The sequence below is a fragment of the Pelodiscus sinensis genome, chromosome 18 (genome assembly GCF_049634645.1).
Source record: "Pelodiscus sinensis isolate JC-2024 chromosome 18, ASM4963464v1, whole genome shotgun sequence".
Classification (NCBI taxonomy): Eukaryota; Metazoa; Chordata; order Testudines; family Trionychidae; genus Pelodiscus; species Pelodiscus sinensis.
Genome location: NC_134728.1, coordinates 18,452,122 through 18,556,117, shown reverse-complemented (window position 1 = coordinate 18,556,117; position 103,996 = coordinate 18,452,122). Strand labels below are relative to the sequence as shown.

Below are 103,996 nucleotides of genomic sequence, written 5' to 3'. Positions count from 1 at the left end.
AGCCCATCCTGCCACACAAGGCCCCTCACAGAAAACCCAGACTGTGAGATATTCAGAGCAGCATAGGAAGCACAATGCAGCTTTCTGTAAAACGGAATTTGGCCTTGTAGGCATCATAGAACAGGGAGGTGAGCATGAAAAAATAGAACACAAGCTGCAAGAGATAAATAAGACTCTCTTGACCAGTCCTTGAAAGCAGGGAGGTAGGCATAGGGAAATAAGACGCAACTGCCATGCACACTAACCATGCCCACACCCAGCACTGTCCACGGGGCCATCAGGCGGGCATCATGAAAAATCCTATAGGGCAGTATTTCACGTTACCTCATTACCAGCCTATCAGGCCCGGCCAAAGAACTAACCCTAATAAGGTACCGGATATCAGGTTATGTTATAAAAGACCCTCAATCCCTTTGTTCGACGGAGGTTCCGTGTATTGAGGGCACGTGTCTTTTTTTTTTTGCCCAGCTAAAGGATTGATCACCCTGAGGCTGCCTCCCCACCCTTCGAGTCAAATATAGGGGTGCACGAGTCCTGAGCATGCTCTGAGTTCTAGTGTCTCTTTGTGTTGTTATCGATGCTGGATTTGTAAGTATTGCTTAAATGTATTAGTTATTGGTTTAATTAATAGTTAAATTGTGTTAATTTCACTGTGTAATTCTGTAAAGTGTATCTAAGTTCTGTTAACCACACTGTGTAAATCGTATAATTTTGTGTTGTGTAGTAGTGTTGTGTTTAGGTTAAGTATAAGTGTTAGAAATAGAAGTCCAGGAGTTATTAAGTTGTAAAAGTAGATTTATGACTAACTCCACCAGCTGCCCTAAAATAACCATAGGGAGGCTGGCTTTAGATGGAGTTTTTATTATCATTATATTGTCTTTGTTTTTGTATTTTTTGTTAAGCAAATTAGAAACAGTGATTTAGTATAGTTGAACTGTAATAAAAAAAGTTTGTAATTAGTTAAGTACAGCTAAGTTTAAGGTTTTCTACCCTGTAAAAGCATTAGGCAATTGTTAGTTAAAAAGACCATTTTCTAATCGTTGGTTTTGATAAAAGAATCATTCCACTTACTAAAAAGCATTTGTTTTACACCATCATCCAGTAGTTTTCACTGGGTAATCGGCTTTAACCCTTAAGGCTTCCACCACATCACCGAACCAAGGTGTAACACTCCTTACGCAAAAGCCCGTGATGCAAAAATGGCAGCTCATTAGGTATGCAAATGAGGCATGGCAATATTCCACGCTTTGCCTCATTTGCATATTTCTTGCACAAAACCTATGCAGTGTAGATCTAGCCTTAGAGGAGAGGTGTCAAAACTAAACCCAGTTTCTCTTTTCACATAGTTATTCACAATTTTTATATAAATGTATTAATAAACACTACCAAGACCCAATATTTTAAAGTGACTTTTTGCCCTCAATTGCTCACTTTCACTCAAGTCTCATGTCATTTGGACAAGTTCTTCAGTTATCAGTGTTGTTTTACAGTAGCAATATCCATTTTGCTAGTATAAAACAGCATTCAGGTCTGTTATAAGCCATATAGAACTTTTTTTTGCTCCTTTGCACAATACCTCAAAGAGGTCGTAGAAGGGCACTCGCACAAAATAGTGTTCTCTCCTCAGTTCTCAAATTTAGTAGCAAGGCACTGAAAGGATTTTTATTACTTTGTCTAACAGTAGGTATGTAAGCAACTGGTTGCTTCCCACACCCCCCTTGGTGCCTGTTCTAGTCAACAGAATAAACCGGCTTTAGACAGGGTACTCTATTGTGGTTGGGAGTGTAAAGAATTCACTTCCAAACTTGAGGACAGGGTTCATAGCTGCAGCCATTATTTTGCCCCAACTTAATGGTGACCACTCTCCTTGACCCAGGGTTCCTGGCCATTTGATCCATGTATATATGGAACTATTGGTACCTTCCAATACTCCATTTTACAGGGGCCTGTTCACATTCAATAGAGCTCATCTCTCTAGCATAGAGGTGGTGCAGAGGGAATCCATGGTATCTCCTTCATTAAGAGATATCATGGAGGACATCCCTTCACCAATGGGTGAATTTCACTCTGGTGAAGTTCTATTATCCTTTCAAAAAGATCACTTACCATACCAAATACTGATACCTGGGGGCAAGTATTTTAGTTTTTCCTTCGAAGTTTTATACTTGTTCATGATACTCACTACCACTTGGTAAAGAGAGTTTTCTATGTAGATAAATGTGGATTAGGTGCTGGTGCTAAAGAAATTTTTTGTTCCAAATTTTTAGATCTCTGCAAACAAAAGCATGCAGGGACCTGTGAGCCTAATTTGTACACGCAATTACTACACTTGTATAGATAGTTGAGTAAAATGGACAAACATGACTAGTTAAACACCTACCTTTCACAAGCAAACTGCATAAATTTGAAAATGTAGGCTATACTGGCTTGTGATTGGATCACAAATAATTAAGAATAGGGATCTTCAGGACTTAATGCATACCTGCATCACCGGGGAAGGAGAGGTACAAAACAATTTAGAGGAAAAATGATTTTTACTGAACCTTCTTTATACATTTTATCTTATTTTAAAGTTTTATGGTGAATGGAAACAACTAATATTTTTAGAGCCTAAGGTAAAAAGTCCTATAATTGAATAGCAAAGTAGTTTCAAACATTGTGTGCAATTGGCCTGGATCCTGTAAATGAGATGTTCATGGATGGACCCAAGTCATTTCAGACTTCACTGGGCTTGCCCATCTTTGTGCATTGCAGGATCAGAGCTTTAGAGTGCACCAAATGAAAGTATACAAATATAGACAATTTATTAGAATTGTGTTGTAGAGACAAGCCAAGTCAAATCTAACGGCAGTTATATTAAAGTTTAATTAAAAACTGATTAATATTATTTCTTCTGAACACTTTTAAACTCAGTCAAATGTTGGAATAAATACAACAGACTTCCCAGTGATAAAATGCTGCTTTGAAATTGTTTATATTGTAAATCTCAAGTATAGAGAGCTCTACTCCAGTATAATTAGCATTGCCTTCTGGTGTATTTTTTTTAAGCTATACCCATAGAGCAAATGTTTATATATGCCAAAGTAAAAGGCAGCAACAAATAAAATAAAGTGTTATTTCATTCCTTGTTTGCTTTGGCCCCCTCCCTAATTTTTCTAATGAATGTATTTTTATTGGTACCAGTTATATACTCTATTATAATTAAGTATTTTTACATATAATTTGATAATTATTGTTTATAGCCAATTCTTTTCAGAGACTGACAGTTGTCTCAATATTTAACATTCTTAGAACAGCAGCATCCTCTGGCTTTCCTCCTCCACTAGAGTTGACAGTCTCAAACCTATTGTGGAGTGTAGTCTACCACCTGTAGGTCATCAGCGAAACACAGAAAATATGGAACTATGCTGTCTATACTTAATTCAACAGCTTCTAGAACAAATACAGCTTTTGTATTGATAACTGTGGGTTAGAGCCTTTCCCCAATGAAGTAAACAGAAGTCTATTGATTAGTGAGACATGAACTTGGTTCTATGTTGCCAAGGGTTTGTGTTGTATGGGTTTTTCTTTTTAAAATAAAAGATTAAAGAGTAAGATTGATTAGATAGAAACAGGAGATGCTTTAAAACAGAAATATGGAGATACAGAAATGTGGACTACTAGTTTGGGTTTTTCCCCCCATCCCTCATGTCTAATAACAAGTTTACCAAAAAACAAAACCCCAAACACCAATAGACACCTGTAAGCATTTGTATTAGGAAAGTCCTAAACAACCTAATGTTGTATCATTTTATACTGTCTTACTTTTCCTCAGGTCCTCTGTAAGGTTTTTAGAAATAGTCTCTGAAATGTTTATATAGACTTTTGTTGGGGAGAGAGACTGCTATTGGTACAACGGTCTACAAACCACAAGGCAAAGATAAGAGAAATCCTATTTTTTTCTGTCCTTATTTTCCTCTTTTTTTAAAGCCATCTGGAAATTTGTACATGAATAAGATTAATTTCTAATAAGCATGCAATTAAGCTTTATTCAAAAGATCAAATTGTGTATTAATACAGCATGTTTGACTTCAGTATTAGTCTAGCATAAAAACAAAATATTTTGCCAAAATAAACTGAAAGATTCTGCTGTACACAGAAAGATGCTAATCTGTACACTTTATAGTTTACACATTTCAACAAAAATGAATAGCACAGAACCTAAACAGGTGTGGTCTAATTTATTAACACTTTATTATTCATAGAAAAAGTAGTACTGTGTCAGTTTCATTATTATACATTGTTCTTAAATATACTCGTTCATTTAATTTGAAAAGAATATCCTATAATACAGCATATCTGCTTTATTAATGTTAGTTCACTTGACCACAAATACGCAATTAATTTCCTGGTTACTAGGCAAATCAGCAAGCTTCTACAACTGTATATAATTTCACTCAGGAGAATGCGACATTTTAAATAAGAGCTTGCCCCCCAAGTTAATTCTTATCATGTAGTCGCAAATAAAGTGAACAGTCCTTTTAAGAAAGACACTATTTCATTGCCTCCCAGTTTAGATTCTCCATAGACACGGTCCACAAATGAGATAGGAACCTGTTAAAAAACAAAACAAAACAGAGAATTCTAATTATTTTAGGAATGTAACTTCATTATATAAAAAGAAAACAGCTTTAAAATCTATTACACATTTTATATTAAATTTAGCACCGTGTGCATGTTTAGAACATAGCATATCATTAAAAATGTGAAACTATTACAGACTTAAATATATAGTCTGCTGACTGTATTATATGTGGAGATGAGAATGAGAGACTGGTTCCTCAGGTTGGCAGAGACTTAGCAACACCACCTATAGTCTCCAAAAATTGGTAAAATCCATATGGGTGGTTCCTAACTTGTTGTGGAAACCTCTGCTAGCAACTGATTTGTGGATGAATGCCTTCTTTTGATGTCCCTGAAGGTGGTGCCAGGTGTAGTTATGTCTGATCTCACTGTGGGTTTTTTTTGTCTTCTATTTTTTTGTTCCTTATTGTGTGGTTTTTTTTTTTTTTTTTAAATCCCTGTCACCAGAAAACTATATACAGTAAACTTCTGATAATCCGGCACCTTTAGGACCCAGGGGGTGCCAGATTATCAGATATGCCGGACTATCAGAAGGGGGGGCTATGAGGGGTCTGGAGTGGGGTGGGAGGAGATACCACCCCAGACCCCTCATAGCCCCCCCTTACGATAGTCTGGCTCTGCCCCAGGCGTCCCTGATTCAGCCGCTGCTGGTCAGTTTCAGCAGCAGCTGAATCGGGGATGCCTGCAATAGAGCCGCTGGGGTGCTGCCGGGTTGGTCCCGCAGCGCCAAGGGGCGGCGCTACGGCACCAACCCAGCAGCACTCCAGCTGCTCTTGGGGACGCCTGGGACAGAGAAGCTGGGGTACTGCCCGGTTGGTCCCGTAGCGCTGCCCCTCAGGGGCAACCTGGCAGCATCCCAGCTGCTCTGCTCCCAGCTTCCCCGATTCAGCTGCTGGTCAGTTTCAGCAGCAGCTTAATGGGGGAAGCCTGTCCGGCTGCCCCAGCACTTCCGGGTTCCTGATGGTGCCGGACCATCAGGAGTCCCGGAGCATTGGATGCCGGACTAATGGAGTTTTACTGTACTGCTCAGGATGGATGTCCATTAGCAGCCTCATACACATCTATGCTGCCTGTGCTCTCAGGTGCAAAAGGAGAAGAAGAAAAGAGCAGCTTAGGTTTGCGAGCTGCTGAGCCTAAACTTACAAGCCTGACAAAGTGAGCTTCCCTCATTGATAACTTCAGTAAAAGCTGCCACAGGAACAGAGAGGGGCTCAGAGGAATGCACAGCACTTTACCTATAGCTATAAGAGCATGCTTGTAAGGGACAGGGGGCAAATATCTGAGATTGTGCTGCTTTCTTTATCCTCACTGTTCCACCCCACAGTCTTAATGGTGTCTCAAGGCTCAGACACTAGAGGGTAGGGTTGACCACACTTAGAGATAGGTCTAAATATATTAATCTTATTAGCCAATGAGTGTTCTGAGCAAACTATTCTCGAAGGTAGGATTGGTGAACTTGACACCCAAAGGCTCAGAACATTCTGTGAAATCTCTATTAACCTCCTTCTCTAAATTTCTACTGGGGGAGGCAAAAGTCCATTGGGGTAGTTTAGGGAGAGACTGCCATAATCAGAAATGGCAGAGTTAAACAAGTTCTTCCATGGTGAACCAACATCAATTCCTCACCATTAGAAAGGACATCATGAAATGATCTTCTGCTCAGCTACACTGACATAGCAGAGCTGTGTACAGTACTTGTATTCAATGCACATTTGGTATGCAACATCCACTTGAGTCTATGGATCTTCAAGCTGTTTGTTATTCTTAGAAAAAAGGTTGCTTTTGCCAACATATTGTCCAAATTTACTTGCAGATCATGAAAGGTTAAACAAATTGTACTTCTGTCTGTCCATTATTTTGCCAGAACATTCAAGGAAGATCAAAGACTGAGTAGGCTCAATACTCAGTGAGGAAGGAATGACAGTAACAGGAAAAAAAATGCAGCAATGGCAGAAATCTTAACTGCCTTTGTTTCAGTTTGCTCCAAAAAGGTTAGCAGTGATGGCATGACTAATATAGTGGACATCCATGTAACTGGGATAGGATTGTGGAATCTCCATCTCTGGTGATATTTAAGAGCAGGTTAGATAGAGGTTTATCTGGGATGGTCTAGACCAGGGGTGTCCAACCCATTCTGGGCAAAGAGCCAAGATAGGAGTGGATCCAGCGTGAAGAGCGGGGGCAAAGTTGTCAAGGAGAGAAAAAGCACCCCCCCCCATCGTGTTTGGTTGAGCAAAAAAACACCTCGAAAAAAGGCTCTGCTCCTTTCCGCTTTAAGAAAACACACTTACAACGCGTTTTGAGGCTTTTTGGCCACAGTAGGCTCCCAGCAACTGCTGCCATCTTTATTCTGCAGCTTTCATGGCTGTGCTGGACAGCTCCCCCTGCCCAGGTCAGCACAGGGAACTGGGAGGAGAGGGCAGTTTTGGGGAGCATGGGTGTGTGGGGGGGGCTTCGGGAGCTGTACCCGGGGACGATGGGGGGAGGGGGAGGGAGAGGAAGGAAGGAAGAAAGAGAGAGCTGCATGCGGCTCGCAAGATTTGGGTTGGCCACAGCTGGTCTAGACGGTACTGGGTCCTGTCATGAGGGCAGAGGTCTGACTCAATGACCTCTTGAGGTCCCTTCCAGTGTTAGTGTTCTACGAAGCTAAATTATGTAAAGGACAAGCTACAGATCTTCAAGTCACCCAGCCCTAATGAAATATATTTTGAATACAGAAGGAACTAGCTGAAGAGATTGAGCCATTAGCAATTATCTTTAAGAACTCACGAGGGATGTGAGAAATCCCAGAGGACTGGAAAAGGGTAAATATAGTACCTATCTGTAAAAAGGGGAATAAGGACAACCCAGGGAGTGATAGACAAGACAACTTAATTTTGGCATCCATAAAGACAATGGAATAAATAAATCCGTTTGTAAGCACCTAGAAGATGATAAATTGTATCAAACCAACTTAATATCCTTCTAGGATAGTGTAACAACTACTGTGAATGGTGGAAAGCAGTACGTGTCATACATCTCAACTTTAATAAAGCTTTTGATACTGACTGACAGGACCATCTCATAAGCAAACTAGGGAAATGCAGTGTTGAGGAAATTACCATAAAGTGGGTGTACACCTGGTTGGAAAACCATACTCAGAATGTAGTTATCAATGATTCACGGTCAAGTTGGAAGGGCATATTATCTGTCCTGGGTCTGGATTTATTCAGTATCTTCATAAGTAAATTTGTATAATGGCAAAGACTACCACGCTGGAAAGGGTTACAAGAACTTTAGGGCACAGGTTTACTATTCAAAATGATCTTGACAAATTGGAGAAATGATCTGAAATAAATAAATCTGATGAAATTGAGTACATATGCAAAGTACTATACTTAGGAAGAAATACTCAATGGGAAAAGATAGTCAAAGAAAAAGCATGACAAACATATCTGGGATCATAGTGGATCACAAACTAAATGAGTCAAAATGTAATACTGTTTTTTAAAATGCAAACAGCTGAAGTCCTGGGTCCAGTTTTAGGAACCACCATTTGGGGAAAGATGTGGACAAATAGGAAAAAGTCCAGAGAAGAGCAACACAAATAATAAAAATGTCTAGAAAACATGACCTCTGAGGAAAGATTAAAAAAAGAGGGTTTGTTTAGTTTGGAAAAGACTGAGGGACGGACATAATCTTCAAGTAAATAAAAGTTGTGAAGAGGAATGCAAAAAAAATCTCTCCCCTCCACAGAGGACAGGACAAGAAGAAATGAGCTTAAACTGCAACATGGGAGATTTAGGTTAGACATTAGGAAAAACTTACTAGCTACAGGTGGGACATCCCTGATCTGGTACCTCTGGGACCTGAGTGGTCCCAAATGATAGAGACTGCCAGACCAGGGGAGGTCCAGGCTCCCTTCAAGCTGTTTGCCCTGATCCCCACCACAGGCCTGTTGCTGCCCCAGCGCAGCTGGGGCTGGGCTCTCGTCACAAGCCCAAGCTGTATTCCCAGGCTCCAGGCTGGGCTGCCCCACTGCCTCTGGCCAAGGTGGGGCTATGGTCCCTGCTATGCTTGCCCTGACCGGGGCTGTACTGCCCACACCTGCTGGCCAGGGCTGTGTTTTTACTCACCAGCACTGCTGCCTCCTGTTAGGTGAGGCTGTGCTCTAAGCTGTGCGGGCCCCACTGCCACCAGGGCTACACTCCTGGGCAGGGCTGTGCTCCCTGCTGCCAGCCCAGGCTGTGCTGCTCCTCACTACCTGGCCAGCCAGGACTCTTTGGCCCAGCAATATGGACCACAGAGTTGCCAGACCATGAAGTCCCAGATTTTAGAGGTTTAACCTGTATAAGGATATTAAGCACTGGAACAAATGACCTAGGGAAGTTGGGGGATCTCTATCATTTGAGATTTTTAAGGAAGAGAGAAACACCAATCCTGAGTGGTCTATATCAGTGATCTCCAATCTTTAACCACAAGATCACTTTTTCAATTTAAGTGCAATGTAAGATCTACCTCAAACCAAAATAGCCTTGCCCAGCTTCCTTCCTGCCCCTTCTTTGAGGCCCTGCCCCCACCCCTTATCTGAGGCCTCACCCTGCTCACTCCACCCCTCTTCCTTCTTCATCCTCACTCACTTTCACCAGGCTGGGGGTAGGGATTGGGGTACAGGCTCTGGTCTTGGGCCAATGAGTCTGGAGTGTGGGAGGGGCTCTGGGTTTAGCAAACAGTGGGGGATTGGAGTCCAGGAAGGGTGTCAGGGTTCAAGCTGTGGGAAAGTCTCGGTGCAGGGGGTGGTTCAGGGCTAGGACAGGTTCAGGAAGCAGGCTCTGGCTGGGCACCATTTAACTGAGACAGCTTCTGGGTGGTGGAGCCAGCAGGGTTAAGGCAGGCTTACTCCTGCCCTGGCCCTGCACCACTCCTGAAAGCATCTGATATGCATAGCAGTGGCACCATGTGCTACCCCTCATCTAAAGGCACTGACCACAGCTTCTACTCGCCAAGGTTCCCCATTACTGATCACGGGAGCAAGGACAGCATATGGAGACCCCCCTGCTTTGCCTCTCTCAGGAGTTACAGGGACATGTCTGCCCCTTTCAGGAGCAGCAATTACCATAGGGATTCCAGCAATGAAGGGTTAGACATTTTAGAACTCACCACTCAAAGAATTACACGTAAGCGTCAGAGAGAAATGAAAATTATGAAATGCGAAGACCAGTCAAAAACCAAAAATAACCCACTTTGCAAGCAGTAAAAGTAGTAACAACGACCCCCACGTATGTGTTGGGTCGGGACATGAGAGTGAAGGACAGTGTGTGTTTGTGAGAATGATACGCAGAGTGTGAGAGTGACATTTGCGTTGCCAAGCTCCCTCCACCTCTTCTCTCTGTGTGGGGATAGGGTATGGAAGTGGGGGGAGGAGGGACACCCTGACATTAGCACTCCCCCTCTTCTCCTTCCCACACCCTGCATAGCAAGCAGGAGGCTCACAGGGGAGCAGCTGCAAGGCAGAGGGTAGAAGCAGCACAACAGTGGGTGGAGGGGCAACTGAAGGACCAGTGCTTCATCGCTTCCTAGCCAAACCAGTTAGGATCACCTGTCAGACTCCAAGATCTACCGGTAGATCCTGATCAACTGGCTGGTGACCACTGGTCTAGATAATACTTAGTCCAGTCTCAGTTCAGGAAACTGGACTAGATTGCGGCTTGGATTGGCTGCCACATGGAGAGATTAAAAAGACTGGGACTTTTCATCTCAGAAAAGAGGAGACTAAGGGGGTATATGATAAAGGTCTATAAAATTGTGACTGGTGTGAAGAAAGTGAATAAGAAAAAGTTATTTACTTGTTCCCATAAGGTATCACCAAATGAAATTAATAGGAAGCAGGTTTAAAGCAAACAAAAGGAAGTATTTTTTCACACAAAACACAGTCAACCTGTGGAATTCCTTGCTGGAGGATGTTGTTAAGGCCAGGACATTAAAAGGGTTCAAAAAAAGAAATAGATAAATTCATGGAGGATAGGTTCATCAATGCTTATTAGCCAGGATGGTAGGAATGGTGTCCCTTGCCTCCATTTGTCAGAGGCTGGAAATGGGTTTCAGGGGAAGGATCACTTGATGATTACCTGTTCATTCCTTCTGGGGTATCTGGCATTGGCCACTGTTGGAGGACAGGATACTGGTCCAGCTGTAACTTTGGTCTGACCCAGTATGGCTATTCTTATGACCTACTGAGGTTTCTTCCATTCCTACAGTTCTAAAGGAACTCTTAATATTCTAATATTAAATAATATTCTAGTATGTGTTAAATAATAATAGTCCAGCATTCAAATAATAATAGTCCAGCATACGAATTCAACAAAATTATTTCTGCAGAACCATATAAAATAAAAATTTGGATCTGCACTCAACTGTCAATGTTAATCAGAATCAGCTGGCATATATAATGCCCCTGCAGCCCCTTGTTATTGTGCCAGAACTGTGTATGTCTCATGCACAGCTGCCTATACCAAAAGAGAGGCCAAGGCAATCATCTGGCAGATACAGATCTACCTCTTACAAATAAGAACAGCTAGCCAAGGAAAAACATAAAACTAAGACATCTAACAAACCCATTCAGCATTTTCATTCGGATCCTTTTAACAACACTGACAAGCACCTTAACAGTTATATTTAGCTGGGCTAGGAAAGAAAAATAAATCAGTAACTTCATTCTGGAGAGGAAGCCAGTGCAGGATGCTTAAAGTGGCCCAGATTTTAACGAATAGTCAAGAGAAAACATTTTGTATTCAGAAGCTATCCAATATCACAGAATTTTAGGGTACAACTTCCTCTACAGAATTAGAATTTCTCCCCTAAGATATTGCTGAACACACACCTTCCTGCTTAAGAGTGTCATATTTTAATGGCCACTATTTACATTGTGCAAAATTTGTAATCCTATGTACAAAGTGAATTTTACACAATACAAAATAGAGATGTAAGAGTGTAGCCATTTAAATGGGTAACCAATAAGCAGGAGCTCATTGGTTACCCACATGGCTACATGTGGCTCCTGGTCCAGCTCCCAGGGAACCACCTGCCACTTCTATGTCACAGAAGTGAAATCCTAATATTTGTGTGCAGATTCTATAACAGTGTGAACATACACACACAAATACACCTAATTAAACCCTAACATCTTCAATTATGAAATCTGCATTCATATCTATGTGCCCACTTTTTCTGAAAAATCAGGGCCTGAAAGATCTGTTTTGGACAGGTTTTATAATAAGTATTTGTATGGTTCTTATACACGATTTAAAATGTGTCATGAGCTGTGTTCTAATTTTTTTATTTAAATTTGTAGAATGACTTGTGTTACATGCACCAAAATATGGAGGACACATCACCTCCACACTGTTGAACATAACAGAAGTCATTCTGCACATGAACAGTGTACGGTGGGGGATGGGGACAAGAGACTGGAGTATGGTAGGGGACTCAGGGCTGGGCAGAGGGTTGGGGTTCAGGGATGAGGACTTTGTGGTGGAGCTGGGGACAAAGGGCTTGAAATGCAAGTTGCCACAGGGAGAGAAGACTCTCCCAAGTTCTTTCACTGTAGCAGCTTGCAGCTAGACAAGAGCTACCTTTCTACTGCCCTGGGAACTTCAGCAGGCATGGCCCAGGGAGGGGTGTCTCTGCCCTTGCTGCAGAGCAGTGGTCTCCAACCTTTTTAAGCATGAGATCACTTTTTTAATTTAAGTGCAATCCAGGATGCATCTCAAACCCAAGCACCCTTGCCCTACCTTGTTCCCGCCCCTGCTCACTCCATTCTCCCTCCCTCCCATATCTTCATTCACTTTTATCAGGCTGGAGGTAGAGAGCTGGAGTGCAGGAGAGGGAGGTGCGGACTTTGATGTTTGGCTAAAGGATTTGGGAGGAGTTCTGAGCTGAGCCTGGGACAGGGAGTTAAGGTGCAGGAGGAGGTTCAGGATGCAGGCTCTGGGAGGGAGTTTGGGTGCAGGGGAACTCAGGGCTAGGGCTGGAATTTGGGATACAGAAGAGGTCCAGGGCTGGGGTTCAGAATGTGGGTTCCAGCTGGGCACTGCTTACCACAGGTGGCTTCTGGGTAGTGGTGCAGGGGACTAAGGCAGGCTTACCCCTACTTTGGGCTTATACCACTCCCAAAAGCATCCAGGAAACATGCTCCATCCCTGCCCTCACCACTTTGGGGAGATGAGGTACAGGGTGGGGGAAGGAGAACCCGGATATCAACAACCCCACCTCTTCTTCCTCTGCCCTACACAGCAAGCAAGAGGCTCCTGGGGGTGGGGGACACCTCACAGGCAGAGGGGAGGAGAGCATGACAGCGCTGAGAGGGGCAGATGAAGTGCCAGCACTTGATAGCCTCCTGCCAAACCTGTCAGGATCACCAGTCAATGGCTCCAAGATCTACTAGAAGATCCCGATCTATTAGTTGGTGACCACTATCTTAGAGGGAACATGTGTCACGAGTGCTTCAAGCTAGAGAATTTATCATAATTAATTTTTGCATTACCACAGGACCTAGGAGATTAAGCCATGGACCTAGACCCAATTGTGCAAGGCACTCCAGACATAAGACTGTCACTGACCCAATCTCTGTGTAAGACAGGAAGTGGACAGAGTACAAGAAAACAATGAGATACTGTTGGTCAGCATGATAAGCAATTATATCTGAGAACATCTACACATCAGTGCTTAACTCAAAATAAGCTATGCAAATTGAACTAAATTAATTGCGTAGCTTATTTCAAAATAGCTTATTTCGAAATTGATAGCATTTACACAGCACTTATTTCGAAATAGAGCACTCTTCCTCCAACTTCTTTTACTCCTCATACAATGAGGTTTATAGGAGTTAGACTAAGAAGTCCTCCAGGTTGACAGTATTTTGAAATAACTTCCTGCTTGTGTAGAGGCAAACTAAGTTATTTCGAAATAACATTGCTGTATAGATGTACCTTCAGTGTACCAGCAGCCTAACTGTTGTCAAACTATATTTTAGGCATCCTGGCAAAGGAGAATTTTAAGAAGCTTTTGAAGGAGGATAGCAAGATAACTTTCTGGATGTGTACAAAGAGCTTCTACCAATCAAGAGAAACTACACAGAGGTTTGGAAATTTAGTAAGTGGACAATGGAAACTAGAAGCAGATGCAAGGGAGATCAAGAGTTGGGATGAGTTGCAACTCCTAGAACAAGTGAAGGGCTAAGTGGAGAAGAGCAGGTGGTAAACTTCTACATCTGACAGGAGGGAGGGAGGGAGGGAGAGAGAGTTACAGGAAGGGACGGAAAAGAAAACAAAGGTACAGAAGATCACATCATATTTTGTCAATTTTCTCTTGGAAGAAATATGCAAGATACTGAACAGAGACACAAGTGGAGGAAGGAGGGGAAGGTAAGTGGCAAAAAAAAAAAAAAATCTGTTACGAGTGCAAGTATAAAATTTAATTATGTTGGAGACAGAGTTGCATGCTCTTGGGCTCATTTGAAAATCTCAGCCTATAGTTGCGAATGACACTTCCTAGGAGATCTTGCTCATCAGTTTATTTGCTTCTAATAGCCTGTACCCACATTTACAGTACAAAATTAAAAGGTGATTTCTTATACTTTTACTGTACCTCTCCAACAGTATATCCTAACTGTCTAGCTCGAACAATCATCTCCATCTGGAAGACATATCCTTTAGAAACACATTTTTCCATTAGTTTCTGCAAGACCTCCTTTCTGTATAACCTGTAAATTGAAATGAAACTGAAACCTGTGGCAAAACTTTGGATTTCAGATACAAAGATAACATGTACAGACATTATACTAACAGCCTACCCATGTTACTGCTGTTTAAAAGTAATTACTACAAAGTTTTAGGAGTAGGCTCTTATAACTCCAATTCATCTTTCTTGGCTAGCAACTGAGAACATTTTAATATGTCATAGTTAAAAAAAATAAAAACCATCCAAAACAAATGAACCACATACCTGAAACTTCCTGTTAAGTCTGATGCACCTGGTCTCAACAAAACCTGAGTTACAAAATTGGCACCGCGACTGTCAAAGAGGATATGCGTGTCAGTAACCACTCAAAATATAAAAGTTTTGGAAGCACAAGCAGGGGTTTCACAAAAAAGTATCATTTTAACATAAAAAGTAACAAATAATCTCTATTTATTCTGAGGTATTGCCTTATATGGAAAGTTACATAGCTAAATAGGTTTTCACTGCCCTAGACTGGATTAATAAATGTAGAATTTGAAGTAAAAATATTTAGATGAGTAAATATATATTTTGCTTTTCAACTGAAAGTGAAAAGCCAGATTTGCTATCCTTTTACATTTTTATAGCAGAAATGCCACACAGAAACCAAACATTATGTTACAATGTATAGCAAACAGGAATTAAAACTATATTGCAAAAATATTTTGCAATAGATTAGTCTTCTTCTTGGCTAATGCTCCCTATAAAGGAAGAATGACGGCCTAGCCGACAACACATTAAACTTATCTGCATAATACCTGTGTTCAGTTCTTGGCTCAGTAATATTTCCTGTGTGACTATGGTCAAGTCATTCAAGTCTCACAAAAGTAAAATGGCATGACTTCATATATAACTCTGTATTATTCTGATATTACTTTTATTTATCAGAAATGTATTAATAAGAGACTGACTGATTTGAATTGTTTGAAGTATATGAAAAAGTATTTCTATTTATTCTGAGTATGCAGCTCTTGGTTTGAGGGTCCCATTTAGTTTTTACCTTATCCAATTAGCTAGCAAGTAGTCCCTCTCCAAGAATGAAGCTCTTTTCTTCAGACTTAATAAAGCTATATTATTGTGTCCTCAATTCTACCAGTTTCCAGCCTAAGAATGATTTTTCTATCTTCATCAGTTCCTGTGGGTTCTGACTTAAATCCAAGGAGAAAAACACACCCACATTAGCGGAAATGTACGGAGTTCTGTGTAAGCTAAGAACTTGTCGCTCTCACCAACAGAAGTTGGTCCAACAAGAGATATTATCTCACTTCCCACCCCTTTGTGTCTCATAAAATGATGAGTAGTTATTTCATACATTAAAAAAATCCTGAACATAGTAGATGTGATGCCAATTTCTTTTCAAAATGATGCCAGGGCTTCTGCTCCCAGTTCTTTGGAGGTCTGAGTCAGACTTGTTTTGAGCGAACAGACTTCAGATAATGTGAAAGGAGCAAAACTTCATAAGGAAAAAAAAAATCTACTCCAATTATTCAGCCTTCATTGACAGCTCCAGCATGGAGTTCAAAGGCTTATCTCCATGTTCATATGTGACTTACACCATTTTTATTTATTTTTTCTTCTCTTTAAAGAAAATACATTTCAAAAGTCCATGGTTAAAGATGTATTAGACTTTCTAGCAAGATCTAAGGAATTGTTTATATAGACTGGGATTATTTTTAACATGAACATTTGTACTAGATAACATTTAATAAATGAAAGACAGTATTATAACCAAAAAGAGAACAAGTGGATTGTTGTCTGTGGGAAATGCCTGAACAACCATTAAACAAAAAGGTACATACCTATGAACTTGGAAGAAACGGAGCATCAGAAGCTAGCGTTCTATTTATGGCAAAGCCAAAAATTGTCCCAAATTTGTACACTGCAGATTTATCCACAGTAGTGTTTCAATTCTGAACTAAGTAGTCCAACATCCCCAAAGAGAACACATGGTTATTTTTTTTCCCTTGATTCTTCCTTAGGCAGAAAATTTCAAGGTATACAAATTTCTATTCTATTATTAAATGTGATTTTGTGATGGGAAGTACTGTCCTGTTTAATGTATTTATATGTCCTCTCACCACTGTTTTGTCAATGCCTCACAACATATTTGGGAGATAGAGAAATGCTATTATACTCATTTTACGAATGGGAAACAGAGAGGCTAAGCAACTTGCCCAAGATCACTCACAGAAAGTCTGGTAAAGCAGGGAATTAAAGCCAGGTTTCCAAAGTCAAATGCTATAGTAGCTGAATTATTGGACAATCTTTCCTAGTCATTTAAGATCTAGTCCAGTTCATAGGGAATCGCAAGTAGGACTCCCAGGAAGGGAGGAGTCCGAGAGATGAAAAGCATGATGATTTATTGGTTAAGAGTGCTTTTCTTTGAAAGTCTTGAAAAGAAAATTTGCTATTCAAATTTTTATCTACAAATACATAGGTAAAAATACTAACCTGATTATTTTTCTCTTCAAATCCCAGCCGTATACACCTCCATTTCCTTTATACCGAGTTCCAGACACAATATCAAAGTTACCTTCTTTTTGCTTTCTTCAGGGAATACAATTTATTTCAAATATGAAAAGACATTGTATGAGTTTAAAGCAAATTTATATTTTATAGATCTTCAAACAGGAAATTGGCACGAAGGCAACAATTATGTTGGCTATAAGCACTATACATTTATATACTTTTTTAAAAAATTACTCTTCACATTTTTATAAAGCAGGATTATTTCAGATTTTTACCATCTATTTTGTAGAACTTCAAAGACTGGTTCATGAATAATTTATTTAGACCTACTTATTTTAAAGAGGCAAAAGAAAAATTAGACTCCAATGGAAAATGGAGACTTTAAACAAAGTACATATTAAAATAACACCACAAACCATAGTAACAAGGAAATTAAAAGAGGAGTCTGACACTATTCTTTGCTCTTCTACACTGTACCTAGCACTATTGCAGATTTTATAAAATCCATTATATAAAATCCATTATTTGAGATCTTCTGCCTTACATATCAGAAAGGAGAAAATTAGAGACAGCATGCCAACCTCAACTTCAAAGGTACTTGCTCTTGATTACTTTTTATACAACTTTAAATGTTACTAGGGGGCCATGCCCCCTGCTTGCTATGCTCGACAACCCCCTCTCTCTGGGCGTAGGCAGCCCTGGCTTTTCCCCCAGCCGCTCGTGAGGGTTGGGCAGAGGCATGGCAGCTCTGGCCTGTCCCTTCCCCTCCCCCCGGCTGTCAGAAAGGGCCAAGGCCCAGCCCCCCCCAGCACTCCTGCCAACCTCCAGCAGCTGCACCAGCCCCAGCTCTCCCTGCCCCGACTTCTGGGGAGGGCTGAAGTGTCCCCCTCTCCCTCCCTCAGCCACTGGGCAGGGGAGGCCCGGGCTGCAGCTGTGGCAGCTCCCGCTTCCCCCCTCCCCAGAGCACCAGGGTGGGGGAGGAGGGAGGCAGAAAGTTGGGGAAATGCATGCTCTTGTTTCAAGGACTTTGAGGAGGTTGGGGAGTTGTGTGTGTTGAGGGAGACTGGGCTGTGTAGCTGACTGGGGGTCAGGGGAGGGAGGCTCTGAGGAAGCTGCTTGAGGGTAAGGGGACTGACTGAGAACTCTGCAAGAAGGCTGGAGGGGGGCTGGGAAGAGGCTGAGGGTAGTATGAGGAAACGGGGGGAAGGTTGCATAAGAGCAGTGCTGGGAGGAGGCTTGGGGGGAGGCAGCCTGGGGGCAGGCTGAGGAAGCTGGGGGCTTTGAGGGCCCAAGGGCTGTGTTTAGTAGGGCAGGGCTTATGCTCAAGAGGCTGCTCTGTCCTGTCTGTGCAATCTGGTGAGGGAGGGGGGACAAGGGAAGCGCAGGGGTGTCTGTCTTCTCTGCCTGGGGCATAGCGAGGCACAGATAGTGCAGTCTGCACGCAGTGCTCTGGGGCACTGCAGCCTGCTCAGGTCCCATCCTCTCCCCGCATGTGGTCCCACCTCAGCTGTTCACTGCCCCAGCCCTGCTCACAGAGCCCAGGGATGCCCACCCACTGGCAGCTTAAGGGAAGGAGCCAACAGATCAGTGCGTCAGCTCCCCTAGCCGACTCATGGGTGCTCTGGCAGCAGTGGTAAGTACAGCTGCTAGGAGGGGTGAGACTCCAGTAGAACCTGACTCCAAGTGATCAGGCACCATGCTCTGGCTCTTCAAGAGTCTGGCAGTGAGGGAGCCCCCCAAGAACCCACTGCTGGGATATAAGCCTGGCTGGGAGCCCCATTCCTAGTGCCTGTCCCTGAGCACTGGCTACGCACGCATGCAAGCCCCTGGGCTGCCACGATTTTGACGTGGGGTCTGCCAGATACTGCACCATGTTTCTTCGTGGGGTGGGGTGGAGAAAGGAGAGTAGGGGCTTGGTTGAAAATACCAATTTCATGTGGCAAGTAGAAGTAGCAAGGTTGGCGTGAGCTAGGGGAATTTCACCTTCTGCTGCACTGGGAAGACAGGGAGGAGACAGGTGGGACACAGAGTGATGTCATCACATCACTCTGTCGTCCTACAAGAAAAGTTTTATTTTACATATTAGAGAGAGAGAGAGAAAATCCTCCATAATTAGTGAGAATTAAGTCTATTAAGTCTGGTTCTACTCTGAAAATTCATAATTTCATTTTGGAGTATCATGGTTACTTGTTTATCAGTGACTCTATATCAAATATATTTAGTTTGCAAATAAAAGAGATATTTTTTCTAACTGGAAGCCCTGCAAAAGTCAACCTTGGATCTCTCCTTCTTGTGCATCATCATTTGTAGACTACATTGTACCTCAATTACACCCATGCAACTCTATCACCTTTAACTAGTTTGCAAACATGTAACTTACTAAGCACATCTACTGATGATAAACTAGCAGGAAAAGAATCCAGCTCTTTCTCCACTATCCTAGCACCTTCAGGCACAACAGAAATAATAATTAAAAAAAACCACAGTAAAAAACTTTATGTACTCATTTGATTCCGCATCTGTAACGCTAACTAAATACACGAAGCAGAAATGTGGAGTAAGAAGATGCCATTTTTACTAGGGATGTTAAAAGGTGTGTATTCGGCTAATGGTGTAACCACTGAAAATTTCAGCAGTTACATTGTTGCATTCGGGGCAGCAGCCAGCCTCGGATGGCAGGTGGCTTCCCACAGTCAGACCGGGAACTGGTTATCCATTTAAATGGCTACACTCTTACATCCCTAATTTTTACTAAGTTACTTTTCAAAGTAGAACTAGTTAAAGAATGACTAAGCACTTATCTTTCTCCTTTTTTCCTTTATGGATATGTTCTTATAGTACTTAACCAAATAAAACTTCTGCTGAAGCCTCTGATATTTTTGTTGGAATTAACCATTTGTTGTCAGCAGTATTAATACTTCAGAAATATCTGGGTCTTATTAGACTCACCCAAATCCTTGCCCAGACTGTGTTTCTCATGGCAGTTCATGCTAAATCTTCAAACAGCTTTTATAATGCAATGAGGTAGCAATACAGTAATGAAAGTTTGTGAAGTTGATTTTAACTCAATCAATTTAGGACTGCATGGGATTTAGAATGGTTCTCTCACTATAAAGGCAATTTTCACACCTCCTCCTCAGCAGGGCACCCAGCTCTTACTACATTTAAACTACAGAGCCGCAGCGGGGGTAGCTCCACACCTGGCATTAACCAGGACTGAGCACCTTCCCTTATCAACTAATCGTGTAGTCGATAAAAATGTTGTTGACTACCTGATTAGTGAAATACCCACTTCTTAACATTCCTAACCCTAACTGAATTGGCCTCTAACACTGGTCCTCTATTTGATGAGCAACTCCCTTCTTTTGATATACTAGTGCATTTATTTATTTATTTATTTATTTCTGCATCTGTAATTTCCACTCCAGTGTATCTGACATAGTGGATTTTACCCATGAAAGCTTATGCTCCAATAAATGTGTTAGTATTTAAGGTGCCACAGGACTTCTTGTTTTTACAGTAGTGGAAGAAATTCAAATGTTACATGAAACTTCATCAGACGGACACACACACAATGAAACTTCCATCAGTTAAAATATATACAATAATATTTTTTTTAAATATGGTACCTACCTGATGAACTCAGGAATAAACTTTGGCTGAAAACAGGCAGATGGGTGGGAAAAAAAGAAAAGTCAGTAAAAATTTAAAAAACCACTTAGGCTGTGTCTAGACTGGCCAGTTTTTCTGGAAAATCAGCCGCTTTTCCGGAAAAAACTTGCCAGCTGTCTACACTGGCCGCTTGAATTTCTGCAAAAGCACTGACTTCCTACTGTAAAAAAATCAGTGCTTTTTGCGGAAATACTATGCTGCTCCCATTTGGGCAAAAGTCCCTTTTGTGCAAAACTTTTGCGCAAAAGGGCCAGTGTAGACAGCTGAGATTTGTTTTGCGCAAAAGAGCCCCGATCGCGAAAATGGCGATCGGGGCTTTTTTGTGCAAAAGCACATCTAGATTTGGCCACAGACGCTTTTCCGCAAAAAGTGCTTTTGTGGAAAAGCGTCCGTGCCAATCTAGACGCTCTTTTCCGCAAATGCTTTTAACGGAAAACTTTTCCGTTAAAAGCGTTTCCGGAAAATCATGCCAGTCTAGATGTAGCCTTAGAAAAGACACTGCACTAGATATAAACTTACATGGTGTGAGAGGTCTGCATCCATAATAATAATGAAATTCCCTGTGGCATGTTGCATTCCATGAATATAAGCAGTGCCTGATAAAAACATCATAGAAATAATATTAACCCATCTTAATCTGCATGCAGTTTCAAAATTATATTACAAAAAGTGGATTAACAAATTCTCCTGATTTTAAAAAAAAATAGGATACAAACATTAAGATTTTTCTATAACAATTTCAATTCTAGATTCCAAAAGCTGGTCCTGCAAAGTTCTATAATTTAATTCAAGTAGAAATAACCAGAAAAACATGACTTGGTAAACAGATAACCAATACAGCAACATTTTCCACAGTGTCTAAAATACTTGAAAATAGATTTATGCACCTGACTCACTCAGATGCTTTCAAAAATTTTAACCACTGATCCAAAGGATACTTCTTAATTTCTGCTTTGTATTGTCAATCAACATTTATGAAAATGCTCCATCTGATGTCTACACTAAAAATCTTTTTTTCCCTCTACTTAATTTTTTTTTTACTTTAACCACATTACATGAATCAGTTCATCTGTGTCTCAGTCCTGCCATGAGAGCAGGGGACTGGACTTGTTGACCTCTCAAGATCCCTTCCAGTTCTAGTATTCTATGATTCTGTGATAAGAGACAGTACAAGCTAAGGCATCAATGTTTTTCCTCAAGAAGGCCACTTTCTGATCTTAGTTATGCTTTTTAAGTAGGGATGTGAAGAACTAGTTGACATGCTAGCCAACTAGTTACTTTTCTCTCCATGCTGCCTCTATTGGAGGGGATACTTCAAAGCGGCAGTGCTGCTTGAAGCCTGGGGGCAGACCCCTGGGCTCCACGCAGTGCTGCTGCTTTGAAATGCCGTGTGCAGCCCAGGGAGTCTGGCCCCAGGATCAGCCCAGCGTCAGGCTCCCTACGGCGTTACAAAGCGGCAGCGCCCCATGGACCCCAGGATCAGCTGGAGTCCCCAGCTGATCCCAGGCTCCATGTGAGGCTTTTGCCTTGAAGTGCAGCAACAGTCGTAACGCTGTTGCTACTCTTCAAAGGTGGAATCACCCTATCAACTAATCAAATAGTCAATGCAAAATATATTGATTATTCAATTAGTCAATATTTAACATCCTTATTTTTAAGTCCATATTGGTTTCCAAAAATTGCTACAATGGCATAATTGAAATAAAAGTCTGGGACACACTCTTCATTACCTCAGGATTAACTTTGCTGTCCTCCTAGAAATTTTCATATATTATATATATATATATATATATATATATATATATATATATATATATATATATATATATATATATAAAATCAGTTTTTTAAAAGCATGTACCCAGATGTATGCCTTGGTGTTCATTTCAAGCATTTACAGACAGAATTCAACTTTTTGTTAATGAACATCTTGTCTCTTTCTCATGATGTTTGAAAAATTACAAGCCCAGAATGTTACTGATCCAGGCAGTGTATATAATTAGTAAATAAACTTATTACAGGATAAACAAGCTGCATTAAGAACCCCAAACAAAGCCAATTTGAATAAATATAAATACATAAAATGTCTTTGTTCTTTGAAACACAGAACAGAGGATCATAACCAAGGTCAAGATTAAAATTAGGTAGAAAATAAAAAGATACCTAGGCTTGTTAGTGTCTCATATCTAAATAAGAAATGCAACCAGATATAAAAGGTGAATTTAAATACAGACAATTCAATATTAGACTTAGAACTTTGTTTCCCTATTGCGTATTGGCACATACCATAGTTAAACATTTCCTGTGGGAAAAGTAGATTAACTGCATAACATTCAATAAACAGGGCATATGAAATATTTCACTAGCTTGTGGAAGTGGGAGGCGTGAAGAGATTCAGTAAAAGACTAATACTGATTTTCATTAAGTCAAGAAGGTAGATTGTATTCCATTGCTTTTTACATTTCCAATACTGGAGTTGAAAAAAAAAAAAAAAATCTGTCATGAGGCATGAGTCCAAACAGACTAATTTTTCCCCAGTGTGTTTTGTGATAAATGTTTACACTTGAGTTTAAAAAACAAAGCAAAACAAAAATGCATAGTTTTTGCCGTTTAAAAAAAAAAAAACAATGAAGAAGGGATGTAAGCGACTAGTGACTCGACTAGTAGCTCCCCTGCCCACTTGCTGACTCTTTCAAGGGGTTGGGAGTAGGATCCGGTGCTGGGGAGAGCTGGCTCTTGTACATTTCAAAAGCACGGAGTGCATGGCCGGCGGGGGACTGTTTGAATCCCTCACTGGCCGTGCTCCCTGTGGCGCTTCCGCCTTTGAAATGTAGCAAGAGCCCTACTGGCTCTTGCTACATTTCAAAGGGGGAAGTGCCCTTATCAACTAATCAAATAGTCGATGCAAATTACATTGACTATTTGATTAGTTGATTAATCTAAATTTAACATTCTTAACGAAAAGCAGATAAGGTCCTTCATTAGTAGTAAGAAGTCAACAGCAGAGCAACAGAAAACCTAATTTTGATAATTTAAATCCACAGAAGTCTTAGAATTTATTACAATGGTTCAAGACTGGCCCCCAAATTAGGACTGCATTCCGGTAAGCGATAGGCAACTCCTGTAACTACACGAAAAGACTTCAAATTCACACTGAACTTAATAGAGGAGGATGGTGCTCAGCACTTTGCATGACTGGACCTTCCAGGGAAATGTATTATTTGAATTATTAAGTACCAAGAGGTCTTAATAAATTGAGCCAAGACACAATGAGCACTGTACAAACACACAGTAGGAAAGAATCCCTACTCTGATGACCTTAAATTAAGGTCCCAAACCTGTAATTTGCTGCACTTGCATGACTGCTACATTTGTGCAGAGACCTAGTGATTTCACTGAGTCAATGGGGTACCATGTGAGCATAGCAGCCTGCCCATGTATAAGAGGCTTTGATTGCATACAAATAGGTGGACCAGGGAGAGAAGGATGAGCATAGTACAGTAACTATGTTTTCCTGCTACTACATAGATGGATCAAACTAAAAATTTGCAGGTTTGAGGTTGTGGGGAATTCATTTTAAGTTCACTACAATAGAACATGTGCGACATTTTTAATCATTACACATTTGTTTGCTTATAATTACTTGGTGCAAATGTTTATTTCTATCTGAAGGTCCACTCCTTCTGTGGAATGTCAAAACTAAAAAACAAACAAAACAGAGAGCAAGAAGTTACCCTCTAAATCATCAGCTTACTGAGTACTTACCCAATCCCAACTTTTTTGCTCTTGGCCTTAGAAGCTGAAAGATATTGAGGAGAGGGGACCAAAATTAGGCCATTCATTAATATATGAGTCAGGACTACAGTTTTTCTTACTTTCAGTTAGGGATGCTAGAGTGTATTCAAATCACTGTTGAACCAATAAGCTGATGCTTATTGGTTAATGGTATTGGTTACACTTAAACTCAGCTGGTTTTCAGGGAGGTGGCTTTGCTGAGGCAGGACAGCAAAGCCTCCTCCCTGGGAGTCAGGCCTGCAGGGGCTGGTGGCTCCACTCCTGGAGAAGCTTTGCTGCGGGATCTGCAGTTTAAAGCTAAGCTTCACACTGAAGAGCCCGCAGTGTGTGTAACCACTAAGATTTTTAGCAACTGCATAGTTACTGTATTAAACGCTTTTTAACATCCCTACTTTCAGTAACATCTCACTATTGTATAGCTCAAGATACTGAACCAATATTAGAAAAACATTTTTTCCTTTAAAAATCTAGATACTACAGGGAATCAAATTAATCAAAGGAAAGACAGTTTCAACAGAAATATTTATATTAACTGGATATATAAAAACTAGATTAAAAGCCAATCTATTTTAAATTTTAAAGAAGAACTACTACTATGTAAGGAAGTCATTCTAGTTGTTTTATGCCTCCTCTCCCCTAATACCTATGGTTTAAAATACCCTTTTACAAAACTGAACACATTTACCCCTTACCTGTTTTGTGGAGTGACAAACGTTATGGATTAGTATCTGAGCAAACTCTCAAAGTGGCCTAAGACAGTCATAACTAAATATTGATTAAATATTCAGCTGAATTTCATGTGTGTGCAAATCAGCTTACTGAGGTCATCATTAAGATTTTTTTTTTTTTAATAACATATACCCCTTGTTTCTGTGCTGACCATTCTCAGCTCCCATAGAAATCAGAGGGAGCTCTGGGAGTTGAGCACATCACAGCTCTAGGTTTTTTTTAAGTCTAACCTTGGACACTCACGTCCATATTTATATTCCTTCTGATTGTCAAGAGTGCTGAGCACCTCAAAATTCTCACTGGCATTAGTAAGAGTTGGTGGGTGCTCACTGAAAAGGGTTAACCAAATATGGGATTTTGGAGCTTAACTTCAGACCCCTTCATTTGAAAAATCTTGGCTTCAAGTGACTGCTCAGGATGTAAGCGACTAATTGACTAGTCTACTATCCGATAAGCACATGCTTATTGGACAAGTGACACACTAATCGATTAGTCACTTTCCCCCCTTGCTGCCTCTACCAGAAAAAGGCAGCAAGGGTGGGGGCAGGGAGGGGGGAGGAAAGGGGGAGCGGGGGAGAGAGGAGCAGGTGCTGGGGTGGGGTGGGGGAGGCTGGCTTAAAAGCTGGTTCCCCTAGCTCCAGCTCTGTGGGAGGGGGCAGGGGCACAGCAGCAGTGTTCCACCTTTGAAATGTACAAGAGCCCCCACTAAGGCTCTTGTATATTTCAAAGCAGAAGCGGTTTTTCAGTCTTTGAAATGCAGTGCTGCACAGCACTTCCGCCTTTGAAATGTAGCAACAACTGGGCAGGCTCTTGCTACATTTCAAAGCAGAAACCCTCTTATAGACTAATCCAAGAGTCCATGGAAATTCCATCGATTATTTGATTAGTTGATTAATCTAATTTTAACATCCCTAGTGACTGTGAGATCATAATCATGTGTGAAAATCAAAGGACAGCAAGGATAGACCTTCTGTAAAAATTCAATCATTAAAGCTTGTACAGAGTGGTTATTTTATTCTCTTTACTCTACAGATCTTAGTCTAACTCTGCATAGTGGTCTCAACCCCAAAGTTTGTTGGCCAATTTTACAAAATCACAAGTAGATTATCAGCATCCATTTGCTATAAACTTCTTGACCTTTAGCGAAGGAACTTACTCAGACCACAATACAGTTCTTAGTGAATAAGATGCACAACAAAATTATTTAAATGCAGATCTTTAAGCATCAGTCACCTCTGATTTTGCTCTCCGCCTACAATTAATTTCAGGAAACAAAGAAAACTGGGCTACAAATAAATAATAATTGATTTGTCTTGATGCTCTTACTTTCCTGAAATTAGATCAGAGTAGCAGATGCTTTGATCTGCAAGGAGTTTCCCAAAACCATATAGGGTTCCATGGTGATGCCAGGGTCCGCTCACATGCAGGATTGGGGACCTTAGAGACAAAGTAGTGACCTGCATTTGGTATAACTGTCTTATACAAAATAGCAATAGAAAATTCTACAAAACACTCCAAACAACATATACACAGTTCTCTTTACAAAAATCTTGAAAAAGATTATTTTAACTCTCAATCGGAAACTTCAGTTCCAGAAAAATCAAACTTACAACTGCCAATTAATAGACACAAGAGATTGGGGGGGGGGGGGGGGGGGGGGGGGACAGAGAGAAGACAGATTACATGATGTGTAGCTCAAAACACATACTCTCTAGTTCTCAGATCATATTATGCTTATGTGCCTTTATCACTGAAATGAAGCATGGTTAAATACATAATGTCTGAATTAAAGTGATATTTATTCCACCTCATATATTTGGTATATATGTTTATTCCATGCTATTTTTCTGTAGTAGTACAGAAAACAGAAATCCTTAACAATACTGCTAGAAGGATGGGTCTTCTAAGTAAATATACTAATTAATATGAAGAAAATAATGAAGGGCAGATTAACACACATCTGTCTATATGCTCACACCTGCATCCAAAGAAAGTGAAATTCAACTTTATCTACTCCTCATCTTTTCTTTTAAATATCCACAGACCAAATACAATCGCCATCATCATCTGACTGGAATGAGGCATGTGCTCAAAGTAATAAAAACATTTTGCAAATATTAATTCATGGGCCTCACAATATTCCATGTGAGGGTGCTGTTATTACAATAATTGACATTTATCATCATGGCCTCTTCTTGTCTCTTCCGGTCCTGTGCTTCTATCATAATGTAAATTGGGACACAAAACTTTAACAGCTTGACAAGAGATATAAAGAAAACCATGTCTTGCATCCAGAAATCCTGACTAATTCCCCCACTCTAAATCACTTCCCTTCCCTACCCAACAAAAAATAAAAGCAAAGAAAAAAACCTATTACTCACAATTTTATCTGAACCATATATCTTTTCCAGCTGTTCAGCGACTTCTTGTGTCCCATCTGGGCTTCCATCATCTATGACTATAATTTCAAAGTTGTTTCCACTGAAAGGACAAATATTTTGAAATGAACAGGTGGGAAGCCAATTTCAGTAGCTACACTGTTTCAAAAGACATTAAACAAGAGAACAAAATGCAGAGTGATTCACTAGCAGCTAGAAATACCAAAAAAAATGCAGCTTTTAGAGACATGTAATTTCACTTGCATCTTAAGTTGGAATTTGCTGTGAAGCAACTGCAACAGTAGCAGTAAGATGAAAAGGCTGTTTTAATGTCCAGAGTCTCACAATCAGTGGTCCCTTGGTCTCGTACTTCTTCCTTGTAGTGGTGCAGGAGTGATTACAGATGCCAGATTAGCACTCTGTTTACAGTAATTTTGTTTCCCTAAATAATTACAGTGAAAAATAGCATTCCTGTTAGAGGACAGGCACAGCTACAGCACTTTCCACTGCTAACAGATTTTACCCATTTTCACACCATGCATGACTTAGTCATATTTCTAGACTATTGCTAATACTTAATAAATGCTTACAGGCATGGACCACCTAATTAAATGAATATATATTGTTAGGATTTTCAAAATTCTGTGTGTGATGGGTTGGGAGGTGAGAGGAGGAATGCCCACAAAACGAAGACCTCTGAAAAGCAAATCCAGAAGAGTGAAACATTTAATTGTAAGCTTCTTGGGCAGTGGTTCTCAAAGTGTGGTCCATGGGCCACTAGTAGTCTGCAATCATCTTGTAGGTGGGCTGCTTCCCTTCCATTTTGTTAAAGTGCCAGCTTCCCGCTGGGGAGTGGAGGGAAACCTCGTGGGCGGGATCCGGCTTGCAGGGACAGGAAGCAGCTCCACGCACTGCTCCCACTACCCCCAACTGGGGTAATAGCAGTGCAGGAAACCGTGTGCCCAGTCTTTCCCCACTGGTCCTATTGGCTGGAATCTCAGCCAGTTGGAGGGGAGGGGAGGGGACGGGAGACACAGAGCAAGGTAAGCATCTCTCCATCTCCCTCATGCCTAGACCTCCATTGTGCCAAGACCCTGCACCCTCAACCTGCTCCTGCATCCTCCTTCCCATCCAGACCCCAAATCCTCAGTCAGCTCCTGCACCCATTTTGTCATTATATAATCATCATAGGTGGTTGGCTGGTGGTCTGTGGAAGAGGTTGCGTTGAGCAGGGTGGACTGCTGGCCAAAATATTTGAGAGCCACTTTCTTGGGGCAGGCACTGTAGTTTTGTTCTACAGGTGGGAACTCTAGTAGTTCTCAAACTCTTGTACTGGTGACCACAGTTTCCTCTAATCTTTTCTATCTACGTGCAGATTTTTTTCATCCAGTGCACAATCAATTTTTATAGGCACTGAGGCATATGCACCACCAATTAAAACACAAAACCTAGCTGTGGGCACTCTGCAAATCAGCTGGGTGGTATCTGAATTTCTCCTGAGCAGTTGCACAAGCGGTTAACCCCCTTTCACACAACTAGCTTGAGTGTACCCTCTAATTTTTTTCCATTCATATGCAGTTATAAGCATCATCAAGGCATGTGTGGATGTGCACCACCAGCAGAAACACATGCTGCTGGCCCTGGGCAGCTATGTGTGCCCTGCTGATCAGCTGGGTGGCATCTGAATCTCTCCTGGGTGGCCACCCAAGCACAGCTTACAGGGATACAACTCCCCTCCCCCCTTATACACTGTAAAGCTTTATAATAGTTAACATTATTATGAAAGCAGGCCGCAAAGCAGGGTGGGGGCGAAGGCTCAGAGGTGGAAGGGACCCTCCTGCAGTAACTGGGGGGGGGGGGGGAGGGCTATCTGGTTAACCTGCGCCCAAGGCGGAGCAGCCCTCGCCGGCAGCGGGCCGGTTATTCGGTTAACGTGACAGGTTCACATTTTCAATGGGATTTTACATCCCTAGCAGTCACCACCCTCCCGCCGCCTTTGAGAGCCCCTAGCCTAGCACGGGCGGGGCTGCTCCGGGACCAGGCGCTACCGGCGCAAACAGCCACGATAAAACCAGGCCTCCCCGCGCCCACCCCACGCTGAAGGGGGCTCACGCGGAGCGCCCGTGTCCGCCGCGGGGCTCCTCTCGCGGTACTGCCGCGGCCCGAGCTCGGCGATCCGCCACCGGCTCGGCTGGACGGGGCAGTCCCGCGGCGCCGCACCCCGCCAGCCCCTTGCGGGGGCCTCCAGCCCCTTGCGGGGGCCTCCAGAGGCGCAGGGTCCAGCAGGCTCCCCACGGGCACCGCGGCGGCGGCCCGATGAAGAGGGGCGGAGTCGGGCGCAGGCAGCCGGGCCTCGGTACCTCTCTTGGAAGCTCCGCACCAGCAGCCAGACGATGAGCGGCAGGTTCTCGCGCTCGTTGTAGGTGGGCAGCAGCACCGAGTACTTCTCCTCAGCCCGGCGCCCGCGGGCCGCGGCCATGGCGGGCCCAGAAACCACCCGGAACCCAGGGAGCGGTTACGTCCCTCGGGGAACCAGGCAGCCAATGCGCACCTCCCCCGGCGCGTGGCACCGACGTCGCCGTGGAGACTGGGAGGGGTTGGACCGGAAGCGGAAGCGGCCTCCCCTCGTGACGCGGTGCCGGTTGCTTTCTCTCCCCCCCCCCATCATCCCTCTGGCGATGGCTCTGAGCGAGGCGGCCCGGCTGCGGGCGGAGATCGAGCGGAGGGAGCAGGAGCTAAGCGCCCTGCAGGGGCAGCTGGCCAGCGTCCTGGCGAAGGAGGAGCCGGGCTCGGAGCTGCCCACCTTGCAGGCCAGGGCCTCCCTCAGCCTGGCGGAGATTCTGCGCTACAGCCGGCAGCTGGTGCTTCCCGAGCTGGGAGTGCGAGGGCAGCTGCGCCTGTCCCGCTGCTCCGTGCTGGTGGTGGGCTGCGGGGGGCTGGGCTGCCCCCTGGCCCAGTATTTAGCGGCCGCCGGCATCGGCCGCTTGGGGCTGCTGGATCACGACGTGGTGGAGATGAGTAATCTGCACAGACAGGTCCTGCACGGGGAGGCCAGGGAAGGGCTGCCCAAGGCCTTGTCCGCAGCTGCCAGCCTGCGCCAGCTGAACTCTGCGGTGCAATACGTGCCCTACCACCTGGCCCTGAGTCCCAGCACTGCCCTGGAGCTGGTCAGGCAGTACGACGTGGTGGCGGATTGCTCAGACAACGTCCCCACCAGGTACCTGGTCAGTGATGCCTGTGTGCTCGCTGGGAAGCCGCTTGTATCAGCCAGTGCTCTCCGGCTGGAGGGGCAGCTGGTTGTGTACAACTACCAAGGAGGACCCTGCTATCGCTGCCTCTTCCCAAAGCCACCTCCACCAGAGACAGTGACCAACTGTGCTGATGGGGGAGTCCTGGGCGTTGTGCCAGGCATCATGGGGTGCATCCAGGCCTTGGAGGTGCTGAAGATAGCTTCAGGGATAGGTTCTAGCTTCAGCCAGTTCATGCTGATGTTTGATGCCCTTGAAGGCAGATTTCGTAACATCAAATTAAGACCCAAGAAATCAGACTGTGCCATTTGTGGTGACAGTCCAACTATGACCAGCCTACAGGATTATGAAGCATTCTGTGGTTCATCTGCAACAGACAAGTGTAGATCCTTACATCTACTGACAAGCAAAGAAAGGATATCTGTAGAGGAGTACAAAAAGCTATGGGATGAGCAAGTCCCACATATACTGGTAGATGTCCGTCCACAAGTAGAAGTGGATATCTGTTCCCTTGCACACTCTGTCCATGTTCCTTTAAGTAAACTAGAGGGACAAAATGAAGAATGTTTGAAATATTTAGGAAAGAGAATATGTAAAGAAAAGCAAAGAACTAGTAGCAAAACAGCTTTCCCAGTATATGTTATTTGCAAACTAGGAAATGACTCCCAGAAAGCTGTGCGAGTTTTACAGGAGTTGCCTGACAAAGAACTTGGCTCTATAGTAGCTAAGGACATTCAAGGGGGGCTTATGGCTTGGGCTAGGAAAATCGATCCATCATTTCCCCAGTACTAACATTCTAAATATCAGAAAAGAAATCATCCTAAATTTCTACTGCTAACTCGTCTAGGATCATGTGTGGTCTGAGTAACAAATGTTCAAAATGGGGAGGATATACCACAAAGTTATGTATTACATGCTTTCCATGTTAACTTCTAATACATTTGGTATATATTTGAAATTCATTTTTCTTGTTAACATTCTAAACATTTGTATAAAAGAAAAAATACACATTTTCTCTTTGAATTGTGTCTGTTTGATGTAGTCAATTGAACATGGTTGTGGGAGCAAACAACTACTGATTAGGAATTCTGATACTGGCAGTGGCTCACTTGTTGCACTTTGAAAATCTGTACAAACTCACCCACTACTTGTCTGTCACATCTTCAGCTCCCTTGATAGTAACAATGGAAAAAGCTTTAAGGGTGCAAAAATTGGCACTAGCACTTCCACTATTAATAACATCGAGGGTTTGCGTGAGTGTTATACTAATGGGATGACACTACGTTGGAAACGTTACAGGCACTTCAGAGAACAGAATTTGAATTCAAAATAATCGTGATACATTGGAGAATTGGTCTGAAACAAGATGAAATACAATAAAGGCAAGTTGAAAGTACTACACTTAAGAAGGAAAAATCAATGGTATTCATACAAAATGGGAAATAACTGGCTAAGCAGCAGTGTGGCTGAAAAGGATCTTGGGTTATAGTGGATCACAAAGTGAAAGAATCAATAGTATGATGCTGTTACTAAAAATAAAGATGGCATTCTGGGGTATATTAACAAGAGCTTCATATATAATGTGGGAGGTAGCTATTCTGCTGTGCTCTTTAGTGGTAAGACCTCAGTTTGAGTACAATGTTCAGTTCTGGGTGCCACACTTTTAAGAACAATGGGCACATTGGAGAGAGTCTAGAGGAGAGCCACAGCAATAAGGTGTTTAGAAATCATTACATATGAAGAAAGATTGAGAGAACTGGACACAGTTAGCCTAGGGGAGAGAAGGCTGAGGTGGAATACAGTAATTCCTCATTTAACATGGTAGATGTGTTTCAGAAAATGATTGTGCTAAGTGAAAACGTGTTATGTGGAGTCAATTTTCCCATTGAAAATAATAGAAAGGGAGGGTTGCGTTTCAAGCCCACCTGTGCTCGCAGCTCCAGCCTGCACTTGTTAGCAGCTGGGACTGGGGCGTAAGGTTGGGGGAGAAAGGAACTGGGTTATAGCAGGGAGGGGAGGTGTTTGGCTCTGGAGAAGGGAAGGACAGGGGAGGGGGCTTGCAGCCGGCGGCTGGATTTCCCCAGCTGGCTGGTTGCCAGCAGCTGTGCGGGACTTCCCCTGCCTCCTTGCATCCAGCCAGAGGGGGTTGCTGGGGAAGCCCTGAGCAGCTGCCAGTGACCGGCCAGCTGAGGAAACCCAGCTGCCGGCTCCCAGCAGGGGAGGAGAGGGAGCGAAGCATCCCCAGAAGGGGTCTCCGGAGAATGGTGTGGTGAGCAGCAAACCTCCGGATGCAGGGGGAAGCCCTGTGCAGGTGCCAGTGATCAGCCAGCTGGGGAAACCCAGCCACTGGCTGCAAGAGGGGGTGGAGGAGAGGGAGCAAAGCATCCGGCTAGAGGGGGTCGCCGGGGTACAGTGCGGCGAGCAGCAAACCTCCGCTGCTTTGCAGGGAGGCAGGGGAAGCCCCGCGCGGCTGCTGGTGACCAGCCAGCCAGTAGGGGAGATTGTGTTATTGCAGGGACGGGTCGTGTTGTTTGAAAAATGTTCCCTAAAAAAAAAAAAATTGTGCTATCGTGGAAACATGTTAAGCGGGCACGTATTAAGCGAGGAATTACTGTATACGAATTCAAACATGTAAAAGATTGCTGTGAAGAGGATGGCCAACAGTTGATATCCATGTCCAGGATAAGAAGTAATACTCTTCATTTGCAACAAAGGGGATTTGTTTTGGATACTGAGAAACTTTCTATAAGGCCAGTTAAGCACTGGAACAGATTACCTAGGGAGATTCTGTTTTTCAGAATGTTAGCCAAAATACCTGTTGGATTTCTTTCGAAATAACCTTGTCTAGACTGCATTTCTTTTTTTGAAATAGGATATTTCAAAATAGCGCCTGGATGTGATAATGCAAATGAAGTGCGGGAAATTGAAATCTGCGCTTCATTTTGCAATTTCGCTCAGCTGCATTTGCATTCCTCTCTAGAAGACATACCCTCTGGGAGCAGGTGCACAGGCAGCTTGAGATTTAGGCCCAAGGTGGATAAAAATTGATGATTAAAAAAATGGATTTTTAAATTTAAATCTGATTTTTTATTTGATTTAAATCGGATTTCAATTTTTTTTTAAAAAAATCATCAATAAAATGCTAAATGTCTCATTTAGAAATAAGTTGCATTTACATCTCATCACAAATATGCCACACACACACATTTACAGTCTCATAAAAATGAATTAATGGCTCTGGTCTATCCAGCCTAACTACCAGTTCTTGCTTCTTGAAAGTTCTGGGCTTTCAATTTCTATTTCTTGGCACATTAAAAAGTAACAAGTGTAAAGAAAGACACAAGCTGGATGGGATTGGTTTTGTTCTGTGCTTATGTGGTGGTGGACCATAGCCAAGCATGGCAGGGGATTTAGTTGAGACATTGCCTTAAAGAGAGAGAATATATAGGAAAGGATGGGGGCAGCATGGAAAGGAACAGTGAAGTGGAGTGGAAAGAAAAAGAAAACATTATGCAGCATATACACAGCTTTTTATATTCCCCTATACTTTTTTCACAGAAAAACCGTTGTGGCTTCTGAGTGTAAGAGGGACTATTTTGAAAAAAATTTGTTCCCTGTGTAAAAAAGGAAAATGTGTCAAGTGTAAGCAGTGCAAGATGATGATACAGGGCCTAGTTGCAAGAATGAAACAACATAAGAAAAATTGCTTATTGAGAGAAAATGATGTGGATATGGCTGAGTGGATCAACTAGTTAGTAACTTAAATAATTAACTCTGCAATGCATCGTTCTTCAAGACTCCGACAGGCTGTTAGTTGTGTTGGGTGTTCCTAGAAAAAAGATAATTTTTATGGCTTGTTTAATAAGTTAACTAGATTTAGAGTCTATCACTCAAGTATACAATACAGAAAGCTGCAGTAAGAGAAATCTAAAGTTGCCAGTTGCCACTGACTGACCTTTTCTTATTTTATATTACATAATACATGACCCTTATTGGAACATCATGACCACAGAGCATAATGGTGATGCCATATATTTATTTCCTATTTTACTTCAGCATATCTTAGCTTTTCCAAGGAAACCCCATTCTATACTTGTTCTCTCAAAAAACAGAATTCAGTGAATTCAGTGGAATTTACTCCAAAATTAGGTGAACTTTAAGTGCTGTCAGTTTTAGCTTTCTTGGTTACTTGATTTAAATAAAAAAATTTCTTGGTGATTTAAAGTGTGACTTAAGTCAATGATATAAATCATCTTGATTTAAATAATTCCATCCTGTTTAGGCCCAGATCCAAGCCCAGAAAGGTACTTATATTGACTAAATCCTACTTCTAAGATCCACCAGAATCCAGAAAAATCTCCCCCCCTATCCTTGTAGGTGCCTAAGTTTTCAGGATAAAAATTTCCTAGGCACTTATGTTTTCGCCCAATGAGCATGTGCATTACTACCTCACTATTGGCCTCCGGGGCTACGTCTAGACTGGCATGATTTTCCGGAAATACTTTTAACGGAAAAGTTTTCCATTAAAAGCATTTTCGGAACAGAGCATCTAGATTGGCACAGACGCTTTTCCACAAAAGCACTTTTTGCGGAAAAGCGTCCATGGCCAATCTAGACATGCTTTTGCGCAAAAAAGCCCCGATCGCCATTTTCGTGATTGGGGCTTTTTTGCACAAAACAAATCTCAGCTGTCTACACTGGCCCTTTTGCGCAAAAGTTTTGCGCAAAAGGGACTTTTGCTCCGAACAGGAGCAGCATAGTATTTCCGCAAAAAGCACTGATTTCTTACAGTAGGAAGTCACTGCTTTTGCAGAAATTCAAGCGGCCAGTGTAGACAGCTGGCAAGTTTTTCCGGAAAAGTGGCTGATTTTCCGGAAAAACTGGCCAGTGTAGACACAGCCTGGATGTTTATTTCCTGCACAAGATCCAGAGTGAGCTACAAACCAGGGGGAGATTGGTGTTTGCCCTCTCATCTCATGGATAGGGCATTATTCAATATGCATGCTCAGAGGCAGTGGTAAAAGTGCTGCCCACCTTCCAACTTTTTGCCCAGTGTTAGAGGACTCAGCTGGAATATGGGAGAACAGGTTCAATTTCCCACTCTTCCTGTTGGAGAAAGAGGTTTCTGAATAGGGATTTTCTGTCTCTCAGGATCATTTTCTAACCCTGGGCTACAGGCTATTGTGATCTGGGCCTCTGTCAGTTTCTCCTCTTGAAGTTCTTCCATTTTGGACAAATGCTGAAAGAGTCATTAATGTAAAAGTGTGAGAAAGTTTCTAGCTTAGCAGTTAGAGTACCTGCTTTGGCAATGGGAAACTCGGAGCCCAGTCCCTCTGCTCCCATGAATAATAAGAGCCTTGTAATAATTATTTTTGTATTATTAGTATTTGGCAGTTGCATACAAACACTCCCACCCCACACACACACCTGTGCCTCGCTCTGATGAGTGTACAATTCAAATTTTGCATCAGGCACACTGAGCTTTTTCACAGCATTTTATTGAATATTGGAATGCTGATATTTTCTAGACTGCCAACATCTGATTTAAAACACTTAAATGTGTGTAACTTCAAGCACATGAATAGTCACCGGTGAATTCTATAAGACAACTCCTATGCCTAAAATTACACCCATACTTAACTGATTTTCTGAATTAAGGTCTAAGTGAATACATAGGGTAATACAAATATATTTTCAATCTCCAAAAAGTGGATGGTATTCTCTCTAGATTAATATGTCTGTTTGAATTTTACAGTATTTTTCAGTCATCTCAGAAGGATTTGACATAAGCAAGTCAAGTAAAGTTAGTTACAGGTAAAGAGTGAGGAAACTAAGAAATATTGCCAAATAAATTGGATAAGGATTTATGGAACTTAAACTAACAAAAATAGAAGAAAATATACTGCAAAAGTCAATTTTTTCTACAGCAATTACTTAAGATGCCCTTGCAAATTCTCCATACAGGAACAGGATTTATATGAATTATCCAGGTGACTGCATGTAGATTATGAAGTTTGCCTGTGGTATTCTCTCACCTATTGTATCTAAATATTCATCGCATCGCAATGCTGAGCTCCCCAAATCACACATGGACCTAGAAGCAAAACTGTAAGCATGCAAAGAGAAAACAAGTTGATTGGGTATTCTAGTGCCATGGCAATTCAAGAGAATCTTTGATTTGTCCTCAAATAAGGTGCTAATGCTATTGTGCCCTCATATTGTAGGTTTAATTCATTAGGAAGTTCCTTGGATTGCGGGTTTATATCATAAAATTACAATAATGGGATAAATTCTGCCCTGGTTTATACCCTTACAATACAATTTCATTTATTTTAACTATGTTATGCTGCATAGAAGTCAATAGAGAATTTGGCCTAACACTTTCAAAATGTCTAGAATTTCAGAATCTCTGTAAGAGGCTTATTATTCCATTCATCAATGTAATATCTGATCAAAATCATTTTAAAATATTTTTATTCTCTTTTTATTTAGTATGCTGTTGCAGGCTGCCCCTTTAAAAGTACATCTGCAAAAAATGGATATTTGTTTTTGCTAGGTGGCACTGTAGGTTAATAGAGCATTCCCTTTCAGAGACTGCAATTTATCAGAGCTCAACAATGGATTAATTAGGTTTCTTGTAAAAAAAAAAAAATGTTCTGGATACGTATTTTCAAAAGTGCTTTGAGAGAACTTAAAATGCAATGCTATAATTTGACATTATATGCAACATTCCAATAAAATAGAATGAAACCCACCATTTTTTAAAAAGCACTGCATTTGTTTTAGTTACATAACCTGAAACTTTGTATACTAAACTTCATCTCTTAGGAAATCTTGTAGTCAAGTTAGAAAACCGAATAAATGAGGGTTTATTGGAATTACTGGCACAAAGTTATGTTTAGAAATGGTGGGCATTAATTCTGCATAGCAGCATTACTGACTGATTCTTAGCACATGAGAAGATGGTTTTCAGTTTTAACTGTTAGACCAGCACTAATATGTGTGTGAAAAACAATCCAGAATGGGTATTGCAGTTTTTCCTTAGCATTAAGGAAACAGTTTCTTAAAAATTAGTTTTTCTACTTATGTGATAACCTGCTTCTCTGAAATAGAAAACATGAATATTTATCTAGTGAGCTACTGAGAGTTAAAAATTTTCAGCACTGGTTAAAACAGTTTCTATCCATTTGGAAATGCAAAAATATTTTCTTTGTTGGTTTTTTCCTTTGTAAACCTGAAATATTTATTGTAGCCCTCATGCCATAATTGTTTATTAAGTCCAAAGAAACTCAGAAATAGATGAGACATAACTCTCCCCCACCTTCAATAAAACAAAGAAATAATAGTAACAGCTCTGTGTCTATAAGCCACCTTGCAAACCAGTGTCACACAGTCCAAAATTCATGAGCAATCATACAGTAACAGGACAGTTTGTGATCTCCCAGCACTCACATGAAACCCCAAAATAATAAACCTTTGTGTTCTGATAGATACTCAGAAATAACTCTATAGTAGCGCATTCCAGAGAGGTAGCCATGTTAGTCTGTTTCAGAAAAAACAATAAGGAATATCATGGCACCTTAAAGACTTAACAATTTTATGATGGCATATACATTCATGAGCAGCAACTCACTTCATCAGATGCACAAAGTGGAAGAACAGATATTAGGGGTACAGAGATTGAATTATCTTTGCTGTAACACTCCAACCAGGATGGCTGTGGATAAGAAAGTAAGAACACTTAAAGTGGAAATTTACTTATTGTAATAGAGAGCCATTCCCAGTCCCTATTCAGACTCATTCTAATTATACAAAATTTGCATACAAATTCTTTATTTTTGAAGGGTTTTTTGCTTGAGAATGGCAACTTATAAGTCTGTAAGGGTACGTCTACACTGCATCCCTAGTTCGGACTAGGGATGCAAATGGAGACGACCGAAGTAGTTAATGAAGCAAGGATGTCAACATCCCGTGCTTCATTAACATGATCTCGCCGGCGCGCTAGTTCGAATCACAGCTGATTGAAACCAGGAAGTGCGTGCTGGGATGCATTAATTCGGACTAAAGCCCTTAGTCCTAACTAACGTTACTCCTTATTTTTTGCATATTTTTTGCATTATTCTGTTGCATAGAGACAGTCAAGTTTGTCCAATGTACATGGCAGAAGGGCATTGCTGGCACATGATGGCATATCACATCAGTAAATGTTGAGGTGAATGAATCTTTGATAGTATGATAGTGGTTAGGCCCTATGATGGTGTCACTGGGGTAGATGTGTGGTCAGAGTTGTCATTGGGGTTGATTTGGTTCCTGGGTTAGTGTTCTTTTGTGGGACATATGATTGGTGGTAAGGCTGTGTTTCAGGTTGGGGGCTGTCTATAAGAAAGGACTGGCCTGCCTCCCAAGGTCTATGAGAGCAAGGGATCATCATCTAGAATAGGTTGTAGATTCTTGATGATGTTTTGGAGAGGTTTTTGCTGAGGGCTTTAGGTAATGGCCAATGGAGTTATGTTGCTTTCTTTGTTGGGTCTCCCCTGTAGTAAGTGACTTGTGGATACCCACCTGGCTCTGGATTGAGAGAACCTCAATCTTGTTTCTTCACTTCACCAGGAAGGTATTGTAGTTTTAAGAATGCTTGATAGAGATCCTGTAGATATTTGTCTCCATTGGAGGAATTGGAGTAAATACGGTTGTATCTTAGGGTGTGTCTAGACTACTGAGTTTTGTCTACAAAAGTGGACTTTTGCCGACAAAACTATACCTGCGTCTACACTACCGCTGAGTTCTGTCGATATAACGTCGACAGAACTCAGCAGTTTTGTCGACGCTGGTAAACCTCATTTTACGAGGCATAACACCTTCTGTCGACAAAACTTCTGTCGACAAAACCCTGTAGTCTAGATGTACCCTTAGAGTTTGGCTGTTGACAATAGATTGTGTAATATGTTCTTGATGAAAGCTGGAGGCATGTAGGTAAGTATAGTGGCCAGCATATTTCTGGTACAGGGTACTGCTTATGTGACCATCACTTATTTGCACAGGAAGTGGATCTCTTGTGTGGACTGATCTAGGCTAACATTGATGGTGGGATGGAAATTTTTGAAATCCAGTGGAATTCTTCAAGGGCCTCCTTTCTGTGGGTCCAGATGATAAATATGTCATCAATGTAGTACAAGTAGAGGAGGGGCACTTGCAGACGAAAGCTGAGGAAACATGTTCTAAGTCAGTCATAAAAATGTTGGTGTGCAGTGGGGTCATACGGGTGGCCATAGCAGTGCTGCTGACTTGAAGGTATAAATTGTTTCCACATCTGAAATGAGGGTGAGAACAAAGTCCCAAAGCTCAGCAGCCAGATGTGCTGTGACATCAGAAGGGATACAGTTCCTAACAGCTTGTAGTCCCATCTTTGTGTGGAATGTTGGCATAGAGAGCTTTTACCTCAGGGGTTTCAAACTCCCACCAGCCTTCAATGGTTGGAGTATTTTTGCAGTCTGGCCTGGGAGTCTAAGCAGCCTGGGAGAGGGGGTGTCCACCCTCTTCCCACCTCACCCCACCCTCTTCCCCCATTTTACCTTGTCCCCTGAAGGACGCAGCCTCAGGGATTACTGGGGGGGGGGAGGAAGAGGGGCTGGCACTGGGTGGCAGCAGCAGTCAGGCCCCTTGCACTCTACACCGAGGAAAGTGCCACAGGGAAGTGGAATGAATGTGTGCACTGAGTGCATTCCTCTTCCTTGCCATTTCGCAGAGTGTGAAGGGCTCCCGACTGCTGCTGCCATCCCGCAACAGGCTCCCTGGAGCCACATCCCTCAAGGGATGGAGTGCAATAGAGGGGGAGAGGGTGGAGTGGTGGTGGGAAGGGAAGGTACTTGGGGGAGGAGAATGGACATACCCCGCCCCCCAACTGCTGAGACTCCTGGGCCAGATTGTGAAAATGCTCCATCTGTATATGGCCCAGGCTGTGGGTTTGAGGTCCCTGTACTACATCTATAGTGGCTAGGATGGTGTTTTCTGAAAGATCATCAATGGACTGTTGTTTCCTCAAGAAGTTAGTCTTGAAGATAGCTGGGAGTGCTAATAACATAGAGCCTGAGGAGAGAGTCTATATAGCCAAACAATCCTGCTGTAAGAGTGTCAGTGCCTAAGTTGATGGTCAGTCTAGGATTTCCAGGTTTATGGATCTTGGGTATCAGACAGAATACCTTTGGTTGGGACTCAGGGTGTGTGTGTGTCTGTGAAGGTTTGTTCCTGAGCCTCTTCATGTAGTTTCTTGAGCAGAGGGTGTAGTTACTTTTGGGATTTCTCAGTGGGAGCAGAGGAGAGTGGCCTGTAGAATGTGGTGTTGGAGAATTGTCTAACAACCTCCAGTTCGTAATCTGAACTAGTCACAAAGAATACAGCACTTCCTTTGTCAGCTTCTTTGATTATAATGTCAGAGTTGTTTCTGAGACTATATGGATGGCATTTCATTCTGCACGGCTGAGATTATAATGCAAGAGATGCTGCATGTCCACAATTTCAGCCTGTGCATGTTGGATGTAGTACTCTATGTAGAAGTCTAGGCTTTTTTTGGTCATCAGATGGAGTCCATGCAAAATGCTTCTTGCAGCCTTGGTAGAATGGTTTAGCGCACTGTTCAGTAGCATGTTGGAAATGTTCCCTGAGTTGGTGATGGCACAAGTAGACTTCGAGGTCACCGCAGAACTGTATTATGTGTGTGGGAGTAGTGGGGCAGAAAGAGAGTTCCTGAGGTAGCACAGACTCTTCTGTTGGCCAAGTGTGTAGCTGGATAGATTAACAAAATTGTTGGGTGAGTCAAAGGTACCACTGGTCCATGCCCTGGGCCCTTGTTGCATGTAGAATGGGTCTGAATAAAGCCTGGGAATGGCACTCTCGTTACAATAAATATTTTTCCACTTAAGATATTCTCATCTCTTTTTCCACATCCACCCTTATTGAATGAGCTCGGATGTGACTGTTTTTGTATCTGTTTTTTTTCTTCCATTTTATGCACATGGTGAAGTAAGTTGCAACTTCCAAAAGCTTATGCTATAATAAAACGGTTAGTCTTTAAGGTGCCATTGGATTCCTTACTGTTTGTGCAGTAGCAAACAAGGGTACTCAGTGCAGAATGCAAGAGTAACTTTAAAACAGTACATCAGCGTATATTGCCCAGAATGCTCAAGAAACTGCATTAAAGAAATTTGCTCCAGCCCTGAATGAAAACATGAGAGTAATAAAACACTCTGCATATGCAATGAAACAAAAGGGAAAGAACTGGAATATTGATTTCCTTTTCAAGTTTCCAAATGGTCATTAAGAGGAGAGTTAATAATAATTAATAATAATAATTAATAATAATTAATAATTAATAATAATAAAACACGTTTTAATTACAATCTTTTGACAATATTTTTAAAATCTTTACATCTGTTCAGACAGGTTACTGAATGGCTACCTTTCCAAGCTTTGGATACCTTATCAATGCTATGTTTAATCATTTACATTACACTGGAGTTAGAGAGTCTGACTCACTTTTCACTTCAATTGCAGTTACATCAAAGCAAAACAGTTGTAATTGGATTCTGGGTGTCATTGACTACAGAAATTAAAAAGATGTTACCTGTATGTGCTACTTCCAACAATAGACTATCAGAAAACTGCTTAAACTGCACGTATGAAACTGCTTAAATCATGTCTTAGTTGACTGACCCTTTTTGTTCCTGAACTTGAATCATTCTATCACTAAAGATGATAAGCTCACTTATCGCCCTGTATTTTATAAAAAGTCAAGTCATTACAGACCAGTTAGAACTTCACTGTGACATCTGGTTTATAAATGTCTTTAAGACTAACTGTTTCAATAGCTTTTAAACAGAACTGAGATATAAGAGCACATCTAGAGTATCTGAGATGTGACAATGCTTCCATAAAGTTACCAGCTGGGTTCAGATAATCTGTGCAGTCTGCTTTAGAGGTTAAGGAGGGGATCTTGGCATGGACAAGTTGCTTGACTTGAAAAAATGACATAATAATTGCCTGCTTCACAGGCTATAGAATGTTTCTAAGGACTTTGAATAGCCAGTAGATCTGTGTAAAATATTATGGAGCAATAGTGGTCATTCCATAGTTAAGGTTGAAACTAGCTTCGCATTATAAGCTTGATTTTCAGAACTCCTCCTCCATAAGAAACAGTCCTGTGCAATTGAATATACCCTATCTTATGCCTGGGTCGAATTGTGTCAGTAACAGGAATTCATGAAGTCTGGAATAAGCTTGCTCTACAATGACAACTATCTTGCATAGTGGGTGTGAAAAATTCACATCCCTGAAAGACATATTTAAAACAAACTGTGCTCTGGAATAGACACTACTCGGTCAATGGAAGAATGATTCCTCCATCACCTCTTGGTGGATGTATTTACTACAGAAGTACAAAAAACCCTTCTGTTGCTATAGCTAGTCTGTAGTGGATAGCTGCAATGCTGTGGTTGTACCACTATAATACTTGTAGTGTAGACATAAAGGCTATGTCTACACTACAAGGTTTTTGAGCATCCACAACTCAAGTGCGTTTTTGCACAAGAAAATCAACAGAACAGAAGGCTTTTGCTGGTAGAGTTATTCCTCTCCCCATGAGGAATAACTTCTTTTTGCACTACAGCTCTTGCGTAAAAAGGCAGGTGTGGACACTCCACAGAGGTTTCTTGTGCAAGAAACTCCTATCGGAAAAAGCACAGGTGCTCTGATGGTCATTCTGTGAATGGCCATCAGAGCTTTCTTGCGCAAGAGCATCCATGCAGTGTGGGCGCTCTCTTACGCAAAAGCACATTGCTTTTGCGATGCGCTTTGAGGTCTGAATGCGCTTTTGAGCAAGAAGCTTTTGTGCAAGAACTCTTCCGCAAAAGGCTTCTTGCACAAAAACCCTGCAGTGTAGACTAAGCCAAAGATTCTGTTTCATACTAATGTCATTAATAAGAAAGAATGCAGTACTATATAGTATCAAAAAGGAGTTCGTTCTAAATTAAGTGTTTCAGAGTGTTATTTGAGATGTCAATAAATCACGTGCCAGCAACACCCCTCTGCCATGTATATTGGACACACACTCCCCTTCAAAACCAGTTACAGAGAGAAACAGCAGAGCTGCAATTCATTTGAAAATTTAATACAATCAAATTAGGACTAAGGATTTAAAGTAGTTATCTCAGTATAAAGGCAAATTTCCCTCTCTTGGTATTCACACCTCCCTATCAGCTGCTGGGAATGAACCACATCCACCCTGACTGAATTGGCCTCATTAACACTGGTCTACATTTTGATAAGTAACTCCCTTCTTTTGATATAAGTGGATGATATATATCCCTACCTCTGTAATTTCCACTCCAAAGCATCTAACAAAGCGTTTTTTATCCACGAAAGCTTATGTCCAAAAAAATCTGTTAGTCTTTAAGATGCCATAAGGCTCTTCATTGGTTTATTAAAAAAAAAAAAACTTTTGAAGATTCTATTAAAATGTGTATTTATAACAGATGACTATTTATTTATAAAAGTGTAGTTATTACAAAGCTATGACTATTCTAATTCAATTTAACAGCACAGTGCCCCCTTCATCTCAACCCCTGCACTTTCCTCCCACCTGTGTGTCCAACCCCAACCCTGCACTTCCAGCATGTCCTGCCACACTGTCCCTCTGACCAGTACTCTCCACCCCCTTTGCCCAGCAACACCCATGCCCAGTTGCCCCTCACCTTCTGGCTACACTGCCATGAGGATGGGCCCAATTTGCCGAGCCTTAAGGCCAGCCCTGGTGTTTGATATTAATAGCCAATAAGGAATTAGAAGATATTTGGATTTTGAGGTATGTAACAGTAAATATGGTGGCAGAAGCATAAATACGATAAAAAGGGAGATTTAATGTTAATTAGCTTCTTATAATTTACTTAATTTATTAATAGAAGTACCTCCTAAATTATGAGGCACTCATCATGCACAGCTGAAAGGAAGGACTGTACATCCATACTAAATCTTGGACTTGATCACTCATTGGTGGTGTTTCATTTTAGGAATGTGAGTATAAGTGTAACGTTAGATTGTTATGCTGTAATTCGTATGCATTCTTCCTTTAGTTTCACCATATAATACAATGAATTTCATCACTCATTGTGGCACTCAAGGTTCTTTGACCAATTTAAATAAATTCCCTGCATCCAAATGAGGGCCAAACCTTAGGCTTATATTATTTTTAAATTTTGCATCAAAACATATTAATGGGAATATCTACATCAAAGATTACACCCTATGAAACTGAAAGCATTTGCCTTTTGCTCCTCTGTGATCACTTGATGCTAATGAAATGTGGCAGCTGTTTGCTGTGAGAGAAAGCAAATGGTTTAACCTAAGCAGGTTACATTTATATAAGATCATCAGAAAAATGCTCTCTCTGAATGAGAAGAGTCTAACAGAGGGATAATGCAATGTCATCATCCTTTCATTCACAAATCCTAGTCAATAAATTGCAGGACAGAAAATTTTACCTGCCAAGATTGTGTTATATGGAGCGTTTTTGTAGCCATGTCAGTTCCAGGATATTAGAAAAGCAAGATGAGTTAGGAAATTTATTTTATGACATCAACTTCTGTTGATTTAAGAAACAACATTTCAAGCTTGCATAGAGCTCTTCACATCTGGTAAACATACTCAGAAGGTCACAGCTAAATAAGAGGTGGAACAGATTGTTTAGCATAAAGAGTTAACACATATTTCAAGAGACCATTCAAGATGAAGTGGCTCAAGAAAAGGCAGGAAGGCAGCTGGGGGCATTGTTAGTGGGTTATAAATTGGAGTAATAAGCCATAACTCCAGTGTTTGTAATTAGTCCATGATTTTTGGTGCCTAGCAAAAAGTGTTGTGCAGTTTTCCTTTGAGGATAAGGATTGATCAATCAGATACAGAGTGATTGCTGTATGAAAAGCAAAAATGGAGAATGCAGATTCATCCTCTCAGTTCCACAGCTCAGTAGACTTTCAAGCAAAATCAAGTTTGCAGGGCACAATCCCACAATTATAACTCCTTTGTGTTGCAATGGGAATTTTGCCTGGATAAGGTCTGTTAGATATGTTTTGGGTGCAGTAACCATGATAAACTCAGAAGCGTCATGAACGTGGCTAAACTGCCATCTTCCTTTATGGGAGGGGAAGCCATGATAGCCTTAAAGCTGTGAACAGAGATCCTTAACAAAGCCAGATTTAGGGCCTTTTTTGTGCTGGTCAGCATCTTGCCCCTTAGCTTCTTTCATTGCCTTTCAATTGGATGATGTCAGCATAGATTTCCTTGTCCATTTCCTCTCTATTTATCACCAGGTAGGATGATCTGTCTAGTTGAGCTCATTGAAATCAGTGAGATGACTATCAGAGCAAAGTACTGCCCAATGTGAGAAAGGATGGTTGATTTTGGAACATATTTATCGGGTGCTAAAGCAAACCACAGACAAGTTTATATATGTGCTATGGTTTGTGGTATAAACCTTCTGTGTTTTTCATTAGCATTGGCTACATATATCAGGCCTTATTGTTTACCTCAGGCTGTAGCTTTGAGAACTTTGAGGTGGGAAACAAATATCACGGTATCATAGAAATGGGCAGGAAGTGATTCCAAAGAGTCATGAGATCCAGCCCTATGCCTTGAGGGAAGACCAATAAACTTAGACCATCCCTGAAAGGTGTTTGTCCAACCTGTTGTTAAAAACCTCCCATTATGGGGATTTCACAGCTTCCTTTGGAAATCTACTCCAGGGTTATCTACCCTTATAGTTAGAAACATTTCCTAATATGTAACCTAAATCACCCTTGCAGATTAAGCTCTTACTACTTGTCGGTCCTTCTATGGACACGGAGGACAATGGATCACTGTCCTCCTTAAAAGCCCTTAAATATTTAAAGACTGTTATCATTTCCCCCTTTAGTTTTCTTTTCTCAAATCTAAACCTGTCCAGATTTGTTAATCTTTTCTCATAGATTAAGTTTCTTAACCCCTTTAACATTTTTGTTGCTCTCCACGGGCTCTTTTGAACTTGTTCACATCTTTCCTAAAATGTGGTGCCCACATCTGGACACTACAGGAGTGGACACCTTACATGTCCAAGTAGAGCGGGACTGTTATCTCCCCTATCCTACATACAGCACTCCTTTTCCAAAGAACCAGGAAAAATGCCAAGGTATATTTCGAGTTAAGGAACAGGAAGTGAAGAGGGAGAAGAGATTTCCATAGCTTGTTGCTTCAAAGCAATTTCAAAAAATAGCTGGAGAGAAAAACTGTGGAACTTGCCTTCATTTGCAAATTTGGCACATTTAATTAAGGTTTGAACAAAAACATGAACTGAATGGGCCATATATTTAACATCCTAATGACATCAGAAGCTAAGAATTGGGCACTTACTGCCCATTCTATTAGCCTCATTTAGCACAGACACTCTAATAATTGACGAGATTTTTTTTCTTCTCTTTCCCTATCCATCTCCCCTCTTTTTCTGCTATTTATTTGTACTTCTGGACCCCTTGCTCCATTCATCTGAAGAAGTGGGTTGTGCCCATGATAGCTCATGGTCCTATCTACATTTTTGTTAGTCTCTAAGATGCTGCAGGATCATTTGTTGTTTTTTCAGTTTTTTTCTGCTACAAGTAAGGCAGAGTTGCACAAAAGAAGGATGATTTTGTGGTTAGGAAACAGACTGAGACACAAGAGATCTGGATTTTCTTGATCTATGTCACAGACTTCCCATGTGACCTGGGGCAAGTCACTTAATCTCCTCTATCTATTATGTTGTAAAGATAAATTCATCAGTGCCTGTGTGGTGCTCAGATATTGTGGTGATAGGACCCCAGAAAAGCCTGTTTATAAGTGTTATTCTGGAACAGCTCTTAGAACAGGAAGTATGACACTCATACTGTATGCGGAGGTCAGGGGACGGGATATTGCAGCGACTTTGCTCGAAACAGCTAAGTAGTTGATGACTTCCAGGGCAGCTGTATTATATATTTATATTATACAGTCAGTAACTCTAGTTGCACATTTGTGTGCTCTTTTTGTCTGTATATCAACAGAAGAGACTGCATTACATTCCAGTCCTGAGATCAGGAAGAAGAATAGATTCTGTTTGCATCATTTCCAAGATCCTTTATCATTTGGTGGATTAATTTTCTTTACAGTGGTTTTCATGTGATTTGGTCCAACCGATTGTTAAAGCCCATGAAAATCTACCATGTCATGGTGCTACTGTGACTTCTTGGTTCTCTCTATTTTTACTGTACAGCATTTGCAATTGTAATATTTCATTCTCATGCCAAACATTGCAGTGAAGAACAGAAAAATAGCTCAGTGTCAAAAATCTATATCTGTTCTATGAATCCAATAAAAAAGGGAAAAGTGTAAATTTAGCTTATTCCCCTTTTCAATGTTTTACATTATAAGCATTTGCATTTCTCTGGATGTTGGCTATAAGGTTTCGAGCCAACAGTGAAAGTTATTTTTATCTTAACAAGTTTTCTTAAAATTAGAGTACCTAATTAAGAATAGAATCAAACCACAGCTAAATCTATAGAATCACAAAAACAAGAGATTGAAAGGACCTATAAGATCATCCAAACCTCAATCCCAGGTTCAAAATTGTTCCCTGCTGAGAATTCTCCAGTCCTCTGTCCAGTACAATTTTAAATTTCTCAGTCACATCACTCAGGGTCAGACTACTGCATATTCCCTTTCTTCTTCACCTTCCTCTGTACCCATCTAGGTTGGGTTGTTGTGCAACCATCCAACATCTTCCTCTGTCTGATGCGGTACCAAGATCTATCTGCTTGCCATCCAGTGCTTCCTCCGTTTTCTTTAGGGTGCATTTTTTTCTGTCATACTACTTTCATTGGGTCCTCTTCATTCATCCTCTATATCTGTCCAAACTAGTGGAGTCATGCTTCCTGAATTTTGTCATCCACATCACAAATAGTGAAGTCCATTAATTTCATTTTACAATCCATAATTAATCCAAGTCATGAAATATCTTTTGCCTTTCTGTTTCACAAAATACAGGCTCTGTAAGTGCTTGAGAGGAAAGCAACACTTAAAATTACCCACTTTCTCTTGGGGAAGTAGTTTAATGAAATTCCTACATCAGGGGATGTGTAAAAGAAGAGCTGTTATGTTTTTAAGTAGGGATATAAAATCTTTTTTAATTAGTTAATTGGTTAACAGGAGGCTGCTCCAGCCCAGACAGGCTGCTGGTAAACAGTAAGCAGCACCTAGTAAGGGCAATACTTACTAGTTAACCAGTTAACCAGTGACATCCCTGCTTTTAAGATGGGATTTTATAAAGCTTTCATCACAGGTCTAACTCTGCTCTCTTTTTGGAGTCAGTAGTAAAACTTGGACTGCAGGTTGGGACAGAATTCAACGGGAGCAGTTAGACCAGCACTGAGAGGTTTTGAAAATCCCACTTTTAATTAACAAGGCAATTCCATGGGTAGTTGTGGATTCAAAATACTGCAATGGTGGGTGCTTAGCCAAAGAGTGCATCCTATGAGACACTGCAGCTTTCTCTCTGCGATTCCCATATACATAACTGGGTTTAGGGTCAGAAAAGTGAATTAGCATAAATGACTCCTTGTACTGTGCCTATTGGCTCTCATGGACATGACCAGCCTTAGGCTACGTCTACACTATGATCCTCTTCCACAAGAGGAAATGCAAATGGAGCGCTCATTTGCATATGTCACACTCTCATTTGCATTTCTTCCTCGGATTCCTTTTGCACAAGAGGTTTGCACAAAAAAGCGCTGTGTAGATGGCTCCTTTTTGCGGAAAAGGGATCTGAGGAGGAAATGCAAATGAGAGCACGACTGTGATTGGGGCTGGCCTGCCCTGCACTGAACAGGGGGGCGGAGAGCCTGCCTATTGGGTGGAATATACCCCTCCCCCGCAGCCCTGCTGGGCATGCTTGCAGTGCAGCCCCAGAATAAATTGCCAAGGGAGGTGGTGGAATCTCCCTCTCTGGAGATATTTAAGAACAGGTTAGATAGACATCTGTCAGGGATGGTGTAGACGGAGCGTGGTCCTGCCTTGAGGGCGGGGGGCTGGACTCGATGACCTCTCGAGGTCCCTTCCAGTCCTATTATTCTATGATTCTATAAAAGGCTGCCAGGCTGCTCTGTTGGGGCTGGCCTCTGGGGACAGAGGAGCGCCTGCCCAACCTCCAGAGCCACAGCTGGACCTGCCGCCGGAGCAAGAGCCACTGGAACCGCTGCCGTTGCTGCTACCGTCCCTGGGGCGAGTGCACCCGCAACGCTGACCCTGAGGGGCCGTCTGCCCTGCCGCGGTGGACAATCCCTTCACTGCTGCCCCAGACGCCAGACCTGCCAACGTCACAGACGCCACCAGCCCAGCATCTGCAGGTGGGGTATCCGTCAGCCACAGGGCTGGGGTAGGGAAGCAACCCAGGGCAAGGGGCAGGGAACACCCCGGTGGGCTTGGTGCGTTTCGGGGAGAAATCCCGCCGAGCCAGTAGTAGGAACCACCCGCCACTAATAGGGCCCTGGGTTGGGGTCCGGTGGAGAGAGAGGGCCCGGACCACCTTACCCCATCCACCCAGAGCGTGGACTAGGTATCAGGGCCCGCTTTGACCTTGGACTAGGGTGCTGGGCCTGCGTTTGTGCTGGACTAGGCCTCAGGGCCTGCGTTGACCTTGGACTAGGCCGCGGGGCCTGCATCTAAAAGACTAGGCTGCTGGGCCTGCGTTGAAAGGGGCCAGACCTAGGGGAGAAGAGGGCGGGGCTGGGGGAGCCCGCCACAGTGACATATACAAATGAGTGCTCCATTTTCATTTCCTCTTGCAGAAGAGGATCGTAGTGTAGATGTAGCCTTGGAGCTGAGAGAATAATTGCAATAAAAACAATTGTGAGGCTGTAACAGTATGCGCAAATTGTGCATCCAGTTGCACTTGCCTTTTCTACGGGCACGTGTTCAATTAATACACTAGATCTGCCCCTTTGATTCTTTATGTGTCAGCAAAAAGAGATGGCACATGTTTCCCCCAAAGCACAGAAGGAAGTTATTTTCTTTCTAAACAAAATTCATTCCATCTGTGGTGCTTGTTGTCAGGAGAGAAGATTGTCCAATGAGTTTTCTCTGGAATAGCTCTTCCATTCTCATCTGTATTTGGCATTCACCCCACGGGTCTGGCCTCTAAACATGCTCCCTGTAGTGGGGTGTTCTACCCCTTTAAGGATCAATCTAGAGTAAAGCCAAAACATTTTGGGCACAATCCAGGAGCACCCTGCCCTGCCCTTGAGCCAAAGACACAGAAACAGGAAAAGAAGGTTAAGCAAGGAAAGGACATGTGTGCAATGGGTATGGGGTGGACCAGAAGAGAAGCCACCCTGTTGTCTATAGGTTGCAGGTCTGCTCAAGCACTAGGACACTAGCTTAGGGCACAGAGTTTTGTTTTCTTACATTAAAGGCTTGTCTCCATAGTATGCACTAAAAGAGTATAAATTCTAGTGCACATTAGTGTGTGTGTGTAAACTAACAATGTGCACTAAAAATTCCATTGTGTATTTTAAGGTTGAACGGTAACATCGTGTAGCAGTCATATAGCACAGGACTACATTAATGGGTCTTAGGGAACTTCCGGTGTGTGCCAGCAGAATCCTTGCAGGCAAGTGAGTGTACAAATGCACAGAACAGAACACTGTGTAGACAAGCTGTATGTTTGGTTAGCCTGGTTCAACGCTATGAGTTAAGAGCTTTATGAACTTAATTAAGCTGCTTCTTCCTTGACCTGCTGTTTAACAAAAAGGGAGAAAATCTGCCTGCCTCCTAGAGCACTAGGAACTCTGCAGCCACGACTGGTTTGAAGGCTTTCTGAAATTCAGTTTCTGAGTTTGGTTTTGGCTTTCCCATTCTCAGATCCTATACACTCCAGTAGTGAGTCAGCGTGGCCGCCTGCTGACCCAGAGGAGGAAACTCCCACAAAAAACCCTTGGTGTGCAGCGCCGGAACTAGGGTTGCCAGCTGGTTTCAGAAAAAATACAGAACAACAAAAACCATGCCAGAAAAAGTTTGAGCCAAAAAAAAAAAAAAAAAAAAAGGACCCCAAGAGTTGTTAAAACACAAACAAAACAAACCCCCGGGGCCCCTTTAAAAACCGCATGTGAGGCTTTTGGGCCCTAACAGGTTGCTGGTGGCCACCCGCCATCTTGCCTCCCTGCACTGGGCCGGACAGCTCCCCTGTGGAACCCAATAAGCACTAGGGTTGTCAGGCTACCTCCGTATTAAGCCGGACAGCCTGGGATTTTCGCCTCCTGGCCAGGAAAAAACAGAAAGCACCGGATATTTTAGGTGTCCAGTATTTTCTGAATTTTTTACCCAGACAGGAGGCAAAAATACCAAACTGTCTGGTTCAATACCAGACACCTGGCAACCCTAGAACCACCCAGCCCCACCTACAGGAAACCGGAAGTCAGGGCTGGGAGTATAAGAAGAGGAGCTCCAAGCTCAGTTAGAGCTTGGCTGCCGAGCAGGGCAGAGGCTCTTCCCCAGCCTTAGCGGAGGAAAGCCCTACCACGCTGCCCTCAGAGGGAGGATTGGGTTGGGCCACCAGGGCCATTGCCAGGCCCTGAGCACTGGCCTAGACCGCCACTAGGGTTGCCAGGTAGACCCCGCCAAAATACTGGACACACTTGATTGTGGGCGGGGGGACGGGGCTGGCCGGGAGGTGGGTGGGGTGGGAAGCAGAGCTGGCTGGGGTGGGTCCGGGGGCCATGGGGCTAGACAGGAGGAGGAGGGGCGGGAAGCAGAGCTGGTGGGGGGATGGGATCCGGGGGCTGCGGGGCTGGCCAGGAGGAAGTGGGGGGGCTGGGAAGCAGAGCTGGGGGGAGGTCAGGGGCTGTGGGGCTGGATGGGAGGAGAGGGAGGCACAGAGGAAGGGGGCTGGGAAGCAGACCTCGCGCGGGGGGGGAGGGGTTTGCAGCCACTGGCCACAACCGGAGTCCTTTGGGCCGCAGCCCTGGCAGGCACTCCCTTTAGTTGTGAGCAGAAGCTGGGCAGGGGCAGGGGTGGGGCTGGGAGCCACTCCCCCTGCCCGGCTTCTGCATGCAACAAGAGGCTCCCAGCTGGCAGGCGGGGCCATGATTGGCGCTGGGAGCCTCTGGTCGCCTGCAAAAGCTGGGTGGGGGCAGTGGTTGGAAGTCCCGGCTCCCGCCCTGCCCTGCTCCACCCGGCTTTTGCGTGCAACCACAGGGCTCCCAGCACCAATCATGCCCTGCCTCCCAGTTGCTGCCCATCCCCCACCAGGCTTCCGTCTGGCACCCAACCGGGAATTCAGAAAATACTGGACATTGCACATGTCCGGTATCTTCTGAATTTTTCTACTGGACAGACGGTGCAAATACCAGACTGTCCAGTAGAAAACCGGACACCTGGTAACCCTAACAGCCACGGCTGCTGTTGGACCTGCATCATTGGACAAGGCTGCGGAAGCTACTGCCTGGGCCCACAGATTTACCCGGACTCCCAGGACCCTTGCTAGGCCCAACTGGGGGGCTGGACTGCTGGATCCTTACCCGTGCAGGACCCCACGCCTATGGACATGCTACCAGCATCTCCGTCCCCACTTGACTTCGAGGAGCAGCAGCCGAGCCAGGTAGTCACCTAGGGGGAGCAGGGAAGTGGCCCAGGGACAGCCGACCCTGGGGCAACTGAAGAAATGGAGGTTAGCTGGGCAGTGCACTGCAGCTTGGACCCCTGCTGACCCATCAACCTGGACGGCACGTTACGGCATGGAGCCCCACCAACCCAGGCCTCTGGGCTGAGACACAGTGGAGTGGGTGGGCCTGCGTCCCCCTGCCATCCCTTCCCTTGGGTGGCAGGTTCTCCCTGTAGGGAAAGAAACTCCTGCACTTGTCGGCTCTCCTCAAGCAAGGAGACCTGATCCCTGGCTCAGCCTGCAGACAGGCCTGGTCTTTGAACTCTGTGGACCACTTAACTGTTTTCAGATTGCTTGCTAATAGATTGCTGGCCCGCCCTTACACTGGTCTTCTAAAACTGTGGCTCGGCCTGCAGTCAGACCTGAGCCTTAAACTGTTGCTGGAAACGTAAATGCACTGTTTAACTGTTTGTCACCCTGCCCTGGTCAAGGGCCTGGACTCCTCAAACTGCTGATTAGTGTATAAACGTATTACGTAACTGTTTATTTGCTGACCTGCCTGAACCAGGGTCTGGGCTCCTACAATATAGCACAGAGTACTGCCTAACAGTTGATTTGCTGCCATGCCCCTGAACAAGGGCGTGGCGTCTATCACTATGGTTTAACCTGCAGCCAGGCCTGAAGCCCTGAACTTCAGCGGCTCGCAGTGAGTCAACGTGGCCCCCTGCTGACACGGACTCTTACAACTCCCTACTAAGGCGTCCTGCTCAAGGTCTCCAAACTGGAACGTGTGATGCAGAGCCCTTTGTGGGATTGGCTTCAGTACTGGAGAGAGCACTTTTTCGTGCAGGACCATGATGGCTGCCTTCCTCTGGAACAATGAAATTAAGTAGTATAGAACTGGCTCCTCATGAGTTCAGGGGACAGAATTTTCTAAGGAGCTGGGCCTAGTCTATGGCACTCACTCCTGGAAGAGACAAGTATGTCCTTGGCTTTAACCTTTCTTAACAAAATGCAAAACTAATTTTTTCAACTTACTGTTCCCTTGATAAGTTCACACTCAAACACAAAACACTTATAAAAATATAAACTCCTTTCCCCACAACTAATTCAACTATTTTCCCTACAGGCTAGGAAGGAATGAATGAATGAAAGAAGAGTTGTTACTGCGGTTCTCTAACTTTATGGGAGGGGCTCAGATGCTGTTGTGATAGAGGCCATATGTAGGTACTTAGAGCTAGATCACTTCCTTCCTTATCTGACTGCGGCCCTGAGGTATGCATCTGCCACTGATTTTGCTGACAAAATCATTCATAATGGATCACCGAAGGAAGAAACTGACAATTGAACATTCTTGCTGTTCTCCCTGCCCCTGGTATGAAGCCCTTCTGTTCAAATTGCTGTTGTTTTATTCACAAGGTGTTCTTGCGGTTGCTAGGAGACGGACTCTGCTTGGAAAGAAAGGTTATTTCCAAATTTAAAATGGCTCATCTCCCATCTTTAACTAGGAAATTAATTCTCTTACACAAATGGGAATTCACCTGCCCATAAATACTGAACAGAAGCCCAGATCTTGTAATCAGAGTATTTGCCCCACCAACTAGGGAATGGTTAGTTCTCTGAGGCAGATAAGGGTTTTAACTTTTTAAAGGACAATAAGGGATTTCATTTTTTCACACACACACAAACATATGTAAGGTCACAAAAGATAGTATTGTGGGTATTTTTTCATGTGTGAGATGAATGATCTACTGGAAGCACCCCCATAAGATGTATGCTGTGCAAATAGGTTTTAAACTACAATTCTGTTACAGAACCAATGGGTGACTGAAAATGTAATAATAAACAGGATCAGTTCAAGTAAATATGGGAGCCTCTCTGCCCTGCCTTCATCCATCCTTTATTCTTAAAACTGAGCTCCCCACCTTCCCTCCATCACTGTTGACCACACTGCCAATGTCCTTGTCCCTCAGACCTACTCCCTTCCCCTTGCCCTGCAGATCCAGGCTATTTCTAAAGCTTGCCACTTCTTCCTTCATAATATTTCTAACTCTTGACATTTTCTTTCTGGTCATACTGTGAAAGCTCACCAAGCCCTCATCACCTCCTGCTCTGTTTAGTGGAACAAGCTCCTCCTCTCCATCATAACTCTCTCCAGGCCATACAGCACAGCTACTAGAGTGGACTTTTTTCCTGGTCACTTTGATCCCATTTCCCCCCTTTTTGAATCCTGACACCCCTTGCTTCATTGCATTGAATTCAAACTTTGCATCTTCACTTCCCAAGCCCTTCGAAACTCTGTCCTTCCTTATTCTGTCTGCTTTTATCTCTTCTCACATGCCCACTCCTTTACTTCTTCTCCCTAGCTCCTGCGCCTGCAGCTTCCATGTCCCAGACTTTTAGAGAGCAGCCATATTGCATGAAAACTTGCCTGGCACAGAAACTTCCCTGACACAAAAGTTTAACTTCTGTGCCAGGGAAGATAATGGAGCAAGTAATTAAGGAATTCATCTGCAAACACCTGGAAGATAATAAGGCGGTAGCATGGATTTGTAAAGAACAAATCATGTCAAACCAATGTGATAGCTTTCTTTGATAGGATAACGAGACTTGTGACTAAGGGAGAAGTGGTGGACGTGGTATACCTAGACATTAGTAAGGCATTTGATACCGTCTCGCATGATCATCTTATCAATAAACTAGGGAAATACAACCTAGATGGGGCTACTCTAAGGTGGGTGCATAACTGGCTGGATAACCATTCTCAAAGAGTAGTTATTAATGGTTCACAATCATGCTCAAACGGACTGTTTTGGGGCTGCTTCTGTTCAATATCTTCATCAATGATTTAGATGATGGCATAGAGAGTACGATTATTAAGTTTGCAGATGACACCAAGCTGAGAGGAGTTGCAAGTACTTTGGAGGATAGGTAGGGTTGCCAGGTGTCCAGTATTGACCCAGAAAGTCCGGTATTTTCACCTCCTGTCCGGTAAAAAAAAAATCAGAAAATATGGGACACCTAAAATGTCCGGTATCTTCTGATTTTTTTCCCCCAGCCAGGAGGCAAAAATACCGGACACCTGGCAACCCTAGGACACATTCAGCAACTGGGCCCAGCCCCCGGTCTCCGCCCCCGGACTCCCGACACTCCCAGTCCCCCGCCCCTGGACCTCCTGCTTACCTGGTTCCGCAGGGAAGCTGCGTTTTGGCTTGATCAAGAAAACAAAATGGCTGCTGGTAAAAAGCCTAAAGACCAAGGGGAAGCAATGCCTTCCCTGGGTCTTAGTGCTCAACTGCTTCCCTGTTCCTATCCCTATTCTGACTCTGCAGGCACTCTGAAAGGGGCCATGCTGTTTTAGGGCTGTTTTATTACTTAATTTTTTTTCTCAACAACTTTGGTGTCGTCCCCCCCCCCTTTTTTTCCTATCGTGTTTTTTTGGGGGGAACAGTGTTCATAGGGTTGCCGGGTGTCTGGTATTGTACTGAACAGTCCGGTATTTGCGTGCTGTGTCCGGTAAAAAAAATCAGACAAGACCGGACATGTGTAATGTCCGGTATTTTCTGATTTTTCCGGCTGTGCACCAGACCGAAGCCTGGCGTGGGCAGGGGGAGCAGCTGGGAGTCCCAGCTGGGAGGCGGGGCCGCGAATGCCGCTGGGAGCCCTCAGTTGGTTGAGTATAAGGAGGAGGGGAAGCCTCCTCCTCGCTCTTGCGTCGCTGGAAGCCTGCGCAGGACAGGCAGCACCCCTGGATCTGCAAGTACCCGGGTCAGTCTCACTCCCCGCCAGCTGTTTTGCTCACCCCCCCCCCCCTTCCCGGCCAGCTAGTTATCCCCCACTTTCCCTCCTAATCTTTCCCGGCCAGCTCCCCTGCACCACCTCCCAGCTCTGCTTCCTGCTGGCAGGTTCCTCTTCCTGATCTCCCCTGGCCAGCGCCGCTACACCTCTGCCCCCGCCAGCTCTGCTTCCCGCCTCCCCTTCCTCCCAGCCAGTGCCACGGCCCTCAACCCACCCCCCCGCTCTGCTTCCCACCCCCCTTTCCTCCCGGCCAGCCCTGTACCCCTCCCGGCCAGTGCCTCCCCTCTCCTGCCCACGATCAAGTGTGTCCGTTTTTTTGGGGGGGTGTACCTGGTAACCCTAGGTTTTTGGTATTTTTGGCTAAACCTTCTGGCAACCCTAAGGATAGGGTCAAAATTCAAAATGATCTAGACCAGCCATGGCCAACCTGTGGCTTGTGAGCCGCACGTGGCTCTTGCCCCCCAAAAATGCGGCTCATGAAGTTGCTCCTGCGCCCCCCCAATGGCCCTCACCCCCTGCTGGCTCCGCCCTCCAGCCCCTGGTTTCCCTGTGCTTACCGGGTCAGAGCTACAGGATTTTAAAAATGGCACCCAAGATGGCAGCCATCTTAAAGGGGCAACCACCTTTAAAACAATTATTTTTTTTGTTTTTGCTCGACAATTCTGGTGCAGCTCTTCACATATTTTCCACCGCTGTTTCAGCTCTCTTTGTTAAATGGGTTGGCCACCCCTGATCTGAATAAACTAGAGAAATGGTCTGAAGTAAATAGGATGAAGTTCAATAAGGACAAATGTAAAGTAGTGCACTTAGGAAGGAACAATCAATTTCACACATACAGAATGGGAAGTGACTGTCTAGGATGGAGTACTGCTGAAAGGGATTTAGGGTCATAGTGGACAACAAGTTAAACATGAGTCAACAATGTGACTGTTGCAAAAAAAGCAAACATGATTCTGGGATGCATTAATAGGAGAGTTGTGAGCAAGACACAAGAAGTCATTCTTCTGCTCTACTCTACACTGATTAGGTCTCAGTTGAAGTATTGTGTCCCATTCTGGGCACCATATTTCAAGAAAGATGTGGAGAAATTGGAGAAGGTCCAGGAAGAGCAACAAAAACAATTAAAGGTCTAGAGAACATGAGCTATGGGGGAAGACTGAAAGAACTGGCCTTGTTTAGCTTAGAAAAGAGAAGACTGAGAAGGGACATGATAGCAGTTTTCAGGTATCACAAGAGTGTCACAAGGAGGAGGGAGAAAAATCGTTCTCCTTGGTCTCTAAGGATAGGACAAGAAGCAATGGGCTTAAATTGCAGCAAGGGAGGTTTAGGTTGGACACCAGGAAAAATTTCCTGCCTGTCAGAGTGGTTAAACACTGGAATAAATTGCCTTCGGGGAGGGGGTTGTAGAATCTCCATCACTGGAGATATTTAAGAGCAGGTTGGATAGACATCTATCAGGGATGATCTAGAATAGACAGTGTTTGATCCTGCTGTGAGGGCAGGGGACTGGACTCGATGACCTCTTAAGGTCCCTTCCAGTTCTATGATTCTATAAAAATATTACACTTACTTGGCACTGCTTAGTCCTTCAGGGCAGAGTGTTGGTTGTGTGTGTGGGGCAGTAGTGCAGGAGGCTGGGAAAGGTGGGGGGCGAGAGTGAGGGTTGGGGGCTGAAGAGGGGCTCAGGGCAGGAAGATCCCATCTGGTGCAGGCCTTTTCTCTCCCTCCAGTTCCCCCAGTCACCAGGGGCCTTTCCCTCTCCACACCCCAGTCCACCCCCAGCCACCAGGGGCCTTTTTTCTTCCCCTCCCCATTGCTGCAACCAAGAATCAGGAGGGAAGGAAAGAGCTTGGGGTAGGGGAGCTACTTATCTGGTGTGCTGGAAGGCAAGATGGTGAAGCCCCAGTCCCTTGGTCCCCAATGGATATACTGCAGTAGGGGTGGGCAATAATTTTTGTAGGACGGCCACTTTACCAATTTTGGTAGTGCTTGCGGGCTGACCCCAGAGGAGGTGGGGCGTCGAGCATAAGGGTTGTGCTGCAGGCGGGACGGGGAGCACAGGAGTGTCTTGTTCCCTGCCCTGCCTTGCCGGGGCGGGCTGTTCCCAGAAGGAACCTCCAGCTATTTTGAACAGCTGGTGGATCCCTCTGGTACCCCTGGATGGCATAGGAGACTTTGTGCGCTCCCTCACCCCCAGAACCCGATTAGCCTGGGGGTGGGGATGAATGCAAAGTCTCCTGCCCCCACCTAGCCAGGTCATGTGATGCCTAGAGGGAACTGCCAGCCATTTTGAATTGCTGGTGGTTCCCTCTGGCACCACGCACCTCTGGTGGGGGGAGGAGACATTGTAGCATGTCTACACTACAAGCCTTTATTTCGAAACAATGTCGAGCTAGAGGACTTACTCTGACTCATGGTAACCCTCACTTCAAAAGGAGTAAGAGAAATCGAAGGAAGCGTGTTCTTCCTTCAACTTCCTGCTGTATAGACAGCCCCAAAAGCCGAGTTAAGCTATTTCGACTTCTACACAATTGATGTAGCTGAAGTTGTGTAGCTTAATTCAACTTCAGCCCTGCTGTGTAGACGTACCCTTGCTGAGGTTTATGATAGGGAAGCTTTGGATATTTTACGTGTTGGGAAAGGTAAAGCAATCACTGAAGCCTGTCATTGGATCAGCTCCACAAGAGGTTCAGATTCACGTGTTCCTCAGAAAGAGAAGGAACTTCATACACAAAAAGCTCTGTTATAAATTTGTTAATTTTTTCCTTAAAGCCCATGCTTTCCCCCCCAGTTGAGGTTTATGAAATGTTCTTGCTGAAAGGACTCTCAGCTTGGTAGGCACACTCCATTTGAAATCTGCCACTTCAGTTGCACCTTCAGACTGTATTATGGCTGACTGATGCCAAATCACCAGAGATCCCAGAAATCTGTTTTGCTGTAGAAAAAAAGCAGGATTTGTGTGTGTGTGTCGGGGGCAAGGGGGGTTTACAGAGCATCTTTAGCTTTTACATTTCATGAAACAATAAAAACATATGCTAATTAGAAACTACATTTTACTGCAAGTACCAGGGTCACCTATTCAGTGTGCATAACCTACCCTTCTTGGATCCATTTCTGCATGTTCTTTAAATTTACATTGTCAAACATACTCCAACAAACTGCTTCTGGCATACAGAGGTTACTTAATGATTTATAGGGGTTCACAGAATCATAGAACACTAGAACTGGAAGGGACCTCGAGATCATCAAGTCCAGTCCCCCATAGCAGGACCCAGTGTGGTCTAGACCCTCCGAGAGAGATGTTTATGTAACCTGCTGTGGGGGGCCAGTGGGGTGCGATCACCCCCTACCGGGCAGGTAGGGGGGCTCAGCGAACCCCTTTGTTCCCCCCCCCCGGCTCCCCAGCCGGAGTTCTCGGTTGTATGTCCTGGATGGTGGGTGCGATCACCCCCTCCCTGCAGAGCCAGAGAGCGGGGCTCAGCGAACCCGGTGCCAATATCCCACCTTAGTGGAAAAGGAGGGGGCTCGCACCCCAAGTCTTGCCCCTCAGAGGGGCGGTGCCTTGGCTGGCCCTGCCGTCCGGCCGCTGCAGTTCGCACGTTGGAGTGCGGTCAGGTTCGAAAAGGGGTCGGGTGCTAACGGGAGGTGAGGGAGGGGGACCCGGGCCCGCCCTCTCTCCAGATCCCAGCCTGGGGCCCTAAGTGCAGGGGTGCGCTGTTGCCCCTGCACAGCAGATAGAGGATGCCAGAAGGCTCCCACCTGGGGCTGCTTCCTCCCTTCCCCTAGTCCCTCGAGCACTCCCGCCGTCTCCCCCGACCTACCGGGGTCCCGGGGTCCGGGTACGGGGTTGTTCCGTCCAAGCCCTGTGGGGCTGTCCGTCCCCGCGGGTCTGGACCCAGCTGAGTCGCTCCCTTCGTGGGTGTCGGGGCCTGTCCTGGACGTCCTCCAACCTGGGATTAATTGACCGCCGGCTGCGGGGGCCATCCCACGATCCCCGGGGACAGGGCTGGGCCGCCTGCCGGTCTCGGATGCGCACCCGGTCCGTCCTGGGCCCTAGTTCGCCTCTCCCTTCCCGAGAGGAGGCCGCCCTCCTCTCTGCCGGCAGACCCTTTTAAAATGGCCCGCTGCGCCAGACGCAGTCCGGGAGCCCCCCCTTCCGGTGGCGTGGCGGCTTCCCCAGCAGCCTCACGGCTGTCACTCCCTGCAACAGCCCCTCTTGGGCCCTCCCAGGGGAGGGGCCAGTAGCTCCCCGCCGGCGCAGGGGGGTTCGGCCCGCGACTCCACTCTCCTCCCGGCCGTTTGGGCCGTTTGGCGTGCAGGCCGCTGACGGCCCGTCATACCTGCTTTTAAATATCTCCAGAGATGGAGATCCCACAACCTCCCCAGGCAACTTATTCCAGTGTTTAACCATCGTGCCAGGAAGTTTTTCCTAAGGGCCAACCTAAACCTCCCTTGCTGAGATTTAAGCCCCATTGCTTCTTGTCCTATCCTCAGAGGCCAAGGAAAAGAATTTTTCTTCCTCCTCTTTGTGACAATTTTAGATACTAGATTTTAGATACTAGATACCCCTTTTAGATACTTGAAAACCACTATCATGTCCCTTCTTAGTCTTCTCCTTTCCAATCTAAACAAGCCCAATTCTGTCAGTCTTCCTTCATAGGTCAGGTTCTCTAGATGATTAATTATTCTTGTTGCTCTTCTCTGGACCTTCTCCAATTTCTCCACATCTTTCTTGAAAGGTGGTGCCCAACTGGACATAATGCTGCAATTGAGGTCTAATCAGAGTAGAGTGGAAGAATGACTTCTCGTGTCTTGCCCACAACACTACTGGTAATAAATCCCAGAATCATGTTTGGGTTTTTTTTGCAATAGTGTCACACTATTGACTAATATTTAACTAGTCATCCATGACCCTTAGATCATTTTCAGCAGTACTCCTTCCTAGACACTCGATTCCCATTCTGTATGTGTGAAACTGATTGTGTTCCTTATTAAACTTTATCCTATTTACCACAGACCATTTCTCTAGTTTGTCCAGATCATTTTGAATTTTGACCCTATCTTCCAAAGCACTTGCAACTCCTCTCAGCTTGGTATTATCTGCAAACTTAATAATCGTACTCTCTATGCCATCATCTACATAATTGATGAAGATATTGAACAGAACCAGCCCCAAAACAGACCCCTGTGGAACCTCACTTGTTATGCCCTTCCAGCAGGATTGTGAACTGTTAATAACTACTCTCTGAGAATAGTTATCCAGCCAGTTGTGCACCCACTTTATAGTGGCCCAATCTGTTGTATTTGCCTAGTTTATTGATAAGGAGATCATGTGAGACATACTAAATGCCTTATTAAAGTCTAGGTATACCACGTCCACTGCTTCTCACTTATCCACAAGATTCGTTAACCTATCAAAGAAAGGTTTGTTCTTTACAAATCCATGCTGACTGTTACCTATCACCTTATTATCTTCCAGGTGTTTGCAGATTATTTCCTTAATTACTTGTTCCATTATCTTTCCTGGAACAGAAGTTAAACTGACTGGTCTGTAGTTTCCTGGGTTGTTCTTATTTCCCTTTTTATATATGGGCACTATATTTGCCCTTTTCCAGTCTTTTGGAATCTCTCCCGTCTTCCATGATTTTTCAGAGATGATAGCTAAAGTCTGAGATACCTCCTCTATCAGCTCCTTGAGTATTTCTAGGATGCATTTATCAAGCCATGGTGACTTTCAGACATCTAACTTTTCAAAGTGATTTTAAACTTGTTCGTTTTTTTTATTTTATCTTGTAAACCTACCCCATTCCCACTAGCATTCACTATGATAGGCATTCCTTCATTAGACTTCTTGGTGAAGACTGAAACAAAGAAGTCATTAAGCACCTCTGCGATTTCCAAGTTTTGTATTACTGTTTCTCCCTCCTCACTGAACAATGGGCCTACCCTGTCCTTGGTCTTCCTCTTGCTTCTAATATATTTATAGAAAGTTTTCTTGTTTCCCTTTATGTCTATAGCTAGTCTGAGCTCATGTTGTACCTTTACCTTTCTAATCTTGCCCTCAGCTGAATACATGTATTGTTTGCTTATATTCATCCTTTGTAATTTGTCCTTGTTAGGGTTTCCAGATGTCCGGTATTGACCTGGACAGTCTGGTATTTTCGCCTCCTGTCCGGTAAAAATTTTTTAGAAAACACCGGACAGCTAAAATGTCCAATATTTTCTGATTTTTTTTTCTTGGCCAGGAGGCAAAAATACTGGACACCTGGCAACTCTAGGACACACTCAGCAACTGGGCCCAGCCTCCCTCCATGTGCCACCGACACCCCCAGCCTCCCACCCCCGGATCTCCTGCTTACCTGGTCCCACAGGGAAGTTGCATTCTGGCTTGATCAAGAAAACAAAATGGCCACCGGTAAAAAGCCTAAAGACCAAGGGGAAGTGATGCCTTCCCTGGGTCTTAGTGCTCAACCGCTCCCCTGTTTCTATCCCTATTCTGACTCTGCATGCACGCTGAAAGGGGCCATGCTGTTTTATTTTTAATTTTAATTTTTGTTTAATAACTCTCGGAGTCCTTTTTTATGCTCAACAACTTTAGTCTCCCCCTCTTTTTCCCCCCCCTCAACAGAATTTTCCCCGGTGTTTTTTTTGGGGAGGGAGGGGGGCGTGTTCGGTATTTTTGGTTAAACCATCTGGCAACCCTAGTCCTAGTTTCCACTTTTTATATGACTCCTTTTTGATTTTGAGATCATGCAAGATCTCCTGGTTAAGCCAAGGCAGTCTTTTGCCAGGTTTTCTATCTTTCCTATGCAGTGGAATAGCTTGTTTTTGGGCCCTTAATCATGTCCCTTTGAAAAACTGCCAACTCTCTTCAGTTGTTTTCCTCCTTAGTCTTGCTTCCCATGAGACCTTACTTACCAGCTCTCCAAGCTTACTAAAATCTGCCTTCCTGAAATCCATTATTTCTAGAAATCCATTATCTCTATTTTGCTGTTCTCCTTTCTACCATTCCTTAGAATCATGAACTCTATGATTTCATTATCACTTTCACCCAAGCTGCCTTCCACTTTCAAATTCTCAATCAGTTCCTCCCTATTTGTTAAAATCAAATCTAGAACAGCTCCCCCCCAGCAGCTTTATCAACTTTTTGAAAGAAAAAGTTGTCTTCAATGCAGTCCAAGAACTTATTGGATAGTCGGTGCCCCCCTGTTTTAGTTTCCCAAAATATGTCCAGATAAATGTTTTAATGCATCTCAAATTTCACTGCAGCCTTCATATGTGAGTAAATAAAGCTATGAAAAGATCCTGAAAACTTTAAAAGCTTTCATGGGCAAAAATCACCTAATCAGATGTGGCATCTGACAAAGTGGGTTATTGCTCATGAAGTCTTATACCCAAATAAATCTTTCAGTCTATAAGGTGCCACAGGATTCCTTGTTTTTGCGGGTACAGACTAAGATGGACACCCCTCTGATGTTGATGGAAGCCTTCAAACTTGTTTAAAAACTGCAAATAAATCAGTACAAAATTGTGTATATATATTGTTTATCGTGGCCAGGGAAACTAAAGTTCGGTGTTTAATTTTAATAGCATAATAACATGGATTTTATGGGGTTTCTTTGGTCAATAATTTTATCACACAAAATTGCTCATCACAGGTTACAAGACTCTGGAGTGAATTACCATGAATAGCCTGTAGATGGCAATGTAGGCTGCATAAACCTGAATCCTGAGTTTGACTCATTTTTAACTGTCCATTGATGAAAATCATCTAGATCTCAGGTTGCAGTGAATATCTTAGAAATCACAGATCCTCTCACTTTTAGCAGGACTCAACACACATGATTCTGTGGTTTATAATGGATCTTTTGAGCCTGGGCCTTTTAAAATGAGCAAGGCAAACCTCTTCTTTACAAACACTGTCTAGAGTTTCAGCGTACAATGGAAAATTGCCCATTGGCTTTGGATATCACTTGCATCCACTAAACCTGTGTCAGCAGCATGTCCTTGTGAGTCTTTGAGTTGCCTTGGTTTTGAACCGGAGTGGCTTCTATAAATGGAAGGCCAGGGAATCAGTAATGGGAGAGGATGTGTGCATGTACTCATGGTAGTTCCCACTGGTAGAACGGTCGTACTGCATGTTGAACCTCTCTGATCTGGGACTCTTTGGTCCAGCAACATTCATGGTCTGGAAGGACCACAGATATTGCAGGACTAGAGAGCTCCAGTAGCAGAGGTTACCAGTGGCTCAGGTAGGATCCTGCTGGGGGGCCAGTGGGTCTGCAGATCCCACAGGGGCACCAGAGCCCACAGCTGGTGGGCAGGGAAGCTCGGGAGGGAGCTGGAATTTACAGGGCATCACAGCCCACCACCAGTGGGGCCGCTGGGAACTCCGGCGGGATGGCAGAGCTGCCACGAACTCCGGCAGAGCTGCTGCAAGCTTTGGTGGAGCAGCTGGGCTGTCACAAGATCCAGTGGAGCAGCTGCGAGCTCTGGCGGAGTGGCGGGGCTGCTGTGAGCTGTGGCAAGGAGGCTAGTACCCCCTCCTCCAAAATCTCTCCATGTACAGCAAACTGCCTTGTCTGGTTCTAGTCAGGTTCTGAGGGTGCCAGACCAGGGAGGTCCAACCTATAGTGCAGCTTTTGCATATAAGAAGGCCCTATGATGGGGAAAAGGTGCTAACCTTAGTTTATGCTTTTTAGGTGCTCTTTTCCTGCTTATATTGTGCCTCTCTTTTACTATCATGTCCATTTTTTAGTTTATTCTTTTGATTTCTACCCCTCCTACAAGTAAAATAATTTCTGATCTATTTACTTTGCTTCACAATGCCTCACTGCCTTAAATTTCTTCGCTCCAGTGCTCCTCCAATGTGTATCTGCCCAGTTTCTTAAGTTACCCTTTGTGCTAGCATAACATTTGGCCTATTTTTCCTTGGGTCAATTCTGCTTTTATACTGTAAAGTATATGGCAATTTATGACTCTTTCCCTTAGATGACCTGATAGATCTCACTGTAAAAGTTGTAGGATGAAATCCATCAGACTCGTTTATTAAGTATTTAGCTAATGAAAATGTGTATATAATGCTTAGTTTCATAGCTAGGTAGCTGTATGTTTTCACATCAAAACACAATATCTAGCTATTATCCCAATATAATTAACTGTACAGGAAATACATGCATGTCCATATATCTAGTGAAGTGCCAATTGCAGAAACATATGCTGATCTGTGGAACAGAAAGGGATATACCTCTAAATATGGAAACACTTGTTGACCTACTTGACTATACAATGATTTCAAAAATTGATAATGCTGTAGCCTGGGCAGCAAGCAACCTTAGCTTTAAACTCAGAACCCCAGTTGCTAGCCACTTGAGCACTGGATTTGATGCATGCTACTGACCCCGTTTTCCAACTCAGTTTTTTGGGTTCAAAAAGTAGAAGCAGGGATGAAATAATGACCAGGCTTAGATGCAGCCACATCATTGCAGTCACTAAAAAGGAGGCTTGGGTAAGGAGAAGCTGAAAAATTGGCCGCAAGGTGCTAAGATTGTACAGTGTCAGGTGTCATGCACTCATGTGAATGCCTATCAGCAGGGCCACATGGTAACAATATGGTTGTGGTAACTTGTATAAATGCAACACACATTCTATAATTAGCCTGTTTGGGTCTTTGTGCTTCTAGCTAGGACAGATATTTATTTATGTCCAGGTGATAGTTCTGGATTAGGACTTCAAGGCAGAGAGGAGGTAAAATGTCTATTGGACCAAGAGTGGAAAGATCTGCCAATATCATGTGAGCTTATTAGCTTTCCTCATCAGTAAGGCCTGTAGCTAATCAGCTCTACTTGTGACATGGATTAATGGTATCCATGGTGCCCAGAGAACTTGGGGATAACGGTGCATTCCAAAGAAAGCAAAAGAAATGGACACGAGTAGCAAGCTGTAATTTTATTGTTGATTACTTGGAGTCAGATTCGGAACTCTTTCTTTAATCAATACACAGACAAAATGCTCTTTATGGTTTAATTTTCATACAGTGGTTAATGAGTGCCAAAAAGACCAGGACTTTTCATCTTAGAAAGGAGGAGACTAAGGGGTAGGAGCGGCCTGAGGCCGGCTGCGGCAGCTGGCGCTCCAGGAGGGCAGCGCGATTGGCGCCCCCGCCTGCACAGCTGTCAATGGCCGTGACGTCATCATCGGGCGCCCGGGCCAGCGGGGTTCTACGCAACTGCCTACTTCGCCTAGGGTCATGGGCCGCCCCTGCTAAGGGGGATATGACAGAGATCTATAAAATCATGACTGGTGTAGAAAAAGTGATTAAGGAAAAACTATTTTCTTGACTATACAGTCATAAAAACTAGGGGTCACTGAATGAAATTAATAGGTGCAGATTTGAAACAAACAAAAGGAACTATTTCTTCATACAATGCACAGTCAGTCTGTGGAACTCCTTGCCAGAGCATTTGGTGAAGACTAACATGGTTCAAAAAAGAACTAGATAAATTCATGAAGGATAGGTCCATCAATGCTTATTAGCCAGGATGGGTAGAAATGGTGTCCCTTGCCTCTGGGGATGGATGAGTACCTGTTTTGTTCATTCCTTCTGGGGCACTTGGCATGGCCGCTGTTAGAAGACAGGATACTGGGCTGGATGGATCTTTGGCCAGAACTAGTCTGGCTGTTCTTAAACATCTAACCAATATTGCCCCAAAGAGCTTACCAAGTTAGAGATCCTGCATGCTTCAGTAAACTAGGTAGAGTTTTAGAATTTTCTTGGCTCTCATCTAGTCTGTGTTGCTCTCCAGGTTTTCAGACTGCTCATTAGCACAGCATTTTCTCAGGAGTCATGAAGGAACAATGACAGGCGAATGAGCTGGTGGGTCTAGTGTTAGGTATTTTTAAACAGTAGTTTTGAAATATGCCCTTAAAGACTTTGTTGTCACTGAGTGAGGGTCAGGATTTATAAAACATGACTCTATTTTCATGACATGTGACACTGCCTGGTCTCTGGCAATGACTTTCTTTGGGTCTGGCTACACTGCAATGAGACATCTGCAGCTGGCACATGCCAGCTGACTCACGCTAAGGAGCTGTTTAATTGCAGTATAGATGTTTGGCCTTAAGCTGCAACACAAGCTCTAGGACCTCCCACCTTGGAGGGTTTTAGAATCCAGGCTGCAGCCTGAGCCAAAATGTCTACACTACAGTTAAATAGCCCCCTAAGCTGGCATGGGCTAGCTGTGGGTTTTTAATCGCAGGGTAGCCAGCACCTTTGTGATTTCATAACATCTCTATGAGGATCCCAGAGCCTCTGTTCCACAGTGTTCTCTACATTCTAGTTTAAACACGGATGGTTGTATTTCTGAGACAAGAGCCTAATTCATCTCTGGGGTAAATGGAGCCTCAAAGCCCTGCAAAATCCTCCATGGGGTAAGTAATTGAAAAGGGCTGTTACAATGCAGTAGCTAGGAAATCTGTTAATTCAGTGTGTCCAGGCTGCTGATTAAGAGTGTAGCTGATTGATTGATTGACTACATTTGTAGTTCATCATTTGAAATGTTCAGAGACCAAATAAACAAGCTCACACAAAGTTTTTATTGTCTAAGGCAACGTAGTGCAATATGAAACAGATGCACAGACCCCTCCTTTTGTGAAGAAATGTTTATCTGATTTCACCTTACACAGTTCGTGGTCCCAAATTCACTTATATTTATACTCTTGTTGCTTTCAAATTAGCATGCACAGTCACATGAGATCCAACCCACCAGTTTGTATGGGTCCCTTAACTTGTGGTTCTGTACCTTCCCTTATCTCTTTTGGATACTACATTTTTAACCAGCTGCCCATGAAGTTACCTATATAAGGACCAGTGATCCCTCTAATTTTTATGTCCATGTGCAGAATGAATTTTATGTGCAACATGGGTCACACATCATCTCCATATTGGTTCACATAACAAAAATTCATTCTACAAATAGATGATCTGTGGTGGGGGTGGAGCTGAGGTATTCTGAATGTGGGAGGAGGCTCAAAGTTGGGGGAATGAGAGGATTACCTAGAGGTGCAGGCATTGGCATGGGGCTAGGGATGAGGGTTTTGGGGGAGCAGTAGGGGACTCCAGGCTGGGCCAGAGGGTTGGAGTGTAGGGTGAAGGCTGTGGCTGGGGTTTGAGATCTGGGATAGAGCTGGGGATGAAGGGTTTTGGATACAGGCTCCCTTGGAAGAGGGGAGCACTTCTCCATTTCTCTCTTACTGCAACAGCTCTGGGACAGGTGAGAGTCACCTCTCTGCTGGCTACGGCACCTCCAGTGATGCTGGGTTGGGCTGGAGGAGGGGTGCCTCTCCCCTGGCTGTGGCAGGTCCCTGCAAGCTCTGCTGGGGCTGGAGCATCATGCATCTCCCGTGGCTGTTGCATGGGGCTTATTAGGCAGTGGGAACCCTGACGAGTTCACAGAATGAATGTATCTTGCCTTTGACAGCTTTTGTATTTGCTAATGGCAAAAGCTACATTTAGCTTTGCAGCATACAGTGGGATATATTTCTCTTGAGATAAGTGGAAAACAATGTAGAAAAGACATGAATTGGCTAATGTAACAGCACACACTGGGTATAATGCAATATTAATCTGCTATACGCTTTCCTAATGTGCATGGACTGGCTAACAAGGTGTAAATGAAAAGAACCGTGTGGACATTCCCTCCCACAATCCTAGAGCAAATCATTCAGATGTGATTTAATAACATTGGCTGATCTGTGCTCAGAGATTCCTCCTCCCATCTTCTAATTTATTTGTGTCTCTCTTTAAATTTCATTTATTGTTTGCAGATTGAAATGAATGCATTCACAGATTTGAGAGCATGCTGCCCAGTTTTCAGTCTGTTCTGCTCTGTAACAAATCCATGGCATAAAGAAATAAACTGGCGAATATTTTTGAACTTTGTTCAGAAGACCAAATAAACAAGCTCAGCCAAAGATTTATTGAACAAGACAAAGTAGTACAATATGAAATAGACACACAGACCCTTTCTTTTGGGAAGGAATCTTTATCAGCAGGTCAGATGCGGTCAGTATTGAATCCCTTGTTATCTGCTATTTTTTTGTCTAGTTGCTGTGAGCTGATAGAGGCCAGCTCCTTTCTAGGCACTACATCCAGGGCCGGCTGGCCCGAACCATTTTGGCACCCCAGGCCCAGGGCGGGCGAGGCCGCCCCGGGCGCATGGCTCATGTGCGAGCCTGCCCCCCTCCCCGGGGCCTGCAGGCCCGCCTCCAGGCGCACACGCGAGCCTGCCCCCGGGGCGCGTGGGCCCGCCTCTGGGCACATGGTGCATGTGTGAGCCTGCCCCAGGGGCGCACGGGCCCACTTCTGGGTGCACGATGCATGCGCTGCCCAGCCACTGCCGCTGGTGCGCAGCCCGGGGCTGCCCGGGCGGGCGGCGCCTGGCCGTACAGGGCCCCGTGGTCATGGGGGGAAGGGCACTGTGGGGTTAATGCAGCCTCCGCCCCTGGCGGCCACTGCAGTCTGCTGGGAGCCAGGCGCATGGCACCCATTGGCAGCTATAAGGGGTGCCGTGCGCCCCTTACAGCTGCCATCAGGCGCCTCCCATCAGTTGGCACCCCGGGCAGCTGCCCAGCTCACCCACCCCTTAGTGCGGCCCTGACTACATCAGGATGTATTGGGCACTATTAATGAATGGGATGTGCAGCAGGCAATTGAAGGGAGGGGGGAACTGGTCATACTTTACAACTGAAGACTTAGTGTTCACCAAGGCTTAGTACCTCCTTGACTATGATGGGCTATTTTTATTGAAGGATTCTATGAAGACTAACTCTTATCAAGAGGCAGTGGAAAAGAGGTACTCTTCTACCACAGCAATTTTTGGTTTTACATCAGTCTGAACATTCAGCTAAACTCAGCCCACACATGTCATGAATGTGCAGAAGTGCCAGTTTTCCTTCTCAGACACGTGTACTAGATGATGCATGAATCCATGACTCAGCCCCGCACAAATGTTTTTGTAGCCAAAAGCACTGAATATTCACAAAGGAAAGACTAACAGTACAATGAAATGGGGATACAGTGGGACCCAATCCCTACATCTGTCACAAAGGGAGATTTCTCTGAGTAAGGACTTCAGGACATGGGTCAGGGTGAAGTGACATTGAGTAAACCTCTCTCTCATAAGTGAAGCATAATGCCTCTCCCCTGCTTCCAAATCCTGGCCACGTGCAGACTGCAGCGATGTTCAGTGAAGGAAAAATCAAAGAGAAACTCACTGTCAGGGCCATTCCTAAGCATATGTGAACTATGTGGCTGCGTAGGGTAGCCAAAAATTTGAGGCAACCAATTTGTGTGTATGTAGGCACACTCCCAATTGCATGTGGCCCTGCTCATTGTACACCTATTTTTTTTTGCTATAGAAATGATTTTCAATATATATTACACTGATCTGCAGAACTTATTTTTTGCCACTTTTGAGAAAAGTGCGAGTGTGAGGGGGGTAGCTAAAGAGTTTTTTTAGGAGTATACTTTAATGTGTTTTCTTCCTAACTGGAAATGCAGGTCTCTGGAGGGATTCTTCTCTTCATTTAAATTCCCCATCTGCTTCCTATTCATTCCTCTAATTTCTGTCTCTGATTTCTTTTCTTCCCATTATTACTTACTTTTAAAACGGTTTTTAAAACTATGTCCTGATTGACAGAAGGAATGGGTAAATTTCTGGCCCTCGGAAACATGTGAGAGAGGCGTTCCTGTACTCAAGCTGTCGAATTGGCAATTTGATCCTAAGGGTAAGCTAGAAGTACATAGGTAGATAGATTTTGACTCCTGACTAATGCTCTCTTCTGTAGTCAACCTACTTCAGCTAGTGATGTTCATTGCCAAGTCCTCTCTCCCAACTGGTAGTCACTTCCTATGTGTGACCTCACAGTGTTATTCACCCATGTAAGTTCTTCCTCTTTTGCTTTCTTTGCAACCTCTTCCACCCGTCTCCTCTTGCATTCAGGCCTATTGAATCTGTCATCAAGAAAGTATAAGTGTGAATGAAAGTCTTTGTCTGCTCTGAGATCTGCCCTATTTTTGCTTCAGTTACTTGGATTAGTTAGCCTACACTATAAGCAAGCACATGAAAATACAAGAAAGTGCAAGTCTTTATTAATCAAATTTAATATAGCTACTGCTGTTCAATGTGAAAATGTACATACTATTGCTATATATACAGGATAATACAAATAGCAATGCAAATCCATCTCCAGTAGGATATTTGAAAAGTACCACTTTTTATCAGTGGCAATTCAAGCAATTCCTTTGTACTTCATGAAAGTACAGAATGTTCTTAAAGGAACTTTTTGTTAACTTTGCATGCTGTTAAAAAGCAAGAAAGGAAAGATATCAGACTCAGTAGCTGTCAGCTGTGTGAACGGAAACTTTTCAGAGCCAGCTTTTGAATCAATCTATAATTTCATAAATTTGTCTCTAAATTGAGATAATATACCATAGAGTTATAATCTTTTACAATCTTAAGCCTTCGCAGTAGAAACTGAACACAGCATGTGGATTTAATGCTAATGGTGTATTCCTAAGACATATAGCAGTATTAATTTAGCATAAGAACAACTGTATGTATCACTGCGCTGTAAAACACAAGCAATTTGTTACAATGATTCATAGTATAACATGTTGATACTCTTACATGTAATTTGTTGCCAAGTGCAAAATTACAATGGGCTACATCCTGAAATCCTTGTTTCTGACTCAGCACCTGGTGGGCTTGGTGGATGGATTTGATGCAAGGCATTACTTCAGGATTAATGTTGTCCAAACCAGGACTTCAGGATTTACCATAATTTTTCAATAGAAAAAACAATATCTGAAATACACCTAGTCAATGCTGATTTAAACAGAAATTGAAAAAAGTGGACCAAATCCTTAGATCGCATAAATCAGTATAGCATGAAACTGAGCTGGAGATGTGACCTCTAATCTCTTGATTGTTTATTTTGACATACAGCTTCTCCTTTAAGGCTGAGTCTTGCAAATACATACAAGTCTTTCACCAGTCCCATTACCAAATCCTTTTATATTGGATGCCAATACAAAGGAATAAGGATGTGCAGTACATGGGTTGAGGTTAAAGTTACAGTTGGTCAAAGCATTTGGATATCAGAATTGTTTCAATGGAGGAGGGAATATTTCTTCATGAACAGTTTCCTTATTTCCCCCCCCTCCAACAGTAATTACACAAGAATTAGTGGGTCAGAAGAAGTGGGTTATATTTCTAGCTATGTCACACAGTTGCGGTATTCTTGGGCTATTTATTTGACTCATGCCTCATTTCATGGTGATATTTACCTATATCACAGCAATTTTGTGAGGTATCATTCATTCATGTTTGTAAAGTGCTCTGAAAACTCTGGTTAAAAGTTTTCTTCATAAAACCCTAACCCGCTAAGGAGATTCGAACTATTATTATAGAAAACATAGGATGTCTATATTATATTAATAATATGTCTAATATTGATTATTATTATTATTACTAATTTAAACCAGGTCACTGTAACATGGAGACTTGGCCATTCAGCATAGGTTGATACCCTAAGTTTCAGCTTTCACAGACAAAAATTCAAGTGAAGATGAGTTTTGCTTTTCATCCCCAACCTCTTTGATATAAATCATAAAACCTTCATAAAATTTAGCACAACTGAAAGTCCCAGTTCAAGAGAGATCAGAGATTAGAACAGGAATGCTGAAAAATAGATTTAAGGTTAGCTTATTAACTTTCATACTTCCTGACAGTTAATGAATAGGAAATTCACACTGTTCTTTTAAAATTGTGAAACTTCACCTAAAGTTTAGATTTTCAACGCTATACATGCTCTCTAAGAGACAAAGCAACCAATTTTGTTTCTTTGTTAGAGTTCTGGACTTTGTCTTTTGAGCAATCTTGTAGTCCAAACCTGCTCTGAATGAAATGATCAGGGGATTTGTTATTGACTTCTAGTAGCGATGGATCAGGATCCAATCCTGAAAGACTCACTCACTCACATTGACTTCAAAAGAACAACTTATTTAAGGATTAGTGAAGTAAAAGATGCAAGATTGCACTTTAGGTCCTTAGTTGCCTTTAAGTTTCCTAAGATAAATTTTTCTTCAGTGCTATGATGCCTGCTGTATCAGTGAAGGAAGAACCAATTAGCTGAAAGCTTTACACCTTATAATCTCCCATGACTCAAGACTATATCTGCCATGACTCAATTGATATTATTTCCCTTTTACATCAGTGGCAACTTGTTGTAATACTCTTTTGCTTTTTTTTTTTTTAAAGGAGTCAGATGCCACACAGTCAACTCACAGCACCAGAATCAACCTGATTAGTAATGTTGCAGCTTCATCTAGAAACAGTGTCATCTTTTTCATTTCTGTTTTCTATCAGGTATAAAGAAATAACATTGAAACAATGAACATTCAATTTAATTTGCAGCTATCTCCTTATTATCTGTCCGGGATGTCAAAAAATTCAAGACCGTCTCACCCATCACAGGGAATATTGTGTGGAACTATGCCAGGTCTACAATATAAGCCCATTTAAGTTCTGAACTGATGAGCTATAAGTATTTATGTCTTCAGCATATGCCTGTCCCAAAGCACCCAGAAACCAGTATCTTTTCTTTATTGTTATAGTAATTTTCAGGACTGGCTCACAAGGAAAAAATACTACATTTGCCTGCACTAAAAGACACACACCTTGTTTAATCCTCTCCATGGGAACAGTGGGTAATTTACATACTTAGTTAGTTCTACTACAGTCAATGGAAATGCACCAGGGATAGATTTAGATCTGAACTTGTTATCTTTATACTATGTATATACATGAAGAAAATAAAGAAGAACTTATTAAATTATCAAAATTAATACCTACATAATGGTTGGAAAATGGTTCATCAACTACAACACAGTCTGTGTCAAATATGTAATTTCACATTGTTCTCATTTTGGTCAGAGAACTCAAAGTACTCCTAATTCCTAATATCCCACTACATGATCTCATGGGGAAAAACTGTCTTAACTGTACATTTTCCTGAAAAGAAAAAAAAAGCCTTTAATAATAGGCTTTTAAAACCACATTAGCTTAATGGCTAAAACTCCTTTCTTGATATTTGTATAAAGGTTTCTTTAAATGCTTCAAAAGCAAATGGTAAGATGGGATCTTTCACTATGTTACTTTTGCCCAATATCAGACAGTTATGGAAACTTAAATTTCGTTGTCCCTCCTCTCAGAAGAGATACTGGGAAATAAAATGGCACTCCCTTGTGATGCATTACTGAGCTGAGACTTAGCTTTTAATAAGAACTGTGCTCTTCGGAACATGAGTCTTTCCTGCTCTTGCTTGAGCTCAATGTAGGAGCGTGAAAACGTGTGGAAGATGGAGGTGACTGGAAATGCCATGAGGAGAATGCCACTCAGAATACTGCTTAACGCCACCACCTGGCCTGGAATGCTTCTGGGAACCATGTCACCATAGCCTACCGTTGTCATGGTGATAACTGCCCACCAATAGCTCGCAGGGATGCTGGTAAACTCATGTGAGTCCGCCATCTCATTTTCAATGACGTACAAGAGTGGCGCAAAAAGGGCAATGGCCACACAGAGGAAGAGCAGTAAGAGTCCAAACTCCCGGGTGCACCTACGAGCAGTGAGTCCTAAGGTCTGCAGGCCAAGGGAGTGCCTGGCCAACCGCATGACATATAGAATCCTCAAGGCACGGAGTATGCGGAGCACCAGACCTACTTTGTCCAGGTAGATGTTGCCAGAAGTTGGCTTTTTGTAGCCCACTGAAGTGGTGTCTACGAGCAAAGTGATATAATAGGGAAGAATGGCAATAATGTCAATCAAAGTTAATGGTCTCCTCAGGAATGCAAATTTGCTCTTTGCCTGAATAAATCTTAACAGGAATTCCAAAGAAAACCATGCCACACAGACAGATTCCACGATGAAAATATTGTAGCACATCTGGGAGCATTCACCCTAGAAGAAAAAGAAGGAGTTTGTATTCAGTTGGTATACTTTAGTTGGTAAAGTGACAGGAATGATAATTTTTTGGTCTTTAAAACCATAATATTAAATGAATTGAAGCTGTAGTAAGTGGTAACCAGTTTGGCAAATCTGTCGAATTACAAGCAAAATACAAAAATTACCAGACACCCAGTACTTCTTCCACTGAAATCAATGGCAAAACTCCCATTGATTTCAGAGGCATTGGGGTCTGGCTACAACTTCCCTAATTTCTATTAGTAGTTACAGTGCTCATCAGTAGCATAAACAAAGCTTCAAGAATGTATGATATGGCTGTCCAGAATAATGCATATTTCTTAGATAAAAACTGTCATTTACAACTTTCAGTATCTTTATCTATAGGTATTATTTTGCTCTCTCTGAAGACAACTACAAAACTTCCACTAGCTTCAATGGGAACATGATCAGGCCCTGTAATTTCTTTACTTTTTTGAGGGAGCGACATTTTACCATCCTGAAAGATAACTTACTCTCTCCTCCTCCTCTCTTAAGTCGGGCATGGTGCTGATGGACAGGTTCACTGCAGTAATAGTCACAAACAATACAGACAAACATGCAAATACTTTCCCAGGAAGCCCAGACTGAGGCTTCTCCACCATGTCTTGTAACTTTTTCATGCACAGGCTCATTCTTGTCTCCTCTGCTGTTTCACCTGGGTTTTCATTCTCTATGAGGTCATCCTCCCTTTCATTCATTTCGGTAAACTCCTCCATTTTCTGCAGATACCTCCTCTTGCAGCACCATTCCAGGCTGTCCTCCTCAATGCCCCAGTACAGCAGCTCCTCTTGGAAAGAAAGAGCACACATCTCTCGCATAAGCCGAAGCTTCCCCACCCGCAGAAATGTCAGGATTGTCCTAAATGCCCCTGGGTTGCGGTCAAAAAAGAATTCATTGCACGTCACATCATAATCATCGCAAATGTTTAGAATGTCATCAAAATTATTACAAAATTTCAACTGGCCCAAGCGCGTCAGGGGAAACTCATCAAGTGTGGTCCATGGGAGCAAGTATTTAATGCCCCCTACATTTATGATGATATGATGCTTCCGGTCCTCAGGGTGAACACTTTTAAAGAGATCCTCTTCTGGGTGAATTAGCTTAGCTCTTTGGTAAAAGACTCCCTTGAGGCTTTCTGTTTCTGGAAAGAATGTGTGGTTGAAGGAGGTATCTGAAGCACAGCTCAGGGCGCTATAGTCATAATCAGAATTTTCTCCTGTTAAAAGAGTCATCTTGAAATCTAACTTCACATCCCTTAAGACACTCCAGCCAGAGTACTCTGGAACAAAGAAAATACAGATGTTTGGTGTTAGTGTATCTGTTTGCTCTCTGTATCTGAAACAAAGATAGTTGAATTTCATTCACCATCTTTAGGGCTGCTAAAGAAATCACAGAGAAAATGTATGGTTGTAGTGGCTTTGTATTTTCAGCTGTAAAAAAATGTAAAAAATGTAAAAAAAAAAAAAGGTTATCATTACACAGACACACAGAATTCAAGTGTGTGGTGCCAAAAAGGAAGGGGGGGGGGTGGGTGGGAACATATTCCTGTTTGTTTACTATATATAAAAATCTTTTAAAATATTTTAGTAACAAGTACATATAGAAGAATCAGAAGTTGATCATGAAGAACTTCACTAAATCAGGCCAGTACGCAGGAATTTCTGTGGGGCGTGTGTGTGCTTTTTTTGTAAATGTGGACTGCAAGGGTGTGACTGCACCCCCTCCCCCCCCCATGGTCTGCCAAGTAAGCGGAGAAATCAGCACCAGCCGGCCAGAGTATGGGGGAGGGAGGCTCTGCCTTTCCCAGGTCAGCCAGAGCATGCTTACTGGGGGAGACAATGGAGAGATACCTTTGCACCCTCCTTCTCCCCCCCCCTCCCCCCCGTGTACTGGCCTGTAAATGTACTTGTTTAGTCAGGAAGTCTTAGACTACTTTCAAGGAAATCAAATGGAAACAATGTCGACAAAACATTTGAATTGCTATTCAAACATAACACTTACATGTTGTGTGTAGCTGGCCATATAAATGGCGGGACAACTTGCTCTCTGGAGCCTCAAGCCTTACTCACAGAAGACTGTTGAATAATTTTATATGAATTGCACTGTGCACACAAATCATACACCAGGCTTTGGATTCAGTAATTGTTTAATAGACATTGCTCTCACTCTACTGCTAATATATTTAATACAGTCAGAGCAAAGGTACCTTTTTCTGTCATGCAGAGAGTCTCCAAATTGATTCTTATGGTATGGTTTGGAAAATATTAAGGAGCACATTCTCTCCGTTACACTGGTGCACATTTGGAGTGCCTTCACACAAGAAATGGAGCGATCCTCCTAGGTTCATTCTAATATAAATATTTGGTCCTGAAACTGCTAAACTCTCTCTTTCTGACTTACTTGCTGCACTGAAACATTCACTTGAATTGCTTCAGAAAGTGGCTGTAGCATATGAGAGGGATATGCTATGCTGGCTCTAGATTTTTCATGTGTATATCCAGCCAGCATTTAACATGAATTGCTGTCCAATTTTATTGGGGGGAAGGGGAGTATTATCAGTGAATGGCAATTTAGTGCAATTCATAAATAGTAATCACACTTGCTGGCCACATGCTCTCAGAGGGACAGTAAATATTCCATTCTCCAGGCTTCCACAACAATATGTTTTTGCTCCATGCACTTGTGACACTTACTCTCTCCCCTTTAAGGGGCAGGAAGGAGGGAAGCTGCTACAATATGCTCCATTAGACACAGAACTGCTCTTTTCGGGTGTTAAAGATTATAAATGAAACCATTTATTTTAAAAGCTTACACACTTATAGCCAGAAGCACCACAAGTATCAAGCAGCAGAACAGCTGCATTTCAGTCTCAGTGTGATGGGCTTCTCATGCATGTCCAAATTCTCTGCGCAAAGCAGAGTTTACTGTTACCATTTACTATTCTTTATTCTGAAGTTTAACTCCCTGTCCAGAGCTAACCTTTTTTACCTGTTTTCTCAGGAGCAGAGGAACTTGTATCCTTGGTGAAGTGATACCTTGCTGCTTCTGACACCTCCCAGTCTAACAGGAGTTCCACAATCACCTCTCCTTAAAGAAAGGATAGAGGATTCTTGGTAAGAAAAACCTCTGCAGAATACACCAGCTTCATTCAACTCCTCCTTGAGCCACAGCACTCCTTCCTGGCCTGAGATAAGCAAAGAAGGCTTAGTCTTCATTTGTCTCATGTCACAGGATCTCCAGTGCTGCTCCCCATGCTTCATGAACACAGCTCACAGGAAAGGTGCCACAAACTCCAATATGTTCAGCTTTCAATGCCTTGTTACACAAACACTCACTCATGAAACTGAGCTCTAAGTTGTTTTTGTCTTGTACAGGAACATTCAGATATGGCAATGCCCAAAGCAAGAGAAATGCAATTCTAAAAAATCTTTGGAACTGAAATGTGGAGAGCAAACAAAGGACCAAATCCACAGACCCTTAGGCAAGGTTCTAATGGATTTTAGTGAGTGTCTTGCCTGAACAAAGACTGAGTAATGGGCTATTGATTCAAATGTCATATTTTTCTGCAGGAACATTGATACAAAATGTAACCCCTATGTAAAAAGACACGCTCTGGGAAATGCCAGCCAATGCTAAGATAATCAGTGAAGCGTCATGACAAGTGATGGCTCTCTGCCATTACTTACTGGTAAAGCTGCAGAGTTCAGATAAGCTAATAAATCCTGTATAGGATGATAGCCGGGCCTCTTAAGTTTGTACTTGCAAACGACAGAGGTTAGGGAAGTGCAAATTTAGAGGCCATTTTTCAAAGATTGGCTTTAAGGGTAGATTAGTTTTAGTAAAAGCACTTTTCAGAGAAGTAGAAGCTAACAAACAAACTTGCAATAACTTTGAGATCTAGCCCTAGCATATAAAACATTCCCATTGACTCTATAGCTAGTCTTCTAGCAAAGTATTTCTGAGATACTGTTCTTCATGTAAATGATGCCATTGGGAATTCAGGCAATATCCACAGCTGAGATGTGGGAAACCCTGGAAGATACTGAACTGACACCCATACAGCCTCCTTCAATGCCATCCTCTGTTCCATTTAAAACAAGTTTTATTCGTAGCAACTTGGCTATGTCTATCATGGGGCGAGACCAAAGTAAATGCTGATATTTTTATAGTTCATTGAAAATTTGTTTATGACCAGTAGAAGAGCTAAATTAACCATTCTCCTTTTTCCTGTATCAGATGATGTGGGTTAATAACAGCGTATGTCCTGAATTGCAGCCAGAAAAAAATGAGGAGGCAGCTCGTATCTGTAATTGGTTTGATCTCCCACAATCACTGTTGATACAACGTGAGGAAATGGGAGAAAAAATGTAAATGTTACATGTCAGGCTTACACTGTAACCCACAGGCACCAACTGTGAAATCATTAAGCCATAACAATGGGTTCTTTTGTTGATTTCTCACCTCTGTCTCTGTATGCGTGCAAGACAACAGGCTAAATTAATCCCTACTGTAACCCATTGAGTGGCTGGGGCTATAAAATGTGGCCACTGGCTACCCTTTTCCTGTAATGAGAGACTGAGAAGCTGAGATAATATAGCTTGTTACAGTAGATACCCATTTCTGCAGTTCCTCTACTTCACATGCAAGTAACACAACTTTGGGATGACGCTGAACGGAGCCAGGCCAGAGGTGGGAAATACTTTGGACAGCTAACTATAACTTTTTGTTTGGCCACTGTAGAGTAGTCTTCTTCCATGGAGGGTAAACTGGTCCATAGAGTAAAATTCCCCCACATTGTCCCAGCACTGCTGGACTCCTGGAGAGTAATAACCCCAAACATTCTCCTATTTAGGACTAGGGATGTTAAATATCTGTTAACTGAATAGTCGAGTAACCTCATGAATTCTTATCGGTTAGTCGACTATTCTATAGACCCCGGGTCGGGACTGGCAGCCAGTGCGCTCTGCATCAGAGGCAGCAGCATGGGGGTGCCAGGCAGAGGCTGGTCTGTGAGGGCAGCCAATTAAAAAAACAGCTCCCATCATGGATTGGCTGCCTATTGCCCTGCGTTACTGCCTCTGATAAAGAGGCAGAAACATGGAGTGGCAGTAGCCCCTGTTTAGGGATAGTCTGAGCTCCCGGACTCAGCATGAGCCATAACTGAGCTGGGCTGCTTACCTGACCGGTTTCTAATATATTTTAAATGCAGAGCCACAGCAGGGGTAGGTCCCAGACACATCGCAAGCCAGGACTGAGCCAGGCTGCTGGCCAGCCTGCTAAAAATTTAGTGGCAAGGGGAGAGGAGAGGGAAATGTGTGTAGTCTATAGTATTAACCTATAAGCTTTTGCTTATCAGTTAATTGACTACACTATTACTTCCCTATTTAGGACTAGACCGGGGTGGGCTATAATTTTTGGCTGGGGGCTACTTTAAAAATTGGGGAAGGGGCGGGGCCAGGATGCTTCTGGGCTTCCCCACCCACAGACCATGATTGGTCCCCTTTGCCTCCCCTTCCCACTAGGCACCTATGCCCCTGGCAGGGCAGGAAGAGGCTTCACATGCTCCGCCCCCTCCCCCCAGGCCACTCAGGACTTTGAAGTGCCACGTGCTCCTCACAGTACCGGGGCAGGGCGAAGAAAGTTTTGCAATTGGCCTGGGAGAGGGGAGAGCGTGTAAAGCCTCCTCCTGCCCTACCCCGGCCCTGCGAGGAATACATGGCCCTTCAAAGTGCCTTGCACTCCTCGCAGAGTGGGAAGAGGCATCACACGCTCCCCTGCCCCCAGGCCAATCAGGGTCTGGGGATGGGGGAGCTGTGCAAAACTTCCTTCGCTCTGTCCCCGCCCTGCGTAAGCGTACGGCACTTTGAAGTGCTGTGCATTTCTCGCAGGGCAGAGGAACTTTGCGTGCTCCTCCCGCCCCAGGCCAATCAGGGCTTGGGGATGGGGGGAGTACGTGACATTTCCTACTGTCCTGCAAGGAGCGCATGGCGCTTCAAAGTGCTGTGTGCTCATGGCAGGGCAGGAGGAAGCTTCGCACCCTCCCCCACCCCCAGACCCTAATTGGCCCGGGGGAGGGGGAGCAGCAGGGCCTCCGCAGGCTGGATCCAACCTGCAGAGGCCCTTTTGCCCACCCCTGGACTACCTAGAGAACAGCATGCTACCCTCTGCACTAGGCTATTACCACTCATTGTATCTAGGCATGAGAACTCCAACATTAGCAAAGCTGCAATAACTCCAGACCACAGCAGCCTTCTCTTTAGCAACATCAAATACATCAGAAGCACTTTGTCCACCTCACCTCCTCATGTTCCACTCACTACCCCGGGTGGCTGTGGAATACTGGGCCAAACTCAAGGTCTCAGAGCTAAACGGCCTTTCAAGAAAGTTTAAAACTCACTCCTTTTAATTGGGCATTCCTGGAACTGTGAAGGAAAATTCCAAACAAACAACCCTCCCCCTCCAAAAAAAAGACAAAAAGGGGAGGAAAAAAAAGGAGGAGAGAGTAGGAGAAAATAAAAGATAATAAAAAGCAGGTTTGCAGGCCCTGATTAGGTGACACAGGAAGGAAAATGAAACAGGATATTTTGTCCTACTGTATTGTGTTTGTATTATTCTCTAGGCAGCTCTGTTATACTAGGGCAGGGGTTCCCAACCTGGGGTACACGTACCCCCAGGGGGGATGAGAAGCTTGTCAAGGGGGTATGGGGAATATTTGGTAAATAACTAGATTATCCTAATTGAAATATTCCAAAAGTAGTAGTGTTAGTGAAAAAAGTTGTGGATTCCAGAATCTAGAATTTATTTCCTTTCATATTGAATAGGGGGTACGGGAAGGTTTACTAAAAGCCAAGGGGGTACGGGGACTGAAAAAGGTTGGGAAACCCTGTACTAGGGTAATATGCTCAAGACTGACATGGACAGGACAAAGCTGACTAACTGCAGGTTTCGGTAGCTGTTGAGCTTTTCAGTGATGAGCAAATTCTGTTCACCTCTCAAAAATCACTACACCGTAAGCCAGCAGTAGGACGGTGCTTTTGCTTAAAGGATAGGTAAGTTCACCCCTTGGACGTCTGTAAAGTTTTCATTCAGTGATTTGACTTCTCTGCCATTTTCAAAGACAATGTTCATTTGAAAAGTAAAAATGTTCTGTGGTTACAAGGAAGCTACAGCAAAGCTCTGTAAGGACCAATCTCATCCTTGGTGTCACTCTATTGGCTACAATGGATTTAAACCAGGAATTAACTTATTCCATTTCACTCCAACCTAAATAGAGTATAAAAATGATGAGCTATAACCATATTGTTATGAAACACAAGAGACCAAGAACCACTACCACAACAGGAATTTAGCCTTCTACAATTTTCACAAAAGCACTGTGTAAGAGTTATTTTAGGTTAGCCAGTGGCAGGCTGCCGGTGCTTTATTTACCTGCGTAGCTGCAGATATGGTTGTTCGCGACTCCTGTTAGCTGTGGTTCCCTATTCCCAACCAATGGGAGCTGCAGCACGCGGTGTTACTGTTTGCACCACTTCTCGCAGCTCCCAGTGGACGGGAATGGTGATCCGGGGCCAATAGGAGCTGCGAGCAGCCGTATCAGTGGATATGCAGGTAAATAAAATACCAGCAGCTTGCCAAAGGCTAACCTAGCAAACTTCATTCAGTCTGTGGGTTGCTTATTGCTCACCCCTGCATTGGACAAACTAGTCAGTGCATAACAATAATTATTCTGGGTGATGAGACAGGCCAAATTCTAAAGCGGTGCTGTTGCATTGGCCTGCTCCAAGGAAACAGTCATGGGTAATGCCCAGTGATGAAAATCCACTGGCTCCTCTCATTTCTCTTTGAGACTCTCTATTTTCTCTTTGAGTGGACTGGGACTTGAGAAATTTGAATCTTCTTTTGGGCCATGCTGCTGGCCTTCTATGTAACCCTGGGCTTCTCTCTGTGTTTCTTTTCTCTCCACCCTCTTCTGTCACATCATTTTAGCTTGCAAGAAATCTCTTCAGAAATCTCAAACCAGATCCAGGTGTGGATTCTTATTTAATATATTCAGTGAATAAACCATGTTAGAAATCTGTCTGATTGCTCTGATTGACCCTACAACCTAGGGTGGCTGTCAGACTAAAGAAGTTAGGGGAAAGGAATGATTAAGGATGCCCTTCTAAAGAAACCAGAAACAACTAGGTATCTGTTCAAACTCCAGTTCCAGGTTTTTTTTCTTAATGTCCTCTGCAGCATTTTGATTTCTGCAGTGCATCTGTGATGCAACCAGAAACCCTGCAAGCAGCCTTGCTACTCTTCTGTTATGCGGACAGGCCAAAGCCATATCTGGAGAATATCAACAGCAGGAGGGGAACTTGGGTCTCTATAAACCCTAAGGCTATGTCTACACTACAGGTTTTGCTAGAAGAGGCAATACAAATGAAGTGCTGATTAACATTTTCTTGTGCTTCATTTGTATAATTTCTTCCAATTCGTTTTTTGCGCAAAAACAAGCAGTGTGGACTTTCCCGTTTTGCACAAAAACCCTTTTTTGCGCAAGATCCTTATGCCTCAGAGAGGGGTTTTTGCACAAAATGGAAACATTCACACTGCTTATTTTTGCGCAAAACCCCCTTGCACAAAAATGGATCGGAAGTGATTATACAAATGAAGCATGAGAAAATGCTAATCAGCACTTTATTTGCATTGCCTATTCTGACAAAACCCGTAATGTAGACATAGCCTAAGTGTCTAAATATTGTAGTTCCCCAAGACTTCTCTTCCAAGTCTCGTGGCTAGTATCTCATTCATTTGCTGCTATTTATAATTTCCTCTGGTTAAAACATGTTACAATGCAATGCAACTACTTATATAATTTCTGCTCCACAAAGATTTGCCATAAGAAGCCTTCCTGCAATTTAAAAATTATTCCTACATGATACTTCTCCAAATGAAAATAAAGTTCCGTATGCTTCTCAGGCTGTATTACAAATCCAACTTGTTATTCTTCAACACCTGAAGCTCCTCTGTCTACCATATGGTGCACACACATATCACCTATCTGTGGATAACATGCTGAAATACTCTAGGACAGTACTGACACGGCTAGTTACTAGTGACAGGGTACTTAAACTTCTATTCTACTTGCAAACACACCCTCCATATTGCAACCTAAGGAGATCCCCTAAGGATACCCTCCTCCAGATTAACTGTTACTACTTCTTGTCATTAGCAAAACAAGGCTTGTAAAGGTTAGCGTATGAGATTAAAAATAAGAAGCCATAATTATATTAAATATATCCTATGAAAATAAGTAAGCATGCATCTCCTACTCTGATCTTCAACCACTAAACTAAGTGCTGACTTGTTTTATTTGAATATGTTATTAAGACTAATGCTTCTGTCAATAAACAATAAAAAAAGAAACTTTTGCCACAAAAAAAAAAACCCTGTCATCCTGGGAGATTACTCCAATATAGTAACGAATAACTTGCTCTCTTACTTCCAAATAGATTTTCCATTGCAATTTTAAATGAGGTACATTTGATAGACGCTATACTAAATGTTAATCATTTTGACAAGTAATTGAGGTTTATGGTGTGAGTGTGTGTTTATACACACACACACACACACACACACACACACATACACACAATTTGCCATTAATGTGAAAAGAGAACATTGTGTACTACTGATGGATCAGGTTCTATTTCACAGACAGTAGCTTTCTTCCCAGTCTAATCCTATCCGGTTGATAAATAAGACAAATACACAACCTGTAGCTTGTAACACAAAACAAAACAAAACAAAACAATGAGGAGTCCTGTGGCACGTTAACGAATGACAGATTTATAAGGGCATAAGCTGAAGAAGTGGGTCTTTGCCGACAAAAACTTATGCCCAAGTATACCTGTTAGTCTTTCAGGTGCCCTGGGACTCCTCGTTTTTTGCAGCTACAGACTAACACTCTACCCCTCTGAGATTTGCCACAAAGCAAACAAAAAAATCATTAAAAAGGTCGGAATGAAGCAGAAAACTTTTTTTTAAGAAAAGAATAGGAATTGGATAAAAGGCAATTAGCGAGCACGGACACGAATCTGAAACGCAAGCCGGAGCGAATCGCACGGCACAAACACACAACCAAGAGAGAAGGAGACAAAGGATGAAAGCGGATGTAAATAAAGAGCCATGTCTAGCCGAGGCAGCTAGCGGCGGGGCTCCATAGAAAGGAGGAGAGGAAAGTTCAGGACCCCTCCTCCCGCCCTCGCCCTCCGGGGACTTGACTACCCCAGAGAGCCACTTGAGTGAACTCAAGGAACATTATTTTAGAGCAACAGCAGCACTGGGGGCCCGGCAGGGTCCTTCTGGCGAAGCCCCGCTGCGGGGTGAAACCTGTGGCTCGGAAGTGCTGCGTGTGCATGTGAAATCCCAGCACCTGCCGGGGAGCTGATCCAACCCTCCCGCACTGGGCAGCCTCCGGGCTGGGGGCGGCTCGTATCCCCGGAGGGTGCCAGCGGGTGACAGGCAGGAGCAGAAGACAGCGCGGTGAGGGGGGGATCACGCCCAGCGCCCTCCCCCCACAAGAGCCGGACCCCGAGCGCGGCGGGCAGGCCGGGCTCCGGCTGCTCCTCGGAAGGGAGGAAAGTTCGCCAGAAACTTGCCCGGGAAGTTCCCCGACGCGGCAGGGCAGGGAGCCGGGGAGCGCAGCCAGCCCGCGGCGCTGGAGAGGGGAGCCGGGCCGGGCCGGGGGTCGGGACGCTCTTACTTGGCTCGGGCGGGCGGGGTCCGTCCCCAGAGGAGCGGGCAGGTGCGGAGGAGCCGGGCGGCAGGAGCGGCGGCTGGGGAGGGAGCCAGAGCTGCACTGAGCAGGGCAGAGGCGCCGCGCCCAGAGCGCGAGCGGAGGGGCTGGGGCTGCGCCCACAGGACGCTCCCTGCCGCTCCCGTCGCTTTGACGAAGAGGGACAGAGTCATGGTAACCCGGGCTCGCAGCCGCGGCACCCAGGGCCGCCGGGGAGCCAGCGCCGGGCCGCCGGGGAGCCGGGCACCGCGAGCAGCCGGCGCGCACCCTCCCTCCGGCGCAGGCAACCTACCGCTGGCAGCAGCTCCGCGCACGTGCGCATCCCGCACATGCAACAGGCCGCCGCGCGCTCCGCGGGCTTCCATAGCCCCCCCTCCTTTTGCCCCCCCGCACGTGCAACAGGCAGTGCGCGCTCAGAGCGATGTGCACCCAGGCAGTAGGCAGCCCGACACGCACCCCCTCCTCATCCCTCTGTGACCGTGAGCTCACCTGAACCAGCTCACCTTAAGCCTGGACACAGGCATGAGCAATATGAGTCCACATATGCAGCAGGCACTGGCCTGCACGCATTAGACACAGGCATACACGCCAGCACCCTTCCTCTAGTGTACAAAAACGTGCCTGTGCTCACTGTAAACACCCAGGTACCATGCACAACCCGTGAGTATTATTTATTTTTGTAGTATCCCAGCAATGTGGTAGGAATTTTATGCATAACTATGAAGACAAGGTTTTGACTTTACTGTCTTCCAGTCTAAATAAAAGTGTACTGATAAGTATCAGAGGGGTAGCCCTGTTAGGGGGTATCTGCAATAACAAGGAGTCCTATGGCACCATAAAGACTAACAGATTTATTTGGGCATAAGCTTTCATGGGTAAAGACACACTTTGTCAGATGCATGGAGTGGGAATTACAGAGGCAGGCATAAATACGCTGGCATAAGAAAAGAAGGGAGTTACATGTGTACTGATTAGAAATGTATGCATACAACATGTGTGTACCCTGTGCATACAGACACCTACAGAGTCCATGTGCATCACCATATGCACTCACTAGATCACTATATTAAAACTGCTGAGAAATCGGCCAAGCTACCTTCTGACAATAAATGTGTATTATGCAGATTCTTTTAATAGAGGCTTTCAGTTTTACCTTGCCTGCATGTCTCTGGGGCCTTGACCTGTCTGGGAGTGAATGGAGGAGCTGAGCACAGAAGCAGTTTGTTTGCTACAAACATGAGATACTTTGCACCTTCTGCATCAAACTATTTCTGGAGGGCAGGTAACTGATCTGAAGTTTATTAGATTGTTTCAAGAATGAGGATGTCAGGCTGTTAGCCAAGGAAAATCCAGGTCCCACTCAGCTGAACCCTCGAAGACCTGTCAAGTCCCTCATTTCTAAACTGACAGCAACATTTTACCTTCTCTTCTGCAAACCCTAGTCCCGGAGTCTGGGTATGGAAAAGCTCTCTGAGCCCTGCAGTTGAGCAGTTGGGCCGCAAGGTGTCGCTGCATTGCTGTTTGCTTAACAGGATATTCTCAAATTGATACATTTTTGTGAGTTGCAGGAGACAACCACTCACATATTGGTTGCATCAAATAATACTATTGACAGTAATGCTCTTGGTTCCATCCCCCATTATGTGCCAATGCAACTCAATATTATTGAAAAATAATCAGACCAAATGACAGTTACAATAATAAATCACATAACATAAACCAATAAAAACTAAATGAGAATTAATACATTTTATTCCTATGGCAAGTCCCAAAATGCTATTAAAACTAATGATCTACTATTAGAGTTTTGAAAAATACATAACTCACCATCATTGCTATATTTCTCACTAAAGATGTATGGAGTGGCAGATATGCAAGACTCTCTATACTGTATTTTTTTACAGAAAAATTCATTTGTATGGATTGAATCTTGATTTTAAAAGTGTATGTGTTTATGATTAATGTTTGCTATGTGGTTATGGAACTGGACTGAGATTTAGGGGACCTGGGATCAGGGCTGGATTATCCATTAGGCACAATAAGCACCTAAGAAGTACGTAAGTACCTAGGGCTCACGAAAATGTTTATGGCCTATGAAAAATGTCGGGCTTAAAAAAAATATTCATAATTTGACTTGAAAATAAGAACCCTCCCCCCTGCCTGCTAAATCAAATTTAATATTTTGCTATCTTTAGTCAACAACATACTGGTATAACAATTAAATATTAGGCATATAGGCAATAGGACATTCCTTCTTTATATATTTATATATAATCTGATTTAAAGGCCTATGATTATGAGAGTGCCTATGAAGGCCTTAATTTGGCCCTGCCTAGGATCAGTGCCTAGCTCTGCCAGACTTGCTGTGTGACTTTGGGCAACACACTTAATCTCTGTAATAGATAATAATGCTTCTTTGTGTCCACCATCTGTTTTTCTTGTCTGCTTAGGCCTTAGTCATGCAAAGAGACATGTACCCATATGGAACAACTTGCAAGACCTAGGACTGTAAGCTACCTAGGGCAGAGACCATCTCTTACTATAAGTATTATGGGCTTTGCCACCTGTGGTTGCTACTATAATGCAAATAAATATTTAAAAAAAATTCAGTTACAATTGTTTTAGTAAAATCTCTCCTTTTTTAAAACTAAAGTGGATTGGTACTGAAGTTCAGAAATGTGTGGACACAGCAATAGAGATGTACAGTACTTATCTTCTTACTCAATATTTATTAAATAGCAGTTGTGCAGAGGCCTAGGTAACAGGAATCTTGAGTTCTATATCTGACTATGCAAGTCACTTTTACTGTGACTTTCAGGAAGTCTCCCCTTCAGGGCAGGATTAAGAAAGGCACTTCAGGAGTTGCAGCACATGGCCCTGGGGGCCCCCACTATAAGATCTTAAGGCTGTCAACAGTCCAGATCTTTTCCTAAGGCCTCTTTAACCTGGGGACCTTGGCTTCAGCCACTAAAGCCCCTGAGTGTTATCTGGCCATGCCTGGTAGGCTGGGGAAGGTAGTTCCGCATGTTGCCATCCCCTTGCTAGGCTGGACATGCATTTCACTAGCACTGGGAGAAGCTCTGTCCCCATACTGCCCTTGTTTGCAGGCTCTGTCCCAGCAGCGCCCATTGGCTGGGAGTTGCCGCCAATGGGAGCTGTGGGGGGCCACGCCTGTGAGCAAGAGCAGGGCAACATGACCCATGCTGAACCAATTGCTTCCCTCTACAATGGGAGCTGCCCTAGGTAAGCACTGTGCACCTTAAACTCCTGTCTGAGCCCTCTCCCACACCTTATCTTCCTCCCAGACCTTGCACCCTAACCCCTTGTCCCAGCCCTGAGCCCCATCCTGTACCCTAAGTCCCTAACTCCTGCCCAGATCCTGCACCCCCACCCTGTCTCCTGCTATGAGCCCCTGTCTCACCCTTCAAACTTCAAACCTCTCAGCCCCACTCTGGAGCCTACTCCTGCACCCCAAATGCCTCATCCCCAACCCCAGTCAGAGCCCTGACCCCCTCCTGCACTCAACCTCCTGCCTCAGCCCATAACCCCCTTCTGCCCTGCTCAACTTTCCTTTCTCCCAGTTTATCCATTGATAAAGTGGAGGTTACTACTCTCCACATTGGTGTTTTGTAAGTGTTTGAAATTCCTTGGGTGAAATATGCTATGCAATGAGAAATATTACTAATTATGATGTGAAAGTAAACAAACTGCAGCTTTCTAAAGTAAACAAATAGCATGATACGGGGAGAATGTAATGTAGCCCATATTATGATGTTTTAATGCTATAGGTAGAAATTGGAGGGAGGAACATAGGTTGCAGAAGGAAGAGTTTGGAGGAAGCATCAAGATTGCAGCATCTCTGTAAATAGTTCCCTAAACATAGAGGAAGTTTAGTTTTAGACACATGAAGTCCTTTTATGTTACCTGTGAAACGTGGTGGCAGCAATCACTCTAGTGAGACTCACAACAAGGAAGAAAGTGGGATTAACAGGCAAATGAAGCAGGACACAGACACAGAGCAAACAGGCAGCATGGAGGGGGGACTCAGATCACTGAGAATGCTCAAACAGAAAAACTCAGACAAGCCTGGAAGCAAGAGCCGAGTCTAGTGAAGGTAAAGCTTTTTCATTGTCATGCTGGGAATAATGCAGGAAAGGTGAGTGAGATACTGGAATGATGCCTGAAACACTGGAACTGGATCAATGTGTTTGATGAACACTCTGATCCCAGACAGAATGACACTACAGAGAGATACTGTTTTTTGGCTGAAATCAAGAAGCAGAAGAGGGAATAGAGACTTACTTTACAGAGCTGAGAACTCTGGCATTCACATCTAACTTTGGAGACATAAAATACTTTCTTATTAGAGACAGACCATTTGTGGGACATGATTCTGGCTTAAAGGAAAGAGATCTAATCTCAAAGCAATGCCTCCTATAGCATGGTTAACTGAACTATCCAGGGAGACACAAACAGGCTGAAGCTAAAGGAATGCTAATAGCAAATTAGAGAGAAACCCACTAAGCACTCTGATCCCAGGCTTTTGAGAGAATTCCAGCCATCAAGACTGTAGCTGTTGACATTTTTATTGCAGTAGATGTCAAGGAAGAGGCAATCCAGGATCACGATATCAATCTGGGACAACTCCTAACTGGTGCCAGGAGTGGAATACCAGGTGGAATGCAGATAATGCGGGACTGAAATCCCCTCTATTGGATGCCTGTTGACTTCTGTAGGACTCCAGCGGGACCCTGAGAAAGTGAGTGTCAGAGAAATTCCCAGGCCAGCGGGAGTCCTGTTATTGAGAGAGATGGCCATCTATCCAGATTCTTTACACATCTCTTAGAAGCTTGTGAACTCTTGAGATTGTTAAAGCATCACGATGCAGCATGGGAATAGCCAGAGACCCAAGAACTGGCATTTGAAAGAGTAAATAAAATGCAAGGCACCAGTCCTATAGCCTTACAACCCAGAAGAGGAGCTAGCATGACAATGCGATGCCTCAGAAGGAGGCTGAAGAGCAGTGCAGATGCAAAGCCAGCAGCCCACAGAGGACAGTTAAACAGTTCATAATCCGGGGTTGGCTGTGTCATAAGGAGCAAGTGCCACACAAAGTCACCCCTACCTGTGGTTTTGGTAAGGGCTCTATGTGGAAGACAGGATTGAGGTGTTGGAGAACCTAGATTGCTTACAGTGTGGGGTAATGTCTTGGAGCCTGGTGGAAGGTCAATGGACAGTACACAGACGTAGTTAAGAGAACACCATGGCAGGCATGCAGCCTCCTATCACAAAGAAGTCAAGAACCTGGGGCCACGATGCACCAGTGAGCAGGACTGAGTCCAACCTGCCAAAGGGCTGCAGTCCAAGCTACAGTAGGACACTAGTCACCTGAAGTAGCTACAGACTCAGGATAGTGGTGGAAATGAAACTTAAGACAATTGCAGACAAGTGGTTGGCAGCTGGCACATCTAGATAGGCAGGGCCAAGACCAGGATAGAAGAATAGAGATAAGGCCTCGGCTATTTGCTGACCTAAGCTGAGAGAGTTAGAAGAAGTGAGGCATGTGAGCAATACAGAGGAACAGGACACTACCCATCAGAGTGATGAGAGTAACAGGATGGAAACAAGCTTCCCACCTATAATGATAACACAAACAAAAAGTGTGAGACTGGCTCAAAGGCTAGCATGCTTGAAAGGCTCTGAGGCCGAGCAGGCTGGTGGTGAAGGCCATCTTCCTATGTCAGGGGCCTCAAACTCCCGGCCCATGGGCCATCCCGTGGCAGGACTGGGACTCTTGGCAGGCTTGGGGAGAGGGGCTTGTCCATTACCAGCCCCCAAGCTTCGTCCCTTCCCACCATCGCCTGCCCTCCCTCCCATGGCACCCCATCCCCGAGGATGTGGCTTCAGGAATCACCAAGGGATCTGGTGCTGCGTGGCAGCAGCGGTCTCCACATGGCAACAGGAGCCATGGGAAAGCAGAGTGCAGCAGAGCGACTGCACTCACCCAGTGTGCTCCACTTCCCTGTGAGTCCAGATACTGTGGGGAGTGCAGGGAGGCCCAACCACTGCTGCTACATGGTGCCAGTCCCCCTCGTGACCTTTACAAGGCTTCTTAATTTGGGTTTTGTGTGTGTTCCTTCCACCTAAGAATAGAGTCTGTCTGAAGCCCTGTATTCTGCTGCTCACAGTCAGAGAAACTGTCCCTTCTTGAGCCTATACCTCATCATGAGTTTTAGAGCAGATCCTGATTCTGCTCTACATTTTGATTTCCCTCCTTTGAACCCCTTCCATGTCCCTCAGATTCACACATGAGATTAGAGCCTGGAACACTACTTGACATCACATGGGCTATAAGGGGTGCTTGTGTTTCAGGTGTTGCATTGCCAGAGGCTAAAAGCATGAGGATAGGTGTGCTGTTTCTTTAATACTATAGCAGAAAGCCAGAAAAGAATGAGTCATGGGAAGGTTCTGAAGGGACCTCTGATGCATAGAGGTAGAGGGACAGATTTCCTTATTTCTAATAGCAAAACTTGCTCTGTATTAAAAGAAAACAACTCTTTGACTGTGTGTATCCCAACCCATTCTGATGAGTGTAAGGCCACTAGCTAAAGTTTGACTCAATTGTAAGCCTCCAAAAGACTGTGGAATGTGCTGAGTCAACCATTCAGCCTAACATTGGTATGTGCACAGAACACTGGAGGTATATGCACAGCAGACAGAAGCATGGAACTTGAAAGATGCTTGTTTATTATTATTCCACCACTGAATGCGTGAAGCATTTAGTTATTGCAAGCCTGATGTTGAGTGTTGTGTGTTAACTTTAAAGCTTCTGAGAAAAGAGAAAACATGCATAAAGGACTGTACAAATAGGAGAGAAATACTGTTAAAGGTAGAAGTATTGGGATTTCTACCAGGTAAATAATTTGTAAAGCAGGGGTAAATAAAAATGGAATAAAAATTCCATATTTATGGAAGCTACACCAAGATTATGGTGAAGGGTCAAGGGCCACACTTTTCTATGGAGGAAGTGCAGGGTGTGGGAGAGAGGTTGGGTGCAGAAGGGAGCTTAGTGTAGGGCTACTGGGGTGCAGAAGAGAGTGTGGGGATCTGAGAGGGAGTTTGGATGAAAGAGGGGGTTGTGATCTTGGGAAAGGACTTGGAGTGCAGGGTCCAGGAGGGGGTACGGATGCAGGAGAGTATTCTGGAGAGGAGGGGAAGGGAGTGCAGAGTGTTTGAGTGATGACTTGGGGCAGGAGGGAGTGATGACCTGGGCAAGGAGTTGAGGAGGAAAGTGGGACTGGGGTGCCAGAGGAAGACTGTGGCCGGGAGCTAGGCAGTTCCCAGCCAGCTGCCCTGCAGGACACTGAGGCAGGCCCCCTGCCTGTCACAGCTCCAGACTTTTCAAAATGGCTGGCTGCTCCCTGTGGCTCTCTGCTCCAGGGGGAGGGGGAGTCTTCAGATGCTGCCTCCATCACCCAGCCAAATTTCTCTGCTCCCATTTTGCTGGGGGGGGGGGGGAGGGCAGAGTACAAAGTCTTCCCCTTCCCCTGGTGCTTAGAGCAGAGAGTTACAGAGAGCAGCCAGCCCCTTAATGCAGCACAAGGCTCCTCTGAAGCGGCTGGCTGCTCTGTGCCTGAGGGTCCCAGTGGGGCAGCCCATAGACCGGATTGGGTGGCCCTCAGGTCAGATCAGGCAGCCTGCAGGCTGAATCCAGCAGCTTGGCAAGCTGGATCCAACCCGCAGGCCGTAACTTGCCTGCCTCTGTGATAAAGAATAATTTAGTTAAAGAGTTTTGCCTCCTTCTCTGTTTACAATGGCTCCCTCAACCAGATGGCATTTTTCCTCGGTGTACTCATTAGCTGAAATTGTTTGCTGAATAACTTCTTGTGCATAATTCTTGGCCTGTAGTTTGGTATTGGAACCCCTTGCCACTTGCCTTAGCAGATATCATAATCCTACCTCATACAAAATGAATTTGTTCTCCTATTTGTTTAAGGAGCAAGGGGGCAGAGGAGCCACAAAGCTGAAATACAGTTTTGCACATAGAACCAGTGACTGTAGAATGATGCTAGAATTATCTGCAGAAGCCAGAGAGAAGGTGGAACAGGATTTCAACTTTACCATTCAAAAAAGCAGAAGAAAAAGCAGCCTGCAAGCAACAATAATAATGAAAGAGGGATTAACATTTTCCCAAGCTAATTCTTCAAGGAGCACAGAGTGGTTGGCTTATTCACAGACTCCCCAGATAGTTAAACATGCAGTCAGTTTATCAGTTAAAAAAAATGTTAGTCCCCTATTCATCATCTTCACAGATGATGTATTTGAATTTGTTTAGCATGTGCTGGTATGACACCCAGCAGACCAAAGTCCTCTGTTTACCAACATAACAGATATAACCATCCAAGCTACAGGATCAAAACAGAAGCCTTGTTTTTCTCTTCTGTGTTTACAATTATTTATGCATTCTTTTTCTTCTTTCAGAAGCTTTAATGTAGCATGCTACACTCGACATCAGGCTCACAATAACTACATGGTTCACACATTCAGTGGAGGAATAATAATAAACAAGCATCATTCGGATTCCATGCTTCTGTGAGGCTGACAAAAAAACTATTTTTGCTATTGTTTATATTGTGTAAGAAGAGCAAGCAATCATTGTGTCTAAGTTTTTAAAATGTCCCTCTGTTTACTGGCATAGCTAGCCTTCCCTACCCTGGATGGAAGTGGAGAAAGACACAAATGTAACCCAGAAAAAAGATCTATCTGGATTATAAGAAGTAAATCTCAGGAAGTAAATCATGGTATTTCTCTGCTCCCACAATTCCATTAAAGTTTTACAGTTCTGATCAAGTAGACCTGAGATTGGTGTTCCTTGGCTCTGCTGTGTGTTACTTTGTGGGACAGGACCCTGAGGCTCATGGGCAGATGAGAATTTTGCAGGGCCCAGGGCAGCACAATTTCGTGGGGCCCCTCTCACTGGGTGAATCCTCTCTCACCTGTGTTGCGTGGCATTTCAGCACGCTGCACATGCGCTCCTCCACCGTGTGGCATGTGGTGCTGGGGAATTTAAAGTGCAGTATCCCGCCGGCCAGTCCACCCCTGCTCCAGGGCTCGGAGCAGCCACCCTGCTCGCCCTGCCCTATATCCACCGCTGATGAGGCTGACAACTGGGAGGAAGGAAGAATCAAGAGAACTGCCAGAGACTGATGGATAAAGAGCAGGAGACCCTGAGAACCTTGTACCTACCGAGTTATTTTAAATAAATGTTGAATTATATTAGTAGAGTAACGTTAGTTCGGACTAAGGGCTTTAGTCCGAACTAATGCGTCCCGGCGCGCGCTTCCTGATTCGAATTAGCTGTGATTCAAACTAGCGCACCGGCGAGATCATGTTAATGAAGCACGGGATATTTAAATCCCCGCTTCATTAACTACTTCGGTCGTCTCCATTTGCATCCCTAGTCCGAACTAGGGATGCAGTGTAGACGTACCCTAACAGGGTCAGTATGGGTACGTCTACACAGCAAGGCTAAAGTTGAATTAAGCTATGCAACTTCAGCTATGTCAATTGTGTAGCTTAAGTTGAAATATAGGAGGCCCCCAACTTGCGACGCGATTGGTTCCAGGGGAAGCGTTGCAAGTTGGAAAGATTAAGTCCCAAATACTTAGATACAAAGGTAATAGCTCTGTATCAAATTAAATGAAGAAAATAATTTTTCCCTCTGATGTATTCAGGCACCATGAAAATACCAGTTTGATACATTTGTCTTTATGATTCTAATGACATGTCTTTGAACCTGACTAATGCAAATGTGGATTTTAATGAGTTGTAGGAAACAAAGCAAGATAGATGTGCCTACACTTCACCCAGGATAGAATTTCCAACCAATCCCTTCTGATCATACTCATAATTAAGGTCATGAAATGGACTTCTATTACATTTGTTTTTCTAAATCTCAATCATCTTTAAAACTGGTGACATTACCTTTAAGCTTTAATTTATTAATATAATAATATTTTTTCCTTGAGCGGTGATTTATTTATTTATTTATTATGGTACCTTGACATTCAAAATCTATTTTACGATTCAAGAAAATATTATTAGGCACATATGTTCCTCATGATTATTGAGATTGCTGTACTAAAAAGACATAGGCATGCAGTATAAGGCATCCTTCAAAGAATTCAGATTTCAATACTTGTTCATGCAGAAATAACACGTCGTTTACTCATTCTGTAGCCATGGTTGCACGTACAATTGGGCATATAGGCAGCATGGTTTATGTGAATAGCAGAGTTGTTGACTCAAGTCCCACAACTTGAACTCGAGTCCGACTTAAGTTGCCTAGATGACTCGACCTGAGACTCGACTCGGGTTCATTGTTTGTGACTTGAGACTCAACTTGAGACTTGCTAATTTTGTTAAATTGACTTGGTGAAAAAATTGTCTGAAAATGCTGATATTGATGACTTGTACAAGTGACTTGACATTTTTTAAATTAAGACTTGATACTCAACTTGGGATTTGACTTGAAAGTGACTATAGGGACTCGAGACACGACTTGAGACTCGAACTGTAGTGACTTGAGGCTCAACTTGGACTTGACAATGACGACTTGAAGACAACACTGGTGAATAGGTGCATTAAAGTCGCAGTCAAAAGATTTGGCTGCTGTTCCTAATTCTGGGCAATACTGGGCGAGTCAGGTCACCTCTGGTGTGTCTGCTTCTCTTCCAGTCTGAGTCTATATTGTTTGCTTAGGGGGAAGAATTTTAAAGGCAAAAAGGGCACATCTCTGACTTTGGAAATCTCTCCTCTTAGACTGTAAATTATTTGGAGGATGGACTGTGTAATGCTTAGGTACAATGGGGCCCTGATCTAATTTGCAACCAATAGGTTCTACTACATTAAGACATTAATTAACATTGCTGTTATTAATAAAGGCATCTGAGTGGTCATTTGCTGATACATTTAGCCTATGCTCACATACACTGTTGTTAATTTTGTGCTTAGATAAGGCAAACCAGTGTGACTACACCGCATTGTGTGTGTCATTTGTTGCATGAAGTTGAGCAAGCGGAGGGGGGGTCTTCCTGTTAATTTGCCTTCATTGATGATCATGAACAGTGTCTTGCTGTTTCTTTGCGTCTCAGTGCTGCTTGTTAAATGCAGCATGTGACTGTTTCATTGTCTTTCAAGTTGTGCACTGCATTTTTAGTTTAAATACACATTTAGTTAGCTGAAGGCTATGTAGAAAAAGTAAATTGCCATAATTTCGACAGTGGCAAAACAAATGAGCTAGCTAGATAATAATAGGCTAATTCTGTAGGTGCATTTCTGAACCCCCACATAGGTCCTGCATACCGTGGCTTCATAAAAAGGAAAGAAAGTATTTTAAAAACAAAAGGCTAAATTATGAGACTTTGACTCCACAAGTAGTCTCATTAAATTCAAAGGGAACACTTCAGGGTAAGACGCTCTTGACTGTATCACAATCATGCCCACAGGGATCAAACACATTCACTTTACTCACACACTCATGACTTTGACAGGATTGTGATTACTCACTTGAATAAAGTAGGCCAGATTTAAGCCTTGCTCTGGGTTACACCTGAAATAGTCTAGATTAAGAACATAAAAAATGGCCATACTGGGTCAGACCAAAGGTCCATCCAGCCCAGTATCCTGTCTGCCGACAGTGGCCAATGCCAGGTGCCCCAGAGGGAGTGAAATGAACAGGTAATGCTCAAGTGATCTCTCTCCTGCCGTCCATCTCCACCCTCTGACAAACAGGGGCTAGTGACACCATTTCTTACCCATCCTGTCTAATAGCCATTAATGAACTTAAACTCCATGAATTTATCTAGTTCTCTTTTAAACCCTGTTATAGTCCTGTCCTTCACAACCTCCTCAGGCAAGGAGTTCCACAGGCTGACTATGTGCTGTGTGAAGAAGAACTTCCTTTTATTTGTTTTAAACCTGCTGCCTATTAATTTCATTTGGTGGCCCCTAGTTCTTATATTATGGGAGCAAGTAAATATCTTTTCCTTATTCACTTTCTCCACACCACTTGTGATTTTATATACCTCTATCATATCCCCTGTTAGTCTCCTCTTTTCCAAGCTGAAAAGTCCTAGTCTCTTTAATCTCTCCTCATATGGGACCTGTTCCAAACCCCTAATCATTTTAGTTGCCCTTCTCTGAACCTTTTCTAATGCCAGTATATCTTTTTTGATTCTCAGATGATGTAAAATTGTAGAGTTCTGTTGACTTCATCAGAGCAACATCAATTACAGAAACTAAGGATCTGGCTCAATGTATGCATTTGTATCACTGTATGCTCTTAGCCCTGGTCTACACTAGGGCTTTATTTCGGAATAGCTCCCCTTAGGTCAAATGTATAACTGGAATGTCCACACTGCCAAGCCCGTTTTTTTCAAAATAACGGGCCTCTTATTTAAAAATCTGTACTCCTGCTTTTCTCAGGGAATAGAGTTAGTTTGTAACTGGAAAAGCTTAAAAACCAACAAATAGTTTTGCAGCACCTTAGAGAATAACAACATCTACATGTTTTGTTAGTCTCTAAAGTGATGTAAGAAGTAAAATTTACTTCTGGTGTATCCTCTTCTGGTTGTTTTTTAAGTTTTTCCAATTTCGAAATAGTTATTTCAAAATAGCGTTAGTGTGGATGCTCTGTTGCTATTCTGAAATAATTTCTCTCCAGAGTAATTCAAACTAATTACTCCCTAGAGCTTCCAGCGGCTCTAAGTCAAGGTAGTGCGTCCACATTAATGGAGCCTGCCTCGGATTAATTTCGAGGCTTCCCTATAGTAGGGACACTCTATTTTGATTTTGTAAAATTGGGAGCTATTAAATCGAATTTTGTTTTTTCAAAGTAGTTTCCTAGTGCGTACATGGTCTTAGAGTGCCCCCTCACATTAGGGCATAGCATTCCCCTTATTCTCAATTCCTGCAGGCCGTCTGCCTGTCTCCAAGTCTTTTCTGGTTTGGCCCTCTCCACCCAAATCACAAAGTTCATCTCCCTTCGGGAATAACTGTAAGGAGTTCATGAAAATCCAACTAATAATTCTTTTGCTTCATTATGCTACAGAAATCTTCTGCTACCATGTGATGGGGAGGACAAGGCCCCAAGATCCCTACCTCCAGTAGGCCTTTCTGCACCCTGCCCAGCAATAGGAGCCACAAAGAGAGATCCTCCAAGCAGAACAGAGTGGTGACCTCTGCTGCAGCCAATGAGGGTGCAGCAGGCCGATATAAAAGAGGCTGCTGGGCCAGGGCTTGGCAGTTCCTTCCTGGAGCTTGACCTAGGCAGACTAAAAGGCTGACTGGGAGAACAGTAACACTCTGGACAGCTCTGAGTGGGAGCTGGACTTCATACTTGGTCAGAACCTGGCCCCACGGCTGAAGACTAGCCAGTAAGCCGTCAGTCACTCTTGCAGAACTCTGGACAGGGAGGACTTGACCACAAGGCCCAAGAGAAAGGGCTGGATGGAGCAGCTTCCTGGAGAAGTGGGCGAGGGACATGACAGCAACCAACCGCTTTGAGATGCAGCAGGTAACTGTTACTTATAGGGTCCCTGAGTCAGGACCCAGAGGAGTGGGTGGGCCTGGGTCCCCCCTCACTCCCAGCGACCACAACAGGGGGTAAGAAGAGGCCTGGTCCCAGGCCATGTACCGGACACTTCGTCTCCCACAGACAACAGGGTAGAGACTACAAGACTCCCCTAGGACTCTGAGGTGTGCTCATAAGAAGGGTGGAGCCTGTAACATAGCATTATACAGGGTCTGGGAGAGGGTATGGGTGCAGAAGAGGATTCTGGCCTGGGTGAGGGGCATAGGAGGGGTACAGAGTCTGTGAGGGACTGAGATGCCAGAAGCAGGCTCTGACTGGGAGGTGCTTACCTAAGCAGCTCCTGGCTAGCAGCACTCTCAAGCAGGCTTCCCCAGATGGCTGTTCCATGTGGCTCTCTGTGCTGCAGGGGGGAGGCTTTGCACACTGCTCTGTCACCAGCAGAATCTTTCAGCTCCCATTAGCTGGTTTCCAGCCAATAGGAGTTGAGAGATTTTGTTGGGGGTGGCGGCAGCGTGTGAAGCCTCGCCCCCTGCTCCCGCATTGCAGAGAGCCACATGGAACAGCTAGCTGCTTTGAGCAGTGTTGCTCTGTGCTACAGAGGTTAAAAGGCTTGGTGGGCCAGATTCATCCCATGGGCTGTATCGTGTCCACCCCCGGAGTTAATTGTCTGTGTGACTGCCTGGCTGATGTAAGCATCTAATTGCAAAGCCATAAAAGAGCGCTGACATATTTTAAGAGCATAATAACTATTATCATTGTAGAAGGAAGAGTTATAGATAAAGTAATGTACATATAAGTTAGCTAGATCTAATGTTACAGATTTTCAGAGAGCTGTTAACCAGGCTACTCCATGATAAGGGAAAGTCATTAGTCTTCCAAACATAATAAAAATATTATTCTATCGGAGGAATACCTGATTATAATTGATAACAATGCACAACAGCTTTGCAGGATCATTGTGCAGGAATACTTGCTTACAACTGATATTCTTGCAGAATCTTTGCACAAGATCTGGGTACAATTGGTGACCACATTATAAAATAATCTAATAACTTTCCTGAGAATTTCTTACCTTGCAGCTGAATCCAGGTTACATACAGTATCTTGTAATAAGTCCATCTGTAATACTTCCCTTCTGTGGTTGGTGATAGCCAGTGGCTATATTAGATCTGTAAGTAGTATAAAAAATAAATTCCTTTCACAAATTTTCAAATGCTTATCTACAAGTTATTGAATTGTATTGAAATATTAATCATTAGAATATTATTGGGCCTGATTCTGAGAGGTGCTTAGTACAAACATCTTTCACTGACTTTAGATGCAGCATGTGGGTGCTTATCTCCTCTCAGGATTGGATGAGTTTCTGCGATCAAATGATCTACGGACCTTATTAGTCATTATAAAAGAATGGAAATATAGGAAAAAGTCTTTCCAGAAAGCCAACTCAGACAGGCATTTAGTGTTCCCTGTGAATGAAGTTAACAGTGGTACTTGGTATATAATTTCAAGTTCAAACAATACATAATTCTTATAATTCAGAAATGGAACTTTATGTTCAAGAAGCAAGACACATAATGTGATTATTATACCTAATTGTGGTTCAGCCGTACATCTTGCTTACAATAAAATTGCCACAAAATGTAGTCCAGCTTTCTGGTTAATCAGATTTGTTTCCTTCTTATTAAGTTTACGAAACATTCCTCTAAAATAATTCTTATTTTAGGAATCATACAAATATAATAAGGTTCCTTACTGGCATTTTACTATGCATTAGTCATTCACATTTACCAATTTTTTAAAAATCAAGTATTTATCTAAAAATAAATATTATGGCTTGACATTTCCTGTGAAGTAATAATTGTGAACAGCTTTGTCTTCCTCTTATAAACTCTGTTAGACAATGCATTTTAGTTGGATACATTTGCAATTCAGTCACCGGATGCTCTTGAAAGGCCTGATTCTGTTCCAATGGAAATCAGCAGCAAAATTTCCTTTGACATCAGTAGAAAGTCTTAAAACTATCTCAGTCTAGTTAAAAATCCCCAGTGTGGATATAATTATAATGGTATCATGGTGCTTTATCCCAGTATAGCTATTTCTGTATACAGGGCTGGTCCTAACCAATTGGCAGCCTCGGGTGACCGCCTGGCTCACGTGTAGGGTTGCCAGATGATTTAAAAAAAAAAAAAAAAAAAAAAGGAAGGGTTGGGGGAGGATTTGGGAGGTTGGGCTGAAATGTGGCCTGCCCCTCACACTGGCTCTGTCGGTGGTCCCTTGAAAATGGCAGCCCTGGACAACTGTGCAGCTTGACCTCCCCTAAGACCGGCTCTGTCTGTATAGGAAGAGGAATAAATTGGACAGATATAACCGTGTCTAGGTAGGTTTGTATCAGTAAAATTGTTTCAGTAAAAAAACACACACACCTGTCTTATGTAATTACATTGCTACAAAGTCTGTGTTTAGACCAGGCTGGGGCTCTTCCATTGCCTCCACACCTCCCTTCTGAAGGCAATGAAGGAGAGCATTTAAATGAAGGTTGCCAAGTGTCCGGTTTTGAACCAGACAGTCCGGTATTTGAGCTTTTCTTGGTATTGTCCGGTATTTTCTAATTAGCTAAGTTTTATTATTATTAGGAGTATCAGTACCTAATTGCCAACTGCCTAGTTGCGCTGGGAGAGTGTGTCTACCAGCCAGGCAGTATGCAACTATGCGAGGGAGGGCGGTGGTGGGGAGGGAGGGAATATCCAGGACCAGACTCGCTTGTGTTTTGCCGGGACTGTGTGCGGGATCTTTGTGCGCCTGGGTCAGTCCCGCTCCCGGCCAATTCTCTCCCTCCGCTCCTGCCCCTGGCCAGCCCTGCTCCTCCCGACCCCCTCTCGGCCAGCCCCGCTTCCCATCAGCCGGTCCCCCACTCCCCAATCTGCCCCGGCCAGCCCTGCTTCCCACTGGCTGGTTCTCCCCCCCCTCCTCCTCCCGATCTTCCCCAGCCAGCTCCTCTCCCCCTGACTCCCTCCTGGCCAGACCTGCTTCCCACCAGCCGGTCCCCCCACCCGATATCTCCTGGCCAGCCCCGTCCCCCCAACCAGCCCTGCTTCCTGCCAGACGGTTCTCTCTCCCTCCTCCTCCCGATCTTCCCCTACCAGTTCTGCTCCCCCTGACGCCCTCCTGGCCAGCCCCGCTTCCCATCGGCTGGTCCCCCCACACCCGCTCTCCTCCCAACCAGTGTCCTCCCCCCATCTGAGATCAAGTGTGTCTGTTTTTTTTTTGAAGGCACCTGATAACCCTATTAGCTATATCTAATAGCTGAGAAGTTTAGAGTCTCTTCTCAGTCTTTGCTATTCTGCTGCAAAGTTCATATACCAGAAGAAGCTGGAGAAACCTAACTGCTTGCTCATTGGTTTCT

At 43.8% G+C, this 103,996-nt stretch overlaps 3 protein-coding genes and 1 long non-coding RNA gene across 6 annotated transcripts; 2 read left to right on the top strand and 2 right to left on the bottom strand.

Moving 5' to 3' along the window:
- Positions 1-426: 426 nt before the first annotated feature.
- LOC112546881 (uncharacterized) lies at positions 427-79,343 on the top strand. The gene is made up of 3 exons (XR_012896520.1): positions 427-588; positions 74,474-74,581; positions 79,220-79,343. It is a non-coding gene; the product is annotated as an uncharacterized LOC112546881 (long non-coding RNA).
- On the bottom strand, positions 3,993-29,917 carry DPM1 (dolichyl-phosphate mannosyltransferase subunit 1, catalytic). The gene is made up of 9 exons (XM_006129441.4): positions 29,783-29,917; positions 27,426-27,525; positions 24,286-24,319; positions 21,040-21,116; positions 20,482-20,507; positions 16,831-16,926; positions 14,605-14,673; positions 14,248-14,362; positions 3,993-4,593 (listed from the first exon to the last, which is right to left on the bottom strand). Exons 1-9 carry the CDS (start codon positions 29,899-29,901, stop codon positions 4,489-4,491), a joined length of 741 nt encoding a protein of 246 aa, XP_006129503.1. The 5' UTR covers positions 29,902-29,917; the 3' UTR covers positions 3,993-4,488.
- On the top strand, positions 29,900-31,683 carry MOCS3 (molybdenum cofactor synthesis 3). The gene has a single exon (XM_075901193.1). The coding sequence runs from the start codon at positions 29,900-29,902 to the stop codon at positions 31,460-31,462; it is 1,563 nt and encodes a 520-aa protein (XP_075757308.1). The 3' UTR covers positions 31,463-31,683.
- On the bottom strand, positions 72,300-87,608 carry KCNG1 (potassium voltage-gated channel modifier subfamily G member 1). 3 transcript variants are annotated; one of them, XM_006129439.4, is made up of 3 exons: positions 87,292-87,608; positions 76,693-77,498; positions 72,300-76,174 (listed from the first exon to the last, which is right to left on the bottom strand). In XM_006129439.4, exons 1-3 carry the CDS (start codon positions 87,362-87,364, stop codon positions 75,401-75,403), a joined length of 1,653 nt encoding a protein of 550 aa, XP_006129501.3. In that variant the 5' UTR covers positions 87,365-87,608; the 3' UTR covers positions 72,300-75,400. The 3 variants fall into 3 exon arrangements, with proteins under 3 accessions (XP_006129501.3, XP_075757307.1, XP_006129500.2); XM_075901192.1 differs by lacking the exon at positions 87,292-87,608 and adding an exon at positions 86,967-87,279; XM_006129438.4 differs by lacking the exon at positions 87,292-87,608 and adding an exon at positions 79,208-79,346.
- Between the last annotated feature and the right edge of the window lie 16,388 nt (positions 87,609-103,996).

Coding starts and splice junctions, on each gene's coding strand:
- DPM1 (XM_006129441.4), bottom strand. CDS start 29,901: ATGGCCGCGGCCCGCGGGCGCCGGGCTGAGGAGAAGTACTCGGTGCTG. Junction 16,927..20,481: donor TTTATTCCTGAGTTCATCAG/GTAGGTACCATA, acceptor TATTCCCTGAAG/AAAGCAAAAAGAAGGTAACT. Junction 4,594..14,247: donor TAGGATATACTGTTGGAGAG/GTACAGTAAAAG, acceptor GTTTTTTAACAG/GTTCCTATCTCATTTGTGGA.
- MOCS3 (XM_075901193.1), top strand. CDS start 29,900: ATGGCGGGCCCAGAAACCACCCGGAACCCAGGGAGCGGTTACGTCCCT.
- KCNG1 (XM_006129439.4), bottom strand. CDS start 87,364: ATGGAAGCCCGCGGAGCGCGCGGCGGCCTGTTGCATGTGCGGGATGCG. Junction 77,499..87,291: donor GCGCGGAGCTGCTGCCAGCG/GTAGGTTGCCTG, acceptor TCTTTGTTCCAG/AGTACTCTGGCTGGAGTGTC. Junction 76,175..76,692: donor TAAGAGAGGAGGAGGAGAGA/GTAAGTTATCTT, acceptor TTTTTCTTCTAG/GGTGAATGCTCCCAGATGTG.